Genomic DNA, 128508 nt, shown 5'->3' on the forward strand with positions numbered 1-128508 from the left:
AGAAAGAAAGGGAATGAAAGGTTTAGACACATACAGGGAAGGTTTAAGGGTGTGGAAGACAGGCTTGCTCGTCTGGAGCTTGCAAGAGGTGGTGAGGTAGCTGAGGCAGCAGGGGATGAGGGTCATATGTCAGATGAGGACGACTCGGAGACGGACACAGACGGGGATGACGAGTAGATTTAGGGTGTACATCATGTTATTATGTTTTGTTCGTGTATTTCCTTTAAGTCGTTGATGTAATGTAACTTTTTTTAATGAATGCAGAATTGTTATGTTTTTTGAATCTATGTTATGTTGTGTAATGAATTTAATTCCATTTCAATATTGTATAACTTATGAATGGAACCTTTTTAGCAATTTGATCATCACGGCACAAAACAATATTGAACAGGTCATATTCGTCCATAACACATCACAGCAAATCAGTACATGTGTTTAAAAAGGCTACATCTTGTATTGTTTAACACATTTGCTACGAAACTCCTGATACAAATATAAAGGATCCCCTAATTGCCAGCCACCGTGATCATCATCGTCACCATACAATATCTCCGTCTCATCATTAGGGTGGGCCCAATTAATGAAGGTATAATGTGAGCTTTCATTCCAAAATGGCTCGACCTCAGAACCTACGGATGCATTATAATGCCACCGTCAATACCATTCATAACAAAAAAAATAATTGCTAAATTAAATCTTTAAAAAACAAATCTTACCACTGCTAACAGGGTCAACACGAAGTGGTCTCGTAACCTGCGAACCCAGGGATGGTGAGCTTGTGTCAGCGTCGAAATCCCCCTCTACGTCAGTATCTGACGTGTCACCTAGCGGAATAACACTCTCAGGTTCACCGTCCTCATCGCTGTCCATATCGGCATCCTGTTCATCCTCATCTATTTCCCGCAGTGTTATCTGACTTATGACATGTGCAGGTGCAGATAAATCGACTACTCTTTCTTCATGACCAAAATACGGTTCACTTCTTGTATGCATGGGTGCAGATGAAGATTGACCACAATCTAATTCAACATATATCTCAATAAAATTTTGAAATTTTCGGTCAACAATTGCATTTATGACACATTCGACATCTTCATCATCACATATATCATTACCAATGTAGTAAATAGCATTCTTACCAACTGTTGTCTCTACCCTGGCAATCATCCGTTGAACGCATTGGCTGCCTTGCAGACCCAATTTTTGCTGAATTCTCTCCTTTAACTCATTGTATGTAGTGCCCCGTTTGATTTTCAACATTTTCGTTTTTCCTTCAAATTGAACACCATTGGGGCCTTCATAATGCTTTCCATCATAGTAGATCATTGTCACATACATGTTTGGACTTGTGCTCATCTTTCTCACGAAATTGGGACTTGGGTTCTGAAATTGGGGGTTTGGGTTCGGATTTTGGGGTTTGGAATTGAGCAATGACAATGATTTCACAATATTAGGTCTGTAGAGATGGTGGGATGAAATACAATCGGATTGAGAGGATTACACATGAACAAAGGGAGCTATTTAGGTTTACACAACAACAACAATCAAAATGAGACCGAAAACATGGAAAATATAGGGTTTCAGTCGACATTTAGTCGACTCAATATCGTTACTTAGTCGACTAAATATCCCAAAAATGTAGTCGATTAAGATGATTTTTTAGTCGACTAAATTTGCGGTAGTCCACTTTCTGAAGATTGACCATTTGCTCGACTAAAACAGCAAGGTAGTCGACTAAAAGGGGGCAGGTTGGTGGATAGTTCTTGATCAGGGGCAAATTGGTTATTAATTAATTAATGAGGGGCAAAAGGGTCAAAAAGCCCAATTATTTGTGTATATGTTCAAATGATTGTTGTTTTCATATATTTAAAAGTATATATCACGTTAATCGTGATATTTATCAATCAAGTATTAAATTTTTTGGATAAATATAATTTTATAACTAATATCTATAAGATGAGCACTTTCAATTCCATGGTGAATTTTGGAATAAAATCATCTAATAGAAAGTTATTGAATGACTCACATAACTAGTTAATTAAAATTGTTCGATATAAGTGATATAAACGTCTAAGATTGAGAGTGTAATGTTGACCAATAAAATGGTCATGTCTTATATATATAAATATATATACTCAATTATATATTGATATACAATTTAGTGAATTTAACTTAATATGCTTAACATGGTTAAGACTTGAAAAGAAAAGTGAACATTATTGCTATTGTAAAGAACACGAACAAAATGTTACAATATATAAAGAGACTAATGAGTTTAAAGAAATAAACCCAAATCTTAAAAAGATAAGGAATCCTAAGATAATAAGGAAACAAATAATTACAATATTAACTAGAGATAATTTTAATATTTATAACACTTTCCCTCAAGCTAAGGAATAGATATTTATCATTCTCAGATTTTTAATAAGTTCTTCAAATCTGTCAGTAGGAAGTTGTAACACCTCGTTCTAGAACTGATTTGTTAATATTACATATGGTATTAGACACAGTTACAATCACAATAATTGATTAAAATTACAGATAAATTTTTTTTCTTCCTTCTGTTTACGGTTAATAAATAAATCTATATTCAATTAACCCAATTACACTAATTATAACTCATACATAATTCAGAAGCAATACATACAATGAACCAAAGGGTGTAAAACATACTCTAAGTCATTCATGGAGCAGCCCCCACAGTCTAACGTTGAAAATCAAACTAGGAGTTTCACCAACACTGAACAACCTTTATATTTTTTGTAAAACTGAGACTTATCCACTTAACCATTAATTGTAATCTTTTAGTATATTAAATTAGACATCTTGAGATTTCCAATGGCATATTATAAGCCTTGATTAGATTTGTATAGCTCAAGTTACATATGCCACAAATCAACTGCTTCAAACCGAGTTCTCGAAAACAGGGCAGCAACTTCAAAATTAAATAAGGAATGATACACATACCCAACAGTCCTAATATTTCATAGGGTTATAGCCCTATGTGTTAGATTCATATACGTTCAATCTTCACTCAATTTGGATCCTTGTAGCTCAAGTTATTTGCATTTTACTGCGCCAAGTGTGTGAGCCTGAAACATACGAGTGGTGACGTTCCCCGTCCCCCCAATTACATGGTACATTCCCATCTCTTGAGCAGAAGTTGTTCCCATGTGTCATACTCATAGGTCGTTCCCATATGAACTCACAGAACAACTTTTTAGACTTTATGTTTTAGCTCTTTTGGGTAGCTTATGCTCTAACCCAAATTGGGAATGTTTTGCTTACTATAAAATTATGAAACTTGGAGACAAGAAACTAGACTCTTGGGGCTTTAAAACGATATATAATATGCCATATTTCGTTAAGGAACGAAGGATTTATGGACGTTCCAATTCAACCATACTTGACAACATTAAAATCGACATCACTTGGTGGCATTTAGCCATGATGGGATACTTTCCCAAGCTCATTTCGAACCTAATTGACCATTTATCACTTCTCATACATATATACATTGTTTGATTTTCACATTACATAGCAATCCATTGCTTAGGCTATCCATTATACATTTCATATCTCAAAATGGTTTGTCAACATAAGCATTTACATCATTACATCAATGCATCCGGCATTCAAATGTTAATATTACATAAACGCTATATACGTTCCTTTAACAAATATACATAGGCTTATACAAAATGGTGAATAACTACTCTCTATACTCTTCAAAATACATAATCATGTCATGTACATAAAAAAGGATCATCACAGTCTAATGCCATGCAATAAACTTTATCCTGACCCCTTGCCATGTGATGCCCCAACATCATCAGTCTCAGTACCTAAAATATAATCCCTACACGGGGTGAGTTAGAATCTTAGTAAACTCAGGGTCATTGAAGACTCCTTCAACCTTGAGCTCACTTCCATGATATGCCGGTATAAAAATGGCATTTTGAAACAAAGCTCAAAATAATCAACATATAACCATGCAAGGTGTACCAACGCCAACGACATCATTCCTCAGGTCCATCAGCCATACCCAGAATGCTGATATCAACTAATTCTACTAGCCAGAGAATCTATCCAACAATGCAATCACACATAACATATCACAATCTCAATCTCAAGCAACAACATCCAATTTCAATACCAATATACAATCATGTTATATTAACCATAACTGCCCATGGAGCATGTGGAACATCAAGGGAAAAATGCCCCAAAGTTCAAGAGCTTACCTCAATAGGCTTCATATCCAATGCTTTCTTCAAGTTCAAGTTAGCTTTCCACACTTGACTATGCTTGAAATATCAACAAAATCAATATTCCACAAACAACACCTATTTCAAGGTGAAAATATGATTAATAACATATATCAGACCAAGCTAGGAGTTATAACTCCATTAAGGAATCAAGTTTATCAACTTACCCTATACTTGGAATATCTAGAATCCAAGTCTTGCACAAGTGTTAGTTCCAATGGGTGTTTCTCAACCACAATGGCACTAGCTTAACACTATAATAACAAACAACACCAAACACACCATCAAAATCCATCCAAAGACCCAAAATCACTATTCATGTGTAACTATTTATCAAGAACTAAAATTTCTCAAATCTCCCTATAAACTTGAAATGAGTAGTGTTTTCTTATCACAAATCCTTCTAGAATGCTTTGAGAAAGACTTTTCAAGCTATAATGGTTTGAAACTCTATTCATATATCAAAACTTCAAGAATTTTCCTAAGCTTTATATAACACCTCGTATATATCCGGTAATGTTAACATACTATCGTATTAAGCTGCGCTTAATTAAAAATGCGGAATATCTTTTTCTTTTCAATTATGAAGTCATTATCATTACCAACTTGCTTATTAACCAATTAATAAAAACATCGTCTGTATGTAGTTGCAATAAAACAGCTAACTGAAATACCTCATTAATTAAAACAACAATGATGTATGTCTCTGGTCACAGAACTACAACACGTAGACCGGATCAACTATCAGTTTATACAACTCAACTCAAAAGTACTAACAACATAGTGACATGGACAACTCTCATGCTCACCCAAATAAGGCAACAAAGCCCAACATAAGTCTCAACATCAACATCATAATAATAATGCGGAAAACATAAATAGCATCCAGCCCAGTCATGCTAGCAAATAAGCAGTAATATCATAATCAGCTAAGCTCTGGCCTCCTGCCGCCAGAGGCATCAGTCACCATACTACCTGAACCTGAAATAAGCATTCCCCAAACGTGGGGTGAGATCTCTAAACAAGAAATCTCAGTAAGGCAAGGGGTCCTCAAGGATCTTCCACCCCAAGCTCACTTACATGTGCAATATAAGTTTAAAAGCAGTTTATCATCATCAGTTCTAAATCAGTGCAATGCAGCAGATAATCATGTCATGTGTGTCAATACTAATCTACTGGCCAGAGAAATGCAGGATGTACATCTATAACCCCACAATAAGTACAAGACGCCGCTTGTATCCACCCCGGATCACCGTATTGTATGACGCCACATACTCAGGCTTACCGTCAATATGGAACAACACATGCATATTAAAAGCCATTAACACATAAAGCTCAATAGCAATTCATATATCTCAAAGCATGTAACACAGCATGCATATAACCATACCCCCATGGGACATGGTGGAACCACAATTATGGCTAAATCGAGGACACGAAAGCTTACCTTGCAAGCTAACACCCAAAGCCAAGAGTCCACAGCTCAAAGTCCAAACACAGCAGATTCACAATATGTTATGGACCAACAATATATCAATAACATGCACCGCAAGCATACAATATTAAGACAATGCCTTTCCATTATGTTTTACGTCTTAAGGCTTCTCACCAAGCCATAAGCCCTTAATCATTTGATTCTGACTTACATTAATTAATTACAGAAGTTCAACTTCCTCAAACTAGGGTCCACAAACCCATAGATCAGTTCTGGATGAACAGTACGCTACTGTTCCTCGCAAACCCAGAATATCCGGATATTCCTCGGGGACATATCCGGATATGTAATATCATGATATCTCACAGGAAATATCCGGATATCTCACAGGAAATATCCGGATATCACTCTGGCAATATCCGGATATCAATATCCAGATATCCAGATTTCCATATCCGGATATCCATATCCGGATATCAATATCTGGATATTCCACGTCAAATATCTGGATATTTCGCGACAGAATACAGTTTCTGCATTTCGCGCAGATATCCCTCCAAGGTTCCATTTTTAACAATTCCAGAAGCTCAAACATGCCTCTTAAGGTTCATTTATATTCATATGACAGTTAGTTATTTGTTTAATTCATTAAACATGCCAAGACACCTCTTTTACTCATCAAAACACATGATCAAGGTTGGTGACACTTACCAAAGCTCAAAATAGAGCAAGAATGGCTCTTTGAGCTCACCACACAGCTCTGACTTGTACCAAAAATGAAAATGGCAACACAAGCTATCCCCTTTCTTCACAAAGGTTGACACTTTGAAGCCTCACAAGCAAGGAACAAGTCCCCTCAACCCTCAAACCAACAAGGTCAGCACTCACACCCCACTCACAGTGTCTAGAAACTCAGAATATACACCCACACTCCCTCTCCATGCAAGCTCTCAAGTGTATGCAAGCTCAAGAATGAAGAAACCAAGTAAAAATATGGCAACTTGGCTCACAAGAGATGGAGGAAGGCAATGAAGCAGTGTTTTCTAGTCAACCACCAAGAAGACCCACGTAGCAACAGAATTCTAGGGTTGTGTGCCCAAAGAAAGAGTATTTATAGGCCACTTAAAGGTTAAACACACAGTATTAACTTTAACTGCTACGCTTAGCATTTTAATCCCAAACTTTAGAATCTGAAACTACTCATTTTTACAAGAATTATCATATTTTTCTTATATTTTTCGGAGCACCTTTTCGGTACGCGCTTTTACCAAGCCGGTATCAGTTTAGACACCAATTCTCATTATTTTAACTTGAAACTCGTTTTACAAGTCCTATATATTATTCCCATAATATATAATCATTTTTCATAATTTTTCGGGATACTTTTCTAGTACACATTTATACCGACTAGCAGAACCGGTATCTACACTTTTCTTCCGAAAAGCGACTTTCAACATTATTACCCACTAGTTATAATTATTAAAGCCTCATAATAATTATTAGGGTCAATTATGAAATTATTTCCTAATTTTGCATAATTACTTAATTAAATTCCTTAATTAACGGTGCATGTTCTTACACTTTACAAAGAGAAGGTTTCCCTCTACAAAGCCTCTCAAGAGAAACTAAATGGTGGGTTTTGTTCTTGGTAGGATTCTAAGTACTTGTGATGTTGGAACTTTTGAATTTCATCCACTAGAACTCAAACTAGGTTTCAAGCTCTCTCTCAAATAGAGTTCACGGTTAAGGGGTTGTTTCAACGAGGAAGGAGATGAAAAAAATGAAGGGAAGATAAGTGTCCGGTCACTTAAGTCATCTTCGACTTTCAACCAAAATATCTATTTTGGCCAATTACCAATTTTCCCTTAATGAAGTTACTCTTAATCTTCTCTAGTTCATGTTTTAGATCATCTAACATGAATTTTAACATTCACCAAAGCGATTCAATAGTTTCTCACTATATTTTTTTAGTACTGGGTAACTTTTGCATAATTGCATTTTTACCCCGAAACTTTCATTATTTGCACTTTTACCCCTAAAAGTGACTTATGATGCTCCCAACCTGGGAATGTCGTTCCCCCTCTGGGAACATCGTTCCCACTTTGAGAACAACTTGATGAACATCGTTCCCACTCTGGGAATGTCGTTCCGACTATGGAACCTCTTGCTGGAATGTCTTTCCCACTCCGCGAACAACTTGCTGAATGTTGCTCCCACTCTAGGAATATCTTGCTGAACGTTGTCCCCACTCCGGAAGCAACTTGTTGAAATAATTAGATTCCTGATCTAATTAAGCTCTCTTAATTATGAAAATTCCTAATTATTCAATTTAATAGTGTGAGTTATTATAGAAGTCCCTTAGTCAAGACATTAGCTAGTTGACGACCAGAAGGAGTATATGGAGTAGTGATTAGTCCACTATTTAGTTTCTCTTCGATTAAGTGACTGCCGATTTCAAAATCTTTGGTTCCATTGGGTTGTACCAGATTGTGATCTATACAGATGGTTGATTTTTTATATCACAAAGTAACTTCATAGATCCTTCACCTCTCACCTTGAGATTATCAAGAATGATTTTCAGCTATGATAATTCACGAATACCTTGGATCATGACTCAAAATTTTGTCTCTACACTTGACCTAGAAATCATATTTTGCTTTTTACTTCTCTATGTTACTAGTTTTCCATAGAGAAACATACAATAGTCTGAGGTAGACCATCAATCAATCATGGACCCAACATAATTGGCATAAGCACAAACTTATAAGGATATGCTTCCCTCTCTCCGGTATAATAGTCCTCTACATGTTGTGGCTTTTAAATACTAGAGAATTTTGTCCATTGCCACTCCTAAAAAAAAAAGGATTAGGGACGGATAAGTTTCGTTCCTAAAGGGCACAATACAGTCCTTAAAAAAATTAAGTACAAAATTTGGAACGAAAAATATTTCGTCTCTAAAAGACTCCTCGCTAATAGTTTGGGATGAAATTTTAGAGACCGGAAAAATCCATCCCTAATTTGAGTTTTCTGTGCTTAATCTGACCAACAAAAGTGGCTTGTAAGAGGGTGAAAACTATCCCTAATAAGTAAATACTTAGGGAAGGATTTTGTCCGTCCCTATTAGGAAATGATTTTGTTTGTCTCTAATAGAGATCAAACATGTTCATCCCTACTAGGAACATAATCGATCCTTCCCTATTAGGGATAAATATATCCTATCCCTACGTCCATCCCTAATTTTATTTTTTCCTAAATTATTTAATAAAAAAATCTTGTTTTTATTTTCTTAAGGAAATTACACCCAATAATCATAATCCAATATATATCATCAAAGTGGCATAACCAATGTAAACCTGTTTAAAACTAATAATAATTATAATCACATAAACCATCATACTTATAAACATGTAAGCTAGGAAGAAACATTAATGATCCAAATTATTACAATAACAAATATGTCAAATAAAAGTATCAACTAACAAGTTTATTCTCAAAGTGTATTAAAAAAAAGAACACAAATGTGTATCAACTATCCCCTTGTAACTGGGAACCACAATCATCATCATTAACAACTTGATTCTCGTTGTGTCTTGCATGTAGGAGGTGTAGTAGTGGACATAAAGAAGCCATTAGCATCGCAAGATGCTACCTCATAATATCCACCTATACCTACAACTCTTGACTATGAGTGAATATGATGGCGATAAGCTCTCATTCAAGTATACGCGTGCAAAAAATGATGATTAGCTCTACTCGCCTTTGCACCTAAACCAAAAAATATGGCTCTTTTTGCTCAAACCACCGACAAATAAGAAGGGTAAAAAGTCCATTCTTTCAAATAGGACATAATCTTCAAAGCATCCAAAAATGGTAAACTTGCATAAACAAATGGTACACTACACGTTAGACTTGATGTTATTAATCTATAGAAAAATGAAATTACAATCAAGTCAAGAATAACTAATAATAGTGTTGAACATTAAGGATGTATACAATCCATCCTACTTTTTCAAGTACAAACCATAGCCAAGCAAAGCTTACTTGAGGCTTTGTATTTACTTATCTAGAAAGACAAGGATGAATGAGCATTAAATCTTCAATAATCAATATTCAATACAATTAACCAATGAAAGAAAGCAACATATTGAAAGCTAATGTTGGAGTTGCAGCAAGAAATAACACAGGTCAATGTTATTTATAAGAGAAAGTTTCATTTCCACCCACTGTGGTTTTGTGGTTTTGTGATTTATCATTTGATTTCCTGTGGTTTTAAATTTATCACTTAGACCCACTGTGCTGAAATAATTTATCATTTAACCCCCTATGGTTTCAAATTTTCACTTACACCCCTTATGGTTTTAAAAAATAAAAAATAAAAATAAATCTTCTTTTTTTTTTATATCCTCATGTAATATGCATTTAGGGTTTAAAAAATATTTTAAGTTATTTATTCTGAAATTAGTTTATAAATTATCTTAATTTTTTATTTATTTTAAAAAATAATTGTAATTAAAAATTAATTTAAGCTAAATTAAATATGTATGATCAAAATAAGATATTTACTTTCTTTAGATAATTTTATAACGATATCGGGTAAAAAATAGCAAAAAAATTAATTTATTATAATTTAAATAAAAAAATACGAATATATTGTTGTTTTCAAAATATTTACGCGTTTGTTACAGTGTGTCATACCCTAATTGGGCATCACAGGTCACACCCAAAAGAGGCGTCACTGGCACTGCTTGGTGGGTAACGCCCAAACCAAGTGTGACCAGTGACGCCTAAGCCAAGCGTGATCAACTGCATTCTATAAATACCTCAATATTTTTCTTTTTTACCATTTTACTCTCTCTAACTTTTCTCCCTAATACGTTGTTGCTCTCCCTTCCGTGGAAAATTGGTTACTGAAGCTCTGTCCGAAAAATAAGTTTTTAATACCTGTTTTCTATAAGTTTAAATTCCAGTAATAGATTAGGAATATGTTAGTGATTTACGAATTTAAGAGACTTAGGAAACTATTAGTGATTTAGAAATTTTATAGTGACTTAGGAATTGATATTATTGACCTACGAATTAATTAGTGACTTAGGAATTTGGTAATTTGTTAGAATTTTTTGTATGCTTCATAAAATTGATAGTGACTTAGGTAATAAATAGTGTCCTAGAACAAGTAACTGAAATTATGATATATTATAATTTCATTTCGACGATTCACTTGTACGGGGTGTGTGCATAATTTTTAAATATATATTACTATTAAATATTGTAAGTAGTGGTAAATTAAATTATTTTTAATGTTGTATTACACATGTATATATAATTTGAATATAAATTAATGGTAACAATAAATTTAATATTGTTTATAGTATTTTATCATGGCTGATTCATCATCATTGGGGGTTCTGCATCTGATCACGAGTCAAAGCCTACCGATCCCAGTATGTATATCATACCTAGGCCGTATAGGTGGGAGGTCCTCCGGAAGAGGACATAGAGTGCACATATGTCACAGCGCGTGTGGAATACTGAGCATGTTCATCAGCTGAATGTTAGTATTTGGGTGTCCTAGAGACAATCTTATGATTAAATAAGGACAAAGATGTAGACCTTTTTAATATTGTTGCAAATAAATAAAAGCACTATTTATCTTGTCTCATAATTCTGTCTCGATATTAATGTTAATATATTATGAATAACTAGATAAACCCCGTGGAATAAAATAGGTATCTCTTAAGTATCTGTGATGAGATCACAATCATGAGGATTCAAGAATACCGGATGTTTATTCCTAATTTTATGTTCCTAGTCTAGAGATACTGAGAATGGGGTCAGTAATCTCGGGTAAGACTAACACGACTTATCTACTTGTATATGGATACAAGGTATAGACCTCATGTGCTACAGATATGGAGATGTCTTAGCTAAAGTCGTGGGTGGACCTATAAGGGTATAGCTCGCATTGAACTGACCCACAAAGAGACTCTATGAGGAAATCTCACAGATAGTATCATTAGAATAGTCTCTTCATATTTGGGTATGTCTTTCTTTAGACCAAAAGTTATCACTTAGACTGTGTTCTAGAAGGCATGCTTTGACTGTATACCTCGTCTGCCTGAAACATGGAGACTCCTAGGTATGCTCTTGGGCTTGTCCTGATAGGGCACAGGGCTAGGGTGATAAGCTGAAGGAATTCGTCAGATCTCTGTGAGAGATTAGGTTATCCTTAAACCGGAGAAATCGGGATGACATTTACAGTGACTCGGGAATCTATGCATAGTAAAAGAGATCATAAGATGATCCGCCTTTAGAGTCAGTAAATTGAAGACTCCTTATTTCATATAAAGCTAACCCTAAACCGCAAGGGTTGATGCGTTTCCTTACCCTAGGTTTTATGGGAAGGTAACCGAGACGAAGGGACAAATATACAGAAACCAAATATGTTTAATAGGATGATCAAATCATTAATCTAACTAGTTCTGGGGCAACAAAGCATTGCTAGTGCTCTGTGTTGTCATTAGATGGGTTGTGGGCTTATTGGGCCCAAACCCATTTATGTCAGTGGCTAAGTTGGACCTAATGGGTCACACACAAACACCTAATTGTCTAGATGCTCTAGCATTAAAGATATTGGGCCTAATAATAGTTATTAGCCCAAGAAGTTGTTTGGAACTCCACCTAAAGGGGTGGAGGGCGCATGGATCATTGTAATGGGCTTGGATAGTCAAAGACATTACTAATTAATTTAATTAGTTAAATTAATTATCAAACATTTAAATTTTGAATTTTGGAATTCGAAATTTGAATTTTGAAATTTTGAATTTTGAATTTGAATTTCGAAATTCGAATTTTGAATTTGAAATTTGAAATTTTAATTTTGAATTCGAATTTTGAAATTTGAATTTTGAAATTTGAAATTCGAACTTTGAATTTGAATTTTGAATTTGAATGTTTGAACATTTGAATTTGAATATTTGAATGTTTGAATTCAAATATTTGAATTCAAATATTTGAATTCGAATTTGAATTGCCTATGAAAGGTTGTTTCATAACAAAAGAATAAGATGAGATCTTGTTGGAACAAATCACTAGTATCATGAGAGAATCTTTTGGACATAATCCAAGGCTATATATGGCGCTGATTTGGGCTGTTGGTGAGCAAGATTTGCTCATCAAAATCAGCTCCAGAAGATTCAGTCAGTTGGGAGAAAATCTGAGTGAGTTGATTCAAATTTGAATGCAACTACTTAGATGTATATGGTCACCTTTTTGGGCTATATGGGGCGCACCATATAGCTGATCTTATCAAGATTTCTGATCAGAATTTTGAATAGGTTTTGAACCAATTCTCAAGAGAATATTCCAGGAGCCTGTTAGCAATTTTTGAAATTAAATAGCTCCACTTCTCTCTCTCTCCAATCTGGCGCCTAATGATCAGATTTTTGGGAGAAAAATCTGATTGGTATTTTATTTTAAATACTCTCCTCTTATGCGCCTAAGTAATTAGTTGTTCCTCCAAGGGTTTTTCTGAAAAGCCTAGCATATTCTCTCCTTTCTCCTGCGCCACTTGTGAAGCTTTCACATTGAGAGCTTCACTCTTTCAAACACTTTCACCTAGCCTCCATCTTCACACATAGAGCGCCTAGCAAGCCTCTTTGTGGTGATCATCCGGTGGCTTCACAAGAAGGAGTTCTTGCACCTAGACGAGAGTGGGTGGTGTGGATCAACATTAGAGGGTCTGAACCCTTCAGACCTGCCTAGATCATCTGGTGATTTCACGAACAAGGTAACATCATGCTTTCCTAAAGCATGATCTTGATGTGCATGTATATTCCGCAAAGAAAAATTTTATTTTTCCCTCTTGCATGCATCGGCCTTCAAGGCCATTTCGAACTTTCACTGAAGACCTGCGGCGGTAAGATAAGGGGGGCCACCTACCAATGATATTCCAGATGTGGTCGTTGATTACTTTACCCAGCAGGATTTATACATGTCGCACGCATGCGACATATTCAGGTATGCACTTTTAGGATGTAATGTATTATATTGTTATTCTATTTAATAACATGTGATGTGATAATTGTATTATGTAATTCAGATTGATGTTGCCCTGATGAGTGCTCTGGTGGAGAGGTGGAGACAAACCAGTTTTGTTCACCCACCTACTGTTTCGATGAGTAATGAGACAATGTGCATGTGTATCTTCTGGCCATGGTGGGGGAACGAGTACGGGGCATGAAACTAACGTCACTTTAAAGTTTGTGGGTGCCATGGGACCATAGCCGTACGTAGACCAGTCTAGGCTAATGAAGCTTTTGAAGGAATGGTGTTTGAATCATTTGATGTAAATTGTTTCGTAGATTATAACCCTGAAGATGTCCTATTAATCCATTTAAATGTTTAACATAAGCATACATGTCAATGTTTATTTTGTTCGTCTTCACTCCTTTATATCAAATGTAAGTGCAACTGAAGTTCATTGTCTCACATTGATTACTCTTGTTCATTGTAGTGTTGGTTAAAATTCGACTACAACTGCAGAACATTGAGGGCCTTGGAGGCATGTATCAAGGACTTGGCATCACTGTGATGAGGGATATGTACCTTCTCATGGTTTCTACTTCTGCCCATATGAATACATGAGGGAAAGATTTCTCCCAGGGTGCAGAAAAGTTGTAAAAAATTTTGAATACTATGTTTATAGCGGGAGGATTAACTGGGGGATTGTGGTGGAAGGTGCTGCCACGCACAAGAAAAATATGTTACAATTAATTACTCTAAGTAGTATTTTTTTTTTCCACACTTACTTTGGTCAATCAGCCGTATGTTTTAACAACCTTCCAAAATAAGACCCTAAGCATTACACCAAGGAATTTTGCTTTGAAATTATTTTAAAGATGTCTGAAGCAGTTTGTATAACTTCAGGCATAGTTCATGAGTAGCATCGGGCAATCCCTATAACTTTCAACAAAAATTTCATATAAAATAGTTATGTTTCAATAAAAATGTGGAAAAGGTTATTACTTGAACAAAAAAAACCACAAAATGCAAAACTAATAATATCAAACATCCAATTTTCTTAAAAGCTTAAGCCATGAAGATTTACACTTCTCATATACAAAAGCCTCTTGGACTAAAGGGGTAGACAATCTAGAGATCCACCATATGTGCAAAAAAAAAAACTTTGTAATCTCTAATTATTTATTAATAAAATAGGGGGATATATAAGAATTGAACTTAGATCACCCAGTCACAAGGACTTTGATAGATACAAGTGAAACATCAAGGCAGTGTTATCCTTCCATTTATTTAAGACAGTCACGCAACCAACTCTAACATGGTTTTTTTCTTTTTCTTTTTCTGGAAATGAGGCCTGCAAGAATTGAATTTTAAAACACTTCATTGTTGGCTGTGATACCATATTATACAATCATTTCTGCCAAAAATTTAAGCTATTGAATAGCGACACATTAATAATAGGTTAAAAACCAAGTACAGCAGTTTCTGTGTATTCTCTGTATCGACAACCCCAATAGCTATTCGGAATCACACAATTATTTGCATAGGGACAGGTTATATTTACAAACTTTTTGTTTATAAACTCTTACAAATTACACTACTGGTCTTACATTAATCACACAGTGTACTATCGGTCTTACATTAGTGTAATTGCAAAAAAAGTTTGTAAACTGATCCTCTCCCTTTGCATAAAGTGATACAACTGCAAGAAAGAGACAACCAAAGGGTCCTTGTGACATAATCGAAGTTGTCAGCATAGTATAAGGAATCCAAAAACAACCACCAATGTTTTTCTCTCCAAATTAGATACTTATTTCGCGATTAGTGTTATGGTTACGTGGATGGGTCAATGACCATTGACTGCGTTAGCTGTAATACATGGTGTTATCTTTAATGCCTAAATTTAAAAAATTTAGCAGTCAATAAGTCAACTGGGGTAGAGTGTATTTGGTACAGGTTTGGGGTGCACTGTCATTTTCAGAAACCGTAAATGGGTGGATTGTTAATGGGTTTTATATTTATCATGTAATATAATACAACTTCACTTTTTACAGACACATTAAAGAGATGAGGTCTACATATTTTTCTTTTTCTTTCATCGTATTACTTTCTCTCTCTCTTTTATTTTGTATGTGTTGGAAACAAAACTTAAGTTATGTAACATAACATTAATAAAACTCCAATTTATTCTATTATTTATCGCAAATCTTATATATTCGATCTATTCTATTGGCACTTTATAGTTTATGGAAATGGATCCTCTCATGTGGGAAAAAAAACATGATATGGTCATGTGGAAAATCACAATCATACAATAGTAAATCAACGATTCTAATTTCGTAACTACCTATTTTAATATTTTTTCTCCCTCCTTTTTTATTACTATTGATCTACCTTTATATGGTTATGGTTCTCCACATGAGATAAACACGTGGATTTTTACACGAGAGGATCCAAAAAAGAGTTAAATAGTTTCAACAATATTTTTCGAGGCCAAGTGTTTCAAAAAGTTTGCGAAATTCTATAAAAACGTAGTTCACTTGTCCTCTTGATTTTGAAGTAACTTAATAACACAACCTCCGTGGTTTGAGTCGAATCAACTATTTCTTTCCCATTAGCAAAGTAAATTAGGTAGAGTTAACTTATTTCGTCCTTAACTTCTGGCATGTCAACTTACATGAATCAGGTTGACCCATTTTTTTATAACTCTATTAAAAAAAATTATTACATATAAATATATTACGAGAGATGTTATACTTCCAATCTCTTTTTTGTCATAAATTCTTACGACTATTTTTTATAGTTATTGAAACGAAGTCAAATCAATAGTTTTGTTGATTTGATTTCGATTAAATAACCATATAATAATCCTTAAATGTTCTAAAAAAAAAAATAGTAAATATAATCTCCATCACACATTATATATTTAAAAAAATTATTGATACTTAATCAATGGATAGGTTATTTTATCTATCATTTTTTCTGTCTACTTTTGTCTATCACCCTTTAACACCATTAAATCAGAATATTAAGAAAAGAGAAAAAAATAAATATTGATTAAAATTCTAATTTAATAATATTAGAGAGTGAGAGATAAAAATAGGCATAGATGGAATAACCTATTGCTGAATCAATTATGGTAACTCATTATTAATTGTATTGAGCAGTTAAATCTAAGAATTTTTGCCCCATCGAAATGCCTTAAATATATGTTTATGAGCTTGAAATCAAACACCACTTCTTCATGTACGAAAAAAAAAAAAAAACCACTTCTTGTCCCCCGTAACGATTGAGTGAAGCTCCATAGTTAGTTCTTGTTTGAAGTCTGAATATTCGTACGAACGAACATCTTTGCAAAAAGAATCCACCATGCAACAACCTCACCATTACTTCTCCGCTGCCAAACCATCTTTTCCCTTACCCGTCGACGCCGATCAAAAAGCCACCAAGTTCCAACCATTCTCGGCGGCGCCACCGCACATGCGCACCTTCCATCTAGCATGGTTCAACCTCTTCTCATGTTTCTTCTCAACCTTCTCCATCCCCCCACTCCTCCCCATAATCCGCGACGACCTCAACCTAACCCCCGCCGAAATAGGCGCCGCAGGCTCCGCCGCCTTCGCCGGCTCAATCGTCTCCCGCCTCCTAATGGGTCCCACATGCGACCTCTTGGGCCCACGCATAGCCTCGGGAACACTCTCTCTCCTAACCGCACCCATAATCCTCGCAATCTCACTAGTTTCAACGCCACAAGCCTTCATCACAATCCGTTTTTTAGTGGGGTTCTCACTCGCAAACTTCGTTTCAAACCAGTTCTGGATGAGCTCAATGTTCTCCTCCACCGTGGTCGGCATGGCCAACGGCGTCGCCGCCGGATGGGCAAACATGGGTGCCGGCATGACTCAACTAGTCATGCCACTTGTCTACTCCCTAATAATGTACCTCTTCAATGTCCCATCTTCCACTGCTTGGAGATTAGCGTTCATAGTTCCCGCAATTTTTCAAGCAATAACGGGTATCTTAGTGTTAGCATTTGGACAGGACCTACCCTCAGGGAACTATAACAACGTGGAGAAAGAGAAGGGTAAAAAAGAGAATGTGTTGAAGGTAGTGTTAGGTGGTTTGGAGAATTACAGAGCGTGGATAATGAGTTTGCTTTATGGGTTTTCGTTTGGGGTGGAGTTAACAACGGATAATATAATAGCGCAGTATTATTATGACAGGTTCGGGGTGAATGTGCAAACGGCTGGGATAATTGCGGCGTGTTTTGGGATGGGGAATTTGGTTTCGAGGCCAATGGGTGGTGTTGTTTCGGACATGATGGGGAAGAGGTTTGGGATGAGGGGAAGGTTGTGGGGATTGTGGGTGGTTCAAACGGTGGCCGGTATGCTATGCGTGTTGCTTGGTAGAGTTGACACGTTGTGGGGTTCTATCCTTGTCATGTGCTGCTTTTCTCTCTTTGTTGAAGCTGCTTCTGGCCTCATCTTTGGTGTCGTTCCTTTCGTTTCCAAAAGGTTAGTTGGCTTGATACTAGTCACAAAAATAAGGTTTACCATTTCTCTTTTATTTCATAAAATTTTATTCATCCACACTACTAACGTTACGTAAGAGTGAAAATTGAATTTTATTATAATCTGATGAAGAGGGGAGAAAAAGTTAATGGGATAAAAAATAATAATTCTGCAACAATAGTTTTATTATAATGAAAAGAGAAAAAGAATTAATGAAATTTACTCACACTTCTTGTTATGTTAATGTCGCAGAAAGAAAAAACAATTATACAACAAGAACATAAATATTTTTCCTTAAAAGTAACATCCAAACATGCACATGTTAACCAGAAAAGCACTTTTATTTTTTTTCAAATAATTGCTGTTTCTGATGGAAAAGGAAAACCCATTCAAATTCTCTCTTACTAAATTTGAAAAAAAAAAAAAATTTCATTTATTTCTTTTTAATTAATATCCATTGAGGCTAATATATATATATATATATATATATATATATATATATGAGGCAGGATCTATATAGGGTTTTATTAGTGTTACTTAACATAATGTAAGTGTTGTTTCCAACTCTCACATCAAAAGGAGAGATAAAGTGGAATGATGAAAGAGAAAGAAAAACATGTGGACCCCACCTCTTTAATGTATGTGTAGGAAAGTGAAGTTATATTATGTTAAATGATAAACATAAAACTCATATATATATATATATATATATATATATATATGAGGTAGGATGTCAAATTTCAAATTTGACACCTCTATATATATATATATATATATATATATATAGACAAGATCCTTTGACACCTCGTCTAAGAACCGTCAGATCAAAAAAGATCAACGACTCTGATTTATAAGCATGTGATACCATTAATCTTTTTTGATCTAACAGCTCTTAGATGAGGTATCAAACTTCAAATTTAACACTGGTATCAAAGGATCTTACATATATATATATATATATATATATATATATATATATATATATATATATATATATAGTAAAAGAGTATTAGATATGACCTAATGATCTTTTTTATACAAGATTTGACTGCCGCGTGAAAACAACGTTTTTCTCAACTTTCACCGGACACGTAGATGGTGTTTCGGAAAACAACGATGTTGTTTATACAAGATCCCACTTGTGAATTGAAAGCATGTTGATGTATCCGCGTCCGCCGTCCGGACTCTTCAACTAATAAAACAAAATGACACATCAATAAAGAAATTTACTTTCTCTTTTAAAGAACAAGACTTTTTGTTATTTTTTATTTATTATTTTAGTGTTTTTCAATTGACCATCAAATGTCAATTAATGGAGAAAGTTTTCAATGCATCGGAAAGGAACAGCGGTGATCCGACGTATTGAGGTTTTCCCAATTAATGGGACGAACGAGTAAGAAACAGATGATTTGATTACTTTGCTTGTAAGCTAGCTAAAGGAATCAAATTTGGAGTTGTTATGATATTTATAAATGGGTCCATTTCGGTATTTTCTAAAGGAAAAAAATAAGTATTATGTTGTAGGAAAATTTTTAGGTCATGTCATAGAGATAATCAATTGTGGAGGTCACTATTTTTAAAATAAAAAAAAATAAAAGAATTGATGAGCTCATTTTTATGTGTCGGTAGAAAAATTGGTTGTGTCATGTGAAAGGAGAAAAATATTACTTTGTAATATCTTTTTTTAAATTATATATTATGTATCAAATATTACAGATTAACTAATAAAAAATAAAAAGTACATATTTATAAAATTTATTATCCAAATGATATTAGAACCAAAGGAAACCCAAAGTGATTTTTTTATATTTTATTATTTTATATCGTCCTTTAATTTTCTATTATTATTGGTTAAACCAGTAGGTTTTCATAATCTAAACTATAATTAATTTCCAGAGTTTTTACTCCAATTACACTATTTCCCGGCTTAGTGTTAAATGACTCAAGCATGTATAATAGATGTATAACCAACCACACATTAATATACCCGTAGCAGAATGTATAAAAAAAATGAAGGAAATTTTTAGTACTTAGCAACTTCCAATATATATATATATATATATATATATATATATATATATATATATATATATATATATATATTTATATATATGATTTATCATTTCTCTTATCATAGGAGATAAAATTATCTCACAAGATTATGTTATTTTAAGGGTTGGAGGAATTAATAAAAAGTATTTTGATAAAATTTATATAACAAAGAAACAAACAAAATTCTTAAAATATCTCAAAACAATATAATTTTGAAGTTGTAAAAGATAATTTTATCTCATGTGACAAAAGAAATATTTTTTTTTAAATACATATACATATATATATAGAGAGAGAAAGATCTTTTAATACCTCATCTGAAAATCGTTAGATCAAGACAAATTAACAATATTACGTGCATACAAATAAAAGATGAGGTGCATGTCTAGAGACTTCTCATCTCTGATTTGTATCAATGTAATAATGTTGATTTGTTTTTATCTAATGATTTTCTGATAAGATATTGAATGATCTTGTGTTTATATATATATATATATAGGAATTTATATTTTTGCAGCTGTTGTACGTGCAACAATCAAATACTTGCTATATATACTTGAAAGCATTAAATGCGGGAAATTATAACCATACAAAAGATGAAAGCATTAAACGTGGGGAACCATAACTATACACATGTCGTTACTATACGTAAAGCGGCTGCAGAAATAATTTTATATATATATATATATATATATATATATATATATATAATATATATATATATATAAAGGATCTGTTTATAATTTTTTTTTACAAACTACACTAAGAGCCTGTTTGGATCCTCTTATTTTTAAGCTAGAAGCTACTTATAAGCTAAAGCTAAAAAAAGAGCTTAAAAAAAGAAGCTAGAAGCTGTTTGAAAATAACATAAAAAATTTAGCTTAAAAATTACTCAAAAGCACATATTTCAAGAAAATTATCTATCTCTCTATCTTTATTACTATTCATTAAAAAAAAAAGCACACAATTCAAGAAAAACAGATAAGAGCTTAAAAAAAAGCTCCTCCTAAGAGCTTTTAGTTTTCAGATTTTTTCTTCATCATAAAAATAAGAGCTTTTCTCAAAACCTGTTTGGCCTAGCTTATGCTTATAAGTAGCTTCTAGCTTAAAAAAGAGAGGATCCAAACAGGCACTAAGTATGACCGGTCATACACTCTTAATTGAAGTATGACCGGTCATACACTCTTAATTGAAGTATGATCGGTCATGTGTGTGTATATATATATATATATATATATATATATGAAGAATCCGTTTATAAATTTTTTTTTACAAACTACACTATGTATGACCGGTGATACACTTCTAATTAAAGTATAACCGATCATGTAATTTGTAAGAATTTGTAAACAAATTCTTTTTAAATATTTATTAAATTAAACCGAGGATGTAATTTGTAAGAATTTGTAATAAAAAATTTGTAAATATTTATTGAATTAAATCGGATTTATGACACTGACCCTTGAGATAAGTTGTCATATTTTTCCACACGTCGTTATTTGCAGATCGCTAGGAGTAATATCAGGAATGACAGGAAGCGGTGGAACGTTAGGGGCTGTTGTGACTCAATTATTGTTGTTCTCAGGCTCCAACGTGTCGAAGGAAACAGGCATATCCCTAATGGGCCTAATGATGATATTTTGTACTCTTCCTGTAACCTTGATCTACTTCCCTCAATGGGGTGGCATGTTTTGTGGCCCTTCCTCCAATCATGGTTCCCTCCAAGAACATTATAGGTTGCTAGAATAGCACTTATTTTGAACAGAACATACATGCAATTCAATTCCATTATACTTCCACCGTAAGAGAGAAAGTTAATGTTCCCACATGGCAAAGTGTCGAAGTGATTACGATGAAAAACGATAAGTTAATATTGTTGCTGAATGTAAAACTAAAGAATATTTAATAGAGAGAGATCGACTCCTTTGTAAACTATGATAAAATTGTGGTTAAGGCGTTTTGTTAAGTTAGTAGTTAGAAAACTATTTCCTCTAGCTAGTGGCATAAAATGCATCACATCAGCATTCAGAAAATGTGCTCTAGATGATGCTGCTACATCCGATGCAAAAGAAGTCTTCAGGTTGCTTGGTATATACTGCAAAGCAATGTTGTATTTTTTTCACTATCCCGTAGTATGAATGGAAATTCAAAATACCTAATGCATTTGCATTTTTGTAAGGCTACTGCCAAATTGTTCTCAACTTGTTTAACTATTCTTCCAATGTCAATTGTTAATAGTACAACTTTTGGAAGAAAATGCAGCAGAATAGAGTAAAAGAACTCTCACAACTGCATCAAAACCATCAGATGCGAAAGAGTTGTCTATATTTGAAATAATTTTGTAAAGAACTAATTCAACTCAAGATCTTAAGTTGTTAGGTGAGTCTCTTTAATGATTTATATTATTAACTAACAAACCTCCTCACAAGAGAGCTCATTAGATTTGAAAGGTGGATGATGCATTGAGAGAGGTTATATTTACACTACTTTTTTTCTTACTATTTGTTATATATTACCAAATCTTAACCATTGATTTCCTTCAATTTAACAGTTATAATTTATTAGAATTAATATTTAATTAATAAGTGTGACCCAATAAATTATAACCGTTAGATTGATGGAAATCAATGGTTACGATTTGGTAATAAGAAGAAAAGATAGTAAATATAACCTCTCCCACGGAGATAATCGAACCCAGGACACCGAGACTCTGATATCATATAAAAAAAATTAATTCTACCCAAAAACTTAAGCTAATTGGTGAGGCTATATTAATGATTTTTTATATCTCTAACACACCTCCTCACAAGAGAACCCATTGGGCTGAAAGGTGGATAATGCATCAGGCCCAAAATACTTGTGCTAGGAAATCCCATAAAAAAGGGAGGCGGCGAGGATTGAACTAAGGACACCAAAGCTCTTGTTATTGACTAGATCCATATCTCACTACATATGCAATAGGATATCATAATCTATCTCAATCTTATCATAACAACATAATCCAAGGAGGATCAAGGACAAAGATCCTCATCCCCAACAAATTAGATGGTTATCATATCAATCAAGGGAGATCTAAAGCCCAAATCCACAAAAATAAATCCTATAAATAAGAGGCTGAAGACCCCAGGTACACACTTTTGACTTATTTACTATTACTGCCAACATTGTGTACACACTCACGTCTTGGCTATACGCCTATTGTTTGTACGAAGTGATTAGTACATTGGCTCTACGGCAATAAAATATCTCTCATAGATATCTCTAAGTGCATACATTTACAATATAGATCTACGGTTCATTAGGATCGAACATTGGCGCCGTCTGTGGGATCAATAAATTTCGAATCTCATTTCGTGATGGTAGTAAACAATCGAAGCGGAGCAAACAAGCCCCCGTCGTCGCCGCATCAACTGTCTGCAATGGAGAGGCTTCAAGGCAGCGGAAACCCAATCCTGGAAGAGGTACATACGAACGACACAGGATCTAAATCTGTGCCAACCAGAAACCAAGAAAAATCGGCGATAAACCAGCCCCAAAACAGGAATGAGGCTCATAACAACTGTGACGTTGAAAACAACCGTGGGAATCACAATGAAAGCCACCATGAAGGTCGTAATGGCCGTGGTGCTGGTCATAATAAGGACCATAATGATGGCCAGAGTATCCACAATGAAGAGCATCATAACACTAGAGGTCAAGGATATGGCCGAGGTGATGAGAATGAAGATCAGAAAAATGACAGCCCATTACCAACAAGCTTATAAATATGGCGATTCCACGGAGGTTTAAAAAGTGCAATGTGCCGCCCTATGATGGTAGTCAAGACCCAGAGGCACACCTGGAGGCTTTCAAGATCGAGATGCTATTCAACGAGATTACAGAACCCATCATGGCTCGGATATTTGCCACAACTTTAACTGGGCAAGCCATGACGTGGATCACAAGGCTGCCCATAAACTCCATTGATTCATTTGAGGATCTTGCAAGTACTTTATGTTTGAACTTTGCTACTAGCAAGGCTCACCCAATGACGGCATATGCATTGGGGCAAAGTCGACAAGAGAAGGGAGAAACACTGTGAAAGTATTTGGAACGGTTTAAACAAGCCGCCCTCAAAGTGCACAACTTGACCAAGGCAGTTCACATGCACCTGATTATTTCAGGTTTAGATGGATGATCTTTACTGGCCAAATCAATCTTTAAGACTCCATTCAATGACTTAGAGGAATTCAAAAGGAGGTCGGACAAATATCTAGATATGATGAAGATGGCTATAGCGTGGACAAGAAGAATGGAGACAGAGATCAGCAAGGTCCTAAAAAGATGTCCGACATGAGGTCTAGAAAGTCTAATAAGTGCTCTAACAGAGCTCAATTCGACAAGTATGCACCTTTAAACGTCCCCAGGTCTAGGATAAGGAGAGAAGTAGCCCAGAACGAGCTTCGTAATGTGGAAAGGCCAAGGCCGATCAAGAACAAGGGCGAACTGGATCGCTCTAAATATTAATTGTGCATTTCACGATGGTAATGGGCACACCACTAATGAATGCTGGGACCTCCGAGATGCTATCGAAAAGCACATCATAGAGGGAAAGGCTCAAATAGTACCTCATCTGCACTCAAAGAAGGAAGAACGACAAACGTAGGCAACGAAGTCATAGTAGAAGCCCTAGCCCAAAGAAAGAAAGCAAGAGAGATCGAGATAAAGATGAATGCGGCAAAAGCAAGAAAGATGAAGCCAAAGATAATGAATTTGAAGATGCCGAATATGAGTGGAATGTGATAAGTAGAGCACTTGGAGGTGGAGGTGATACCACTAGTGCCAAAAGAAAATACCTCAGAGAGGTTATGTCAATTAAAGACAGAACAATTTTTAAAGAAAGTGGAAACAAGTCATGTCCCCTGAGGTTATTCTTCACTGAAGAAGACTTGAAGAAGGTCATCCCAGGACATACTGATGGGTGAGGCTACATTAATGATTTTATATATCTCTAACACACACCTTCACAAGAGAGTCCATTGAGCTGAAACGAGAATGATGCATCAGGCCCAACATCCTTGTGCTAAGAAATTCCACAAAGAAAATGGGAGGCAGCGAAGATCGAACTCAGGACACACCAAGGTTCTGATACCAAGTAAAGAACCAATTCAACGCAAAAATTTAAGCTGTTAAGTTAAGGCCTCTTTAATGATTTATATAATACTCTAACAAGCTTCTTGCAAAATGTGAAAGCCAAACTCACTACAGCAAGTTACATTTGCAGATAAGAAAAAGCCTCAAGGATTTCCGTAGAAGATATATTGACTGCCATTAACTACTTCAGATGAATAGGATTGGTGTTTTTCCTCATGAAATCGAAGTCATTCTGGGGTTTAAAAACAAAATATAAGGAATTCGAAATCGTTTGAGTTTTGGAAAAAAAAATGTAAGTAATTTTGAATGACATTACTTTATAGATTATTGTTTCTCGTATTATATGAGATAAAATTATCTCTCATATATACATAAAAGTGTATGAAGCTCATGTTTTCTTTTTTTCTCTCTTCTCTTTACATAATTTCACATAGGTCCTACACACTTTTATATATATGTGTGTGTATGTGTGTGTTGGTTTATTATCTCTCATGTTATAGGAAATAATTTTATTTCCTATACACACATAAAATTGTATGAGGCTTATATTTTCTTTTTCTCTCTTTTCTCTTCACATGACCACACATGAGTCTCATATATTTTTATGTATGTAGGAAATAATTTTTTCTCCTACTTCTAGCAACGTGAATCTCTGCATCCATTATACTATGAATAATTTTTTCGTAGTCCTTCTCTCATGTTGAGTGACTTTTCAGCTTGCTTGAACTTTCATGACCAAGACAAATACCTGCAAACTTTTTGTTTTCTCCAATTTAATTGTTGTGTGCTTGTTTATCCTCAATACTTGCTCAGATGAATTATGAGTGCTATTCCATCCCCACCAACCCACATTAGTTCCTGAAACGAGTTAGCATCATGGTGATATAATGAACCAGGGTCCTCTAGCAAGATATACTTAGGAGGACATGCTGGAATTTATATAATGGGTGCTCATCTTCCTTATGTTGCTGGCCATATAGTAGTTATGCTGCCCAATCTGCCATACTTTCTAGAGGTTATTATGTAGATGGGGTTAGCAGAGATTTCCTTTTCTTTCCAGTTTTGAATTTGTCCTTATTTTATAGTTACTTATCCACTTACTTGTTCTATCATTTGGCTAATATTTGCAAACTTGAATGCCGATATTATATACTACAGAATCACAGATCAATTGTTTTGTTATACTTATTTCTTACTTGCCATTCCCCTCATAAACCACCTCAAGTATTTTGGTTCTTCATTGGGCTTCTTTGTGATATTTTTCTGTAATTGTGAAAAAGATGTCAATGGCAAAAAATGCACAAACAAAACTAATCTTTCGATTAGAGTTTGAGAAGTGTTGGGCTTCCTCCTTCAATTCTAAGTCCAAGCCCATAGAGGGGTTTCTTAAAAACCCTAAACCCTAGATCTCACATCCTCTATATATTCCTTAGTTGTGGGTGGAGGCTAGGTTAGATAAAGAAAAATATTTGAGAGACTCTTGAGTGATACTTGAGAGATTTGAGAGCAAATCTCTACGCTTTGTGTTTGAGAGATCTCTAGAGAGAGTTTGAGTGAAACATCTCTAGAGAGAGTTTGAGTGAAACATCTCTAGGGAGGTTTGATTATCACCATTGTTGGAGAGGTTGAGTTAACCACCACATTAGTGAATTTGACTATTTGTGACCATTATTTTCATAGTGGATTTTTGATCTGGACTAGGTACCGTGAGTTTTTACTTCTTCATTGGAGAAGATTTTCTCACGTTAAAATCTGTTTGCGTTCTTCTCTCTCTCTCTCTTGTTTGCGTTTTTGACTTTTCGCTGCGCTGCCCGACCTGGTGAAGTTCAGGCCGAGGTATTGCCGAGATCCGAGATCCAGGATCTCATTGACTGACTTCCGCAAAGGGCCCCTGAGCTGAGCTTGAGGGAACCGAGTTCCCAACAGTGGTATCATAGCCCGAGTTCGACGGGTTCTGAGGGAGACGAGATGGAGACCAGTGGCATAACCTGTGATGGAGATATGTTCAAGCTGACCGCAGACAATTTCACTTATTAGAGATCGAGGATGGAAGATCATCTCTACTGCAAAGATTTCCATGAGCCCATTATCCTTGATGAGAAACCGGCAGGCAAGACCGATAAGGAGTGGGAGATCCAGAGTCGTAAGGCAGTAGCTACAATCAGACAATATATTGACAAAAGCCTATTTGAGCACGTGTCTGAGTTCACGAACGCGTACAAGTTGTGGACGAAGTTGGAGTCCATGATTCAAAAGAAGACTCCCAGAAACAAAGCACACCTGGTTCGTCGACTTGTGAAGCTTGAATACAAGGACGACATGAGTATGATTGAACACCTCAACACCTACAAAGGTATTGTGAATCAGCTGTCAAAGGCTGAGATGAAAATTGATGACGAGATACAGGCCTTGCTGCTGTTGAGCTTGCTGCCAGAAAGCTGGGATACTCTGATGGTGACCTTGAATAATTCGACTCCAGATGGAAAATTGAAGATGGATGTCGTGACAGACAGCCTCTTGGGCGAAGAAGCCAGAAGAAGAGAACAAGGTATCTCGAGCATGTATGAGGCCAACATTACTGAGAACAGAGGGAATCCGACTCCCGGGGTAGAAGCAAGAGCTGGGGTCGAGATCGTGATAGAAGAAGAAAGTCCAGAGGTCGGTAAAAACTGAGATATGAGTTGAAGTGCTTTTACTGTGGAAAGACAGGTCATAAGAAGCCAGACTGCTGGACTTTGCAGAATGATGAGAAGAACGGCTCTGTGAAGCCGGATCAGATTATTCCCAAGAAAAGGGAAGACAAGAGCACCACTACGGTGGCTGCCAACTCGAATGCCGAGATATTCCTCCTAGGTGAGGATAATTATTTGAATGTTGCATATGATGATTGCACCTGGATTGTTGACTCCGGTGCTTCCTTCCACATTACTCCACACAAAGGTTTTTTCTCCTCTTACCGAGGCGGTGATTTTGGAGTCGTGAAGATGGGAAATCAAGTGACCAGCAAGATTGTTGGTGTCGGTGATGTAACCCTGACCACAGATGTCGGATGCCGACTTGTGTTGAAGGATGTGAGGCATGTACCTGACATGCGTTTGAACCTAATCTCGGTAGGCAAACTTGATGATGCCGGGTTAGTGAACTACTTCGGTAGTGTTAGATGGAAGCTGGCCAAGGGAAACTTGGTCGTGGCCCGAGGTAAGAAGGAAGGCTCCTTGTACGTGATGCAAGGAAAGATCAATGGCGGAGAAGCCAATTCTGTCTGAGATGAACCTAGCTTGGAGTTATGGCACAAGCGCCTCGACCACATGAGTGAGAAAGGGCTCCAGATCCTGAACAAGAAAGGATTACTGACCGGGTTAAAAGGCCAAGCGTTGGACAGTTGCACGTACTGCCTAGCTGGAAAGCAGCTCCGGGTTTCTTTTGTGAGACCAGATCAACCCAGACGATGCAGGTATATTCTTAACCTCGTCCATACTGATGTCTGCTCCATGTCAGAGAAATCCCTTGGAGGAGCTCAGTACTTTTTTTCATTTATTGATGGTCATTCTCGCAAAGTGTGGGTATATTTGTTGAAGTCTAAAGACCAGGTACTCCTATCATTTAAAGAATTCCATGCAATGGTTGAAAGGGAGACTGGCAAGAAATTGAAGGTGGTTCGATCTGACAATGGTGGTGAGTATTGCGGCCCATTTGATGCATACTGCAGAGTGGCCGGGATCCGACTTGAGAAGACGCCCCCCAAGACTCCACAGTTGAATGAACTTGCTGAGAGGATGAACAGGACTATTGAAGAGAAGGTCCAAAGTATGATATCCAATGTCGGATTGCCTAAATCATTATGGGGAGAAGCCGTCAGAACTGCTGTTGACTTGATCAACCTCTCACCATCACGGCCACTTGAAGGAGAAATTCCAGAAGAAGTCTGGACAGGTCGGAAAGCGGCCTATAATCAACTGAAGGTGTTTGGATGGCGAGCTTTCGTGCATATCCCTAAAGATGAAAGGGCTAAACCTGATGCGAAGACAAAAGAATGCATCTATCTTGGTTCGTCGAGATGTGAGTTCAGGTTCCGACTTTGGGATCCAATCAATAAGAAGATAGTGAGAAACCGAGATGTGATCTTTCATGAAGATGAGATCATTCATGACATCTTCGAAGCCTAAAGTTTGGGTTACTGTCAGACGTGAAGAACCCATCCCTCCTGTCCGAGCTGAAGCAGGGGGAGAAAATCAAGAAAATGAAGAAAATGATAACCAGTAACAAGCTGATGATGACCAAGACACTGAGGTCCGAGTTGTTGTTGAGATCCGGGATGAAAATGATGAACCGGGTTCTCAAGCTGAAAAACAGCCGAGATATCCAACTCGAGAAAGAAGACCCTCTACAAGGTACCCATCTGATGAATACACCGTTGTTGCTGAAGACGATGAGCCTCAGAGTTATGATGAGACTGTGACGAGCTCAGAGAAAGAAGAATGGGAAAAGGCAATGCAAGACGAGATGAGGTCTCTGCACGAGAATCAAACTTATGAGCTGACCAAGTTGCCTGAAGGAAGACGAGCACTGAAAAATAAGGTGGAGAGCTCAAACTCGTCAAAGTGCACACTGAACAAAATTGGTCCGACATGATGACAAAGCCGGTTCCAGCAAGGAAACTTGAAGATTGCTGCGAAGAAGTCGGGTTGATGCTGAAGCCGACGCATTTAAGTCGGAGGGGGAGATTTTTTGGGCTTCCTCCTTCAATGCTAAGCCCAAGCCCATAGAAGGGTTTCCTAAAAACCCTAAACCCTAGATCTCACCTCCTTTATATATTCATTAGTTGTGGGTGGAGGCTAGGTTAGAAAAGGAAAAATATTTGAGAAACTCTTGAGTGATACTTGAGAGATTTGAGAACAAAGCTCTACGCTTTGTGTTTGAGAGATTTCTAGAGAGAGTTTGAGTGAAACATCTCTAGGGAGGTTTGATTATCACCATTGTTGGAGAGGTTGAGTTAACCACCACATTGGTGAATTTGACTATTTGTAACCATTATTTTCATAGTGGATTTTTGATCTGAACTAGGTCCCGTGGGTTTTTACTTCTTCATTGGAGAAGGTTTTCTCACGTTAAAATCTGTTTGCGTTCTTCTCTCTCTCTCTCCTATTTGCGTTTTTGATTTTCCGCTGCGCTGCCCGACCTGGTGAAGTTCAAGCCGAGGTTTTGCCGAGATCCAAGATCCAGGATCTCATTGACTGACTTCCGCAAAAGGCCCTTGAGCCGAGCTTGAGGGAACCAAGTTTCCAACAAGAAGAGGAATGAGGCATTGAGAGAATGGTCGGAAAGGTTATCCTATCCTGGTTTTAAGGTGAGTTATATTAATTAGTTCTATAATATATGTAGCGTTTATTGTATAAAAATTAGATCATGTTTTGTAATTAAAAAAAGGGTTATATTTATCTCATTCAACATGAGATAGCTCATTTTTTTACACACACATAACAAAGGTGGGTTCCACTTTTATTTTTCTCTCTCCAATCATTTGTGGGTCCCTTTTATTATTTTGTTTTACTAACATAAGATAACTTATCTATACCAACATAAGAAAAAGATTTTCCTTAAACAAAAATCTAAATTCATTTTATTTGGCACTGTGTCTAAACGAGCTTTTTTGTTTCTTTTAGAAAAAGTTTAGTGTAGGGTGCATAGGGAATGTGAAGAGAGGAAAGTGTTTAGAGGAAAGTAAAATTGTAATTCTGCATAAAATTCAAAGGTTTAGGGGGTGTATTGGATTGAGATTTCAAAGAATTTCAATGGATTATTTTTGAACAAAAAAATCCATTGGTTTCAATTAGGATTTTAAAGATTGAAAAAAAGTCATGAGATATTCGATTAGGATTTTAAAAGATTATTTTAGAGTCAGTCTAAATCCGTTGGTATTCAATCAAGATTTTAAACATAGAAAAAATAATTTTGTGGTATTCAAAAATTTGACAATTTTAATGTATTTTCCATTGGTGTGGATTTCGTGAGACTTTTTAGTAAGAAATATAAATAGGATGTCTCTCTCACAATCTCATCCTAACCCTAGGATTTCTTGAGATTTCTCTATTGTAGTGTCTTCTTCTTCCTTTGACAGATTGACCTGCTCGAAACCAGATTTTGCCATGGGAGTTTTGTCAAAGCTCAAAAGTAGCAGATTTTGAGCATTTTCCATCACAAAACAACCCAAAGACAACAATCCAACAAGATTTTAATTTAATCCATCTCAAAAACAGCATAGTTTTGAAAGAGTTTTGAGAGTTTTTGGAAGTTTAAAAAATGATTTTTTAAGCTATTGGTCTCGATTTTTCTTGACACAAAAATGTGTGAATTTTGTATTAAAAATAACATAAAACAGTGGAAAAATAACAAAGTAACAAAAAAACCCCAAAACAATTTTTGTTTTACATCTACGAAACAAGATCGATTTAAAGAAAGATTGAAACTTTTATAATATGAACCCTATGTTTCATAACAATACATTCATGAACGAAATTCCTTTGCTATAGGAAACGATTTCAAACAATTTTTGTATCAATAGATCACTAAAAACTTGTTTTTCAAAAGCCTCAAAGCAACTTAAGATTTCAATCTATCGATTGAAAATAATTTGAGAAATTTTCTAAACTTTCATGTAAGAAAACCTAAAAATTCAGATTTGAAATTTTCTTAGAATAGTCAACGAAAACATGCATATGATATATGATTAGAAAACTCTTATCATGTAAAATAAAAATCTCAAAGTTTACAAGATCAATTAAAAAATGTCATAATTTTACTGATTAAGAAAATTATATTAGGTTTTACTTTTTATTTATTAATATCATTGCTTTTCTTTTGAATGTTTATTAAAAATTAATATGATTTTTTAAAATCCTATAAATACATATTGTCGTTTAAAATCTTATAAACTCTATTGAAATCCTTTAAGATTCAATCTTATGAAATCTTGATTGTAAAAAAAATCTTTTAAAAAAGTCTTTAAAATTCCTTCAATTCTAAATAGTCTTTTAAAATTTGTAAGATTTTTTATCTCAAAAAAAGTCTTTTAAAATTTCAATCCAATACATCCCCCTTAATGTCTGTCGTATTGAAAGAGATAAAATTATTTCTTACACACACATAAATATATGGGGCTCATGTCTTCTTTTTTTCTCTTTTTTCTTCATATGACTCCATATGAGTCTAACATATTTTTATGTGTATGTAAAAGATAATTTTATCACTTATAACATTAGAAACATCATGTGCAAAATTCAAACATACAAGTCATCTTGTTATATAACAACGTCGAAATTCACTAAAGAGTAAAATTGGGTATTAGTAGACCCATGGCCCAATTCCTATCTCCTCAATTGTTATGAGATGCAGCGGGTACTCTTTCAAATGTTTGGGCTGGACTATTTTTCTTTTGGGTCGATCATTCTTATGGCTCGATGTAGTAGCTGCAATTGAATTGGGCTTGATGATTTGTGTCCCTAGGGATAGGGAAAGACATGCTCCTTGCAAGATTAGATATTGTCTACTAAACAAAAAAATCTGAGAATTATTTACAAAAAAAAAATAAATAAATAAATAAATATGAGAATTAAATATAAGTCACCAATGGAAAGTTCAACTAGGTGTACGTGTATCAACCTTGATTGACATTTTATTCTCAAGCTTAATTTCTTATATCTGCGTATTAATGTTGAAAAAAAAATACAGAAGTTGAAGCTGATTTACGAAATTATCGTTATGTTCACATTTTTCTTCCTTTCAATAAAGGACAAAATTAATAAGAGTAGGGCATTCTAATTTATCCAAACGTCAAAGGCGGGGAAATTTTTTTCTTATTCTTTTAGTTCGCTTTTCTCTAGGGAGGTATTTGATAGATGGTTTATTTTCATATTCTCTGAAAAAAAGTAAGGGTAGTAATTCAATTCATCCATATTTGATAAAAAATTTCTAAAAAATGTGATTTATCCGAAATTTTGTTTTGTGAGAAAAATTTAAACAAAATACCACCTAAGAATACTATCCAAAGAATGATATTCTCACTTTTTCATAAAAATAAAAAATATGAAAATGGATGTGCCACAAAAATATGATATGATCATGTTGGAAGATCATAATCATACAAAGATAAATTAATGGTTATGATTTCGTAAGTATCTATTTTATCATTTTTTTCTCTCTCCTCCTTTCTTTTTTACCATTGATTCATTTTGTATGGTTATAATTTCCCACATGACATGATCATGTGAATTTTCACACGGAAAGATCCAGATCCAAAAAATATAGACTAAATTTAATTTAATATTTCCAATAATATTTTAGATTACCAACTAATTTTTTTGATAACATTATCAGAAAGCTCACTTTTCTACTATATTGCCAACGATCGTAATTACTAGATAATTTTTTTTTTCTCTGTTCGTATCTTGATTACAATTCAGGTTCTACATCTTACATGTTCTACATCTTCAACCTTACATGTTTTATCTTGATTATACAATTCAGGTGGTCTTTTTCAAATAAATTTTATTTTCAAATGGGACCATCTTCGCTATTTGTATGTAAATACTGAAATATCTTCGCTATTGTGAACTCATAAGAAATATCTCCTTGGAGGTATAGCGTAGAAAAATCAGTACACAGACCACTGACGAACACAAGGAATATGTCGGTTGAAGTCTCTTGCAGCTATTTCTTGTCTTGGTCAAAAACTTCTCAAGTTCATGAAAATTCGAATTTTAACAACCCCATTATGTCAAGGTATTACTTTTTTAAAGGGTTTCAAAGCAACTACTTCATTCCCTGTTCATTTGCTAAAATGAAAAGCAACTACTTGATTGATCACATATAGAATCTTTAGAAGCATATGCCACTTGAGAAAAATTGCATATAACATAATTTTAGCTGGTTTCTATGTGCTTCTCTAATATGTTTATATAAGTCATCTTCATCTCGTGTTTTTGTACTTATAAACCTGTCTTGAAGATGGAGGCAGAACGCCAATGTAGTTAGATGTTGTAATAGAAGATCATGGGAGAAACCAATAGCTCAAAACAATTACTATGAATTGCTTGGAGTTTCTATTGATTCAAATTCCCATGAAATCAAAGAAGCTTACCGGAAGTTGCAAAAGAAGTATCATCCAGATATAGTTGGTCAAAAGGTGACTCACTTTAATGTTGTTGCTCCAAGACAGCAAAATTTTGTTTTGAGTTATAATTTGACATTCTTTTGTCAGGTGTATCTCATGATTGATGTGAAGATTGAAATTTTATGATTATTTCTAATTTTAGGGTCATGAGTATACTCTAAAGCTAAATAAGGCTTATGAAGTGCTGATGACAGAAGATCTAAGGAAAAAATATGATGAATCCATTGGTCAGATGAGGTTAAGATTTGGGGAAAACAACACTCCCTTGGGTTACAGCACATGGAAAGGGCCTTTAAGACCACAAGCTTTATTTGTTGATGAAAATGCATGCATAGGTATTCTTTACTGAAAAGTTCCTGATTTTTCATCAAAAATTATATTCAAGCATCCATAGTTCCTCTGCAGAGTAGAGAATAGGATATCAACATTATAATCTCTGATTGCAGGGTAGTTTACTAATATAATAACCAATATCCATGACCATCAGTAATAGAAACTTTTGGAGGTTTTCATTTCATAAATCTCTCCTTTCAATCCTATTGTTACCAGGATGCAGAGAATGTGTACATCATGCAAGCCAAACATTCACTATGGATGAAGCTCTAGGATGTGCCCGGGTTAAAGTTCAATATGGAGACAATGACCAAAATCTTGAGGTAAAATTTACTATGATTATGTAATGAGTGTCAGCCAAACATTCTGTTATATTTACTTCTATAAACTACTATGTTTGATGACACAAGAAAAACTTAGGTGTCTGTTGAGTCATGCCCAGTTAATTGCATACATTGGGTGGAGACAGAAAAATTGCCAGTGCTTGAGTTCCTTATCCAGCCTCAACCAAAGGATGGGTATGGTGTATTTGGAGGAGGTTGGGAAAAGCCTGCAAATGTTTTCACTGCTGCAGAGTCTTTCAACAAACAACTGAAGAGACATGCAGCAACTGGATACAATCCAAGCAATGGTAGAAACTGAGACTTCATAACATCTGTAATAAACTTGTAAAATGTTGGACTTGTTTTCTGATAAAAATGATCTTTGCCTCATTGCTGTAGGAGGGACTGTTGATGAAAGTCCTGCTCAAGCTGAAGCTAGAGCTCATGCAAGTATGAAGTTAAAGATGGAGATTTTCTTGAAAATTTGGAACTGGGTGAAAGAAACCTTGGGTATAAATATTACTTAGGGCTAAAATATGGACAAATATATGAAAGAGTTATGCTGCTTATGCAGAATATTTTATACAAATACCAATATAGAATGATGAGTCTACTTGAGATAAGGTGATTTATTAGTGTAATTTATTCTAGAGTAAATACATTTTTGGTCCTCAACAAATTTCACGATGTCCGTTTTAGTCTCTAACAAATAAAAGGGTCCATCGTGGTCCCTAAAAAATTCAAAATGGACCACTTTAGTTGAAATTGTGGTCCCTCACAAATTCAAAAAAAACTCATATTAATCCCTGAAAGGACTAAAATGAGTCCATTTTGAATTTCTTAGGGACCACCATGGGCCTTTATATTTACTAGGGACTAAAGCGGGCATCATGAAATTTGCTAAGGACAAAAAATGATATTTACTCTTTATTCTACTAGACACATAATTCTGATTTGGATCGCATATTTTTTACATTTTCTGAATTTAGTAAAAGCTGTGTCAGGGTAATCTTGGACAAATGGAAAATATCTTTAGCTGTAAAACTAGTACATCCTTTATTATATATGGAAAAAGTAATATAACTGACATTTTTCATTTTATTCACCCTTTTATGGTTATTTAAATCGCATATTGTTTTATTTTTAATATAAGAGTATATATTCCCTAGTACCAAAGAAATGCTCGGACATATGAGGAACTTGATAACTAAATAACTATCTGGGTGGGCGCGGGTGTAGGCCACGAAGGTTAGGAGATTAGAGAAATAACTACCTGTAACTGAAAGATGGAAAAGGGAACATAAAAGGAAGAACGGACTTAGGTGAGTTAAGCAGTTAGTCACAAAGGAAAGTTAGGCCACAGAACCTTTCTCTGGAGTTTAGGCAGAATGTAATTCCTGTTTTGTAATCAAGATTCATCTCGTATATAGGTGAAATTATCAATAAAATTACATTCTTTTTATGCTCTTACAGTTCGCCCATGGTACATGATTCAATCATTGATTCAAGAAACTCGCAGTCCACTAGAGTTGTGACCTAATAAGTATGACTTTGAAAAAAATAATGATTTGAAATATAACAAATTACAATCTAATCCAAGTCCCAATAAAGCGACAGATATGATTGTGATTTGTTTGAAAAGAAAAAGAGAGCAACACAATTGACGTGATTTGATTTGAGATTAAAGATTTGGGATATATTTTGAATGATTTAATTGTAATTATTTATTTATTTTTAGAGGTTAATTACTGTTATATTTATTTTATGAAGTTTTATTATTTTTAAAATTTTAAATTTTAAATTTTTGATCAATTTGTAATTAGTCTATAAAAAGGTGCTTAAGACTCTTATTTTAGAAGTTGAATTTTGTTATTTTGTTATTTTAGAAATTGAATTTTATTATTTTGTTAATAAAAATTGAGAACCAGGAGTTGCTCTTTTGTGAAATCCTAACTTTCTGCACTTTCGACATCACTTTTTCCCGATTCTTGACCAGTATGTTCTAGATTCTTAATAATCTTTTATCAGAAACAAACTGAAGCTTACTAAAGAAAAATATTAAATAAATTGTAGATAGAAACCAGGCATGAAACATTATCTCAAAAAAGTGGTTAAGTGCAGAATAGCAGCATAATACAGGACTCCCACAGCTGCTGGAATATGAGAGACGTTTTCTTGGGCTCTTAATAATTGATTTGTCAGAAAAAAGAGAGAACAATATGGATTGACAAAAGTACCAAAATTTAAAAAATGAACAAAACAAAAATAAAAATATAAATATAAACAAAATGCATATGCACATCTTACAACGGTCTCCTAATAAATACATTATTAGAACTCTTGAATAACAGTCAAGAAGACGTTTTGAAAATGGAACATCTTATATAAAAAATATATTTGATATTTTCGAAATAGAAAAGCATTTTGTATAAATTTGAAATCTATTGTATTTTTTTATTCTTATTTATTTCTAAAAAGTTAGTGATCAGACCAAATACAGTATGGACTGGCCAATGTGTACTAGGCCAAATCACACACGGTTGACGGAGAAGGCCTTTATGTTGATCTGCTTTCTGGGCTTTAAGTAGTAGTTGATGATGTAAATACTCTGATTCTCATTTGGCGCGATGATTCAGACTGGGGGTACCTGCGATGACACTCCGACGCTCAAGTCAGTATCAATAGCAGGTATATGTGTATTCTTACTGAAATTAGTTTCTCATACATGGGCATATACCCTCTGTTTATATAATGGTTGTGATGCCGCCTTATGAAGGCGGTATGGCCTCGAATTGGCCGCTTTAGGGCTGCAGGTTCAGCATGTGCCTTAATAGCCTTATCTCTTAATGCCAGGATACTTTGATAGAGTACTGGCAAGCTGGTGTTGTCCTTTGTCTATTTGTTCAATAGCGCGGTGGACCTTTGTTAGTTCCTGTGTTGGCTTCCTTATCTCTGAAGTTATGTTAAAGGGCGGTTTTGTGCGCGATGGTGTCATCGTGCCATGCTTATGCGCGATGTGAGTCATCGCGCCTTATACTGGGCTTTAAGGGTTTTGGGTCTTGTCCTTATGTACATGGGCCTTTAATGGGCCTATCATATTTTATTCAGATCAGTTGTCCCTTAGCTCGCAGTTTTGGTATGTGGCAAAGCTGTGAGATATATATATGCATTTATACGCGTTGTACCCTTTTAGCGCGATTATTTTAATGTCGCAATAACCATGTCGAATAGTCATAATGACTTAGCCGCTTAAAAATGGTTGATTAGATGTTAACTGTCAGAACCATTTAATGCCACCATAATTACGTGGGTGTTTAATGGCAATCATGGGCTGTTTTAAAGTTAAAACGTTTTGCCTTCTTCCCACGTGTCCCCCTTATTATCCGTTTTACACAACATGTTTTAACCTTTTGGGTATCCGTTTGGTAAAGTTTTCATATTTGTACTGAGCTGCTGAGTGTGAAGGGAAAGCACGCAGAGCACTCATCATGACCGTGAGAGACCTTGCTTCCCCTACTTATGATTTTTGGTGTTGACACGTTCTGTCCTCCTTCCTTTCATCTGAAGTATATATTGGAGGTATGTTCATTTCCCCATTGTTAGTCTTCTGTGTTCTTGCTCTGTTTATTTGCTCTCTTCTGGATTTTCGAGCTATGGGTATGTCTGATAGTTGTAAATTGTGAACTTTATCAGAATAGCTGAGAGGTCTGGCTCTTCTAGTCCTCCTCCCAGGTCTTTACCTAGGTCGAGGTCTTTAGAAACCGGGGAAACGTGGCTTACTGGCAAGTGTGCTGCCCACTGGAAGAAATTAATTTTGAACGATAACCGTGCGCCCTCTATTCGACGGTTTGAAGTAGGTTCCTCCTCTCGAGAACCTAATCGCGAGATAACAAAAACACTATCTCAACAAAGCTCATCCCTTTTTCCAAAAGTTTTCTTTAAAATGACTAGTCCGATTTTGATTTCGAGTGATTCGGCCTCGAGTTGTGATTGTAGTCATAGGTCTGTTAATGCTGTAAACCCCGAATCTACCCCTTCAACTTCATCGCACGATACTTCTCATCCCATCGCGCGAGATCAACTTGGTCAAAGTAGTCCAAGTCCCTTGCCATTAAATGTGATATACCCAGCGGGGTACCCATATAAGAAAAATAATTTTGACAATTATAAATTTGTATTTTTTGTCTCTTCTTCTTCTGACTCGTCTGTCTCTACTGATTCCTCCTCTTCTGAATCAGATTTTGTTTCGCCTAAAATTAAAGAAATTATGGCTAGGCGTGGTGCTGGTGATCAGAAGAAAAAGCAAAAGCTTAATCCTGATGCGAAGAAGAAAGCACTGCAGATTGATCCTGAAACAACCGGAACGGTCAAGTGCAATCTTCGGGATGAAGAATCCTTGAGCTGGGTATCAGACGTTATCTTGGATACTGCTTCCACATATAGTTCTTCAAAAGAATTGGCACAATTAAAGGTTGTCATCCATGTCACCCCTGAAAAAGCTCATAATGACAAATGGGAGATAAATGTCATTCCCTTAAATGAACGTGTGTGCTCTACGCGCGATGAAGGATCTACCAGACATTTTATCATGATGTATGCCCATTTCTTTCTGTCCATAAGAGTTCTTCTGTTGTTCTCCTCCTTCGTTTGTAGGTTGTTAGCGCATATAAACGTGGCGCCTTCAGAATTGACTCCCAATGCCTGGGGTTTTATATGAGTTTATGAGATGGTTTGTCAAGATTACAATCTGTTTCAATCTCCAGAATCTTTCTTGTGTCTGTTTAACGTTATGGGACCGCATTCCAGCTGGGTCTCTTTTAGAGGGAAAGATAAGTGGAAGTTCTATGCTTCTTATCAAAGGAAGGTTCACAAGTGGTCTACAGACTACTTTAAGATTTTCCCCGCCAAAGATTCCCAACCATTTTTCTTGAACAGAGAAGACGATTCTCCTGTTTTTCCTTTATACTGGACCCAGCAACCATTAGAGGGTCGAAAATTGAACTATAACTTTGATGACTTGAGTGATTACGAACAACACACGGTGACTACTTTATGTAACATCGCGCGAGAAGCATCGAATGATTCGGATTACTTAAGTACCTTTACAATTTTGAACGAATATACTGATGAAGATATCTGAGCTTTCTTGGGTAAATTGACTTTTATTTTTTGTGGTTTTATCTGAAGGAACTATTCATGTTTATTTATTGATTTTTGTATATGTCTAACGCGGATTCTTTAATTCTTTGCAGATAGTTCAATGGCTGCTTCTTTGAATAGGCTACAGAAGATAGCGGCAATGCGAGCTGCTGGAGATGCCGGCCCTTCTGTTCCTAATGTGCCCCTTATTGCTTCTATTTCAGCTGGTGCTGAATCAAGTGGGGGTCCTGCCGCGCGAATGAAGTCGGCTGGTCCTCCCTCTGTAGCTACCCATGTCGCCTCCCCCAAAAAGAAAGAGGTGGAAAACTCACCGCGAGGAAAGAAGAGAAAATCCTCAAAGACTAATGAGGGTTTTCCAGAATTAGTTTATTTTGGGGAAGGTTGGGGCTTTGATGCAGATATGTACGCGAAGAGGAAAGAGATAGGTCCCCGCATTGAAGAGCTTCCGATGGACAAGTGGTTGTCAACCTCTGGGAAACTGAGTATCGCCAACCAGTTCATCATGTTTGTGCCTGGTAAGTGATTACTATATACTTTATGTATTTAAAACTTGGTTTCAACCATTTTAATGTAATATTTTCTTTGTGGCAGGGACGATTGGCTATCTAAAGGAGCGTATCGTGGACATGAAGGGTGATATTTTCCTTCAGCGCACGGATTTTGAAGAAAAGCTGAAGAAGGTGGAAGACGAAATGACAAAAATAAAGCAGCAGCTGAAAGAGGTGAAAGCAACAAATAAAGAATTAAAGATAGAGAAGATTGATTTGAGCAAGCGTGTCCTAGAACTGGAAGGAACTGTCGATTCGTGGAAAGAAGAGCAGGCCCATTTAAATGATGAAGTCAAAAAATTTCAGGATTTGTTTGAGAAGGAGGCCGAAGGGACCTACACAAATATCTTTGAAGCAAGTGCGTCTCTTCAATCCTACTGCCAAACTGGATAACGTTCATTATCTCTACTATGTCAAGGATGGCCAATTAATGACCTTGAATGACAAAGATGAAGAGTACTGGAGGACCTTGTGAGCACGATGGATACTGACACGATCACATCATCCGTTCGAGATCCATCCCCTCAAGGGCCAGTTATAGAAGGTGGGGACGTGGTTGTAAATGAAGATCCCCAGGATATGTCCATTCAGACAATATAAAGTTTATGTTTTTGATTATTGCAAAATTTGGTTTCTACATGGGTTATCCCATGAATGTTTCGTTTTTCTGTTCTAAACAATGACTAATTTGTCTATGATTTTTATGCCGCGGTATATTATGTCGCGTATGAATTTACTTTACCTCTCATAATGCTTCTTTATGACTGCATACGATGCATACTTCATAGGATGATTATTGATCTATCCTAGTATATACATCCTGGTGTATACATATCAAGGTTTCCATTCTTCACAAACAATTTTAAAGCTCGTAAAGGAGTATCAAAGCAACGTGTACCTTGTCATCATGTGATGTTTTGTCATAATAAAAGAGAGTTCTTGTGTGTGGTCATGTCATAAAGTTTATGACCTTTGAGGGTTGTTACCCTCCTCATCCTTCTTCTCTCGATGTAGATCTTTGTCTATAACTGTGAGTTTCTGCCTTTTACTTCTTCATGGGACTTGATCGCGCGTTGGAGAAAGTTTTAACCAGTTAAGGATTTATCTTCCTTTCATTGTTGGAGGAAGTTTTAACCAGTTAAGGCTTTACCTTCCTTTCATTTGTAGAGGAAGTTTTAACCAGTTAAGGCTTGACCTTCCTTTCAGTTGTGGAGGAAGTTTTAACCAGTTAAGGTTTTACCTTCCTTTCATTTTCTTCATCGCGCTTAAACTTGGAGGAAGTTCTAACCAGTTAAGGCTTTACCTTCTTTTCATTTTCTTCGTCGCGCTTAAACTTGGACGAAGTTTTAACAAGTTAAGGTTTTTCCTTCCTTTCATTGTTGGAGGAAGTTTCAACCAGTTAAGGCTTTACCTTCCTTTCACTTTCTTCATCGCAATTAAACTTGGAGGAAGTTTTAACTAGTTAAGGCCTTACTTTCATTTTTTTCATCGCGCTCAAACTTGGAGGAAGTTTTAATCAGTTAAGGTTTTACCTTTCTTTCTTCATCGCGCTATAACTTGGAGGAAGTCTTAACCAGTTAAGGCTTTACCTTCCTTTCATTGTTGGAGGAAGTTTTTACCAGTTAAGGTTTTACCTTCCTTTCATTTTCTTCATCGCGCTTAAACTTGGAGGAAGTTTTAACCAGTTAAGGCCTTCCTTTCATTTTCTTCATCGTGCTTAAACTTGGAGGAAGTTTTAACCAGTTAAGGCTTTACCTTCCTTTCATTTGTAGAGGAAGTTTGAACCAGTTAAGGCTTCACCTTCCTTTCATTTATTGGAGGAAGTTTTAACCAGTTATGGCTTTACCTTCCTTTCATTGTTGGAGGAAGTTTTAACCAGTTAAGGTTTTACCTTCCTTTCATTTTCTTCATCGCGCTTAAAGGAAGTTTTAACCAGTTAAGGCTTTACCTTCCTTTCATTGTTGGAGGAAATTTTTACCAGTTAAGGTTTTATCTTCCTTTCATTTTCTTCATTGCGCTTAAACTTGGAGGAAGTTTTAACCAGTTAAGGTCTTCCTATCATTTTTCTTCATCGCGCTTAAACTTGGAAGAAGTTTTAACCAGTTAAGGCTTTACCTTCCTTTCTTCATCGCGCTTTAACTTAGAGGAAGTTTTAACCAGTTAAGGCTTTACCTTCCTTTCATTGTTGGAGGAAGTTTAAACCAGTTAAGGTTTTACCTTCCTTTCAATTTCTTCATCGCAATTAAACTTAGAGGAAGTTTTAGCCTTCCCCCTTTTTCTTTGAAGGAAGTGTGTGCTATGTGCGATGGATGTAATAAACATATATTTCAAGAACAAGAGAAAACATGCACGATGAATGCAATAATCATGTATAAATCAGAAAGTTTTATTTGATGAACAGAAAATACAAATATTAATGTGAAGAAAAGTCTTAACTATAAAATATTTTATGTTTATCTGCATTCCATGTACGTGGAATGGTGAGTCCAGATAACGTCTCAATGACGTATGCGCCTTTCTCAGTCTCGCTCTGGACGCGATATGGCTCTTCCCATTTCGCAGCCAGTTTACCCTGTCGCGCATTTTTATTTCCAATGTCTGCTCTTCGTAGGACTAATTCTCCCACATTGAAACTGCATTTAATGACTTCTGAGTTATAACGCGCTTTATTCTTTGTTTCAATGCTACCTCCTTGATGTGGGCGATTTCGTGCATTTTGTTGATTGTATCTAAGTTATGCAATAGTGCCTGAGAATTGCCTTCTTCAGTTGTATAAATCCTTCTCCAGGATGGTTCACCAATTTCAACTGGAATCATTGCTTCACTCCCATAAACCATGTGAAATGGAGTCTCACCAGTAGTAGTGTGTGGAGTAGTTCTGTAACCTCATAATACATAGTCTAACTGCTCTGGACATTCACCTTTAGGTGCTTCCAATAGTCTCTCCAATCCTCTTTTTAGGACTCTATTTGTAGCTTCAGCTAACCCGTTTGTTTATGGATGTTCAATAGATGTGTATCTATGTTTGATGTGCAAATCTTGAAGTATTTGATTGAATTTTTTGTCCACAAACTGTGTACCATTATCAGTTATAATGGTATTAGGGACACCGAATCTGCATATGATCTTGCGATAGAAGAATCGGTGAATCTTGTTAGCTGATATTGTGGCCAGAGCCTCATCCTCAATCCATTTGGTGAAATAGTCAATTACGACTATTAGCCATTTTACTCCTCCTACCGCTACTGAAAATGGCCCTAAAATATCCATACCCCATTGGTAGAATGGCCATAGGGATATGAGTGAAGATAACTCCTCAGGAGGAGCGTGGTGTAAATCTGTGTGCTCTTCACATTTGATACAATGCCACACGTGCTGTTTAGCGTCGTCTTCCATAGTGGGCCAGAAATACCCTGCGCGAAGTAGTTTTCTGGATAAGGATTTTCCCCCCATGTGGTGGCCACTAATTCTTTCATGAACCTCAGTGATGACATACTGAGCTTGTTGGGGGTCCAAACATTTAAGCATTGGGGAGGAGAACCCTTTTTTATACAGCTGATTATTGATGATGGTATAAAATGAAGCCTTGCGTGCTAATTTCCTAGCTGTGCGCGGTTCTGGAGGGGTAATCCCCCTAGTCAGGTAGTTTCAAATTGGTGTCAACCAAGTTTCTTTATCATTTGGTTGCATCTCATCATCATTGATCATGTGTTTCGCATTATGAGAGGGACGAGCTTTGCGTTTAGTAACGGCCATCACGATGATGGCATTGGGAACGCTTTGCTAGATGACTGATCTATTATTTCCAGACCCTTTTGTGCAGGCAAGTTTGGATAAAATATCTTCTCGGGGATTTTTTTTCCCTGGGATTTGCTCCATTCTAAATCTTTCAAAGTCAACTAATAGCAAACGTACTTTTTCCAAGTATTTTTCCATTAAGGCCTCTTTTTCCTGGTAAGTTCCTTGTACTTGTAAATGCCGCAAACGACGGGAAGTTAGGACGAGCGCGAAAGCCACTTTTTTGATCTGTTGATAACGCAATTCTGGATCTTGAAGGCCTTTGCTGAAAAAGTAAATTGGTTGTTGTCCCTGGGTGTCTTCGCGCAATAATATTGCGCTGATGGCCTTATTACTAACCCAAAGGTATAAGACCAAGGTTTTATCCGGTTGAGGTCTCACTAAGACTGGGGGTTTAGCCAGATGTTCTTTAATAGCAGTAATCTTGCTTCGCATTCTGGAGTCCAGTTAAAATTTGTTTGTTTACGCAACAGTTTGAACATAGGTAATGACTTTTGTGCTGATGCTGGAAGGAATCAAGTTAGAGCTGTTATCCTTCCGGTCAACTGTTGCAACTCTTTAATATTTCGAGGGCTAGTCATACTGAGGACGACTTTGCATTTGTCAGGGTTAGCCTCTATGCCTCGATGCGTTAGCATAAATCCTAAGAATTTTCCAGCAGGAACCCCAAATGCGCATTTAGCTGGATTAAGCCGCAATCTATATTTGCGCAATTATTGAAACACCTCTTCTAAATCTTGCGGGTGTTGTGGGGTAGTCATTGTTTTGACAATCATGTCATCAATGTATACTTCTAACATCTAGCCAATCTGCTGGCTGAAGACTTTGTTCATCATACGTTGGTATGTGCCACCAGCATTCTTAAGGCAGAATGGCATCATATTGTAACAATAAATGGCCTTTTCGGTAATAAAGGCAGTGGCTCCCACAAAATTGTCGACTAATTTGTCAATGGTGGAAAAATGATAAAAATCCTTTGGGCAATGCTTATTAAGGTCTGTGTAATCGGTACACATTCGTCACTTTCCGTTGGCTTTTTTGACTAACACGATGTTAGAAATTCAGGTGGAATAACTGATTTCTCTAATAATTCCTGCATCAAACAACTTTGTTACTTCAGTATCAACCGCTTGTTATTTTTCTGGAGATATTCTGCGCTTCTTTTGCGCGAAGGGTTTAGCTTTTGGATCAAGGGTAAGATGATGGCATATTACGTCAGGGTCTATTCCTGGCATATCAACTATTGTTCAATCAAAAAGATCTTTATTTTTGAGTAGCACTGCCACCAATTCTTTCTTTTCCATCTCTGGGAGGTGTCATCCAATCTTGGTAACGTTTTCAGGTAGCAGACCGAGTTGGAGATCCTCTAATTCCCTATCAGGTTGGGGTCGTATATCACGTAGATCTTCATGCATGTCCAAGTCCGTCATATTGACCGATGCCTTTCCCTTGCCATCGCGCTGGGTTGGAGTCTTGATCCGCAAGCTGGTGTTGTAACAGCTGTGCGCTGCTTTTTGATCACCTCTAATGGCAACAACAGCGTCAAAGAAATCACAAAATTTCATAAAAAAGATGAGGCATAGAAATGATTGCCTTTAACGTAGCAATGGTTGGTCTTCCCAAAATAACATTATATGCAGATGCATATTCAATAACGTAAAAACATACTTTGATAGTACGAGCCAGAGGCATGACTCCAAAGGTTACCCACATTTCAATGGTACCTTTGGGTTGCACGCATTCTCCGGAGAAACCGATCAAATCCGAACATCCAGGGATTAGATGTTCTTCTGGGATGTTCATTGCGCGAAAGGCATCCCAGAAAATAATGTTGGCGGAACTGCCATTATCAATCATAATGCGTTTTACCTGGAGATTAGCCATGCTAGCGGAGATTACTAGTGTGTCATCATGGTCAGGAACAATGTCGCCATAGTAATCATCATCAAAACTTATGGCTTGATGTTCAAAACTGGATGTTGAAGGTCGTCTATAATCGTGAACTATCATAACGGACTTCAGATGCTTTTTGCGTTGTGAACTAGTTGCTCCTCCTCCAGCGGTTCCGCCAGCGATGGTGGCTAATACTCCGGCCGCGTTATTGGGCAGTTGGTGCTGCTGTTGTTGTACGATCTGCTGTCTATTCTGCGGTGGAGTTCCTTGGCGTCTATCAATAGGATCATCACGCACGTTTCAATGATCATTATTTCTGGCAGGGTTGTAATTTCTCATGGGATATGCTCTTTGCTGATTAGGATTTTGATCGCGATCAGGACTTCTATCGCGTCTTCTTTGTGCCTTATACTCTCTGCAACTAGAAATAAATTCTTGGAGCTTTCCAACTCTGATAAGTGTTTCAATTGTGTTTTTAAAATCGAAACATTCATCAGTTGTATGTCCTGTATCATTATGAAACTTGCCGAATTTGGTCTCATCACGATGTCCTCTTTTTTTCAATGGTGGAGGTTTGTTAAAGCGCACGTAACCTGTTTGGAAGACTTTCTTCAAGATCCGTCTTCGGGATGTGTTCAAGGGAGTATAATTGTCAAACCTCTCCCACTTTCTTTTTTCGCAAAATTTTCTTTGAAAATTCTTTTGGACATCTCTTTTAAAATTGTCTATGTCTGTCTTAACGCTATAGGTATCCCGCGACCATTTATAATCCTCAAGATTAATGAATTTTTCTGATCGCGCTCGTAGTTCCTCTATGGCACGTGGGCGTTGTTTGGCCAACGACATAGAGAAAGGACCTTCCAATAATCATTCGATGATGAGGTGTAGGGAAACTTATGGATCCAGGTCTCTTACTAAAAGTGCTTCATCGAAAAACCTATTGAGGTAATTGCGCAGTGTTTCATGTTGTCCTTGTCGTACAGTTTTCAAGGCATGTGTGGATTTGTACTGCGCTTTGCTTGTTGCAAACCGTATAAGTTATTGACTAGTTAAATCCTCCCAACTTTGAACTGAATTAGGTGGTAACGCAGAGTACCATCTAAGTGCTGCCTCCTTCAAGGTTGTTGAGAATAATCGACAAGCTATTGGATCGGCTACATCTTGTGCCATCATGTTCGTCTGGAATTGTTCCAGATGTTCTTGCGGGTCTCCCTTTCCGTTGTACTTCTCAGTTGTAATTTTTACATCTCTGGGAATAGGGACGTTCATGATACATGGGGTGAATGGGTGAAAGATATGTGAAAATGTTCTAAAATTCCCGTGAGAATTTTCGTTGGTTTCTTTTTCTTCCTCTCCTTTTTTGTTTTTGTGACCCGAAGGTCCAGGATCTTCTTTAGAATATTCATGTACCGGCTCACTTTTGCTAGAATTTTCAAGTTCTTTCTCATCTTCTTTCTCAGGCTCTTTTTCTTTTCCCTAATTTTTCTCTCTAGCCTTTTGTGATTTTTTCAATCGAGCTAAATCTCGATTCTGCTGGGCAATTTTTTTGTTCTGCTGAGTGATAAGTTCCAGCAAGTGTTGGGTCATGAGTGAGTTATCTTGGTGCACGAAGAGAGGTGCCACCGACGGGGCTGATTTTCAAGGGAGGCAGGTATCTCCTTCTGCTTCCCTTTAGAGTCGTCCTAGGATTTTCTTCGGGTATCAACCATGTTTTTAGATTGTAAATAGATGGGTTCTAAATGATAGATCCCCACAGACGGCGCCAATAATCAGACCAAATACAGTATGGGCTGGCCAATGTGCACTAAGCCAAATCACACACGGTTGACGGAGAAGGCCTTTATGTTGATCTGTTTTCTGGGCTTTAGGTAGTAGTTGATGATGTAAAGACTCTGATTCTCCTTTGGCGTGATGATTCAGACTGGGGGGTACCTGCGATGACACTTTGACGCTCAAGTCAGTATCAATAGCAGGTGTATGTGTATTCTTACTGAAATTAGATTCTCATACCTGGGCATGTACCCTCTGTTTATATAATGGCTGTGATGCCGCCTTGTGAAGGCGGTATGGCCTCTGATTGGCCGTTTTAGGGCTGCAGGTTCTGCCCGTGCCTTAATAGCCTTATCTCTTAATGTCAGGCTACTTTGATAGAGTAGTGGTAAGCTAGTGTTGTCCTTTGTCTATTTGTTCAATAGCGCGGTGGACCTTTGTTAGTTCCTATGTTGGCTTCCTTATCTCTAAAGTTATGTTAAAGGGCGGTTTTGTGCGTGATGGTGTCATCGCGCCATGCTTATGCGCGATGTGAGTCATCGCGCCTTATACTGGGCTTTGAGGATTTTAGGTCTCTTTCTTATGTACGTGGACCTTTAATGGGCCTATCATATTTTATCTAGATCATTTAGGATAAAAATATAGAATCAAAATAGAATCTTTAGAACAAATCCTTACACTCGGAATAAGTGAAAAAATGAAATAGATGTATCTAAGGAATAGTCGTCTTAATGTGAATTCTCCCTAGATACACGATACACATGCCATGTTATTTAATTTAAAAAAGAACTAAAGTTAGAGATTTCTTAATAGGTAATGTTGCTCCAATACCCAACCAAAGGGCCACTAACCAAAAAGATAGTTGTTGCGACCGTGAAATGGGTTTTGAAATTTATTAATATTTTCCAGAAAGGTATTGTTAATTAACATTTGTTCAAGGAAATTTTGTTGGGTGAAAAAGGATAGATCAACCTAGACCAAGAAACAATGATGACATGCCAAAAAATTGCAATGCACTTACTTTTAGAGGAACAAAATTAAAAAAAAAAAAAAAAAAAAATCAAATTTTAGAATATAAAAGAGCTAAAACACCGCATGAACATACAGGGTACATGATTTCTCAAGTCAATGGAGATTAATTATCTCCGGTAAATTCAAAACGACGTTATTTTGGGACGGAAATCATGGTTTTTTTTGTAATTATAATTTATTGCAGGGTTATATTTGTCTTTATCATTATAATTTTTTTAATTTTACAATTCAAAATAATGTCGTTTTAGGCTAATCGAAAATAACTTTAAGTTATCTATCTCCAATGACTGAAAAAAATACTTTTCTCATAGAATAATATCATATATGATAGGAAAGAGGACTAGAAAATCTTTATCCCATGGAGTGTTCCTTAAAAAGATCCACGGGTGTAAACCATGATATGTCACTCTACTTGAAAATATTATTCAAGTATCTCATATTCATATTTGCTTGATAGGGTAAATTACACTTGCCCTCCTTCAGATATAGTAAAACAACATTAGGTGGCTTGTTTTTGGTTCCGGCGCATTTCAGTAACAGAATTGTATAGTCTTCTTGATGGAAAAAAAATGTGAATAAAAGATCCCACTGAATTAAATTGGTAACCTCTAGTAAAAAAAATTAATAATTAAAGAATTTCATAAGCTATCTTTCGATTGAATAATTTAAAATGATTCTTCAAATTAATTAATTAATAAAATTGTGATTCCCGAATATTCAACTGGTTATTAATTTTGTATAACGTACTAAACTTCTCCGTCCATCAGAACAAAATCATAAAGCTGAAAATTCCATGTTGTAATACACACTAATAAAAGAACACTAATACATGAAGCCCAAAATATCAACAGTATAACTATACTTATGTCTTAAGAGAGCTAAAATATATTACGACTTCTAATCATATGAGAATAAATTAATAATAAATAGAACTTACTCATACCATCCATATAAGAATACTGTTAAAGAATAATGGAAGTTAGATATATTCTAAAACATATCACAACCAAAGAATGAAAACGACAATTTGATTGGCGAGAAAATAAAATAAAAAAAGTAATAACTATAAAAAAAATTGAGCATTCAGAGTCAGTGGTGAACCCAGAAAATTTTATTTATGTATAGTTAGTAGTGGGGCTTGGGGTTGCGCTCCAGAAATATTTTTTTAAAAAAACAATTTAAATACATTAAAAAACAAAAGAATATAAACAAGAAAAAAAAAACTTCAACTTAATATAAAAAAAATAGTAATCAAAAGTTATATAAGGATATAGGTTCAAACCTTAATGTCATCATTTATAAAAAAAATTACAAGTTAAAAGAAGTGAAAATATAATTTTTTTATATAAATTTCTTAATTTAATCATATATATATATATATATATATATATATATATATATATATATATATATATATATAATGAAGAAATGGATTATATAAGCTTTAAGGGTACATTTGATTTTCTTTTATTGTCATTGTTAAATAGTATATTTTTATTAATAATTATAAAAATGTTACATTATTTTATTATGTTTATTATATTTAAAAATTTGCAGAAACAAATAGTTAAGATAATATTTGTTTTCATTATTTCCTTTGTAAATTATTAAAAAAAGAAAAAAAAATAAAAATAAAATAATGTAACACTTGTGTCTGCACTTGCCCACACTTCCACAAGCGTGGGTGGGTACGCGGCGCCGATGCCCAGAGTGCGTCTACATCAATGTCACCCCATCACGGCAACCAAAAAAAAAAAGTTCCCACTTCTATATCATGCAATCTAATTTTGAAGGCATCCTACTTACCCAGTTATGAAACCTACTAGAGTTGGGTGAACGAACTACTGGATGATTTATTAGCAAATAAGCCAACCATACAATTATAACAATAAAACTCAACAAAAGGGGAAATCATAAAGTCAGAAACCCTATTATCAAACAAACAATCATAATAAGCATTGTAGTTGTCGGATCCTCCAGCTCAAAGGAGATTGTAGTCTCTCTCCATAGTAGCAAATTCACCCATCAATGCTACATATTTTCCTGTGACGTTTCTTAATCGATCATATCTAGTCCTTATAATGTTGTCTCCTAATCTTGATGGAATTGGATCAAACTCTTCTTTTAATTCATCTACACTTGATGTGTGAATATGAGACAATTCCAAATTTACATGAGATAGTTTCTTGGCTTCTTTTGATGTTGCCGGAGCATATACTCGACAAGACAAAAAATCATTAGAGGCAGCAAACATTGAGCGTACCAAATCTCAATATAGAGAAGTGTGAGAACTAATGTAATTGTTATAATTAAGTGTTGAAATAGGATTCTCTCACTTGCATATCTCATCAAATTTAGTGTATAAGGCTACCAACTCACTCACCAAAATGTTAATCCTTTTAAAATCAGCTCTAGCTCTTCGCATGCTCCACATGATTTCATTAGAATCTAGCACATATTCAAACACCTCTCTTCCTAGCGGGGATTCACTTTATCAAAAAACTGATAATTATCATTCAGAATCATGTCCTCAACTTGAGTATTTATACACAGTAAGAAATACTTCTAGAACTATACAGAGGATATTAACAAATTAGAAAATAACAAACTAACAAACTTCTCACTACAAGAAAACGGGCAGATAACGGCGATGTCTTCACGTCGTTTGGAAAAACCGCCCTTAATCAATTAGTTAAGTAACTTACATCACACACTATTCAACCTTTATGCTTTTCTCTCATTTCTCTCTCACACTCCCTCTCTTCTCACCGAGCTGTTCATTTCACGTGCTCATCAAACAATCCAACATTCATTGAGGACTTAATGCTTCGGGTAGCATTTCAGCATTCATTTTCTTCGATAGAAGCATTTTTCATTGTGGACTTCGCAATGTATGGGGCGAGTAGCGCAACGATTATGGCTTGTGATGGAAGCATTTGAAGAAGAATGTATAGCAACTTCAATAGGGGAGAAATTGGGGATTAGGGTTTGGAGATAGTTATGGGCCATGTTTTACTGCTTATTCCCTATTCCATTCCATTCCATTCCATTTACTGTTTCGTCTTTCTTAGGACTCGTTTATTTCAATTCCATTTATTCCTCTATCTAATTGTGAATAATTCGATTTTCATCCAGGAACTGCACCCGAATCGAGATTCATTTGCTTTCTCCTCAAAGCTTGCAAGTATCGTCTTCTTTTCTCTTTTGAGTGCACTGTTTTTTTTCTTTTTTTTTGCTTTTGATAATAATCTTCATCTTCAAGCAACAATGATATAAATATTATATAATGACATATGTAAACATTTGAATGTGTTGGCTAAGAGTCACAAACAATTGAATTAAGTCTAGAGAGCTAGATAACCCTTCAATCTGCAAATTTTTCTATCAAATTTGGTTCTAACTGCAGTAGGTAAGTTTCTCCCATTTTTTTTCTTCCATTCTTATGTTTTTTTTCCCCCTTTCTCTCTTTTATCATAACCTTCGAAACTTGAGTCATAAATGTTAGCAGAATGAGAATATGTACTCCTTAATTTTGTATTTCTACTTGAATTTCCAAGGGGGTAAAGTTTTACCTATTTCATTTAAGTGAGCTTTAGAGCTGAGTTGAACTTATAAACTTGCCATCCTCAAATAGATTTCCATTTTCCAACACATAGCTGTTCTGATTATTGTTTCTAACAGGGATGGGTTTGGATGAGAATGAAGCAGAGGTGTGCAATGGAAAGGAAGACGTTTGCCAAATGTGGACCTTATGCACGCATGCTTATTATGATTTATCACATGTCTCTCCAGTGGTATTTCTATTCCTTTTGAAAGAATGTTACTTTCATGGTATGATTTTTCTCCTTGCAATGCTAATATTTGTTGATTGCAATGAGATATGATGATGAATGCTAACTGTTTACTGAAATAGTTTAGCTATCTTTTTCTGATAATGTATTTTTCTGATAAGTTATTGTCATTCACTCAAACAAACAGACATCAGTGTTTATTTTCCGGAAACTTATAGCTCACGTTTCTCTGTTTTCATTGTGAAAATTATATAATATTTATATCATGGCTGCCATTTGCCAAGATGCCAATGTTTAGATGCTCTATCTATTCCACTACTCTGCAATTTTTTTCAATTTTTTTGGGAAGTAGGTAGCAAACCATAAAAACATGGGTCATGTATTTTATAATAATTTTTTTTGTTTTCGAGCATAACAGATTATATTCTTTTAATTCTTCTTTAAGGAGAGCTTGTGGGAGTGATGCCTTTCAAAAGGATCAACTTTTCTGAATTTTTACTGTTTTTGCTCTCATTGTCAAACATTTAAAGACAATTTATTAACTATATACGGTTCTAACACAGGCAAAATGGTGTTATTATATACTTCTTGGGTTGGTTGATGTGGAGGTAAATTTTCTTGGTAAGTGGTTCACGATGGTAGAGACATAATATTATGTAAAGAAAGCATGCATTGGTGAAATTAATACATTTATATGCAGTCTGCTCAATTATGTTCTTGAATTATGGGAACACTTATTTTGGAAGATTCTTAAGTTTATAATAAAAACTTTTTTCTGACAGAATAAGGAACTAGCATGACAGAATAAGAAATTTGTCAATACAGATACACAGAAAGTGGGAGTCTTAAATCATATGATTTGTGCTGCAGGATTACATGTTACCTTATATGAGAAACCAAAAATTCTTGATATCCTTGATTGGTAAATAGAAGCTACTTGATGTTGGAGTTTTATCTGATTTGTTTTACTGGCTTACCAGTAAATATGTGATACCTTTTTTTTTGTCTTCAGCACAGGAAGTGTAGATATTGATACCTCAAAGGTGGTGAAGGTTGATGCTGATGGCTGTATTTCTGGGGAATCAGGTTAGGAGCAAAAACATTCCACGATTATATGTTCAAAAATTAAGGATGAAACAGTTTAATATTAAACTGCCCCTTTTTTCTTTTCTAATTTCAGTATTAGTATGCGAATTTCTCCAAGAACGCGGGAAAAGGTTCCTTGAAGCTTCAGTTGATTGATCTGAGATCTGACTTCTCATTTGCTCTTTTCACTAGTGGCCTAACAAATGTATTCTCATAAAGTTTACCCTATAACTTTCTTGTTTATCAAATTAATTGTTATATTTTGAGTGTAAAGATTTATCATTTCTGTAAACCATTACCTCTATGCATTTTGGTTTTCCAAACTCTTCTTTTTTCCTATTGATTTTGTTACAATATATTATTGACTAATAGCTACATGGGAACTTCATCATGAAAGCTTGCAGTGATAAACAATATTCGTTCACGAAAAAGATTAAAAGTCAACTATTTGGTACTTTTTCATCATATAGCTCCTTATGAAACATGTTTTTCTTTAAAAGTCATTCAAGTATAATGTCTCAGTACTCCTATGGTCCTATTATTCATCTTCTATTTCTATTGGCACCTCATAGACTGCACCATCTTCCATAATATTTGAAAGGTTCCACGTCTCTGGTTTTTAATTGTAAAACTTCCTTATTTTTCACAGCCAAAGCTCGTTGCAGTGTCAAATAAAGTATCATTCATCAAACCAAATGCTCCAGTATATCCTCCATTGTCACAAGGGAAAACGTGGGATGAAGTAAGTTTAAGCTCCCTTTATATTGTAATTTGAAATTGCATTTTTTTTCCTGTTATCAGCTTTTTTTTTATAGCCCTTGTTATCAGCTTTATTGGGCCATTCAACTGTATATTTTTCATTTGTGATTTTCACTTGATGGTCATTGTATTATGAGTTATTTTAATTTTTTAAACCTCTAGACGTAGCGGCATTCAAAAATTACAATGTTATTTTAAACTTTATATATTCCTCTGTTATTTTTTATTCTTCTTCTTTTGCTACATCAGTTTTCTATCTATTAAATCATTTTTCTATTAACAATTGTTTTAATTTTTGATAATTAGTGTTGGCCTTTCTCATAAGCGATGAAGAAAGATTTTATTCCGCGAACGACACCTAATGTATAGTCCTTTGTTGTTGAAAAATGTGGTTCCAATCTCATGCAAAAAATACCCAGGTTCGTGAGAGTATATTTATTTGGCATTTATCTCCTTCTCAGCATGTGTTTTACTGCTAACTTATTGTTACAATTAAAATATGTGGCGTTTTCTCATTGTTTTCATATGGAGGCAAGTGCTTCCCACATTGGAACAAGGTAAGTAATTATATAGAGCCTTTTTTTTCCATCTCATGTTCTCTGTTATTGATTGACCGTTGATTTAAAACCTTAATAACATAAACCTTATGGTATATTGAGGAATTAGAATCATTAAAATACTCCTTTGGTTGCATATGTTGGCTTAAATTTATTTGACCAATTGAAATTTCTATTTTTAACATCTTGTCCTCTATGCCAATATTATTGTTTATATATATTTGGTTCTTTTAATTTTTTTGATATATATATTTCATATAATCTTGTCCTCCATACCTTTTAATATATTGCATATTTCTTGTAGGTATTAAGATTTTACGTGAAAAGTTTAATCTCATTTTATAAAAAGAGAAAAGATTGTTGGATAATCATCCAGACTAAGAGGTATTATACTTCTAGCTTATACTTTTAATTTTTTCCCCATTTTTATTCTGTTTTTTACTATAAAAAAACATTTTATACTATATGTGCATGCATTTCTCTTAATTTATAGTTCAATAATCAATTTGTTTTAATGTGTTTACTAACAAATTTATTCTTTGAATTTCAATGCAGTTGCTAAATCATTGTGACCAGCCTTCTCAATGTGCAAGTCATCAGCAAGAGTAGATATTTAGGTTTAAATATTTGTAATTTTATTGGTACTTTGGTTTTTTTTTTTTTGGTAAGCAAATGGTACTCTGATTTTATTTATGTTTAATTTGTAAAAAATATATTTAATTTTTTTAAACATATATGTGATTTTATTAATTTTTAATGCAAGGCATTTTGAATTTATTATTGCCGTTTTGTGTTTATTTTGGAATTATATTTAATTTTATATAAATTTGATCATATTATATTTATAGGCTTGAATATTATAAATTAATAATGTGTTTCGAATAATGATAATAATGAATGAATAAGAATAATAATGAATATAAAACAGAGGCAAACATTTCATCCAAATTATAAAATATAACTGAAATTTCAACTTTTGCGGGGTTCAGAAACAGTCGACATATATGTATCTACCCACTTGATTTCACGGCGGCGGTTATTCCGTCGGTTGATTAAACTGACGTGGAAATATTCAGCGACCGCAAATTCAATGTCGGTTTCCAAAAGGCCTCAGATTTTTCCTACGGTCGCTTTAAACCGCCTTTAACCACAAGTAGAACCGACGTTAAATCCCTTGTTTGTTGTAGTGTCTAGTAATCCTAATTTGATGATATTGTTTCAGATTACAACAAATATTTAAATTTAGAATTTGAATCTTCTCTTTTAACACTCCCCCTCAAGTTGGTGCATGTATATCTATCATGCCCAACTTGTTTATTACTTCTCCAAAGGCTTTACTGGATATGCCTTTTGTCAATACATCTGCAACTTGATCTTTTGACTTAACAAATGGAAGTTGTATTATTTTCTGATCTAACTTCTCTTTGATAAAGTGTCGGTCTACCTCTACGTGTTTAGTTCTATCATGTTGTACAGGGTTGTGAGCTATTTTAATGGCTGCCTTGTTGTCACAGTAGAGATGCATCGGTTCATCGTGTTTAATCCCAATGTCTTGAAGAACATTTTTAATCCATAGTAGTTCACAAATCCCATGAGCCATTCCTCTGAACTCTGCCTCGGCACTTGACCTTGCCACTACTTTTTTCTTCTTACTTTTCCAAGTGACTAGGTTGCCCCCTACAAATGTAAAATATCCAGAGGTTGACTGTCTTGAAGTTTTGTCTCCGACCCAGTCAGAATCAGTATACCCCATGATCGATACATTTTGGTTGCTTGAAAATAACAGCCCTTTTCCAGGAGTTCCCTTCAAGTATCTGAGAATTCGGTATGCATTGCATTCATGTGGTCATTACTTGGAGAGTGCATGAACCTACTCACAAGAAGCATGATATCTGTGGAGGATTAAATTTGTAGATAATCTGAGGGTGATGATTGCTCGTTTGTATAATTGCTTTAATGAAAAAAAATTAGATAATGCTTGATGTGAAATTTTGAAATTAGATTCTAGCTTGAATTATAACTGTGAGGATTGAGCCTAAACATAAATATTTTTTTCAGAGAGGCCTCACTGTAGTAGTTTTCTAGAACTTGAACTGTTTCTCTAGCTTGTATGCATTACTAACATGATAAAGGCATGTTTATTCTTGTTAACTTAGAGCCAAATAGCCTACCTAGAAGAATTTTTCTATTGTTAAGCCATTTTGAGCCTTAGACCAATTTATTCAAAAACCTGATGAAAATTACTTAACCTTATTTCCATTGACACACCTTGAGAGAGATTGAAATGTTGATCCAAAGAAAAAGAATCAAGGTACTTCTCAAAAGGAAAAGTTAAGTAAAGGAAAAAGAAGAATGGTCTGCAAAAATGCAACTCAAAAGAGAAAAGAAAGAAAACATCTGCAAATAAAGAGAAAAGAAAAAGGTAGTGAAAAAGGAAATAAGAATCCTGAATGTATGAAAAGTGGCAGAATTAAAGACTATGAAGGAAGTATTGCCAAAAATCTCAATAAAGATCCTTACCCTAAACCAGGCCAAGTTATAACCTATCGAAGACCTTTTGATCAGTCTATGCATGTCAAATGGGTTCCTCAAAATATAAGAACTTGAGAATATGATCAAGCCTATGGAATTACTACTACACTGATGGAATGAGTGTGAACCCATCAAACACTAAAGTGATGAGAGTTATTTAATTATCTAGTGATGAACATTCAAGTTATGATCTGAATTCTTGATAAAACTGAAAAGCATTATTTGAAGTTTTTAACAGGGAGTTATACATGCATAGCAGTCTGATCTCTTAAGATATTCATGTTCTATGTTTATTTCCACAGAGTTAATCCTTGCTTCTAACTTTGATCTATTACATTGCTGAGGACAACAATGTTCAAATCTGGGAATTGTTTGATATGCCTCCAGCATATATATGATTTTAAGCCAAAAAGAGAAAGAATCTTGATCAATCTTGGATAGAAAGGGCTAGAATTGTTATTAAATTGATAAATATCAATCAGAGATCTTGTAACTGATTTCCTTATGATTTTGTAGGAAAACAGAACAAAAAGAAGCCTAATTTGGTAGCACAAATCTGAAGCCCCGCGCTACTGGCGCGGGTGTGGCGCTGGCAGCGCCAGAAGGACTTTCCAAGGCAGAACATCCATGCTACTAGCGTGGCACTGGCGCTAGCAGCGCCAGCCATTCAAAACTCCCACGCTGACAGCGGGGGAACCACGCTAGTAGCGTGAACCTGCAGTACTTTGAAGAAAACTCCCACGCTGATAGCGCGGGAGCCACGCCAGTAGCGTGGGAGGTACGAGAATTCTTCAACATATCTCAGACTAAATTTGAGAAGATTGGACCAAGATACATTATGAAGATTTGATCAAGATTTCTAGGAAAGGGCACAAACTCTATAAATAGAGACTTAGACCCCAGAGACAATCATCTTTGGCTGGAGAGAATAGTGAGGATCAGAGAATTGAGAGAATTCTTGAAGACTCGCGGTGGAGATCAAGATTCCACCAGAATTGAAGACTGAAGACCATTGAGCTTCCTTCTTCTTCTTCTTTTCTTTTTTCGTTTATGAACAATTTTTATTATTTGAATTTGTTTAAGTCAGACATGAATATGTCTGGCTAATTTCTTTTTGTAGTTAGGATCACGGACCGAATGTGAATTCTTTATATTTCTTGTATTGTTTGTATAAGTTAATTAGTTAGTTTGTTTTATTCTGCTTGTGTTAATTTTTCCATATCCTGATTAGAACTGACCACTCTAATTATAGGGCTTTGAAGGTTAGAACTCACAATAGACATATTGGGGTTTTAGTTTGGACAAGAGTAGAATAACAATTTGTGCATGACCTAGACATAGGCTTACATAGATTGCAGACTTTTAATTCATTTGCTTAATGCTTAATTCAAGAGGGATTACTAAGATACTAGGATTCTAATTGGGTTAAAGGGTTGAAATCACTAAGACATTAGGGTTTAACTAATTTATAGGGAAATCATGGATTGTCTGAGCAAACGAATTAGTTAATTATAAAATACAATATAGGAATATAAGGGAGGATCGGAGGTGAAGTGCATCCTGGCTACCGTCTTTTTACAATTTTTACTCAATCTCATAATTTCTTGTCATTCTTGATATTCTTGCATGTGTTTGAATTTAATTGCTTTTAAAAATTCTGTTTTTAAAATTCCAACAATCAATCACTTTCACAAATCAAACAAATTTTCTTTTCCAACTTAAGGGGAATAGTTAAATTAATACTTGGTGCCTTAATCCTCGAGGGAATGATCTTTACTTATCACTCTTATTACTTGAAACGAACAGTATACTTGCCGATTTCGCAACGGTGCATCATTGACTTTTGTGAGTTTTTGTGAGAAGGGTACGTAGCAACTAGAATTACTATTCTTTTTGCAACAAAACAAGAACAGTGGTTAGGTAACAATATTACTCCATTACCACCGTTGCCCTTCCTTCTCCAAGATCTGTCTTTTGTTATAATTGTTTTTTTTTTTAATGGAAGGTGCAAGTGCACGGTGGTGTTAAACAAACAGAAGATAAGAAGACAACCACCTAAGTGCATGGTGGTGTTAAACTACACTCAACAACTTGTCAAGGGTGGATTGTGACATTGTGACTTAGCAACTTAACGGTCCACGTCAAAAATGTTAATAACTACGTTGGAGCCCCACTAACAGAAGGACTAACGTGTGCCTAATTTGAAAAAATTGGGGACCACAAATGACCTTTTTTATTGCTATGGACTAAAGAGGGCATCGAGAAATTTGATAAGTACCAAAAAGAATATTTTCTCTTTATTCTAATTTACAAGATATTCTCTTTGAAACCGTCAATAGCAATATGGCTTGGACGAGTCATGTTTTTCAGGTATTTGCACGATCTGGGTCGGAAAATGGGTCGCATGGGTATAAGATTAATCCTGGGTCAGAAAAGGAGTTGCATAGGTATAAGATTAATCCTAATTAATGTATCAACTCTGCTCCAAATATCCTCTCCAGAATTTGAACCTTTATTTATTATTATTCTTTAACAATTCGTCGGTTCAGTGACTCATATTATCACTTAAATCACCCTAGGATTGTTATATGGCATTTTCTTGTTAGTGGGTTAACTGCTTTCTATTTTTACATGATCATTCTGTAAACGGGAAAATTCTCTATAAGTACTTGTTGCATTGTATATCAGATTTTAAGTAAGTATGATCATAATTTAATGGTTCAGTCTCTATTTAAAATTGCAAGACTCTTGTTAGAGATGTCAAAAGCTTGTGTAGTTTTAAATTTCGGCACAATCAATTTAAGTCCCATATATATATTCTCCCTACAATTAAAAGGTTAAAAACATAGCACACGTCCAAAATTAAAAGCGTTTCGCCTCTAGTTTATGAGCATGACCACATTGGATACCCACAGACATACACATGCATAACCAAGCTCAAAGACACAACTGTTTCCTTGCTTTGCGCACAACAAAGCAATTCTACAGAAAGTGTAAGAGTAACGTGGCAAATAGTTTCTTCATTCACAGTCCAGAAAAAGCCACGCCAAACCAAAGTTTGAATGCTTTCTTTCTACCACTTACGCGAATCTATTTATTCTCGAGGGTAGGTATTTTTATTCCCAAAAAAATTCTCTATTAATTCATTATATACTTATCTAAGCCCAATTGGATCATTATTTTTTTTTTTTTTAATTTTTTTTTCAATATTCTCTCTTCCTGATCGAATAATAATTAGAAAAATAATGGATTCATAGTGAATTTTTTATAGGAAGAATATCTCTCTCTTTATTCTCATATATTACAACCGATACAATATTGAAACATGTTCCTCATGCAAAGCACCTACTCACCATGTAACATCTACGTGTCATCACCCCGCAACTCCACTTTTCTATAAAAGACCACCACCTCATCCTCACCCTCACACACCATAAGAATCTCTTACTAGCTTCTTTTCTCAGTATTCTATTGTATTAGTTTACAAGTCCCTTTGCAAAAGCTTTCATCACCTATATCACCATTCTCTCTATTCACAATCACACCGTCAACCATGGCTGAGCGTACACAACCACAACCACAGCAAATCCAAGTCCACACAACTCACCGATATGACACCGGAGCCAACACACAACAGCGTTACGAAGGTGGCAACCATAACAATACCTTCTTCCCTGAGAAAGGTCCATCAACCTCTCAAATCCTTGCTGTCATTGCCGGCCTTCCGGTCGGTGGCACGCTGCTTGCACTTGCCGGACTTACCCTTGCTGGAACCCTTACCGGGATGGCTGTGACTACCCCACTTTTCATCCTCTTCAGTCCGGTTTTGCTTCCGGCCACCATTGTCATCGGTCTCGCTGTGGCCGGCTTCTTGACTTCCGGAGCTTGTGGGCTGACTGCGCTGTCCTCGTTCTCTTGGCTCATGAATTACATCCGGCAGACTCAAGGGACGGTGCCCGAGCAGCTGGACTCGGCGAAGCGGCGCATGGCGGACGTGGCGGGTTATGTTGGGCAGAAGACGAAGGAGGTAGGGCAGAAGACCAAGGAAGTTGGGCAAGATATTCAGTCTAAGGCTCAGGATACAAAGAGAACAACAACAACAACAACCTGAATGATGTGAGGAGCAAAAAATAGTGGATTTCATGTTATGGAGTTTATGTGGGAGAACAAGATGAATAATGTGAGGAGAGAAAATTAAGGGATTTCATGTTATGGGGTTTATTTTATGTGGGAGAATAAACTATGCATGTGCTCATTTGTGTCTTCTAGTCTAGTAAGTTATTTATGTCTGGTGTGTCTGGCTAGGTTGCTACTACTCTGTATGTAGATGCAATGGAATGTGTTATGTATCTTGTTCACTTAAATTGTTGAATTCAATGTGAAAGGTGTTTTAAGTTGGTTCATGTAATCCCTTTCTCTCTCGTCCTCGGTTCAACATTTCGCACAAGAAGCTCAAATTCCTTTTAGGAACCACAGTAAATCTTACATAAATCAAATTACTTCAACAATGCTGCACTCACTAGCCAAGAAGCATAAAAATATGATGTGCCACTTACATCAGCCAAAAGCTTTAGGTGAAAAAAGAATGTTTATAAGCACATAAATGTGCCAATCCTTCCTTTTTTTTTTCTTTTTCTTTTTTAGATAACCAATTCTTTCCTTTTCTTCAATAAAACATTTAACTGATATATAGTCGAAATGAACTATATATGGGTTAATGAATTAAATTTGTTAAATTCTTGATGACAGAAAAGAACATAATGGCCACATTAGCTTGTTAAAACGTCTAGCATGTTAAAGTCTAACTGTTACTCATATATAAAAATAACAAGGAAAAAAAAAAAAAAACTAAATTTGTCTGACTATTAAAGAACACTCAATGTCGCTGGAAATTTGAAGTAAATGACATTCAATGATGGAATTTACAATTGACAACATCTTAACGCATCCTCAAAATTTTGATATAAATTTAAGCAAACTAGGAAGCTAGCCAAATTCACAACACCATAGTTAATTTCTTGATGCACCAACCAAAAATTGTATTTTGGGAGAGGAAGAGCGTATTCAGTTCAATGGAGAAGTGGTTGGGGTTGAGCTCCAGCTTCAGCGTCCGTACCACCATACTCAGTTTTCAGCTTTGAATCGTTATTGGGAATCCAAAACGTGAGAACAGTTGAGGCTGCAGCTAACATGGCCCGGCGAGGGGCCCATTTCAGGCACCAAGGCACACCAATATGGCTGCTCCAACATGCCACCTACAGGGAAGAAAACCAGAGGTTGCTCATATTTTGCGCAGGTAACTTAGGATCATTGATTATTTTTTATTATTTTATACAGTTAGATTTTTAATTTTGGTTGATGATTTTACTCGTATTTAATTTTTTAGATATAAGTCTTTGAATAGAAGTGGATCAATTTGCGGAGAAATATTAAATTCTATATAGAGATGCACAAATAACACCTTTTCCGGCTGAAATCATGCTACCATTTTAACGTTTAATTCATGTCTTTATGTTCATGCTAAGCTATTTATCGAATAATGAATGCGTATATGTTTTGAATGTATAAGGAGATACATAGCAATCCTCAATCCATATAAAGGCATATATTCAAAAGTGCAATACATTATACAAGCAACTGTAAACTTATAAAGAAAGTTGGAACATTACAGCATGAACACATTGTCAACAGCAAACGTGATATAGGGAATTAAGTCAATAAAATTAAGATGATTACAATAATATTTTAAGATGATTACAATAATATATCATTTACCAAATGGATTAATGCACAACAATTCAGATGATACAAGTTAACACACTTCTGATTATCTCAAATAGTTAGCCAAAGAAGGCATCATGTTACTCCTGCCTTAATCATATCTGTCTTCAGTGATCCAAACGTTAATTTTGAGTTTTTTTGGTAGAGCTTCCTATATCTCATTATTTGCTTTCTTGTTAATTGATCATTTTCTATTCCTAAATCATGTGTCTTCAGTGATCCAAGGATAAATTATAGCCAGTTTTTAACCAAAACAAAAAAAAAAACTCCGCTTAGACATCCACTTCATTAACGGAAAAATGTCACATGTACTTCACTTGAAATCACAAGAACCCTTAATGTTGGATTAAAATAAACACTAGCAAAAAAATCATTCAAAAAAGAAAAAATTGATGTCATCTGAATCAAAACCAGATGAACAGAATCATGAAATTTTCACCGAAGAAGCCATGTGAATGAGTGATTTAACGGCTGCTCAGAAGTTTATGGTGATTATGGGATTACACAAAGTACACGTGACAATTTTCTGTTAATAGAGTGAATGTTTCATGAACTGATGAAGTTTTTTGCGCATTAAGTTCGAGGGGTTTTATTTGCACATTTAAGGAGCTTTTGTCACCACTTTCAAAATTCAGGGAATAAATTGCACATCAGCTAAAAGTATAAGGGATCTTTTATTTTTATTTTTATTTTAAAATTATACTTGCATTCCCAGTAAGAAGGGAAGAGTTGTCATTAGTCTAGAGGACACTCACGTATTCAGTAGTACATAGTCTTCTGTAATGCTTGAACAAACTAGATACTTGGCAACAGGAAAATCTAAAAAATAATTGGTTTCTAAGCATCAAGTTGGGTTTACTAAGCCATCAGAATAAAAAAGGGCTTCACAAAAACAGCTACGCACTAAAGTAATGCAATAAATTGAACAACCCAATTTATTCCAGTAATCCATCCATAGACATGTCTACATCTATGAGCTAAAGTTGATGGTTTGGACATCTTACTCAATAATATGAGATGTAATTTTAAAGTATCTTTTAAGAATTAAAATAAATTTTAAAGTATTGTAGAATCATATTATAGTATAAAATAGATGAATACCTCATTTTTCATCTCAACACTCCAAGCATGCATGGTTCCGCTTCCTGAGCCTTGGACATAACAAAATTAAGCTTAATTTCTATCCTGAGAGTAAATATATATTGGTAAGGGGAAAAAAAAAGGAAAGATGGAATTTGACACCACCACAAATATGAATTACTAATGCATGCCTGAATCCAGATAAGCAACCAACTAGTGAGCTTAAATATTATAAAGGAAAGAAATTAAGAAATTTAATCCTAATTCCATGTAGATTATTAACTAGTAGCATAGAAAGTAACTTTTTGTTCCTTAATGCAGATGCACAGCATACACATTTCAATTAATCTATACCCATCAGTTCCCGTAATTTTATTCAAAGAAACATGTATGAGAGAATACGGATCTCTTTTCAAGTTGGATAGTGATGAGTGTCATAGATACTATGTTTTTAAGATCAAAATTAGCTTAAATAATGATTAATATGATTATGAATATAGTATTAATTAATAAATGCAAAAGATATTAAGATTTCAACAATTGGATATAATTCTGATCTCTTTCATATTGTTTCAAGTTTAAAGGAATAAATTACGAATTCTGATGAATAAAGACAATTGCAAAGGATAAGGATCAAGAAAAATAAAGAATTAATCAAAATTAATTCTCGCTCGCTCGAGCGAGCAAGCTCGACGAGGACGTTCTTCTAATTCGCATTCCCTCACTCTCAAGCTTGCTTCAGCGAGCAATGTAAGCGAGCCCGTCGAATTTTCTCGCTGAGCAGCTCGGTAACAAACCTGGTCCAAATTAAAAGCCCAATTTTATTTCTTTAAAAGAGACGCAATTAGGGCTTTTGAGAGATTCACGCAGCCAGAGAGACCTAGATAGGAAACAAAGGAGAGCTCTTGGAAAGGAGAAGGAAGAAGAAGAACTCAAAGTTTCACCGAGGATCATCTTTAATTATCTTTTTCTTTTATCTATTGTTCTTGTTTTCTTGAACATGTTAGGTTAGTTCTTTTTATGTAGTTAGGGCAAGATGGAACTAATGGGTTCCTGAACGCTGTCTAATCCTTCTTGTAATTTTTTTCATGTTTCAATTATGCAATTAATCTGTTTTAAATTCCTAGTCTCGTTTATGATCTGGTCAATCTTGAATGGGCATTAGAATCTTGCATGTCAATAGGAATATTGCTTTCTTGATTCCGTTTGATTAATTGCTAGAGTTTGTATGCTCTAGGAATAGTCTTATAAATTCTATGATGCATAATTCTTGACCCTAAAGCTTACTTTAGAAAAAGTCCCTAAGAGATTAGAGCCTTGGAATAGAGTAAAGAACTGAAACCACCAAGGGATTGAGGATTCAGTCAAATTAGAAAGGATTGTTAATAATTGATCGTGAATGTTAATTGCATGAAAAATTAGACTCGTTAGGAAAACCGTTGGGGAAGTCGAATACCTAGCTACGCTTGTCTTTAATTGAGTTCTTGCGTTCTTGTTTATTGTTTTTGGTTCTTAATATTAAAAACTAAAAATATTTTCTTTGAAATTCTGTTTTAATTAATTTGAAATATTCTGAAGAAAACCTTTCGCAATCGATCCAACTTTGATAACATAGATAAATTATTGCTTGATACATCAATCCGCGTGGAAACGACAATCCCACTTATTTTTCACTATATTACTTGTACGACCGGTGTACTTGTCGAAGTCACAACAAGTTTCTGGCGCCGTTGCCGGATATTGATTTTTATCAACATTAATTTTATTAAATCATAGATTGGATCATTTTTTATTATTATTATTTTATTTTTAATTTCTGTTAGTTTAGTGGTTTCCGTTAGTTGGGCCCACTTAGCCTTAGCTTCTCTGGTTTATGCATCAGCAAGGCACTGTTAACCCTAGTGACTTACAGTACGAACCGGAGTTAGGACGATTAGAAAGAAGCAATAGGAAGCGTACATCCGCGAAGAAGATACAAGAAGCATCGAGTTCCAGTCCTGCTGAAGAACCTGTCATGTCCGAGAATAATCAAGATCCACCAAATCTGCCGAATGAGCTAATGGGGCAATACATGAACCCCAATTTATCGCATTCTGTTGCGAGTATTGTAAGGCCAAACATTCCGGCCAACAATTTTGAATTCAAGGCTTCCTTCTTGAACTTGATTCAGCACAAACAATTTAAGGGAAGCCAAACTGGAGATCCAAATCAGCACATCTCATATTTCTTGCAGTTGTGCAATCTGATAAAGGCAAATAGAGTACCTCAAGAGGCAATTCACTTACAATTATTTCCTTTTTCTTTGAAAAGACGAGCACAGACTTGGTTAGAACTGCAACCTCCAAACAACATCACTACGTGGGAAGACCTTATAGTAAAATTTCAAAAGATCATATTGACAACTTCAAACAGCTTGAAGGAGAATCTCTATGCATCGCTTGGGGAAGATTTAAAGAGCTCATGAGAAGGTGCCCACAATATGTGTTTCTAACGGTGAAAAGGTTCGCATTTTCTATAAAGGAATTTCAGTGAACTATAAGATATTGCTCAACACTGCAGCTGGAGGAAGTTTATCAGAAATCACAACCACCAGAGCTGTGGAATTAATTGAAAAGATGTTAGCTGAGGACACTGAGGTCATACCAGCATAACCCAAGAGGGGAATCATGCAGCTGGAAGGATATGACGCCATGTTAGCCAAGCAAGACAAGATGGATCAAAGGCTAGAGTCGCTTGTGAATCTTTTTAGCCAGAATCAAATTTCTGCAGTTAACTCTCAGTTTCCTATCGTTTGCGACACTTGTGACAGACCTCATAGTGCCGATAATTGTGAGGCCACGATTACTATAAACCCAGCTTATGTGAATTCTCTTTGGTACGACCAATGCAGGGAGAACAATCCTTACAACAACACTTATTATTCTGGCTGGAGGAACCATCCCGCGCTTTCATATAATCAAGGGGGCACCACAACAAGCTAATATGGGAATTCAACCAGTATAACCTTCTCCTCAACCCATCGCATGGGAAATAACTACAGAAAAATTGGCTCAGACAGCAGTAGCATCTCTCAAGAATCAAAAAACATCTATTAAGAACCTGAAAAATTAGATTGGTCAGCTTGCCAGACAGATGGCTGAGAGGCCTCCAGGCACCTTTCCTAGTGATACGATTGTTAACTCCATAGAGCATTGCAATACCATCACTACAAGGAGTAGGATAGTAAATCAACCTGTGGAAAAGCCTATAGCTGGACCAAGTTGTGAAAAAGATGTGGATAAGGAAAAGCCTGCTGAAGAGAAAGCAGATGAACCTATAGATAAGGATGTCATCATTATTGTGGATCGTTAAATGAGACCCCACGGAGGAGAAAAAAAAAACCTTCTTTAGAAGAAAGGATAAAAATCTCTTGGGGATAACCCCTATATTAAAGCTCCATATCCGCAAAGGATCAAGCAACTTGAGCAGAAGAAGCGATTCTCTAAATTCGTAGAGATTTTTAAGAAGTTGCACATCAATATCCCCTTTGCGAAAGCTTTAGAGAAAATGTCATCATATGCTATGTTTCTAAAAGAGATCCTGACCAAAAAGAGGAAGCTCATAGCAGAAGGATCCACTATCTTGACAGAGGAATGCAGTGCAATCATGCAAAAGAATTTGCCTCTGAAATTAAAAGATCCCGGGAGTTTCAGTATCCCATGCACGATTGGCTCAATAACAGTAGATAAGGTCCTATGTGATCTTGGCGCCAGTATAAATGTCATGCCATTATCTATAATGAAGAAGCTGGGAATCACGAGATAAGGCCGACCAGGATGATACTGCAACTAGTCGATCGCTCCACCACGCAAGCTTATGGAGTTATAGAGGACATACTAGTTAAAGTGGATAAGTTCATACTTCCGATGGACTTAGTTATCTTGGATATTGAGGAGGACGAGACTTTCCCATGATCTTCGAGAGACCTTTCTGAACGACCTCTGGAGCGCTAATTTATGTGCCTAAGGGTGAATTGATCTTAAGGGTGGAAGGAGAAAGTGTTATTCTCAAAATATTTGAAAAAGAAACTCCACCACCTACAGATCAACCAGAGGATGTTTTCTTTATTGAGGAAAAGAAGGCCGAGGAGGAAGACAAGAAAGATCATAAGCCAGATGAGAGTTGCAAGCTGAATGTGAAGGTGGAAAAGCCCAAGAGCAAGGAAAAACATATCAAGACTAATTTCAGAGTTCTTGAGGCCAAACCTTCTCGCCCATATGCACGAGGGTACTACTACGGCAAAGCACAATTTATGATAAAAGGGATGGCAACACCTTTGAACTCCAGCTATAAGCCACCATGACCAATGAAGCTGCAATGTCAAGCTAATGACGTTAAACAAGCGCTTGTTGGGAGACAACTCAACGGATTTATGCTTTTATTTTATTTTGCTGCATTTAGTTTTTGTTTTCATTTCTTTTGTGTTATTTTAGTTTTAACTTCTGATCTTCATGGTGATATATATTTGATGAATTTCTTATATTACTGCTTGTTTTTAATATTATTATGTGCTCCTTATTTTTAAATGTGCAGTTATTGCTGAGGACAGCAAAAATTTAAATCTGGAAATGGGGAGCATTGCCATATACAGTAGCAGTCAGATTTCCTTGTGAAGATGCGTAGAACTTCAAATATTTTTCAGATAAACAGGGAACCTTCTTTTTACTTCTCTTAATTTTAATTTTTTTTAATTTTCTCTTCTTTGTCTGATTTACTGATAATAATTAGATTATACCAATGCTAAATTAATTAAGAATTAGTCAGTGAAATTAATCCATTATATGATGACTTAGAGTATATTTTATTTTTGTGAATAAGCATTGATTGAGAAAGTATAAGAGTTAGCAGGAATATTAAAATTACAGTATGAGTGATTGAGAAAGAGCATAATTAACTGAATTGCACACCTATAGCCGTGAGGTTTTGAGCATAAACAGAAAAATCTTTTCAGTGTGCACTTCAATGTTGAAAATACTTCTAGAACTTGCTTTGTTTCTCCTTAAAATGGTTGTTTACATGCATGTTTGAAATGATTGAGGCATTTTATTGTTTTAGCTACTTAACTAAAAAGCTAACCATTATGATATCCTTTGTTTAGCCCTTTGAGCCTAGGCCTTTTCTTTTCTTAATAACCTATAGTTTTATTTAGCCACATCTACCTTAAATAGGATTGGATTATAGAAATTTCATGGTAGGGTATAACATGAGTACTATATCATGTAATTCTAAATGGTGAAAAAGGAAGTTAGGTGAATTGAGCAAAAGCAAAGGTTGGAAAATGGTGAAAAATAAAAGTAATTACTTTTTATTTTATGCAAATAAAAGTGCTGAAAAATATAGAAAATGAAAATTTAAAAGAAAAGTATTGGGAGTTGAAAAAGAAAAATACAGAAAAAAACAAAAGTGTTGAAAAAGAAAAAGGAGGAAAGAGGGAGAAAAATGATTGTTTGTTTAAGTGTTTACACTTTACCATGATCTATCTATGTTCCAATGCTTTAGCTAGTTTTCTCTTATTTATCCTTCCTTTAGCCAAGCCCCATTACAACCTGAATAAAGACCTCTTGATCTTTTGTGCATGTTAATTAATTGTGGAAAGTGAGAATATGATCAAGCCTATAGAAGTATTGATTCAATGAAGGTTTGAATGAAACACTTACCCCTTAGATAGTTGAGTGATGAGTGACTTGATATCTCTAGTGAGGGGTGTGTTGAAATTCAGTTGCTATGTGCGATTGATAGATCTCATACTGCGGTTTTATGATTTGCTTGCTTTCAAGACTTGCTTAGTTGGATGTTTGTTCTTAAACTGTTATTTTTCACATAAGTATGATCATTTATGGATTGATTTGTTGTCTGATTCTTATACTGATAATTCATTGAACACATTCTATACTTTTGCGTTTCTTTTCCTTTGCTTTAAATTAGTCCATTTCTATGGACAACAATGAATAAATCTGGGAATGATTTTATTAACTAGTAGAGTATTAACTAGTAGCATAGAAAGTAACTTTTTGTTCCTTAATGCAGATGCACAACATACACATTTCAATTAATCTATACCCATCAGCTCCCATAATTTTATTCAAAGAAACATGTATGAGATAATACGGATCTCTTTTCAAATCAAATTCAGTCAACAAGGATAGAAACGATACATTGCTTGATAATAAAATGACATCCCAATCTATGGAGTCTTAGCTTCCAAAAAATTCTAAGTCTGCCTTCATTGTAATTGTCACCTTTAGTGTGGGTGTCGCCTTCTTAGCAACCTTTAATTTGCACCTTTATAGTGTTTGGGTTTGCTGGCCCTAGATGGGGCCCACCACCAGAAGCCAAACACTAAGGGTGGGCACCTTTATCGTGTTTGTTGAATAAGATTGGATATTTGAGTTTAGCTAATCTCTATGGCTCTATTCAGGATCAGATTCTAGGTAAGGAGAAGTTGTCTTCCCTTTCTAAAGTGTTTTGCAGTGTTCGGGTAGAAAAGAGTTGGAGGAAGTCATGCTAGATGTGAAGCCCACTAGTGGGTCTACCATGACAACAGCCAAATACACTAAACAGGGTTCTCCCTCCACCTTTTCTAGACCCAACAGATAGGGATGCTGGTGTAGCCATTTTAAGAAATTTGTTCACACCGAGGAGACTTGTTTTCGTCTTCTTGGAAAGCAAGAGGTTCTAAATAAGATTGATGCTTTAAAGAAACCAAAAGAGGCCATGCCTATTTGAATTCCCAAGTCACAACAACTCCAGGGGAGGCTTCTAATGAGACTAATGAAATTCCTATTAATATAATTTACAAGGATGAGTTGGAGCGATTCAAGACCCATGTAGATCCTCTCATTAAGACCTCTGGCACCAGTTCTCTTGCTATGACAGTAAGAACTTATGCTATCATTTTTTTATTGCTCCTTGCATTACCTCTACAAAATCATGGGTCATTGACTCTAGTGCAGCCGACCATATGATTTGTCTCTCTAATGATTTTTAGTCTTATAAACCAACCTCACAAATCCATTCTATAGCCATCGTTGATGGATTCCATACATCAGTTGCGAGTTTTGATATTGATGATTGTACTTAGGCAACCTTTTTTTTATTGAGACAAATTTTACATATAACGATTGTTTATCCAATTCAATCACATGGTTCAGACAAAATTTGGCAAAAACATTTAAAGGTTGCAGTATGATAATGGTACTAAGTATGCCAATCACTGACTCTCTAAGTATATTAAGAATGATGGAAAGATTCATGAGTTCACATGTGTCGATACCCCTCAACAGAATAGGGTTGCAAAAGAAAAGAATCTTTAGCTGTTTCAAGAAACCAAAGCATTATTGTTCTAAACATCCATTCCCAACTTTTATTAGGGAGAAGTTGTTTTAAGTGTAGTATATTCGATCAATTGGTTATCTTTTAGTATCCTTGGCAATATAAGTCCTATACACCACATAACCTCTTTTTTCCATATGTTCCTATTATGCAAAGTCTGACATCTTGAGTCTTTGAGTGTGTTGTCTCTGTTCATATTCATAAACAACATCGCAACAAACTTGATCCTCGAGCTATTTAGTGTCTTCTTAGGGTAATCCCTTGACAAAAAGGAAAACATGTTATCATCCTCTGAGAAACCGTCATTTTGTTTCATAGATGTTAATGTTACCTCTTATAAAGATGAGTCTTTTTCCAACTCATCCTCATCTTCGGGGAGTGAAGATTCCAAAAGTTTCATCTGAGTTCTTTAAGTCTGAGTCCAACTTACATATGCACATGTCTCAGTCAACCCCGAAGCCTGTGCCTACTCTTCATAGTGAGTAGACAAATCTATTATCAATCAACTGAAAGCGAGTACACCTAAATTGGGGTATTGGAGGAGGATAAATCCCAAATTGATCTGACGACAACAACCAATGTTTGAACCAACAATAAGTACTGAGGACACAACTTCCTCTGTTTCTAAGCCTAGCACAATAAATATTCCTTTATGTGATTATAATTTTCATTAGGATGACTTAACCATTACCCAAAAGAAAGGGAAAAGGTCTTGTACCCAGTACCCAATCTCTCAATTTGTCTCTTCTAAAAACCTTTCAATGTAGCACAAGAGTTTTATTTCTGCCCTTGATTCCAATAGAATCCCATTATCAGTTCTGGAAGCATTGAGAAACAAAAAGGGTTTAAGCCATGCATAAAAAGATAAGACAGTGCGTTGGAGAAGAATAAAAAGTGGCAATTGTTAGAATGCAAAGAGAAAAGAAAGCAATAGGGTGCAGATGGATCTATTCACTCAAGTATTGCTGAGACGATACACTTGATAGGTATAAGGCAAGGTTAATTTGTAAAGGCCACAAATAGTCGTATTGCATTGATTATCAGGAAACATTTACTGCAATGGCCAAAATGAATACTCTAAGAATCCTATTATCGCTAGCCGCTCACTTTGAATGAGAATTAAACTAGTTTGGTGTGAAGTATGATTTCCTTCATAGTGAGTTGGAATAGGAGGTTTATATGGAAATCACACTAGATTCGATTCGAAAAATGGTGAAAATAAAGTATACGGGTTAAAGAAGGCCCTTTATGGGCTGAAGCAATTTCCCTTAGCATGGTTTGGAAGGTTTAAAAGGTTATGGTGTTCTTGGGATACGAGTAGAGTCAGAGAGACCACTCTCTTTACCAAACATTCAAAAAAAGGAAAATCTCACTATTCTTCTTGTCTATGTTGATGACATCATTATAATTGGTAGGAACTAGTTGAGAAACATATACTACAAGAAAGGTTGACAGCTGAATCCGAAATTAAAGACCTTGGGAAGCTGAGATAATTTGATTCAATACGTTTTGTGATTAACAAATTATCTAAAAAACTATCCTATCAATTCACAATTTGAATGGTGATTTGATAACTATGCTACATTTTATAAAGAAAAATGTATTACGAAGTGAGAAAACAAGTCCATTCTAAATACATTTTCCAATGCTTCTATAATCATCATATGAAAATGTTGCTGATATAGGAAAGACGGCTTTATAAATATATGATTGATAGGATGTTATACGATGCCCAGACCTAATGCTCCCTTTTGTAAATATAATTAGGTCAAGCCCTAAAACTAATAACATAATATTTTAACAGAAAATAATATAGTATATATTAAACACACTTCCAGTGGGTTTTTGTGCATATCAGCAACTAAATATAACCACGAAGTGATGCAGTGAAATGAAAAAGTTTAAAAACAAAAATTGTAAAGAAATGTGATACCTGCTACCACATACTTCCCGTCTGGGGTAAATGTAGCCTCTATAGTGGTACCAGGAGATGGTTCCAAACTAAACCCATAGCGCTGTACAAGAAGATAGAAAACCATCAACTTCTGCATATTTTGAACAAAATAAATTGCATAAGGAAAATATAATGCAGAAGCTTTGATTATCAAAGAGATTAACCTTCTCCCCTGCATATGCATCAAGAACATAAATATTGTTATTAGTAGTAGTCAGAAGCATTGATTTTCCATCATTGCTGAATTTGATATCACAAACCTCAGCTGTGTCACCACCAACTAGAAAGGTGTCAAAGGGACCCTACACTAGCAAGAGAAATGTCAAAGTTTTGAAATAATGAAAAGCAAAGGCTAGAGAAAGATTAAAGATAAGAACCTTGTCATAAGAACGTGAATCAAACAATTTAATAGCTCCGCCTTCCATTGCTACAGCAAATACCAAGCCTTGTTGGTCATAAGCAACAGCAGGTCTACCGCGTAGACGTAAGATTCCCTGAAAACTATAACAGTGAGCATAAATCATAATTTTGTCTCTCTTAATATTTTTCCTTGATGTAATGTGAAAGTTTAAATCTTTTGAAGCTCAACTATAACTGAATGCTATTATATCAGGTGATTTCTGACAAGAAGCATATGTAGAAATAGTAGCTTCTTTTGTATATAGTTTAATTAGTACTCCCTGTACTACAGCGTACTATATAGTTTCTTCACTACTATAACTAAGAATCTAGATATTCTTTTAATTGGCCCTATAAAGTTACGTAATTACATTAAATCAAGCCCCACCCCACTCCCTCACCAGGAGAAAAATACATACCTGGCAAGCATTTACACGAAGATCCCATATCCTGACACTGTGGTCTAAAGAACCAGACATGAAGCTATCATTGATCGGAGACATGCAGAGAGAAACAACTCTGTAAAGCAAGGCATAGAAAAGAAATCAGCAATACAATCATGTATAACAAAGGAATTGACATGCTCAGAATCATTAACAAACTATTGTCCTAATCTTATAAAAATTATCTTTCTTAGCTCTTAATGGTTATGAGGGTTAAAAAGGGTGGGAGAAGGGAGAGTTTACTTCTGCAAGGTAGAAAATTCAGTCAAAAAATTATGTTCAAACCTCTGTTTATGCCCTTTGAAATACCGTAGGTAGCGGTTATCATACATCGATAAATACCGCAATGATTCTGGCACACACAAAGAAAAAGAAGTCAATATTTGCAGTCGTAATTTGTAGTCATTCAAAATTATGTCAAATCAAATTGTCATCATATAGAGAAGCTCACCTCCACTAGACTCCAAATTGTACCTTGAAGAACATATAACAGAGCTTGGGTGATGAGTAAAACATATACGATCAGTCCCATGTTTCTTATGATAAGTGGTTTTCAACAACCTGGAATTCATGGTAAAATGCTTTATACATGCCTAAATGCTTAGAAAAAAAATATTCATTTATGAAGTAAATCTTGTAAACTCTATCATTTATTTGACAAACCATTTCCCCGAATAAAAGACCTTGATTGGTCTAGTTAATGATGGCCAAAAAATTAGTATTAACCAATTAAACTTCAGCAATAAAACAAATTTCTTTCCAGGCTACAATAAAAAAACTTAAGAATTGATACGATTGAATAGTTTAGCCTTCAGAATTCATAATTTAACTTTGCAGAGCTTTTTCTTTCTTTCTGATTTTATTAATCTAGATGACTTCTCAACATTATAACGTATGAAGTGCTTCAAGCCAGAAGAGATTATTGTAAGAGGGTCGTAAGTTTGAAGTTCCTTAGATCTCTAAAATCATCATGGCTAACATCCTAACTCTTATTGATAAAACAGCTAAATTAATTAAAATTACATTACAGATATATTAATTATCAAACAGTAGCTTTATGCAAAAGCAAGTGTCAATAACACTTTGTTGATAATAACCCTTTATGACTCCTTTCTAGTGCATCACATCAGCAACCACTACAGCCATTTGCAAAAGTTTATACTAGATGTTCAAGAACATAGTAGTATGTCAGGATAAGATAAAACCAGACTGCTTCAGTCAAAAAAAACAAATGAGCATTATACACTTCACTTTTACTATCAACTAGCAAACCTCTTTCCAAAAGAAAAATGGAAATAAAAACACCCACCATGAGTTAAGGGCATATGTAATACTAATAGCAGCACAAGACACAAGCATATCATAATGCTAAGACTAAGACCTACCAAATGGTTAACAATTAAAAGAAAGACAAAGACAAGCATACCATGTCCACAATTATCACCAACTACTTGATTCTAGATTAATATTCTAAAGCATAGATTCTCTTCTTCCATGTAACAGTTAACTCACTTAGCATTAGCAATGTCATAGAGCCGCACCGAGTCATCCTCACTAGCTGTGACAAGTAAATCATCCTTACGATGGAAATCAAGCGAATATATCTTCCCACCCTGAAAATATGAAGATAAATGAACCTTAAAAAGAAGACACATTTACAATGAAGCCATCATTCCCATGCCAAGAACAAGATCAAAGGTGACATCACAAATTGATGGGACATAATTAAAAGGGACAAAGGGATTGGTTGTGAAAAATATTCAACTTTTAAATAATTTCAAATTTCCCACACTTCAAAATAATGAAATTCTTCTCTGACTTTTAAGCCATCATTCCCATTGGTTTTTCTGAAAGTAAAAGGTTAACCTGAATAATTTACTCAGCAAGAGCAAGGACAATAAAGTTCAAACAAATTCTTCTCTGACTAATACAGTAGTGCTACATTCAGAATGATAATAATCACACCTCAGCAGACATAAAATTACCATATCTTCACCCAATCGCAACTTGTGAGTATGGTGGAGAGGCTCAAATCCAAAACCGGATTAATCGAGTTCATTAGGATTTTAGACAATATACCCAACAACAAAAAATTACCATATCTTCTCTCTTCCCCCCTTCCCCCTTCTTTTTTTGACACCAGATACAAATTATTCAATTCCAAAGTGAGCAGAAAAGAAGAGATTGTAACACATTTTTGTTTAAAAAAGAAGACTTCATAAAGCTCTAATTGAAGTGACCACAATCAAATTAACAATATCTATGGCACTCAGAGCAATACCCTTTATTAAAGACAATAAATTGATGAATAACAGAACTCTAAGGGTGCCCACATAGATTAATTGACCCTAAAATAGAACCAATTTTTCCTTAACAATAAGAAGCACAAGGGTGGCCAAGCAACACTGTAAGGGTACTGAATTAAAACATAGAAACATGAAATTAAACGGGAAAAGAAAAGAAAAAGAGGAATTACAAAGTCGGAGAAAACCGCTCCTATGGACATGCTGCGCACCGTATCGTCATCAAGCTCTTCAAGGGACGCAGTCATCATCACAGAATCAAAGAGATAGCAGAAAGGAAGTAGCAGAGGAACAAAACAATCAAAAGCTGTCTTCTTTCACAGTTTGTTTTACTTGGGGTCGGAGAGGTTGTGATATTCATGCCTTTTATGTCTTATTTAGGAATTAGTAATCTATTTTGATCCTGAAAATCTTAAATTAATGCCAGAGATATGATAATGTAGTATTTATTATTTACTTAATTAAGCGTAGATTTTGATTGGAGCAATTAGGATTAATTGCGATTGTTGTGTACAACATCAGATTAGATGAATTTGGAGGAAAATTAAATAAAATAAACCGAAAAAAAAATGAAATTTCATTGTTACTAAACCTAATCATGCGAGAAGAATGGAAGTAAATCGGGGGATTTTTTTTATAAAATAAATGTAAAAATTGAAAAATAGCTAGGGTGAAAATCGAATGTCTACAATACCTGCAATTAAATAGATTTTGATATTTTATCATTTGAGTTAAAAATATGAATTTAATTTAATCTAATTTGAATTGAGAATTGGTTTTTTATACTATAATATTATAAATGAATTTATCAAATTTATTGAAAATAAATAAATAATTTTATCAGAATACTTTAAATGCAAATTTGAATCCCTACCAAAAAAAAATGCAAATTTGAACGAATTCATCAAAGAATACTCAATATAAATTAAATTTTAAGTATAAATTTATATTATTTATTATCTAAAAGGTAGAATCAAACTTGACTTGAAGTATAACTTGGAAGTTGTTAAATACTTATTAATATATACATATATATATATATATTTGTATATATATATATATAAATTTGGAAATAAAATTTCAATTTGCTATGATCATAAAATTCAGGACGTGTAAATTTATTCATATTTTATGGAAAGGAATTTTATTTTCAGTTTAGGGAGCGTTTGGTACAGGAGAAATTTTTATTTGTTCGGGATTCTCGATTTTCAAAAATATGATATTTACATTCACTTTACGATAATATCTGAAAATTTAAATTTAAAAAAATTCAGTTTCCCGAAAATTCGAAAAAAATCCGTGTACCAAACTGCCCCTTAAGGAATTTAAATATACCACTTGGTAAAATCCAATGATGGTAATTTGACAATAAATCCTCTCATATTTTAACTATTTTTGGATAAAATAATGATAGTGAAAGATGAGAAAAAAAAATATTGAAATACAAAATGATAAAATTATCACCATTGGTTTAATTATAAATAATTAGAATTTTCTCACATGATGTAATTATATTAGTTTTGCAAACAAAAATTATTTGATTGATAAAACAATCCTCTCCGAAATTCTTTCTGATCGGACCAGATTCAGTATGGACTGGCCTATATGTATAGAGCCCAATCATACATGGTTGAATCACTTTACGTCGTTGTTGGCCTGGGCCTAGTATTGTTGTCGGACTGATCTTGAGTTTTGTCCTTCACGTTGGCACGTTGCACTAAATGGGGGTACCTGCGAAGACACTCTGATGCTTAAGTTAATATCAGAGGCATATGTGTTATCTTGTTAAAGTAAAGGATGATCGTACCTTGGTGATATATCGTGTGTTTATATAGTAACTGGGATGCCGCCTTAGTTGAGGCGTCTTGGCTTTTGAGTGGCCATCCTTGGGCTGCAAGTTATTTAGGGGACCTATGTAGCCTTATCTTCCAGAGGGTCTAGTAGTAGATTTGAGGCAAGCTGGAGCTGTTCGTTGTTTGATGGAGCTAAGGCGCGGTGGAGTTACCTTGAGCCTTACGTTTACCTCTCTTAGAAGGTTTCATGCGCGATATGAGAATCGAGTCTTGTGTGCCGCGATGAGACCATCGCATCCTGTATGTCGCGATGGGGATATCGCGTCTGGAACACCGCGATGTGAGCATCGCGTCAATGCTTGTTCCTTGTGCTTCGGAAGGGCTTGAGCTTTCCTTATGGGGCTTTGATTGGGCCTATATTTTATCCGGATCACTTTCATTGTCAGACATGTTTCGGAATTTCAGTTCACATTTATCACCCTGTGGTTATATTTTTATCATTTATCTCCCTATAATTGTTTTCATCTGGCGCATTTTTTTTACTCTGTTAAAAATTAAATTAAACTATTCATTTTAATCTTATAAAAAGAATCATTGTAGAGATAAAAAAATTTATACATGAATGTTGTTTTATTCTCATCCAACTCTGATTTTTTTTTAAAATTTATACCAAATTATCAAAAAACTTTTCATCCCAACGAGGTTGAGAGAAAAAATTACAATAAAAACTAAAAGTTAGCAACTAATTTTGATCGTCCAATAAGATAATATTCACAACATTGTTAACAAGAACGAATGCTTAACTTAGAACTATTATTTTTCTTCTTATAAATTTATATATCTTTAATAAAATTGATTTGATTTGAGTTTTGATAAATGAATTAATATCATAAATTTAATAAATAAAATTAAAGATTATTTAATTAATCAATTTATATGCCAATATATTTTTATACTGGGTTCAAAAATTAAAAAAAAAATGTCAGACAATAACAAAGAAAAAAATGTTGAAAAAAATACTAATATATTAAAGAGTAGATTGGTCTATTACTACACAATACTCACCAACATTACATGCAAAGCAATGAGCAAATACGAACAGATGAGAAGTGCATTGACAAAAAAAAACAGGAAAATCTAACAAAATTCAAATAAATGAGGGGTCGATTGAGTTAAGGTAGAAATAGTTTAATTTAAGTTAAATTCTACATATTTTGATGGTGTTAAGGGTTGGAACATGTAATATACATTTGATTATTTGCCTTAGTATTATAATAAATTAACAATATATAATTTATTGTGAAGTTGGATAAAAAATATATATATTACACTAAAATTTTCATCTCAAGAAGTTGACAAAGGTGAGTAGGAACACATTAATAGATAGTAATAGTATAGTAGTGATTCTTTTTATAGGGGCAAAATAGATACTCTAATTTTATTTTTAACAATGTTAGAAAGTGGACTGGATCGAAAAAATACTATAGGGGTAAAAAAAAAATCATAAGAGAAACCATAGGGGTTTTTGTTGAACTTTTCCCTATATATAATTGATGAGATTATTGCAAGCATTGAACCTTCTAGTGATTTTACTCGTACCATATTCCAAAGTGTAAGGATACGATAGTTGATAATTGTGAAAGACGTCTCACCATGTTTAAACTCAATACTATTGGATATATTAATTATATAGTTCAATAGTATGTTCACATACAAGCCTAATAGGTGAAAGCATGTTTATTTAGGTTCATATAGATTAGAGCCCAATAACTTGCATTATCTCTAGGGTTTCTTAAGCTGGAGGTAACACCGTTGAGCACTCTAAACTTGATGTCTCTTTCAAACACCTCTAAACCCTTCTCTCTCAAACTCATTACCTCTAACAATCTTGAAATATTAGCTTCATGTGTTGGATTTGAGCAAGTAAGTTGTCTATTCGAAGATCTCATCGAGAAAGACTCATTTTAAATCACTTTCGTAATTCGACGGAAGGATTTTTCAGGATTTGAGTTTGAAGATACTGCAGTTGCAACCTTTCAGTCCATATCCCAGAAATTTTAGCCAGTTTCAGAAAGTGAAATCTATTGGGCTTTTTCTACTCGTCGAGACGATTGTTTTGAGTGGTCACTCACCTTAAACAGAGATCGGACGAAGGAGATATGGCGATCTGAAGTTTCTGGTACACTTTCTTGCAAATTTTAATAACTGGGGAATATTCTAGTGAGTTTCCAGCAACAAAGGTAGTCCATCTTAAGGTTTTTGGGCGCTTTGAATCTGTTTTTGGAGTCTCTTTTGAAAAATTCCAACTCTACATAGCAGTTTGACAAAATTAGAATCTTTGAAGTTCGTGGACTATAAAGTCACTCTTTCTAACTTTTAGCTCTGATTATAAATGACTAAATGTAATTCTTATGATATTCTAAAGCCACAATCATTTGATGTTATTGAATTTTATGGTAGAAAATTACATGTTCAATTTGGCATAAAAATATGAAATATTCCATAATGTATTAAATGATTTTGCATCTACAGTTGAAAAATGTGGATGAATATCAATAGAACAAAGATAAAGATTGTTGTAGGGATTACTTGCTAAATTCTCTAAATCTTCATCTAGCTATGACTTGTAGTGAATATAAGGCGATGAAAAAAATATGAAATCACTTGAGTGCTTGGCTCTCCAAAACTCTCGTAGCAGAAAAGTTCTTTGAATGCAAATTTAATAGGAATTCAGTTAAATAAACTTGAGAACATAAGGAACAAATTTAATACGAATTCAGTTAATTCAGTTAATTGCAGTGGTGATGAGGCAAATGTGACTCATATTGGAACTGCAAATTTGGTTTTTTCTTTAGATAAATTAATAACTTTAAAACAAGTTAGAGTAGTACATTTACTTAAAAAGAATTTGATTTCTATGAATTTGCTTAAGAAAGCTGATATGCCTTTTCAACTATGAATGACAGAGTAACTTTATCTGTTAACTCATGTTATTTTGGTTATATGTTCAAGGTTAATGGTATGTATAGGTTGAGTTTAGATACTGAGAGCATAAACCATGTGAGTTAAACTTTGATTGATCCAAAATTGTTACATGATAGACTTGGACATGTGAACTACAAGAAAATGCAACATCTAGCTAAAACTCATAATATTCCATTGGGTGCCTCTATTCGATTTGACAAATGTGAAGTATGTTTACAAATTAAGATCACTACAAAACCTTTTAAGTCGGTTTCCAAAAACACATAACTTCTTGAGCTTATACAAATTATGACCTCTGTGACTTTAGAAATTATGTTACTAGAGGTGGTTAGAAGTACTTAATAATATTCATAGACTGTTTTTCTAGATATTGTCATGTCAATTTGTTGAAATCGAAATATGAAGCTTTTGAAATGTTCAAGATTTTTAAGTCAAGAGTAAAAAATCAACTCAACTTGAAAATTAAGAGATTTAGGAGTGATAAAGGAAGAGAATACATAATGACAAGGTTTAAGGAATTTTTTGCTTCAGAGGACATAATACTTGAAACCATTGCTCCTTAGTCTCCCCAACCAAATGGTGTTGTCGAGCGCAAGAATAAGACTTTAACTGAAATGTTAAATTCTATGTTACTTACAGCTGGCATGCCTTCCTCCTATTAGGGAGAAGTAATTCTAACTGCTAATCATATCCTGAACAGGTTGTCACACTATAAGTTATCTATGAATCCTTATAAGATATGGCATATGTGTTCTTGTAGATATGATACTCTTAAGACTTAGGGATGTATTGCTTATGTAAGAATACAAGATCCTAAGAGACCTAAGGTGGGACCTAGAACCATTACTTGTGTATATCTAGGAAGTGCAGAAGATAGTACAGCAAATAGATTTTTGGATCTATCTACTAACGCATTGATAGAATCCAGAGATGTAGAGTTCTTTGAGAATAAGTTTCTCAAGTATCATAGCTTGAATGTTTCTGGAACTACATATATGATTTTAGAATCTCCTATAGAATCTGAAGCAAGCCCTTCTGACACTAACTCCATACAATTGGTTGTTGAATCAGTTTCAGTTAGAGTATCTACGAGAGAGTGTTCCCAAAGACTGGCGATGACTTTGTCATTTACCATCTAGAGGATGATCCGTTCTCCTATTAGGAAGCAATGAGATCTAGGGAATCTCTACTGTGGGCAGAAGCCATAGATGATGAAATGAGCTCATTGCTATAGAATCATACTTGACAGCGAGTCAATTTGCCGAAAGGGGCTAAGGCTATAAGTTATAAATGAATACTGAAGAAGAAACTAAATAATGATGGATTAATAGGTAAATACAAAGCACTTTTAGTAGCTAAAAGCTATAGACAACAAAGTGAAGTAGGCTATTTTAATGTCTACTCACCTGTGTGACATCTATCAACTATAAGAATTCTTCTTGCTTTGACATATATTGAACACTATATAATGCATCAAATGGATGTAAAGACAACTAGTGGATGACATGTTAATTCTTGACTTTGATCATTTTGCAGTGAATGATATGAAAGCTAATTTAGCTAAAGAATTTGACATGAAAAATTTTGGTATTGCTAATACTATTCATGGTATGAAAGTAAGCTTTGAAAGACAAGTAATCTCCCTTAGCCAGACTCATTATATTGAGCAGTTACTTTCTGCCTGGTGATACATTGAGTGCAAACTGAGTAAGACACCATGTGATTATAATAAAAGACTTAGTCCCCATGAAGGGACCAACATGGATCAGTTAAAGTATTTAAAATTGATTGGTAGTCTCATATATGCTGCAAGTTGCACTAGACCTGACATTAATTAATCACATTAATTAAAAATTGTTAGGCTTCAAAATACAAAAAGAGCAAAATGGCCGTAAACAGTAGCACATTCTCTAAAATGAGACTAGTCCAACGTACTCGCATTAATTAATCACATTAATAATAAAAATAAAAACTAACAGCATTATTAGTCGCTGTGTCTCCTGTAGATTAAATTATATTCAAAAGTTTATTATATCGAGCAGGGACAAGGATACAGCTGGGTTCATGGATGCACCATCAAAAGCACCACCAGCTATAAGATATAGGCACCCACCATAACACCAATTGCAATTGGGGCAACAATGCCCACATTCCCTTTTTTGGGTCTACTGCTGTGGCATAAACTGTGTACACCAACCCAAAAGTCATGACAATTTCAAATAATAATGCATTCCATAGGAAAAATCAGAATATATAGAAAAGGCTGATATTTCCTGCAATGTACAAATAATTATAAAATAAAGAGTTTCAATCATGAATGTAAGTGAAAAATGTAACCATCAATTTTATGTGTTTAAAGCTGAAGATTAATGGTTACCATTCCTCCACTAGCAAACTTGAGAAGAATACAAGCAACAACTGAACCAAGCAACTGCGCAATCCAATACAAAATGCTTCTCAACAAGGTTATGTTTCCTCCTATGAAGGCACCAAATGTGACAGCAGGGTTTACACGATGTTAAACATTTTTTTATATGTTTACATTGATGTGCCTTGGTATGGAAAAATTACGGCAAAACAGAAAAAGTACAGCAAAAACCCAGTCAAGTCATGGAAAAATGGAAGAAGGCACTAAGCCAATATGCAGAAAAATGGAGGTATTATAAAAACTAACAAAAGATAGATTGGTTCTATTTTGCTTACCTGCATTGTCGCGGTTGTGGTACCAGACTATGGGAGTTTATGTAAATAATTTGTGTAATGCACTGTTATGGAGAAAGCTACTGCTACTCTTATGTTTATGTATTATGTAATTTCTATGCTAGCTAGGCTTACTACAAATTGTTATCCATTGTAGCTATGTCAAGTAACGTGAATGAAAGTAATTTGTCTTGTTCCAAATAATATAACCTTCTACTATACAAATGTAGCTATGCCCTTGTGACCATTTCTATTACTTGTGGTTCATGTCATAAAGTACAAAGCATCATAGCCAAATCTCACATATGGGAAAATCCATAGAATGATTTCATATTTTGAAACAAAAATTGCTAATAAATTGCACAACACAATAATCATTAGTTGCAACCGACAAATGCTAGTTCCAGATTGCCAGGTAAAATAAAACACAATATTAGATGAAAAACAAAAATAAAAAAAATAAAAAAATACAACGGACTATATGAAATAATTTAGAAAGCAGAAGATAATCTTCACAATCTTTGATATCATATATGCTATTATATTCGGCTCACCCCAACAATAGATTACAGTCATTACATTGCAAGTAGAGCCGTCAAAATGAGTCAGCCCAGCTCATTAGGCCCTAACCTGCGCAAGCCAAGGCCAAAAAGCCGGCATATTAAACAGCCCGTATGGGCCAAAAAATTATATAACCCTACGGGTTAGGGCCAGCACGCTGGCCAAAAATTAGTTTAAAAAAAAAATCAATTACAAAACTTAAAATCCACTAAATCCAGTATAAAAATAAATGAACAAATAACTCTTTGTGTTGTCAATTTTCCATATTAAAATCATGACTCCAAATCTAAGTGATCACTGATGTGGAAATTCTAATCATACTTGGCAATGCCAAATGATCTTTGAAGGCAGATCAATGTCCCTCTCTTTGTACAAATAATTGGTTATCTACGAATATATCGTGCCTTAGTGGAGAATGTTGGGGGTAATAGGATTGATCACATTCCATCAATGATTTTTACAATATATGTCCTTGTTATGGACCCGTATAATGGGCCCATTAAGTAGCAAGTCCAACAAGGGGCAATCCAAGATATGGATTGATGCTAATCAAGGATACTAATCTTAATGTGACAGCATAGCTATCAGGGCTGGACCCTCACCATAGGAACCAAAGGCCCATCCACACTACCTACAGGTAACCTCTATAAATACAAAGGCAAACCCTAAAGGTACACACATTCTCTCTCTTATTGTTATGCTGTCACTGTGCACACACACACCCTTTTGGCTAACGCCGTTATAATACTCTGCGCACAGTGATCTGCTTGACTCAAGGGTATCTCCCTCATAGATACCTTGGAGAGGGCACCAGATCCAACATTAACGTACTAGCCTAATTGGGCTAGACATCTCTGTCTCAAGGACAGAACATTGGCGCCGTCTGTGGGGATTCTTTTCTTTGAATCTGAAGTTCCCACCGAATCTGACAAGGGATGGCAATCCAGACGAGGAGCAGTAGCCAGCAGCCACCCCCAAACCAGAATCAACCGTTGGATCCAATCATTGAGGAGATAAATCAGCCTCACAACCAGATCGGAAACAACGTGGATTACGACCACGTCCAGGTCGAAGACGATGTTTCAGACACCGCTTCGACGCCGGTGCGTCGAAATGGGGGAGCTGCGGCGAATGTAGCTCCAATAAGGAGCAACCCTGCCCAGCATCCTGGCGATCTGGCTACGCGCATTGTTCAATCGGCTGATCCGGATACTCGGTTGGCCAACAACGCGTTAAACGCAATCATGGAACGAATAGCAGCGCTGGAAACCCGTACTAACTTGCAACGACAACAAGATTTCAGGGCTATTCAGGAGGAAAATAATAGAGGGATGCAAGACCTGGAGCGGCGATTAACACGGCGGACTACGCCAGGAATAGCCAATGTCGAAGGCCAGCCTGCCAATGGTCGAGAAGGACCTAGGAACTCGGTTCAATCATACCAAGTTCCTCATGCAGAAAACCCTGATAACCTGGTAAACCAGGGATACCAGGTCGCTGATGGCCAAAATGCACAAAACCATCAGGCACATGTTGACGGTCAGGAGGACCGGGTTAGAGCTCAGTATCAACAGGATCCTCAAAACATCCGAGGGCGAGTAGAACCTGGTGGATATAGGAGGAAGTACAGCAGGGGGCAGTATAATAACAGCCCATTCACTACTGAAATATTAAACGTTGTCTTCCCAGAGGACTTTGACTCGGCACGTCTGCCGAAATATGATGGGAGCCAGGATCCGCAGGTGCACATAGATGCCTTTGACACGGACATGTACATTCGGGGAATTGATGAACCTCTCATATCCCGAATATTTGCTATAACACTAACTGGGGCAGCACAGGCGTGGTTCTCAACCCTGCCTGCTAATTCCATCGGATCCTTTGAGGAATTCGAACAGAAGTTCCTATTGAACTTTGCAACCAGCAAGAAGCATCCAAAGTCCGAGTTCGCTCTTGGAAAGATACGACAGCAACCTGGAGAAACCCTCCAAAAATACCTTAACCGGTTCAAGGACGCTGCATTGCAGGTCCCAGGGTTGCAAGAGAATGTCCACGTCCACCTCATTGTGGCAGGTCTGGATGGTGGATCCAGACTCGCCAAGTCGGTCTATAAGGACCCAGTAAGGACATTGGAGGAATTTAGAACTCGTTCGAAGAAATATCTCGAACTAGAGCAAATGGAGATTGCAAATGCGCAATCTGATGAAGGCAAAAGAGCAAGCCCGAGAAGGAGGAGCCCACCCCCGAAGGGAAAGGAACGAGTTGACAACAAGAAGAAAGATCAACGCCAACGAATCCCGGACATGAGGGACCGCATTGGGAGGTATGACAAGTATACACCTTTGAATGCGTCGCGTTCTCAAATCTGGAGAGAAGTAGCCACGACGGAGATGAAAAAGGTGGAGAGACCTCGTCCCATATTTGACAGAGGAGGATTAGATAAGTCCAAATACTGCGCCTTTCATGATGGGCCAGGCCACACAACTGATCAGTGCTGGGATCTCCGAGATGCGGTGGAGAAGTTTGTAAGAGATGGTAGATTACGTCAATACGTAATAAAAACCCAAGGTTCCAGAAACAACAAAAGGAAGTTGGGAAACAGGAATCGAAGCAAAAGTCCCGTTACTGAAAAGAAGAACAAACAGGATAAGAATCAGAAAAATGATTCCAACTATGACGAATTCCCATAAGTGGAGTTTGATTGTAATGTAATTAGTGGAGCCTTGGGGGGAGGAGGAGATACTGTAAGTGCTAGAAGAAAATACCTGAAAGAGGTACTCTCTATTCGAGATCGTCCCAAGTTCAAAGAAGACCCAACCAAGCCAGATCCACCTCTTTTATACTTTACCAAAGAGGACATGTGCGGGGTGTTGCCGGGTCATGTTGACGGACTGGTAATTGCGGGGACCTTAGTGAATTGTCGGGTCAGGAAGATTTTCGTGGATGCAGGAAGTTGTGCCGACATCATACTCTGGGATGCTTTTAAAAAGATGAACCTGGATGAAGAGGACGTCAAACCTTGCAAAACGACATTGGTAGCCTTTAACGGAGAACATACGCCTCCTAAAGGTTACATTGATCTCAGGTTAACCGTGGGAGCAAAAGAAGTGTTCAGATCAGAACGGGTTAGGTTCATAGTGGCTGACTTCCTTTCAGAATACAATATAATCCTAGGAAGACCGACCATACATCAGTGGGACATGCTAGTTTCTACAAAACACCAGAAGTTAAAAATGGTCAGCAATAAGAATGAAATAATCACTGTTTGTGGAGATCAGAAGGAATCCAGGGGCTGCTACTTTGATACTATCAAAGAAAATGAAGGGGACGTTCGAGCCCACCCCGAACTCACTCAGGGGATAAAACTGGTAGGAATCTAATTCCTCAGCAATCTAAGAAGCCGGTCAACATGGTTGAACTCGACATGAGAGAAAAAATAATGCCGAGACCCGAACCTGATGGAGAGCTTGAGGATCTCACGCTAAGGAAAGAGCCTGGTCAGTTTACCCGCATTGGTAAACCCATAGACCCCCAGATCAAGCAAATTTTGGTTGACTTTCTTAAAAGCAACTCGGATGTTTTTGCATGGAAGTCGTCATAGATCCTTGGCTTCGACCCCGCATTCTGTTGTCACAAATTGGCAGCTTATCCGGGGTCCAAGCCAGTTTCTCAGAAGAAAAGAAAACTGGGACCTGAAAGGAAACAAATTCTACAAGAACACGTTAAAGATCTCTTAGATGCTGGGTTCATTCGAGAGATACAGTACACGACATGGCTAGCCAATGTGGTGATGGTGAAAAAACTGAATGAGAAATGGAGAATCTGTACTGATTATACATATTTAAACAAAGTTTGCCCAAATGATGCTTATCCTATGCCTAACATAGATCAGCTGGTAGATAACTCGGCTGGATTTCGTCTGTTGTCTTTCATGGATGCCTATTCAAGATACAACCAGATCCCAATGTACCCAGCAGATCAGGAAAAAATGGCCTTTATTGCTGAAAATGCCAACTATTGCTACAATGTGATGCCATTTGGGCTTAAAAACTCGGGCAACTTACCAGAGGATGATGAATAAGGTCTTCGAAGATCAGCTGGGCAAAAATGTAGAAGTGTATATAGATGATATGATTGTGAAGTCATTTGATATGATGAATCAAGTTCAGGATCTTGAGCAAACGTTTCAAAAGCTCTGAAAGTATCGCATCCGCCTCAACCCGGTAAAGTGCGCGTTCGGGGTGGCAGATGGAAAATTCCTGGGTTTCATGCTAACCCACAGAGGATTTGAGGCAAACCCGGATAAATGCAAGGCATTGCTTGACATGAAAGTACCCCAAAGCAAAAAGTAGGTCCAACAGTTGACCGGACGATTAGCTGCGCTAACCCGGTTTCTTCCAAAATCGGCTGAAAATGCCCTCCCATTCTTTAAACTTTTAAAGAAAGAAGCAACTGACGGATGGAACCCGGCATGCGAAGCCGCGTTTGAAAAGATAAATAAATGTTTATCAACTCCACCGATCCTCTCAAAGCTAAACACAGGAGATGTTTTAATTTTGTATTTGGCAGTAGGGGAGGAAACAATAAGCGCTGTACTGATCAAGGAAACAAACGAAGGCCAGGAGCCAATTTACTTTGTCAGTATAGCCTTACAAGGTGCAGAGGTCAGGTATCAAAAGCTAGAGAAGGTGGCTTTTGCCTTACTGGTCATGGCTAGAAGGTTGCGGCCGTATTTCCAAGGCCACCAAATCATCGTCAGGACTAACCAGCCTATTTGGCAGGTGTTGCACAAACCAGACCTGGCAAGAAGAATGACTAACTGGGCAATAGAACTCAGTGATTATGACATAACGTAAGAAAGTCGGAAAGCAATCAAAGCACAAGCCTTAGCTGACTTCATAATGGAATTGACACCACAGAACTCGGAACATGAGGAACATGGGGACGCATGGAAGGTCTACGTAGATGGATATTCCAACAATAGAGGAAGTGGGGCTGGAATCATGTTAGAAATCCCAGAAGGAGTATCCATAGAGCAGTCTCTGAACTTGGGATTCCCAACTTCCAATAATCAAGCTGAATACGAAGCTCTAATAGCTGGTTTGATCCAGGCTAAAGAACACGAAGCTAGGAAAGTGCACATGTTCAGTGACTCACAGCTGGTAACCTCGCAGATAGAAGGAAAGTACCAAGCCAAAAGTCCTCTACTGATGAAGTACCTGAGTCGAGTTCAGGAAATTATGGCCGACTTTGATGAGGTTTGGGTTTCTCATATCCCGCGAGGGGAGAATAGCCGAGATGACATCTTGTCGAAGTTAGCCAGTACCAAAAATTCGGGTAATCACAGAACCGTGGTTCAGCAAAGTATAACAACGCCGAGTTGCGTGATGGTAGTAACCTCTATAAACGACTGCAGGAAACCTCTGATCGATTATCTGGAGAAAGGGATACTGCTAGAGGATCGCCTGGAAGCTAGGAAGCTGGTCCGAGATGCGACACAATATGCAATCGTGAATGACCAGCTATTCAGAAAGGGTTTGCATAACCCCATGCTAAAATGCTTGAACTCGGAAGGAGCCGAGTATGTCCTTGCCAAGATCCATGAAGGAATAAACGGGAACCATATGGGTGGCAAAGCCTTGGCCAGAAAGGCCCTCAGAGATGGTTATTATTGCCGACCATGGGGGCAGATTCTAAAGAGCATGTCAAGAAATGTGATAGCTGTCAGAAGCATGGCAAGTTGATCCTTTCACCATCGGAAGAACTGAAATCCATCTCGCCCCTTCTTCAAATGGGGAATGGATTTGCTAGGACCTTTTAAAGCTGTTGAAGGACAACTCAAGTGGTTGATCGTGGCTATGGATTACTTCACAAAGTGGATAGAAGCAGAACCAGTCACCACGATCACCTCGGCTAGAGTGCAAAGGTTCTTTGAATGAAATATTGTTTCGAGATTCGGAATCCCAGCCGAGGTGGTTACTGATAACGGAACGCAGTTTGCTGATAAGAAATTCCAGCAGCTAATGAAAGACCTACACATCACACATCGTTTCGCATCTGTGGAACACCCACAATCGAATGGGCAAGCCGAAGCGGCCAACAAAGTGATTGTGGAAGGTCTCATCCTGTGCTAACTTCATTTCCCAATATGCCATCTCATACGTGATTTTGAAATCACTCAAACTCTTGCTGTTGTAGGCATGGAGATATTGAAGCTTCTCATGATCGCTTCGAAGTTGTGTTAAGGATGCTTGTGCCTTTCCCAAGTCAGACGAACTTTGGGTATATTTTTTCTTCATCGATGAAAAATCTTCTTTCACCTTGAGCAACTCGGCAACAGTCTTTGCTTTTTCTTCTCGAGAGGCAGCAGTCTCATCAAGAGAACGAAGATACTTACGCTTCAACAAACGTAATGATCTCGTTAACCCAGACAACTTCAGGCCACCGAGCTCCAGATCATCCAGTACCTTAATTTCTTCAGCTGTGAAGGGGTTTGTACTGGAGAATGACTCAGGCGGACAAACTGCCTCTCGAATAGCATCAGATACCCCGGACTGCCATACGACATGCTTGGCCAAACCAGAACGCGAAGTAGGAGGAGGGGCTTCCATCACTTGCCGAGGAGGGGATGGAGGAACATTTTCGGTGGGGATCTCCTTGCCTTTGTTCCTAACTTGCCCTTTTTCTGTCACCTTGGCTTTTGTCTTGTTGACAGCATCCTTGGGCGGATTCAGCTCTGACACCTTCCTCTTTTACCCCAACCCGGGGGAAGTATCCTTCTGCAACAACCCGGAGGTAGACTCGTTCTTTCCTTTGGTCAAGGCGGCCAACCAGCTTGGAAGGGCGTTTGGTTGCTTTTCCATTTGGGGAACTGAAAAGCAAAATAAAGCAAAATAATGAAATTAGCTGTTAAGCGCAATATAAAGCACTTCAATATAGCAATCAAACATACTTAATTCGGCATCAAGCTCCTCTTGAGACTTATAAATGAGAGACGCAACGCTAGCATGCTGATGCGTCTGAAGATATGTTACGATGGCGATCACGGTATTAATATCATTGAAGTCTAACTGGGATTCTTTAAAGCGGTAGCTGGAAGGAGGAAAATGGAAATGATCGGATGACCAGCATAAGGGAAATTTTCCCTCTACATCCTTCGTGCCACTGTATTGGAGAAACCATACCTCCTTACCGGGATGCGCGCACACCTTAAAAAACTTGTTTTTAAAACCTTTAAAGGACTCCGTGTAGACCTTAAAGAGTCTACGGCCAGGGACACCTCAGACAGTGATCCAACCTTTCTGTTCTGGTGGTTCTCGACCAGTTCGACAAGAGATAACTTGAAAGAAGAAAAAGAAAACCATAACGGAAGGACGAAGAACAAGGTAGGCACAAAACCGCTCAAAGGAATTAACGAAACCCCACCCGTTGGGATGGAGTTGTGTAGGGCATATGTGAAGATGATTGAGTATCTCTATTTGAAATTCGGTCGACGGAAATCGGAGTCCGAGTTGAGTAATGGTAGAAGAAAAAGAAGCAAGGACCCTCTTCAGTTCCGCCAGAACATACGGGTTCGTCTTCTACAGGAGCTACGATGTCAAAATTTTCAACCGACCCGGCAGAAAGTCTAGCCACGTCCTCCGCAGAAAGCTCGGACGTGGTATTCAAAACCTCATGAGTCACCTAGGGAAACTGGGATGTCAATGAGGCTGGCGGAGAACCACAGCGTGACTCGGCAGAACCAGATTCCTCTACTACCTCTCGAGGGGGAGATGCCATAAATGCCTAGAAAAACAAAAAAGTTTAAATCAGAAGGAATGAATGGATATACCTGCATAAAAAATACTAGAAGATGATGAGTCACTAGAAAATGAAGAGCTGGGCACGTCAGAAATAGTAATCGGATCATTGGCCCCACCAGATGCCGACATCGATCCAACAAAAATTCCATGTCGGCAACTTTCCAAAGTGGACTCGGCCAACGAGTCACATCCTTGCGCGACAAGCTTAGAACTCAGGTAGACGCAAGAGTAACAAGGGACACCTCCTGAGACAGAGGAAGGATAGGGCAAAGTATGGATGTTGGAACGTGAACCCGAAGTTGTCATGGGTTAAGAAGACGGAACTGAAGGACTATTTTTTATGAGACACTTATCCCGAGAAGAGCAACCTCTACCCCGGTGAGACCTTAACTCCCTATTCGACACCTTGGCCCTTCGCCGAGATCTACCACCACGGCAGCCTCGAAGCATAGCTTCCTGCTCTTCTTCTTCAGTCCTGGGAATCCCCCAAAGCCAAAAACGAGCACCTGGAGGAATCTTTTAAAAAAAATCAGGGTTTTCCTCCCTCTGCCCTTTAAAACACAGAGTTGAAGAAAAAGAGTTTCCCCCCCTCATTTGGTCAAAAATTGAAAAATACTAAATGTCAAATAGCAAAGGGAGGAGGAGGAGAAGAGCAAGATGATGATCATCAGCACGACAGGAGGGAACATACAACTTCTGAAAATATGTGACTATGGAAGTTTTTCACAGGTTCTGGAGAAATAGAAAAAATCGACGATGAAACATATACATCTTCAAATTTAAAAAGCATACTAGCAAGAAAATGTTAAAGCGCAGAGTCTCACAACAGAATCGACAAAAAACTGAAAATATGTGCAATACCTGTTGAAGGAAGATGAAGAACCGAAGCAGAAATGGGGCACAACACTCAGAAGACACATACACGAAAACAAAAAACTAACACTGGTGCACAATGCTCAAAAGCGAAACGAAAGCATGTAAGAGGGAAAGATGGCTTATATAGCCAAGCAAGTGACCACTGAAGTGTGAATAGCAAAGGTCAGGGTTATTTAGGTCCTTTCACCCTCAACTCATAACTGCCACGATCGTGGGTCGAAACCGCAATCATCATGCACGAAAATCACAGCGCAGAGGAGGCTAGGGGGCAAGGGCAAAACTGCCACTTCACACAAAAAAAATGATTAGACAACTGAAGCGATGCTGCAATAAATGCGCATGAAACACAATGACAGCATAAGAACGGCTGCAGCACGCTAAAGCACGCGGGCTGGAACACGTGGCACAACGCAATGAGTATAGTTCGCATACCTACATATGAGACAAGGTGTATATGAACATGCAGGTGTTCACCAAGTTCGGAGCTGACGCTGGGGTAATAGTCAACTCACGGTTATTTCAGCACAGCTTCTACAAGGAAGCAGCAGGCATACATGCATGCCCTAATAACCTGGGTAAAATGCCGACGCGGGTTCTTCATGAAAATACCGACGGGATCATGCACAACCGTTGACCAAATAAATATGCAGATACATTCTAAGATGAGGAATACCGCTTGGGGGCAGCCCGCAAGTAGGATTAAACAACTCAAGCATATTCTTAACTCAGAGTAGCAATATGGTTGATGCTCAACCAGCAAGGCAAAACGAGGGAAATGGCGCTGCACATAGGGAAGATAAGAACCAGAAAGCAAAATGTATGCCGACATTAGGAGGCAACCCGACAGATCGACATTGTACCTGGCCCAAACATTGGGGGTACGCAAAGTATTTCACCGGATTGACGCTCAACCCGTCGACATAAGGGGGCAAAGAACATCCCGTGAGAAAAAGAATTCCCTCGTAAGCGGAGCATGCAAGTCTGCAAAAGCGCAAACACATTCGGGAGTAAAAAACTGGGAAAGAGGCACTCATAAGTTCATCCCGACTACCCGGATACCCAGGTAGCCCGGCTGAGGGGCAACTGTTATGGACCCGTATAATGGGCCCATTAAGTAGCAATCCCAACAAGGGGCATGCCAAGATATGGATTGATGCTAATCAAGGATACAAATCTTAATGTGACAGCATAGCTATCAGGGCTGGACCCTCACCGTAGGAACCAAAGGCCCATCCACACTACCTACAGGTAACCTCTATAAATACAAAGGCAAACCCTAAAGGTACACACATTCTCTCTCTTATTGTTATGCTGTCACTGTGCACACACACACCCCATTGGCTAACGCCGTTATAGTATTCTGTGCACAGTGATCTCCTTGACTCAAGGGTATCTCCCTCATAGATACCTTGGAGAGGGCACCAGATCCAACATTAATGTACTAGCCTAATTGGGCTAGACATCTCTGTCTCAAGGACAGAACAGTCATGTTTAACCAAAAATTTTAACAGACTGTCACACCAACAATAAATTTTCTCAGAATGTCACGTGACATAATTCGCTACACTATTCAGCGAAATATGTTTGCAAATAATTTGTTAAACAGTGTAGCGAAATATGTCATGTCAGGCTGCACAGTCAACAAAAATAACATGTGTCAAGTAGACAATAATCCAATCGTAATTCGCTACACAGTATAGCGAATTACTGTCTGCTTGACACTTGTTATTTTTGTTGACTGTGTAGCCTAACATGACATATTTTGCTACACTGTGTAGCGAATTATTTGCAAGCATATTTCGTTGAACAGTGTAGCGAATTATGCTACGTGACATTCTGGAAAAATTTACTGTTGACGGGGCAGTCTGGTAAATATTTTGATTAGGCGTAGCAAAATAATCACTCTCTCAGATAAAACTCCCCCCGTGTTGGGTCAAGGACTCAAGTCAAGGTCTACGGAAGTCAATTAAAAAATTAAAAGAAAAACTAACCGTTGATTCAAATAATAATAGAGTTTATTTCTTTAATTAGAAGTTTCAAATTAGAGTGATAGAAATGGATAAAATGCTTTTGAAAAAGCCACCTTAATATGGATATAACAAAACTCGGAACCGAAGTAATCACATAATGGATTATTCGCTGGAGAAATCGAAAAAAATAAAATAAAATAAAAAGTAAGAAAGTGTAATAAACTAGGTAATGGCTATTACTAATCCCAAGTTTCTGCGTTGGGTTAATCTATCCTTATCCTTATGGTGCATTAAAAAGGAAAATAAAAGTTCCTTCCAAAAGGAGTTCTCCACATCTCGGAAATCTAAATGGTCTACTTTAAAAAGGTTAAAAACAAAATTAAAATACAAAGAGCCACTAGGATTGGTTTATTTGCGAGGGCTTTGGAATAATTTGTATGAGATCTAGTTTCAAATATAAGTATAAAAAAAGTCAAAATACAAATAGTTATATCCTATTTAATATAGTATAAATGTGGGAAGGTTGAAAATTTATTTGGCATTTTCTCATTAGATTTTTTTTTGATATATCGACTCTAATTATCTCTGATATACAAATAGTTAAAATTCTTCGACTTTTTCAAAAATGTATTTAGTAACAATTGAGTCGAGATTCTCTCCCCACCTACTCAGCGTGTATTATCAATTGATCCATATTCATTGTATTTAGGATTTTATTAATCTCATGTTAAAGGAGATAGTTATCTCATGTCATAGAGACAAACTAGTGAGCTCCACCACTTGAAAAAATAAAAGAAAAGAAAAGAAAAAGGTGACACAGATATCGAAGAGTGTGTAGGAGAGAAAACTAATGTCATGTGACATAAGAATAGTTTTTCCCTTGTATTTATTATCTAATTTCCACTTCTTATTCATGTCGTAAAATTTTATTGTTCTTTGTTTACTTAGCTTTCTAGTACCAACTCAACTCATGATTTGCCGGTTAGTTTCAATGTACTCTTCCTAAGACATAATATCAAGTGAAGATATCAGACTCTCTTCTTTATAAAACTAAAAAAAGGAAAAAATCCCTCCTAAAAAAGAAGAAGCAATTATCGATGAGTATTATATTATAACTTTAAACCAGTTCTTGAGGAAGTAAATAATTTTTTTTTCATATGGGAATAATTCTTTAGTATTTGGTGGATAGGTTCGATAAGGGTATGCATGACAACCATTCTGTTCTCTGGCACTATTTCTGAAAAGAAAAAATTCTTTTCTTTTTCTGTGCCTTGGAACAGTTTCGGAGAGAAAAAAAAATGTTTGATAACATGTTTTATTTTTATTCCAAGAATGAGAATTGTATTTGATAACACAACAAATAATAGAATAAAGAATCATTCCTATTAAGCGTAAATTTTTTTTAGATCATCACTTTCCTTTTCATATGGTGTGGTGGCGGTGGTGATGGCGACAGGGGTAGTGTTAATGGTGGTGATGGTGGTGGTTGTAGTAGTGGCGTCGTGGTGGTGGTGGCGGAAGTGATGGCATGATGACGTTAGTGGCAGCGGCGATAGTGGTGTTGATGGTGGCGATGATGGTAGTGATAATGATGGTGACAGAGATGGTAGTGGTGGTGGTGGTGACAGTAGTGGTCGTGACGATGGTGGTGATGGTGATGACATGGTGGCGGCGGTGGCAATGGTGTAGTGGTGGTGGCGATGGCAATTGCGTGATAATGGTAGTGGTGGCAGCATCAATGGTGGTAATGGTGGCATAGTGGCGGCGACTGCGACGATGGTAATGATGATGACATAGCGGTGACTGTGGTGTACTGGTGTCGTGGTGGTGGCAATGGCAGTGGCATGATAATGGTAGTTGTGGCGGCAGCGGTGGTGGTAATGGTGGCGGCGATGGTAGTGGTGATAGCAATGGATGCAACGATGGTGATAGTGATGACATGGTGGTGGTGGCGACGACAACGATGGCGGTAGTCGTGGTGGCGTGGTGGTGGTGGTGGTTGGTGACGATGGTGATGATGGTAGTGATAATGGTGGTGATGGTGATGATTGTGGTTGTGGTGAAACGACGATGGTGACGATGGTCATGTCGGGATGGTGGTGGCGGTGGTGATGATGGTAGTTGTAGAGAGAGATAAATGTTTCTCATTTTGTGCTCGGGATAAAAAAAGCAGAAATTTTTTGATTCTTTTTTCTATTCCCCAGCACAAAAATTAAACCGGTTCATCGCGAGAATAAAAAAATAAACTGATTTTACCAAACAGGTTTTCTATCCATTTCTGTTCCCGGGAGCAGAAACTAAAAAAATTAATTCCGGGAAGGTTGTCATGCTCACCATAAGAATATAGGTTTAAATCTTACTATTATTATTGTATTAAAAAAAGGTTTATGTTTGTATCATGTTGTTGGAAGCAACAATAATTTTCCTGCAGACTAAGCAAAGGAGAGAGAGAAAGTGAGATAAGAAAAGTAAAGAAAAAATTTGTGGAGTCCATGATTTTATTGTGTGTGCAGGTAGCTAGAGTAGTTTTCTTGTAACATTATCTTTACATATTCCTAAAAAAAATAAAAGGCTAGGTTAAGCCCATGGTAGCTAATTGTAGTGGTTAAAAGTGGCTATTTGGACCCTAAGATCAAAAGTTTATTTTTTGGAGAAAATTTTTAGGGAAGACAATATATATATATATATATATATATATATATATATATATATATATATATATATATATAGGGGTAGGATATTCTTACACTGGTGTAAGAGTTAGAAATCTTATACTCAATCTTGATCATTGATCCACTTGTATCTAATGGCTCACATTACTAAAAAAATTGAGCCCTTAGATATAAGTGGGATCAACGGACAAGATTGAGAGCGTAACTTACACTAGTGTAAAATGATCCTGACCCATATATATATATATATATATATATATATATATATATATATATATATAGGACTTGCAATTTCTCATGTTACATGAGAAATTCAATTTTTTCTAGAGAGAGAAAAAGGGGTGGGGTCCACTTTAAAGAAAAAAATAAAAAATAAAAAAGTGATTGGCACGGACATCGAAGTGAGAGTAGTAGGAGAGGAGACTTCTCATGCAACATGAGAAGTCTTTTTATATATATATATATATATATATATATATATATATATATATATATATATATATATATATATATATATATATATATATATATATATATAGGGCAGGATATTCTTACACTGGTGTAAGAGTTAGAAGTCTTACACTCAATCTTGACCATTGATCCACTTGTATCCAATGACTCACATTACTAAAAAATTTGAGCCCTTAGATATAAATGGGATCAGTGGACAAGATTAAGAGTGTAACTTACACTGGTGTAAAATGATCCTATCCCTAATATATATATATATATATTGTAATAGAAGAAAAATATTTTGATACTACGCGAGTATTGAAAACTTAGTATATCTTTGCTAAAATTAGGGAAACAAAACTTAGTTTTACTTTTTTTCTCCAACTTCTTTATAGTTATTGATGCCCGAGTCTTATTTTTTTTCTATTTTTAGTAAAAGATTAAGTATTCTTATAGGTTGAATATATACTCCTTGGAAAACCTTTGACCTTTAACACACTTTTGGTTTGATATTTCAAAAGTAATCTATATATCTAAAAAGAAAAGAAAAGAAAGTACACTAGTAATTAAATAATGTATTTATAAATGCCAACTGTTAAATGAAATACTCAAGAAAAGATGCGGTAAGATATACTTATTCAAGAAATTTTCAAGTAGTGTTTACATGGCTTTCACGATTTTTTTTTTTTTTAAGAGTTAATTTTGTTTGCCCTTTAATCTTAAGGTGAAGTTATCCCCAATCAATTTATAAAATATGGGTTAAGTTAGTCAGGTTTTCGAATTAGTTTTTGTTCTAACACGAACTAACTCAATCATCATGAATTTGTTTTTTTAAAAATATATTTAAATTAAAATAATATTATTATGAATATTTTTAAAAAATTTAATATAAAATGACATCATTTTGACAAATTTTGTTCAAAAAAGTTGAGACGTCAACATGCTTTTCTGGCCCAAACAAAATGGGTTATATTTATATTATATTGTAGGAAAATAATTGTCTTATGTTATAGAAATAGAATTACAAGTGAGATTCACATGTAAGAGGAGAGAGAGAAAATAGATGTAAGACTCACCTCCACTTTGTGTGTGTAAGAAGTTTGTTTATTTTATGTAACATAAGATAAATATAACCCAACCAAAATTGGTTATTATCGGGCCGAATTAATTTAAGTCGATAAAAGAAATCTCTCTCTTTTTTTTGGTAGATGAAATCTCTCTTAACTTGACCCAACTTAATCTGACTAAATTTAATTAATTCAATTTTTATTTTTGTCCATAACCGATCCAACCAACCTATCATCAGGACCTTGAAGGACAATATTAAAAACCTCATGAGCAAAGTAATAGAGTTAATATCACAAAGGATAAAGTGCCCACAACAGGGTAAGTTAGCAAATAGCAATGGTATCAACCGTAAAAGAGTCAAGTACAAAAAACAAAAAAAATCAAGAGAGAGCAAGCTGATATTAATACATTTTTTAAAAATCGGCAGTGCAATGTAATGCAAAAAAAAAGTTTTTTTTTATGAAAAAGGAGGGTTAGGTAGTAGGTTACTTCATGATTAATTAATAAAATATATGTTTACACCTAAAAAAACTTTGCATAAGGCATCGAGCAAAGTTCATGAAATAAATTGAAAGATAAGACTTTCAAAATGAATAAATAAAAATTTAATTACTCTTTATTTAGTTTAAAGTAAATCATAATTTTAATTAACTAAAATTCAAGAATGAATACACTCTTATTTACTTTACTGGCTTAGAGCACTCATGCTAGGTACATTATATTTATAACCCATTATCTAAATGTAACTAACAAAGCATACACCCAATGGCATGTTGCCCTCCTTTATCAGATTATAATGTAGAAATAATAAATTTCAATACTGTCATAGTTCCACAGCATGAAAACAAATTGTACGTGTAAGCCAGTTTCAGATATATTGCACATTATGCTCCAACCTCAGTAAAGTATATCAAAGAAACTTGAAAGTGGACACTTCTTAAAACATGTGAATCATAGTACAAGTTTGCGGTGAATAACCAGGTTTTTGAATCAGAACGACAAGAAGGGTTAGCTACCTTGAACTCCATAATTGTAAATTGAAATTAGATCAATCATTATAAGAAAGGCAATTTCCAAATAATTGCAAAATTATGAAGCACTGAAATGGAAAAACCATTCTCAACATTTGCAAAACATCATCAATTAGTGAAATTCTACAATATCAGTTTGATAAGAATTAACACTTTCAACTTTATAGAAATAAAAATATCCTGCAAATTATCTGCATTCAATACTCTGTTTCCAGGACACCATCAATAAGGCCAAACTCCAAAGCCTGCAATCAGAAAAAGCAGTAACACAAACTATCCAGTAAGTGATTTCTAGAGGATCAACAATCATAGAAGCTGAGATTAGAACATAATAGCAGCCATCACTGAAACTAGTCACCATAATAATCCTCCTCACAGAAAATGGACAAATGGTTATTCAGATTACAACCATGGATAAGTGTTTTCACAAGCATTAATTTTACAGACTAATTAACCCAATCAAATATTTCACTAGTATAAACTAAAGAGACAACCCAAATTAAATTGAAATGTTTACTTTTATCCATCTTTTCCTAGATTTCATATCTTTTTGGAAAGACAGCAATTTTGGTTTCTTTGAGAATTTGTCCACAGTTCTACAAACTTCTTATTTCACAGCTATGGAAGAAAATAGTTCACATTACCTCCGAAACAGACAGAAAACGGTCCCTCTCTGTGTACTGTTGCACCTTCTCTAATGGCTGTCCGGTGAAAGCACTATACATCTTGTCAATTTTCTGTACTCAAAATAGAAGGGAAAGAGGAAAAACTTAGGCTTAGCATTTCAAGAACTGTCAAATAAACTATTAACAAGAAAAAGAATGTAGTAACTGCTGCCACAAAAACTTGAGCATGAAGAAAACATGTCAACTGAAGTTTCCAGTTTCACACACATAGAAAATTGGAATTTAATATTCTTCCTTAAGGAGGCTAAGATATTTTTTTCCCAGTAACAGGGATTACAAGAGGCAGCACATGATAATTAATTGAGAAAATCCAACAACACCTTAGATACCCTTCTCTGATTGTCACAAATATAAATGCCACAGCTAAGACTCAACTAAAAATCCTGTTTTCAGCATAATCAAGTTCATAGGAGCATTACAGTTGTTCAGAAATTATTAGAATTGTGTAACTCAGATGAAAAAAAGACTAACATGGCGAGATTGAACAGCTTCATTCACTTGGCGTCTCACATCCTCAACATGACCCTACAATCAGATTAAGAGCAATCAGAATCATGATGTCTATTAAGTGCTGACCAAAGAACACATTATAACTTATCCTGCTACCTATCAATCAAAATTATTTTAAATGTAAAAATGAAGAACAACTTACTTTCCAAAGTTAATGCATCTATACATCAAATGTCAAACTACATAATGCGTTCCACAATTAGCTTGAAAGATGTGAATTTGAGCATAACTTTAATGTTGGAAGAGATCATGCTTCCAATATAACTTTTAGATGATCCGTTGCCACTAGTCCCATAAAATTAAAGGCTACTTAATAGGCAATTTGGCATACTAGCTCCAATCTCAAGGGAGGAAATTCACATCCTCTAGTTTTATAAAAGTTTGTAACTTAAGGGAGGAGAGGGAACATGATATGCATTTGAACACTTTGCTCATATACTAGATGGTGCAAATATAATATCACATTTGTCCGGTCCTATTATTATTTCGATATAAATTATGACTGTAATCTTATTATCCTCTTCCTACACCAAATCAGTATGGGAGATTTTACATTTCCGTGACTTATCAGCTTCTAAATTCTCAAGTGCATCTTTGGTAAGAAAATTTCAAGAGCTTGAATCTTACCCCGCATCCACTCTGTGGTTGATGTATCATTATGCGAGCATTTGGCATTGCATAGCGCATTCCCTTCTCCCCACCGGCAAGGAGAAGTGCTCCTTGGCTTGCAGCTACTCCGAAACATACCGTACCAACCTTGGGCTTTATCTGAAAACAAATGGGGTCGCCAAATGCTTTTAAGGTAGAAACATTGACAACTAATAGGAATTAAAGTAACTAGCAAAGGAGGGTAAGTGTAACTGGATTCAATATATATATATATATATATATATATATATATATATATATATATATATATATATATATATATATATATATATATATCTGTATGTATGTATGTATGTATTGGGCAGGAGGGGTTGACAAAACCTTTTATCTTACCCAAGACATGCAATCATAAATCGCCAACACTGAATATGTGCTTCCACCAGGGCAATTTATATATACCTGCCAATAGAAGCAGCTCAATATAAATCCCATTTCATGACTTGACGAAAGTAAAATAACAATGTCAAGACACAACAAACCAGTATATCTGCATCTGCATCAATAGTAGCTAGAGTCACAAGCTGCGATATAACTCTCTGAGCCACTTGTGCGTTAATTGGCTGTCCTATGAATATTATACGATTCCTGAACAAAACAGTTGAGAGATCAAGAGGTCCTCCAGGTGTCATCACTGCTGGTGTTATTGGTGGATTCCCCTTCCTGGCTTCAATTGCACCATAACTACAAGTAAACTGGAATATCAATTAGTTGTTTTTTCCATTCTCCACTACTTTAAAAAAATGCAGAGACTGGGCACTAAATTCATGTCTGTGAGAGAAGCCTCTTAAGAATAGTTTCAACTCAGAGAAAAAAAGGTACACATAAAATTAATTAAAAAAGACATCTACAGTCTAGCTACAATGATGCTCCCCGAGACTAACTGAATAGATAGGTTACGCCGTTCATTGCCAATTTTCCATGCCATAGTCTATCAGCTGAATGCTACAGTAGTGTTTCACGATGCACTGCTTTATAACCTAATTCACCTCTATACAGATACACTTACTTGTCCAGTAAAGAATTACAGACAAGTCAGGCCTTGAACAATACAAAATGGTCAAAAATAGGTATTCAATGGCATGCTACCAAACAACCACATAATACATGAAGCACTTGAAAGAGGAAAGGAACAGAATTGTACCTTGTACTAGCATCATAGGTATTTTTCTCATCAAGATTTAAAGGAAAGAGAGGGCTTTTACTAGATAACCCTGCGTTAAACAAAATATACACATCAATATCATATCATAACATGCTGTAATGCAAAGTAGTCCGTATCCATAACTCATTGCCTTATAATAATAATAAGCAAACAAAAACCAATTATTTGTTAAAAGGATTTAATTTTGATCCACTGGTGGTGTAAAGAGTTTTGAATTATCAATGAACCACATGGTGCCTATTATTTAAGAACCTGTGCTGCAAGTGAGAAACCTTCTGTGGTACTAATTTGTGGTCAAAATTAAACTCTTGGTTAAATATCTGAAATTACGCAAGACGGTTACTTATCATGAAAATAGATTAATTTCAGTCTAATTAAGACATTTATTGCTTCAAAAGAAGGACCATTACACCCCAAAGAGAAAGTAAAACAAACCTTGAACATTCCCAGCACCAAATTTCGAATAGCAGCCAAAGAAAAAGTGATGAAGTTAAAAAATTACCAACTTTTGACGAATCTCCATATGGGCCAGGAAAGGAAGAAGCAATCGAGCACGGGTTTCTGGTAAAGTGGCAATTCAATTTTTAGGATTTAAAAAACAAATGCAAAAAAAAAATTGAAAATTGCATCGGATAATATGAATATGAACCTGTGAGAAAATACGAGGTGAGAAGGACTTCTCCCGCGAGAAGCAATAGTGAAGATAGCACTCGCACTAACTGACACAGCTTGAGCTACCATTGTTGAAGCTTGAATCTCCAAAACAAAGCAGCGTTCAGCAAAAAAAACACGAACCTTTTGTTCGATCCCACCAACGTCCACGGTTCGGTTCTACGAAGCCCGTTGGACCTTTTTGGGCCAACTGTGCAATGGCCCGTTTCGTTGCTAAACTTGAAATAATCACAACGAATAAAAATAATAAAATGGCGAAAAAAAGTGCAATTCATGCACAACTTTTAAGTGTTATTTTTAGGGTCCTTTTTTTTTCTTATGTTAATCTAATATTTTTTTTTTCAAGCAACTGATTATAATTATGTATTCTAGAGAAAATAACTATTTTTTTTCTATGCTCAGAAATTATTTGCTAACATGAAAAAAGAGAAAAAAACTGTTTTTCGATTATAAATGTGTATTCCCTTAAATACATAGTTACAATCAGTTGCTGCAAAAAAATTTTTACAACATAAGAAGTACGTTCCCTTATTTTTATGGGAATAATGTTTCTTCTGATAATGAAAATAATTTTATTTTCTGCACTGATATAAAAGTCGATGAGATCTATTTTATTTTTTTAATCCTTTTCTCATAGAGCTCTATTCATTTTTATATGAGCACAGAAGATAAAATTATTTCTATCTTACACTAGAAACATTAATATCTATTTTTATAAGATAAATTTATATTGTAACAATATAAAAGTTCTTCAACCATAATTGTGACATGGCATTTTTCCTAAGTTTTCATTTTTTTAATTTATTATTTCATTTATTTTCTTTAATTAATTTGTAATTGTTATCATTTATATATTTTTTTACATTTCATATTTCCATCCTCTAAAGTTTAATTTTATATTTTTATATATTCAATTTCCAAATAAAATAAAATTAAACAAATAGCAATCAGAAGTACATTAATTTTTAATTAATTATAAAGATATATTTTATCACACATATTAATCTTAAATAAATAAATAAATAAAAATTAATATAAAATACCATCTTTTATATATTTATTAATTTTTAATCTTACTTTAATAAGTTTAATGAAAATAATATTTATTTAAGTTAATTTTTGTATGTTTGATTGATAATATATTTATATTTTATTTATACTGATATAATTAGCGTAACAAGCTCATATATATATGTGTGTGTGTGTGTTAATTAAAAATTTTATATAGTACATTATGAAATAATGTTTTATTTAAATTTAATTTTTTTGATAGTGGTTAAATTAATTTATTAAATAGAGCAATAAGTATTTTAATTAAACAATTAAAATGACTATTGGAAATTGATTAAACTAATAATCGTACATGTTTCGCTTTATTTACTAATCAAATTAGTTTAAAAGCGAACATTATTCAAATCGTTTCATTGTAGTAAAATCGTATCATCACGCCCCACTCACAAGACGTACGCAAGATCAGGTGAGTGCCACAGCATGCTGTTCCAAATTCAGACGAATAGGTAATGTTTCATGTGGTGTGCACCGAAATTTTTTGTTACAAACTAAACTATCTTATGCCCCTTACTATACTAGCATATTCCCTCACACTTTCAAAAGGTTAGCAGTATAATATTCAAAGAAGTAATAATAAAGTGGAATACATTTCCCTCCCCCAAAAAAATGAACTGAGAATTGGATAAGATAACGTGCAAAAAATCAAGCAAAGACTCCAAGGATCGAGATAGCATAGAACTAGGTCTCTCCTTCCATAATTTCTAATCACATTTTTAAGTGTTTCATGGTCTTGATTAGAAAGAGAACAATTTTAAAAGGAAGGGTACACATGTTTTGATTAGAAAGGAATTTGATCACAGATTCTCCTCTATGCAGAAGTTTAAGAGATATGTTGCACAATCTTTCTTGCCAAAATAGATAACCATTCAGATAATTGGGGTGAAAAAGGGGTCCATGTGAATGTGATGCATATTGGATGGCTTACAGGCAAGCACATGCTTTCCAATCATAGTCTTATTTTCAACTTTATCCTCATCCTCATCTTTATTAACATGTTTTCATGTCTTCTTGTGATGATCATCTTCTTATACATATCTTCATTTAATTATTTTGTTATCGCTATCATTATCATTTTTTACATGCTTGTTATTAATTTCTACATCAGTGTGCAAGTATATATATATCATGCTTGTTATCATGATATATACTTCTTTCAATTGTTTGTCTCTACCAGATACTGGCTGTAGCTCTCATTAACGCCACTGCCCTTGTTCTATTATGTAATAATCCATAAGGCAAAATAAAAAAAATTGTGAAATCTATGGTAATGGATATTATTTTATCTAAGAGGATCATATTTAATATGGGATTTAGTGAAGAGATAGTTACATATCACCGTACATAAATAATAGGTTTAACGTTAAAAGAGAGGCGAGTGTGTTTAGTGATAAAGAAAGCAAGGGTTTTGGAGTGCCTATGGGGTTGGAGGAAGGTTATATTTATAAACTTTTTGTTTACAAACTACACACCGATAATACACTCTTGATAATACACTCTTGAGTAAAGTATTATCGGTCAGACATAATATAATTTGTAAAAATTTATAAAAAAAGTTTGTAAACAGATCCTTACTCTATTTATTGATATGATTTACCTAGAGATAAGTTTGGGTAAAATTAAAAGTCTTTAATGGATAAGGGCGTAAGGCCATTATATGTGATTGGTATTTTGAATGACAATTTAACTTGGACCCTTATCTTCTTCAACATGTACATGGTTCTAGAACAAATATTGTTCAAATTTGGTTATAAAAGCTATCATTCGAGAGATCAACAGGGTCATGAAAAAAGAAAAGAAAAAATAAAGGGAGAAGAAAAAGGAGCCACACCTTTGGTAGAATTTAGACTAAATGAATAGTGGCAAAGGATCATATGTATATTTGACTCTTTTGTGCGTCCCATGTAGTGGGAAACTGAGTGTGTTGGCAAAACTGTTCAATCTGCAGCAGCTGTCATGGACCTCAAGGCTTAGCTCATCCCACAAGTCCACCCAAAATCTTTCAAACAACCCACTAAAACATCAGATTCATGGCTGTGATTGAGTAAAGATATCAAATGGAACTGATAAGCTGTTAGAGACCAATTAAAGTGACAACCATATCATATGGTTCATCCATTTGGTGATTCACACACCTAGGCTATCAGGGTCACATCTGCAGATCAAGTCAACCAAGGATAAAGAAAAAGACAAAACCACGATGCCTTTTCTGAAGTACGAGCCTATAAGTACACTCTAGTTTCCTTCTACAACTTTCATTCCTTTTTTTTTTCACCATATATACACGTGCGTGAGGTATTACCCGTTGATCTGAAAATTTTAAATTATAATATCAAGTATATATGCTCTATTACCTACCCAAAATATGGCACTGATATATACACCTTTCCCTACCTCCACAGGTATATATGTGTGTGACTGATATACATATATATATATATATATCTGTTTCTTCAAAACGTTGAATGTGGAAAAGCACCGAGTCAATGGCTTTCTTCGAAACTTAATTATTCCCTCAAGCATATAGTTTTTAAGGAGCTGAACGTTGTTTAATTAGAATGACGCAACTTTTGGTGTCATAATTAACTTGGAATTTGTTTCTAAATTGAATATTATAGTCAACTGCCATCGAAATGTTGTGATCAAATAGCATCACATTGTAACAACAAAGATTAAAAAAAAGGTAAGCATTGTGTCTTCTAGCAGATGACACGTTAATCAATTAAGAATTTAAACTGATTGAACCTCCTCATGAAAAATTATATATTACAAAGACAAGTAGGCATTCTGATGCAGAAACTAAGTTGACTTTGGCACAGATCCAGATAGATCACAACGCATCCCCACAAGGCAGAAAAAAACATAACACGATTCTATACTAAAATAATGATTACATGCAACGCATGAACCTATAGGAAACAAAATAAAGTGCAACTGCATTTTGATTCCATTTCTTTATAAGCTTCATAGTAATTTTTTTTTTTTTTTTTTTGGCGAAACGATGAACCGATAATAATTTATATTAGTGGTGCTCATATTTAAGTTAACTTGGAAGAAAAAAGTCAACGGAACATTTTGGCGAACTCATATCTAATCTTGGGTTGTATTTTGTGAACCTTATCTCATAGCTAACCGACAGACCCACTGATTAGTGATTACCCCATACTCCGGCTACTTCCACTGAATTCCATCTTTCATTGAGTCAGCAATTAAATTTGGAACCCTCCAAGGTGTAGAACCGTAGATCCACATGAAATCATTTGATTATATCTGCTAACAGTTTAGAATATGACAATTTTTTGTTTGTTTATAACTTTTACTTGCTAACAAGATATGATATAAAATTGTGGAAATATTGATTTGAACATGCAATTAATGTTTCTTATAAGAGATAATTTTATATTTTACATATATAAAAGCAGGGAATAACTTTTGTCATTTTAAAGGATATAAGATTATATCATTTTAGATCTCAACCTTTGACTTCATCCATCAACGGTTATAATTTGTTAAATCAAAATTATTAATTAATTAATAATAAATTTGGCTCATTAAGTTTGACCCAATAGACTATAACCGTTGATGTAAGGAAATCAACGGTTAGGATCTAAAATGATATAAGCTTATATCCTTTAAAATGACAGATTTGTTTTCCATAAAAGTATATAAGGCCTTTATTTTTTCTCACTCTCTCTTCTCTTTATATGATCTCACATGAGCCTCCCACATTTTTTTATGTGTGTATTAGAGAATAATATAAATCATTATTAAAAAGGCCTTCACCCATCCCCCAAGGGTAGCTCAGTTGGCAGCTGAGCTCCCAAGGGATTGCTTGGTGCAGGGATCAAACCCTGCCTCAAGCAGTTTCTCGGAAAATCTTTGGGAGCCAGAGGATAAGCCAAAAATCTTCGGTTAGGGGATTAGTGTCGTCCTTTCTCCGGTTGCGAAGCTTAGTGCACCCACTGTTACAATGAGGGGCTAGCCCAAACGGGCCGTACCCCGAGGGCATGGTGCCCGGAGAAGGTTGAATGGGGATAAGGTCACAAGTTCGATCCCATTGCCTTCTACTTGTGGAATTAAATAAAGCATAAGGTAAAAAAAATAGAAAAAATTGGGGCTATGCAATATTCTTTTTTCAAACCCAAAGAGCTCTTACATGAAGTGTATATTAAAGAATAATATAAACTATTAAAAAGATCGTCATCTAACACTTCAAGATTTTGGGTTGAAGTGATTTTTTATAGTGTGTGTAGGAGATAATTTTATCTCATACAATATAAAAATCATTAATCCCTTTGAATATATACACGATATTTTTATTTTTATTTTATATGTACGGTGGCCATGAAATTACGTCTATACAAACTTCATGGTGTATAAAAGGAGAATATACAAGAGATATGCTTTGTAGAGGTGTTGGCGGTCTGGATTTGATCGGTTTTGGAAGCAAAAATCATCTGATCCAATTCCTTCAGTTTGATCATGTAATCATCTATTCAGTTCGGATTTTTTTTCAAATCCAATCTGATCTGATCCAATATTTTTCAGTTTGGATTGGATCGGTTTTCGGTTTTTTGAAAATCCTAAAATTTATTTCATTATTATTGTGCAAATAACATCTTTTGTATATATTGACTTTGTATTTTTTTTTTTTTGAAATATAAAAGTATCAGTAAACGATATATAATTTATTTATTTTGGCAATGAGATATGAAACTCTACACAGATGAAATTTTGTTGATGAGATGTGGCTAGATTTTTTCTTGGGTTTAGTTGATGGGTTAATGGATCTTGGATTTAGAAATTTTTGGGCTATGATTGGAGAAAGACCCAAGTAGGTAGAGGAGAATTAATATATTATATCGGTTTGGATCAACCCATCCGAAAATCGATCCAATCCAATTAAAATTTGCGGTTTTTTTCGGTTTTCGATTTTTCGGTTTTCAGTTTATTCGGTTATCGGTTTTTCGGTTTGGTTACCGCGGTTTTAATAAGTTTGGATCGATTGATGAACACTCCTAATGCTTTGTGTGTTACTTTACCAATATTCATAGTTGCCCTGCTGGTATGTCCGCATAACGAGTTTCGAACCATATTACGCCCTTTATTGCACAAAATGTGTAGCTAGTTTAGGTTTATCTCATTTGTAAGAAAAAAAATAAATTAATTAACTGGAGTCTTCAACAGAAAGACAGCGTTAGCTTTAAATATTTTATGCTTCTAAGCATATTGTAGATGCCAGGGTCGCATATCCCCCGCACTTATGCCAGTGTTTCGTGGGTGGATTTGCATAATTTTTTTTTTTTTTTTTTATAATAGATTTGGATAACTATTTAAACTCTTACTGTTGTGCAGTATTTTTAACGCATCTCCTCGTATATGAGTATTTTGAACTTGAAATATGGATATATATGGTCCCATTTTTCTTTATACCTTAAGCCAACTTAATTTCACTAAAATATGTTAGGCTTCTTACTTTAATCTTAAGCCCAAACTCATTCAAGGGTTTTTTAAAATCCTAAACTGTAGATTCTTGAACCTTCCCATCTCCTCTGTATATTCATTAATTGTGGGTGGAGGCTAGGTTAGATGATTTGAGAGATTTATGAGCAAAGCTTTAAGCTTTGCATTTGAGAGACTTCAGTTTAAGTGAAATATCTCTAGTAAAGTTTGACTATCACTATTGTTGGAGATGGTTGAGTGAATCATCACTTTGGTGAAGCTTAATTCTTTGTATCCATTATTATCATAGTGGAAATTTGAACTAAACTAATTTTTGTGGGATTTTACTTCGTTGTGTGTAGTTTAGATTGTCAAGATCCTACATTTAAGATCTTTTTAATTGATTTCCGCGAGAAGGCTGTGAAAGTCGAGTCGAGGGACTGACTTGTCCCAACCGAGATAGAAGAACCGAATTCCCAACAAAAAGTGGGGCGATAAGAATCAAATTCGTGGTAAAAAAATTCTGATACTACAACAAATAACCATTTTAATCTAACAGCTCAAGGCGCGCGCGCGCGCGCGCGCGCGCGCGCGCGCGCGCGCGCGCGCGCGCGCGCGCGCGCGCGCGCGCGCGCGCGCGCGCGCGCGCGCGCGCGCGCGCGCGCGCGCGCGCGCGCGCGCGCGCGCGCGCGCGCGCGCGCGCGCGCGCGCGCGCGCGCGCGCGCGCGCGCGCGCGCGCGCGCGCGCGCGCGCGCGCGCGCGCGCGCGCGCGCGCGCGCGCGCGCGCGCGCGCGCGCGCGCGCGCGCGCGCGCGCGCGCGCGCGCGCGCGCGCGCGCGCGCGCGCGCGCGCGCGCGCGCGCGCGCGCGCGCGCGCGCGCGCGCGCGCGCGCGCGCGCGCGCGCGCGCGCGCGCGCGCGCGCGCGCGCGCGCGCGCGCGCGCGCGCGCGCGCGCGCGCGCGCGCGCGCGCGCGCGCGCGCGCGCGCGCGCGCGCGAATGCGCGCGCGCGCGCGCGCGCGCGCGCGCGCGCGCGCGCGCGCGCGCGCGCGCGCGCGCGCGCGCGCGCTGCTAAATGATCTTTATATATATATATATATATATATATATATATATATATATATATATATATATATATATATCTGACAACCTCAAAATTTACTCGTCATGTATCATGCACACCGTTCTGAATTCTATTAAACGTGTCGAAATTAGGATATTTCAATGGACTTATTTTTATATGTCACCGTCAATTACTCCTCTGAAGTCAACCCAAATATCTTAATCACAAATTTGGCTTCATATCTTAGACGAACATGTATTGCTACTTGCATGTAACTTTAAGAAGCTGCACAAGCCAGAAATTTGTGTATAATGATTGTGAGCTTATTTGTTTTGCATGGCAGGAAAGGGTAAGTAACTGTTTCTGTGCATTGTGACATTGCCGTACGGTCTACGCAATTGTGCACAAGAAAGAAGAGAATTGTTAACCAATGTTTATTAAAGGAAATATTAGATCTGTCACATGTTTAACTTAAATAAAGTTGAAATGATTAGTATAAATATAATATAGCAATAGTGAAGAAGTGCCAAACATATGCAAGGGGTAGAGAAAAAGCCACTGACCCTATAAGGTTGGCTAATAATCACATATCCATCATGTAAAAGCATTTACTGACTCTGCATTCTGGTACAGTAGCATTACTTTGCATAAAATAAGTACAATTCTTAAATTTACTAAAGATGACTCCACTTGACATTCTATTTACTTTTCTCATTTTTCGTGTAGTATATATATATGGTGGGTCACTTGTGGCCTATAAAAAGAGATAGTCAGAGGCTGAAGATCCTAGCGTTCAGACATACAAATCTAAGGTGAAGTCCACATCTTGGCAAAGAAATGAAGTCCATCTTTGCTTTGTTGGTATTCTTCTTTCTTCTCCTGGTAAGCTTTTATGAAGCGATTAACTCTATGAAAATTCATTTTATCTTTTATGAAGCTTATTTAATTTTAAACTTGCATCAAATCCAAGCAGTGAGGAATTTCCTGATTTCATCCAAGTAACTTGGTTGTCTTTGAAATTTGAACCAATGAGTTTTATCCTACGTTAATTGTTCATGACCTTTATATTTTCTCTTTAATGAAATAGGTTGCAAACCTCAGTTATGCAAGAAAAGACCAGGGAGACTATTGGAAGAATATGATGAATGACCAACCTATGCCAGAAGCAATCAGAGACCTCCTTGTTCAGGATCCAAAAGTATCAGATGCAGGGAAGGATCATTTTATTCGGGACTTTGATATAAAGCCTAATATTATATTATATCACACCCATGTTGTGTCTAAGAAGCAGAAGCAGAAGCAGAAGGCCTTTGTCAAGAACTATCAAGAAGGGTTGAAGCTCAAATCATTTGCTCATGATTAGCGACGTCAGATACACACATCTCTAGATTGGAATATAGACCATAGATACCATGATGTTTAGTATCTTGTATTGAGAAAGGGATTAGTATTTAAGGTTTTTTTTGTATGACAGCTATTGATGTTTCTAAATCTCTCTTTCTGTTGAACGCTTGAACCCTTTGTTTAAAGATGTATTTTTATGGTTATCCTTTTTTTGATGCATCTATTTTTTGGGTCCTTCAGATTTTTTATAATCAATAGACGTGATGTTTCTTGTCAGCATTGATCTTCATAAATTCTTACCCAACTTTTGCTCCCCAAATTTATACTGTTTTGTGCACACAATCTACTTGGTGAAACTTGGATGATCTTGGTCATTCTGATAACATTTTTATCTTTATTTGAGCTTTTTCCTTCTCAGAGTTTCAAAGGAAAGGATGCCTATTCATTTTAGATCAAAATTTTATAAGATGATACAATTTTATCTTCCTCGTGGATGAAGGCAGGTGATATGTTCAAAGTACTAATCTCCCAGTGGAATGAATCTCTGTAGTGATAGGCCTGGTGCCAAATATCATAACTCAAAATCATCAGTCTTCCTCTCCTCGAATCAGTTAACTACTTAGCAAGATCCTGTTATTGTCTCGTCGAAAATCCGGCTGTTGTGCACAACGTATTAAAGCCAATTCCCCTTTTTTATCGGTATTATTGGTATCCTTAGTATTACTATAAGTATCGTCATTTTCAAACCTGTTCTTCCATTTCGAGTCAAGAGATAGATAAATAGACACATCCAATTCCATCGAATTGAGTATGATTGTATGTGTGATAACATCTACTATATCAGGAATATCAATGAACCCTAGGTATCCTACATCTGAACTGAATTCTTTCTGATTAAGGAATCTCTTTCTAGTTGCTCTGGAACAATTAGGAGATTCTCTAGAAGAAATACGAAGAATAGTTTATTAAGAATAGATCTTTTCCTGTATTAATTAATATGACCATGTTATATAGGAGAATCCTAACTATTCACAGACAAATCAACGATAATGGAAAATGAGAGAGAAAAAAAATTAGAATAGAAAATGACAAGATCATCACTATTGATTTGCCCGTAAATAATTAGGATTCTATTCACTCTCCAATTTATTACCGATGACATTGACAATATGTACTGCATAGGCAGGTTTAGAATATGATTGCTTGCACCACTGAAAATGTTGATTTCTAAATGGTATTAACTTTTAATAGTACTCTAAATCAAAGAAAATTGTATTAATAACAAGTAATACTTCTTATTTAATCTTTTGGGGCCCAGTTGATTGGTACGGTTTGTGTACTTTGCAGAAACAAACATATCATATACCATGATTGTTTTTTTTGTTTTTTTTTTTAGAAGCAGAAACAACTAATTTTGCATGAATCAAAGCCCGTTGGGCTTGAGGGTCTCATAGAGGGATTCTAAAATTGGGTTGGAGTGCCGAGTGCCCATGTGGATACCCCATTTAAAGAAACCTGCATTGGCAGGATTCATCAATCAGAGAATTCCAACTAGTGTTCGATTACATTAATTAGAAATACAGTGTTGCTGACATTAGGAGTCACGACTTTAATTACTAAAATTACTTCTCCTCCTTTCTCAAATTGATTCTTTGTCTGTGTTTTTCTTCACTTTCTTTTGATTTTTGTGATAAGTGTTGTTCTTTTGGAAGACATGTGTCGGTGCGTGAATTTGCTGGAGCTTGAAGAAATGAGTGTGTTGTACGATCCAATATTGGAGACATTCGCAAGTTGTGGTGTGTGTAGGTGTCCACAGCACATGCATATACTGTCTCCAATTGTGAAATGTGTTACTGTTGCACGTGCTGTGTGGTTGTGGGTAAGTGTCTTGCGTTGCATATGTGATGTGTTATTTTGTGGTGCGTGTCCTTTAACTGTACATTGTTTTAAAATGTAATGACATTTATTTTTCACTGCCTTCTTGCTAATTATACTGAAAACCACTTTCTTCAAACACCTTTTGTTATTCCCTTCATACATTAATACTTGCTCTTATTATTGGTTATTTTACTATAAATAGGTAGTGAGATATCATTCGACATTCATACAAACAATAAAAAGAGAAAGCAAGGACTTCCTTTTTATATTGAAAATGAGACCAGCTCTTGCTTTGCTTCCTCTTTTCTTTGTTTTCTTGGTATGTATTCCTTTCGTTGCTTCACAATTTCTATTAATGATATCCTTTCTTATCTTATCATTAGTTTGTTATTGCCTTCTCCTCTAAATAATAGTAAGGGATTCAGATGAATTGGTTTTAACATCAATCAATAATCAAATAATTTGGAGTGAATGAAATAAAATAAACTTGACTAAATATGAGGAAAAAGCAGCATGCCACAACAAAATAATTTCATTACGTTACTTTACTCAAATTTCATGCAGTCCAAGGTTATTTTTAATATTTTCTTCCCTACTTCAAAATGATAAATATCTGTTGGACTCTAATTAGTTTTCAACTCTATTTATTAGTTGGCATCATGATCTCATTTTCTAATATTGGTTTGAAATTATATTCTGTATTATGGCTTCTTGAATTGGGAGTTGGGATAGTAATCTGACCACCATTTCCCCCTTTTTTTTCTGTGTTGTTCTTGTAATTTTTGTGAAGTTTGCTGCTACTGTGGAATCAAGAAAAGATGCAGGGGAATATTGGAAAATGGTAATGAAAGATCAGGAACTGCCAGAAGGAATTCAAGGTCTTCTTCAGTTGACATCTGAGATCCAAACTGAAAACAACCCCAAGACTCAAGAGCAACTCAAGCACAAATGTGAAGAGCCTCTTGTCACAAATACACAAGTTACCATAGAAAAAAAGGTCTTCAAGGAAGATTTTGAACCAAGACCCAGTGTCACTAAATATAATGGTGATGAGCCATTAGTGAAAGTGAATAATGAATTTGAACTCAGGCCAAGCCTCACTAAATATGATACTAAGGAGCCACTAGTGAACATTGAATTTGAACCCAGGCCAAGCTTAACTAAGTATGACGGTGAAGAGTCACTAGCGAATAGTGAATTTGAACCCAGACCAAATCTCAGTAAGTATAATGATTAAATGAAGAAAAAGAATGCAGTTGTAACAATGCAAAGTGTGTATGTGATTAATATGGTGTAATGTACTATGGTTTTTGAATAAGTTATATATAAATATTGGATGATGAGAATGATAATGATGATGAGTGTTTCCTTTAGGTTTATTACTGACTCAACTAATTTAGGATAAAAATAATATTGGGAAAGTATTTAAGGGGTTTTTTTGTTTGACAGCAATTGATGTTTCTAAACCTCTCTTTCTGTTGAACGCTTGAACCCTTTGTTTATAGATGTATTTTTATGGTTATCCTTTTTTTTATGCATCTATTTTTGGGTCCTTCAGATTTTTTATAATCAATAGACGGGATGTTTCTTGTCAGCGTTGATCTTCATAAATTTTTACCCAACTTTTGCTCCCCAAATTTATACTGTTTTGTGCACACGATCTACTTGGTGAAACTTGGATGGTCTTGATCATTCTGATAACATTTTTATCTTTATTTGAGCTTTTTCCTTCTCAGAGTTTCAAAGGAAAGGATGCCTGTTCATTTAGATCAAAATTTTATCATGATACAATTTAATCTTCCTTGTGGAGGAAGGCCGGTGATATGTTCAAAGTCTTTAGGTTTTCTTTGAGAGTTTAGAGAGAAAAGAAATGGATACAAGGGGAAGGAAGGAAAGAAAATTGAAAGGTATTCTCTTTCATTATTTGGGAGTAGAAAAAATGATAAGGGAGAAATTGGAGGGTAGATGAGATATTTTCACAATTTTATCCTTTTCAAAAAAATTAATGTAATTATTATATTAAACAAAATTATTTATATATTTTTCACACCACTAAAAAAGATCATATTTTCGACAAAATTTTTACATTGCAAACGACGAAAAATTTATCAAAAAATTACTTTTTCGTCTGAATACATTTCGTCGAAAGGCAACGAAATTTTATTAACCGATGAAATTTTTACAAAAATAAATTTTCTATCAAAAATTTTGACGGAATTTAATTTCTGTCAAAAGTTTTGACGAAAATAATTTCTTAAATATTTTTTACGCAAAAAAATTCCATCAACAATTTTGACGGAAAAAAAAATTTCGTTAAAATTTTTAACAGAATATTTTTCGTCCGAAATTTCGAGGAAAATGTGTCCTGATGAAAATTTCGAAAGTAGAAACTTTTTTGTCAAAATTTTTTAGGGAAATATTTCTGTCGAAAATTTCGATGGAAATTTTTTACAGGAATATTTTTCGTCAAATTTTTTAGTGAAATATTTTTGGTCAAATTTTTTGACGGAAATGTGCTCGTTGAAAATTTTGATAAAAATGATTTTTAACTAAAATTTTGATCGGAATATTTTTCGCCAAAAATTTTGGATGACAATATATTTTGTCTAAAATTTTGAAGGAAATTTTTTTCGTCAAAAAATATGACAAAAATATTTTCGTCGAAAACTTTAGACGAAATATAGATTCTGTAAAGAATTTTGACGAAAAAATTTTTCGTCAAAGATTTCGACAAATTTAGTTTTCTGTCAATATTTGGACGAAGTTTAGATTTCGTAAAGAATTTTGACAAAAAAAAATTTCCGTCAAATTTTTTTACAAAACTGTTATTCATCACAAATTTTTACAAAAATATTTTTCGTCAAAAAATTTCACTGGAAAAGTGTTCCGTTGAAAATTTCAATGGAAATGTGTTTCGTCAAAATTTTCGACGGAAATATTTTTCCTTGAAAAGTTTGACGAAATATTTTAGTTGACAGTTTCGACGGAATTTAGATTCTAACAAGAATTTTGACTGAGTTTTTTTTCCAAAAAAAATTGTCAGTGATTACGGTCAAATCTTGTTCCGTCTTTAGTTTCGACGAAAAAAAATTCCATCTCTATTTTCGACGTAATATGATTTTCGTCAAAAATTTCGTCACTATTTTCAACGAAATATTTTTTGTCGATAAATTTTGTCAGTATTTGAGACTTTCCTAATAATGTCACATTTAAAAATGATTCATATTTATGTAGTTTTCATATTTTAATGCTAAAGGTAGATAAGTAATTTTCAATATTTTCCCTTTTAAACCCCCAAATTGTGGGAACTTTAATTTTAAGGGTGAGAAAGTTTTGGAAGATTTTGCAAAAATCTCCAATTCCCTTCCTCCATTTTTTTAAACTCCCAAACAAGGGGAGGGGTTAATAAAACCCTTTCCTTCCTTTTCTTTTCCTTCTAAAACTAACTCCCAAACAAAGCCTTAGGCTTTGTTTGAGAGTTGGTTTTAGGAGGGGAAGGAAAGGGAAGTGAGGGTTTTAGAAAGCCCTTCCCTTGTTTGTGAGTTTAAAAAAAGGAGGGGAAGAGTTTGAAGAATTTTACTAAACCCTCCAAAACCTTCATTCTTCTTAAAATTAAAGTTCCCCCAATTTGGAGGGTTTGAGGGGAAAAATGTTAAAAATTATTTTTTTACCCTTAGCATTAAAATGTTAAAACTACATAATTGTGTGAATTTCCCACCCTAGCCGCCCTTCCTTAACAAGATGGCTCGGAGAAAGCAAAGTATTTTTAAATGCGATATTATTAGAAAAGTCTCAAATACCGACATAATTTATTGACGAAAAATATTTCATAAAAGTTAGTGATGAAATTTTTTATGAAAATCATATACGTCAAAAAATTTCCGTCAAAACTAAAGACAAAATTAGAGACGGAACCAGATTTTGCCACAATCACTAACATAAATTTTGTACGAAAAAAAAAATTCAGTCAAAATTATTGATAGAATCTAAATTCTGTCGAAACTTTTCACGAAAATATTTTTGTCCAAAATTTTGATGAAACACATTTCCATCAAAAAGTTTCGACGTAAAACAATTACGTCAAAATTTTTTACGGAAAATATTTCCATCGAAATTTTGCGAAAAATATTTCCATCAAAATTTGTGACAAAAGTTATTTCTGTAAAAAAATTTGACGAATTTTTTTTTTGTTAAAATTCTTTACGCAATCTAAAGTTTTCCAAAATATTTCACAAAAAAATATATTCATCGAAATTTTTGATGAAAAATATTTCCATCAAAATTTTTAACGAAACACATTTCTATCGAAAATTGTTGACGAAAAAAATGTCATCAAAATTCTTAACACAATTTAAATTTGACCGAAAGTTTTCGACGGAAATATTTTCGTTAAAATTCTTGGCAAAAAAAATTTTTGTCGAAATTTTTAACGAAATACATTTCCCACGAAAAATATTTCCGTCAAATTTTTTGATAAAAAATATTTCCATCAAAATTTTCAACGGAACACATTTCTGTCAAAAAATTTCGACAAAAAATTATTTCGTAAAAATTTTTGACGGAAAAAATATTCTGTCAAAATTCTTTATAAAATCTAAATTTCGTTGAAAGTTTGAATGAAACATTTCCCTCAAAATTTCTAACAAAACAATTTCTGTCAAAATTTTCATGAGAACACATTTCCATCGAAATTTTGAACGAAAAATGTTCCGTCAAAATGTTTGAAAGAATTCTTTTATGTTTAAAGCATCTGATGGAGGAAATCATTTTCATCAAAACTTTTGATTATTTTTGTAAAAATTTTCATCGGTTGAAAAATTCCGTCGCTTTTCGACGAAAAGTATTCCGACGATTCATCGTTTGCAACGTAGAAATTTCATCAAAAATATAATCTTTTTTGGTGTTGTGAAAAGTACATAAATAATTTTTTTAGAAATTTTAAATTTAATTTAATTTAATTTGTAAAGTATAATAATTATATTAACTCTAAAAAAAGGATAAAATGGTAAAAATATCTCATTGACCCTCCATTATCCTCCCATCCCTTTTTTTTTACTCCCAAACAAGGGAAGGAGAAACCCTCCAATTTCCTCCTCTTCCTTCCCCTCCCTCCCCCTTGGATCCCCTTCCTTCCCTTCCCCTCCAAACTCCCAAACAAAGCTGTGATAGGCCTGGTACCAAATATCATAACTCAAAATCATCACTCCTTCCTCTCCTCGAATCAGTTAACTACTTAGCCAAAAAAAAAAAGCCTAGTTTAATGAGAATGGATTTTTTCATATATTAATTAATATGATCATGTGATGTGAGAAAATCCTAACTATTAACAGACAAATCAATGATAATGGAAAATGAGAGAGAGAAAAAATAGAATAGAAAATAACAAGATCATTATTATTGATTTATCTATAAATAATTAAAATTCTATTACATAATATGATCATATTAATGAACACACTAGAGAATTCACTCTCCAATTTATTACCGATGACATTGACAATATGTACTGGATAGGCAGGTTTAGAATATGATTGCTTGCACACTGAACAACATTTCTAAATGGTATTAACTTTTAACAGTACTCTAAATCAAAGAAAATTGTATTAATAATAATGGGAATTACCTTTTTTATGTTACATAAAAAAAATTTTATCTCCTACACTCATATTTTTCAAATGGGTCCCACAAGATTTTTTTTTTCTCACCTCTAACTTTTTTCTCTCTCATAGCTTTTGTTTGAGCATGAGATAATACTTCTCTTATGCAACATAATAGAAGTATTACCCAATAACAATACTTGTTTTTACTTATTTTATCTTTTGGGGCCCTGTTGATTGGTACGGTTTGTGTACTTTGCATAAACAAACATATCATTAGGTAGTGTTTGGTTCGGGAGAAATTTTTTTTTACTAGGAAAATGTAATTGATAGGAAAATGGTTGGAAAATGAGTTTGATAGGAAAAGGTAAAAAAAGTTGTTTAGTTGACCCAAATATTACCAGGGAAATTTATTTAAATATGCAAAATCTATGTTCGGGAGAAACTTTGCACTTGTTTTTTCACTTCCCCAGTCATCTCACAATACCACATCTCAAGTGATATTCTGTAACAGTGAATTTCATCCAAAAGTTAACACAAAAGTTATTTTCCCATCTATCCTATTTGTCTGGTATTTCTTGAAAAAACCTGAATCAAACGTGGTATTTTCCAATATCCACTTACACTTTCCCATCAATCCTAAAATAAACCTTCAACCAAACACTACCTTAGATTGAAAAAATCTAGCGTACTATCATATACAGCACGCCCTATCACTTGCTTTTATATCTAAGAGAGACAAAAAAAAATCACTTTTGTATTTACACTATGGGAGTACATAGTGTAAATACCAATGTCGCACCGCTAGTACTATCGTAGTAGCCAAGATGCTCTCCATTAAAGCCAAGATACCATAATTGTTTTTTTTTTTTTAAATCAGAAACAACCAATTTTGCATGAATCAAAGCCCGTTGGGCTTGAGGGTCTCGTAGAATTCTAAAATTGGGTTGGAGTGCCGAGTGCCCATGCTGTTTGGTATGGAGTAATTTTTTGGATGTCCTGAAAAGTGAAAGTGGAAATAATTTATTTTCACGTTTGGTAGAAGAAAAACGTAAAATTTTTCTGGGTATCGTTGATTCCCTGGCAACCATTTAACACTAGTTATTGTGGATTCTAATTCCCATTTAGAAGGTGGGTATTGTGTGTTCCCATGATTTGGTTTCTATGCATTGTATTTGGCAGACTAGATTACCCTCGAAACTTACACGGAGAATTGATCATAACACTGCGAATCTCACGAAATGGAAGGACTCAGATTGATGAAGTGGAACATTAGGTCACCAACAATGCACCATGTCGTTATTTGCATTTTGTTTTGTTATATTTTTAGTTAATCTTTTTTTTATAAGTTATTCTTGACGAGTGTAATTTTGTCAAATTTATCATATTTCCAGCAATATTTTATTTTCAACCAAACACTCATTCACAAAAATTAACCAATATTCTCGGTAATATTTTGTCCTACCAAACATTTTTTTCGTAAAATTTCCAGACAATTTTTGTTCCAGCTATATATCTGATAATCGTAATTTCATGATACAAAAAAAATTTCTTCAGTACCAAACGCCCCAAGAAGAAACCTGCATTGGCAGGATTCATCAATCAGAAAATTCAAACAAGTGTTCGATTATATTAATTCGAATTGCGGTGCTGCTGACTTTAGGAGTCGCGACTTTAATTACTAAAATTTGAACCTTGGATTCCTACATGTATAACCACCGTTTATTAAAAAAATATGGATTAGTAACTTCAGCAGACAGAAACTTGAATGCTGTTTAGAGATTTAAACCTGTACAACATATTGATTCCATGCAAGATGTTTCTCATTTCTGCGAACCCTTCTTAGATTAAAAAAAAAAATGCAACATGACCATGCCCCCATTATAAGTATCCAAGTGACAGACAACCATAGCAAGTGGAATCCTATATAACCTGTTCGCTCTGACAGTAAAATACAGTATAAGGATAAGGTATGCTCTGACAAGCTAATGATAAGTCTCTAATTTATTATTTATTAAGTATTGTTGTTAAAAACTAGTGTTTTTTTTTCGTTTTTATTAAAGTGATACGTATTAAAACACAAGTAAAAACTCACTCCTGTAAAAATAAACTCACTGCAAAAACATAAAACGGTAGAAACATAATTTTTTACGTTTTTACTTAAACCAAAAAACTGAATCGGGTCAACATTTGACCCATGACCTGATTTTTTATTTTCTCAAAAATAAATAAATTCTATTTCCATTTTCCCCAAATCAAATGTACAGTATCTTCTTCTAGCTATCTAAAAAAAAAAAATAATCTTGCGGGAGGTCGATGTATTTCCATTTATGAGTTGTTAAACTTTATTTTTTGGATGTTTCGGAACATGGTTATAAGAGTTGTTAAACTCTTTTAATGCTTTTGGACTTATGTCTTATACAGTTATGTGATTTATATTTTTTAAATATGAAGTTATTTATTGAATTTTGAGTATGACTTATGTGATATATTTTTTTTTACATCAATATATATATATATATATATATATATATATATATATATATAATTTTATATCTTGACCTTAAGTAGTAGAAACTTTACGTTTCGTGTCGTTTCTACGATTTACGCTTCTACAATTCCTTTCCATTTTTATGTAGAAACTCAATTTTGACAACATTGGTATTAAGGGTTAATATGAGCATAAAATTGATTTAAAATAATTAAAAGATATGATAATTGTAATTAAATTATTATTTTATTCTCATTAAGATTCTCACAAAAATTCTAATATTTTGTGGTAATTTTCAACTCAATAAAGAGATAAATTGGAGAGCTCAAGTGGATTTGCTTTGGATTTCTGAATCATATAATTGATTGAAGATATTATTGAAGATTCTCTTGAATATTTTTAAGGAAAGTTTTCCTTTGAAATATAAAAGGGGAGATTTTAAGGATTTGATTACAGATATGATTGGAGATTCTAATGAAGAATCCATTGAAGATATTATGGGAAATTAAAAAATATGGTTTCATGATTATAAAAAGGCAACTCTTGGAAACAGAAAGAAGGCTGGCATATTGTAACATCCCGAGCGTTGACAATGACGGGGAGTGATTGTCGGTGCGAAAGGACATGGTGCGAAAGGGCACAAACAATGAACGACTCCTGAGAGGCTTCCAGTGGGGGGTTACATGAATGAATCGAATTGACACCCAAAAGATAGAGATTCCAAAGACTGTGCAGGTATGAAACTGCACAGTTTGGATAGCTTATGGTACTTCATATACTAACAAAATGCATCTACTTTTCGGTAGCCCGGAACGGAAGAACTTCATATTTAAGCGTGCTTGACTTGCAGTAATTCTGGGATGGATGACCTCCTGGGAAGTTTTCCCAGGAAGTGTGCGAGTGAGGAAAAAGTACACTGAAAAGTCACGTGTTAGTATGTGAGGATAGTCATTGATTCTTGAAGTGGTATCAGAGCAGGGCCTCTCTTCCAGTACGGTGTGGTTCGAGGACGAATCAGGTGGAAGCTAGTGGGCTTGTATCACCCCGAGCGCTGACAAGGGCGGGAAGTGATTGCCGGTGCGAAAGGGCATGGTCCGAAATGGCACAGACAAGGAGCGACTCTTGACAGGCTTCCAGCGGGGGATTACATGAATGAATCGAATCGACACCTGAAAGAGAGAGATTCCAAAGATTGTGCAGGTATGAGACTGCACAGTTGGGGATAGCTTATAAGAATTAATTGGTACTACCTATACTAACAAGATGCATCTACTTTTCGGTAGCCCAGAATGGAAGAATTTCATAGTTAAGCATGCTTGATTTGCAGTAATTTTGGGATGGGTGACCTCCTGGGAAGTTTTCCCAGGAAGTGTGCAAGTGAAAAAAAAGCACACTGAAAAGTCATGTGTTAGTATGTGTGGATAGTCATTGATTCTTGAAGCGGTCAGGCGTTACACATATTCTGCAACAGGGAGAGAAGGAGGCAAGAGCGAGAGATTGAAATTTTCAGAGGGAGAAGCTTGAATGAGATTGAACAACATTGATTCTTCTTTTTCTTCATAACTTCTTCTATTTCTTTTTCTTTCTTTATTTTGTTTAAACAATTTATGTCTGGCTAATTTTCTTCTGTAGTTAAAAATATGGATCCAACTTGAATCCTTGTTTTGCTTTAATTCTTTTCATTAATAAACTGTCTTAAATTGTTTGTGTTTACCTTCATTTGCATATTTAAATTCTTATATGATCTGGCCAATTATAGAGGGATAAAAAGGGTTAGGGTTCACAATAGACATATTGGGATCTTGATCTAGATAGGAGTAGAACAACAATTCTTGCATGATCTAGAAATAGGCTTGTAGGAATTGCAAACTTTTATAATTCATCGCTCTTAAGGCTTAATCTAAAAGGAATTTCTAAGACATTAGGATTCCGCTTGGGTTAAAGGGCTAAAGAACTAAGACATTAGAGTTTAACCAATTAATTTTTAGATGATGAATTGTTTGAAATAATTGAGATAGAATATTATTGAATTGTAATTAAACCAATTAAGGGAGATCTTAGATAAAAATGGTGAAACTATTACTTGTAATTAGTCCTCGTGGGAACGATACTCTACTCATTCAGTTTATTACTTGTACGATCGGTATACTTGCAGTATTCGCAACACCTACCTACCATCTTAGGAGGTGGGATTTCTATGATGTCAATTAAAGAAATTAACTAAAAGCTGGGATTTCTATGATATCATTTAAAGAAATTAACTAAAAAACAGAGTTCCAAGATATCATGATTACTAGTAGATGAAGAAGCAAGATGATCCAAGATACAACTTTTTCATCCAAGTTTATGCTGGTTAGCCTTAAACCGGCCGTTCTGTTCACCTTTTTCGAGAGTTCGAGTACTGAATCCCAACTAGCAGTAACTCTGTAATCCAACATAAAATCCACAAACAAATTAATTTCAGCACGTGTATATCATTTCTATATAGTTTCTCTATTTTTTTATTAAAAAAAAAAAAAGGTACGTTATCTATAAAGAGTAAGGAAAGTTATATCAACAATTTTTCTTTTATAAACTTACAAATTACACTATATCTTACCCGTAAAGTTTCATTATGTAAGATATAATATAATTTGTAAGAGTTTGTAAATAAAAAAATTATAAAAAGAGGAGTGTTTAATTAAAATTGTTCTCTTTCACCTGACAATTATTGTTGTTGATTATTCTCTCTCTTTTTCATGCTATTTTTTTATTTGATTGCTGTCGTTCAATCCTTATTTATTGTCTTAACTTATCATAATTAAACCTCCATATATCTAATTTACATGTATGGTGATTGGTGAATCAGTGTTTAGTCACATTTGTCACAATTCTGTGAGAACCATATACCGGTGCAATCTCATGGAAAGTCTTATATTGCAGAAATTACTTCTCCTCCTTTCTCAAATTGATTATTTTTCTGTGTTTTTCTTCACTTTCTTTTGATTTTTGTGATAAGTGTTGTTCTCCTAGAAAAGATGTGTTGGTGCGTGAATTTGCTGGGGGATGAAGAAATGAGTGTGGTGTACGATGCAAGTGGGGTGAGATGAGTGCATGAATTGGAGACATTTCCAAGGTGTGGTGTGTGTAGGTGTCCACAGCACATGCATATATTGTCTCCAATTGTGACGTGTTACTGTTGCATGTGCTGTCGGTGTGGGTAAGCGTCTTGTGTTGCATACGTGATGTGTTATTTTGTGGTGCGTGTCCTTTAACTGTACATTGTTTAAAAATGTAATTACATTTATTTTTCACTGCCTTCTTACTAATTATACTGAAAACCCCTTTCTTCAAACACCTTTGTTATTCCCTTCATACATTAATACTTGCTCTTTTTATTGGTTATTTTACTATAAATAGGTAGAAGATATCATCCGACATTCATACAAACAATAAAAAGAGAAAGCAAGGACTAATGTATTTCTTTTTTAACTGCAAAAAAAAAAATTATCTCCTACCGATTTTATTATGTATTTATTATGTATTCCTAGAAGTACATAGTGAAAATATTAAAGCTGTAAAAAAACTTTTTCTCCTCAAAAGTTATTTGCTGACGTGGAAAGAGAGAAAGATAAATTTTATATTTTCATTTTGTACTTCTAAGAATACATAGTGAAAATCGGTTACTGGATAAAATTTGAACCCTTCTTTTATATTGAAAATGAGTCCAGCTCTTGCTTTGCTTCCTCTTTTCTTTGTTTTCTTGGTATGTATTCCTTTCATTGCTTCACAAATTCTATTAATTATGTCCTTTCTGATCTTATCATTAATTTGTTATGGCCTTCTCATCTAAATAATAGTAAGGGATTCAGATGAATTGGTTTAAACATCAATCAATACTCATAATAATTTGGAGTGAAAGATACAAAATAAGCTTGAAAAAATATGTGGAAAAAGCACCATATCATACCAAAATAATTTATTACGTTACATAATTTGGACTTGTATATTTGCAGAATGGGTTGAAAATGCAATCTAATTAGTTTTCAACTCAATTATTTGGCATCATGATCTAATTATCTAATATTGGCTTGAAATTATGTTGTGTTAGGGTGTATTGGCTTCTTGAATTGTAATCTGACCATCATCTCCCCCTTTTTTATTCTGTTCTTCTCATAATTTTTGTGAAGTTTGCTGCTACCGTGGAACTCAAGAAAAGATGCAGGGGAATATTGGAAAATGGTCATGAAAGATCAAGAACTGCCAGAAGGAATTCAAAGCCTTCTTCAGTTGACATCTGAGATCCAATCTGAGAACAACCCCAAGATTCAAGAGCAACTTGTTGAAGGTTTCAAGCACAAATGTGAATACCCTCTTGTTACAAACACACAAGTTACCATAGAAAAAAAGAAGCTACCAATGAATAGTGAGTTTGAACCAAGGCCAAGAATCACTGAGTATAATGACTAAATGATGATCATCGCAGCTGTAAGAATGCAAATAAAGGAAATTGTGTGCTTTATCAGTGTATCCAATGATT

The 128508-nt window shown here is 35.4% G+C and overlaps 7 protein-coding genes and 1 pseudogene across 11 annotated transcripts; 5 read left to right on the top strand and 3 right to left on the bottom strand.

Annotated features, from left to right (window-relative positions):
• The first annotated feature begins 16926 nt into the window (after positions 1-16926).
• LOC133307165 (high affinity nitrate transporter 2.7) lies at positions 16927-22360 on the top strand. The gene is made up of 2 exons (XM_061507614.1): positions 16927-18236; positions 21791-22360. Exons 1-2 carry the CDS (start codon positions 17092-17094, stop codon positions 22032-22034), a joined length of 1389 nt encoding a protein of 462 aa, XP_061363598.1. The 5' UTR covers positions 16927-17091; the 3' UTR covers positions 22035-22360.
• Positions 22361-33871: 11511 nt separating this feature from the next.
• Positions 33872-36172, top strand: LOC133307169 (chaperone protein dnaJ C76, chloroplastic-like). 2 transcript variants are annotated; one of them, XM_061507621.1, is made up of 7 exons: positions 33872-33877; positions 34059-34196; positions 34428-34599; positions 34730-34922; positions 35137-35243; positions 35341-35551; positions 35643-36172. In XM_061507621.1, the coding sequence occupies exons 2-7, from the start codon at positions 34102-34104 to the stop codon at positions 35768-35770; spliced, it is 906 nt and encodes a 301-aa protein (XP_061363605.1). In that variant the 5' UTR covers positions 33872-33877; positions 34059-34101; the 3' UTR covers positions 35771-36172. The 2 variants fall into 2 exon arrangements, with proteins under 2 accessions (XP_061363605.1, XP_061363604.1); XM_061507620.1 differs by lacking the exon at positions 33872-33877 and having other exon boundaries at positions 34046-34196; positions 34422-34599.
• Positions 36173-61654: 25482 nt separating this feature from the next.
• On the top strand, positions 61655-62280 carry LOC133307143 (oleosin Ara h 10.0101-like). Its single transcript, XM_061507580.1, has one exon. It carries the CDS (start codon positions 61723-61725, stop codon positions 62278-62280), a length of 558 nt encoding a protein of 185 aa, XP_061363564.1. The 5' UTR covers positions 61655-61722.
• A 706-nt stretch (positions 62281-62986) lies between these two features.
• On the bottom strand, positions 62987-77856 carry LOC133307155 (protein ANTHESIS POMOTING FACTOR 1). 4 transcript variants are annotated; one of them, XM_061507602.1, is made up of 10 exons: positions 77674-77856; positions 76710-76810; positions 75649-75758; positions 75483-75549; positions 75174-75273; positions 74733-74849; positions 74616-74657; positions 74335-74416; positions 65052-65101; positions 62987-63424 (listed from the first exon to the last, which is right to left on the bottom strand). In XM_061507602.1, exons 1-10 carry the CDS (start codon positions 77749-77751, stop codon positions 63239-63241), a joined length of 933 nt encoding a protein of 310 aa, XP_061363586.1. In that variant the 5' UTR covers positions 77752-77856; the 3' UTR covers positions 62987-63238. The 4 variants fall into 4 exon arrangements, with proteins under 4 accessions (XP_061363586.1, XP_061363585.1, XP_061363584.1 ...); XM_061507601.1 differs by having other exon boundaries at positions 65052-65095; positions 74520-74657; XM_061507600.1 differs by having other exon boundaries at positions 74520-74657.
• Positions 77857-84221: 6365 nt separating this feature from the next.
• LOC133307144 (aquaporin TIP1-2-like) lies at positions 84222-84987 on the bottom strand (annotated as a pseudogene).
• A 16470-nt stretch (positions 84988-101457) lies between these two features.
• On the bottom strand, positions 101458-105221 carry LOC133307156 (ATP-dependent Clp protease proteolytic subunit 6, chloroplastic). The gene is made up of 9 exons (XM_061507604.1): positions 105088-105221; positions 104941-104999; positions 104418-104487; positions 103756-103957; positions 103610-103675; positions 103235-103375; positions 102569-102622; positions 102056-102148; positions 101458-101656 (listed from the first exon to the last, which is right to left on the bottom strand). Exons 1-9 carry the CDS (start codon positions 105177-105179, stop codon positions 101609-101611), a joined length of 825 nt encoding a protein of 274 aa, XP_061363588.1. The 5' UTR covers positions 105180-105221; the 3' UTR covers positions 101458-101608.
• An 8227-nt stretch (positions 105222-113448) lies between these two features.
• On the top strand, positions 113449-114278 carry LOC133307168 (organ-specific protein S2-like). The gene is made up of 2 exons (XM_061507619.1): positions 113449-113561; positions 113767-114278. Exons 1-2 carry the CDS (start codon positions 113517-113519, stop codon positions 114040-114042), a joined length of 321 nt encoding a protein of 106 aa, XP_061363603.1. The 5' UTR covers positions 113449-113516; the 3' UTR covers positions 114043-114278.
• A 1866-nt stretch (positions 114279-116144) lies between these two features.
• LOC133307164 (organ-specific protein P4-like) lies at positions 116145-117189 on the top strand. Its single transcript, XM_061507613.1, has 2 exons — positions 116145-116220; positions 116692-117189. Exons 1-2 carry the CDS (start codon positions 116176-116178, stop codon positions 117136-117138), a joined length of 492 nt encoding a protein of 163 aa, XP_061363597.1. The 5' UTR covers positions 116145-116175; the 3' UTR covers positions 117139-117189.
• The last annotated feature ends 11319 nt before the right edge of the window (positions 117190-128508 follow it).

The sequence above is a fragment of the Gastrolobium bilobum genome, unplaced genomic scaffold, assembly GCF_033153095.1.
Source record: "Gastrolobium bilobum isolate Gb01-03AN ecotype WA unplaced genomic scaffold, APGP_CSIRO_Gbil_v1 utg39213, whole genome shotgun sequence".
Classification (NCBI taxonomy): Eukaryota; Viridiplantae; Streptophyta; class Magnoliopsida; order Fabales; family Fabaceae; genus Gastrolobium; species Gastrolobium bilobum.

Coding starts and splice junctions, on each gene's coding strand:
- LOC133307155 (XM_061507600.1), bottom strand. CDS start 77,751: ATGATGACTGCGTCCCTTGAAGAGCTTGATGACGATACGGTGCGCAGC. Junction 75,759..76,709: donor TATGACATTGCTAATGCTAA/GTGAGTTAACTG, acceptor CATGAATTCCAG/GTTGTTGAAAACCACTTATC. Junction 65,102..74,334: donor CGGGAAGTATGTGGTAGCAG/GTATCACATTTC, acceptor GTTATGTCCAAG/GCTCAGGAAGCGGAACCATG.
- LOC133307164 (XM_061507613.1), top strand. CDS start 116,176: ATGAGACCAGCTCTTGCTTTGCTTCCTCTTTTCTTTGTTTTCTTG. Junction 116,221..116,691: donor CTCTTTTCTTTGTTTTCTTG/GTATGTATTCCT, acceptor ATTTTTGTGAAG/TTTGCTGCTACTGTGGAATC.
- LOC133307143 (XM_061507580.1), top strand. CDS start 61,723: ATGGCTGAGCGTACACAACCACAACCACAGCAAATCCAAGTCCACACA.
- LOC133307168 (XM_061507619.1), top strand. CDS start 113,517: ATGAAGTCCATCTTTGCTTTGTTGGTATTCTTCTTTCTTCTCCTG. Junction 113,562..113,766: donor TATTCTTCTTTCTTCTCCTG/GTAAGCTTTTAT, acceptor TTAATGAAATAG/GTTGCAAACCTCAGTTATGC.
- LOC133307165 (XM_061507614.1), top strand. CDS start 17,092: ATGCAACAACCTCACCATTACTTCTCCGCTGCCAAACCATCTTTTCCC. Junction 18,237..21,790: donor GTTCCTTTCGTTTCCAAAAG/GTTAGTTGGCTT, acceptor CGTTATTTGCAG/ATCGCTAGGAGTAATATCAG.
- LOC133307156 (XM_061507604.1), bottom strand. CDS start 105,179: ATGGTAGCTCAAGCTGTGTCAGTTAGTGCGAGTGCTATCTTCACTATT. Junction 104,488..104,940: donor TGGAGATTCGTCAAAAGTTG/GTAATTTTTTAA, acceptor TGTTTAACGCAG/GGTTATCTAGTAAAAGCCCT. Junction 102,149..102,568: donor AAGCTGTTCAATCTCGCCAT/GTTAGTCTTTTT, acceptor TTTTGAGTACAG/AAAATTGACAAGATGTATAG.
- LOC133307169 (XM_061507620.1), top strand. CDS start 34,102: ATGTCGGTTGAAGTCTCTTGCAGCTATTTCTTGTCTTGGTCAAAAACT. Junction 34,923..35,136: donor TGATGAAAATGCATGCATAG/GTATTCTTTACT, acceptor TATTGTTACCAG/GATGCAGAGAATGTGTACAT. Junction 35,244..35,340: donor ACAATGACCAAAATCTTGAG/GTAAAATTTACT, acceptor AGAAAAACTTAG/GTGTCTGTTGAGTCATGCCC.